At 37.0% G+C, this 144,179-nt stretch overlaps 1 protein-coding gene and 1 long non-coding RNA gene across 2 annotated transcripts; one reads left to right on the forward strand and one right to left on the reverse strand.

Moving 5' to 3' along the window:
* Positions 1 to 13,908: 13,908 nt before the first annotated feature.
* LOC139077930 (uncharacterized) lies at positions 13,909 to 17,371 on the reverse strand. Its single transcript, XR_011530604.1, has 3 exons — positions 16,771 to 17,371; positions 15,085 to 15,606; positions 13,909 to 14,236 (listed from the first exon to the last, which is right to left on the reverse strand). It is a non-coding gene; the product is annotated as an uncharacterized lncRNA (long non-coding RNA).
* Positions 17,372 to 22,664: 5,293 nt separating this feature from the next.
* On the forward strand, positions 22,665 to 105,445 carry FGF10 (fibroblast growth factor 10). The gene is made up of 3 exons (XM_008533470.2): positions 22,665 to 28,098; positions 99,971 to 100,074; positions 102,508 to 105,445. The coding sequence occupies exons 1-3, from the start codon at positions 27,750 to 27,752 to the stop codon at positions 102,703 to 102,705; spliced, it is 651 nt and encodes a 216-aa protein (XP_008531692.1). The 5' UTR covers positions 22,665 to 27,749; the 3' UTR covers positions 102,706 to 105,445.
* Positions 105,446 to 144,179: the final 38,734 nt, after the last annotated feature.

Genomic DNA, 144,179 nt, shown 5'->3' on the forward strand with positions numbered 1-144,179 from the left:
AGAGACCCAGGGAAAAGCTGATGTGCAGCTCTGGTTTGAAGAGAGTCTCTCTTCAACAGAATTCTCTCTTCCTTGGGGATGTCCATCTTTTTTCTCTCAAGCCTTTAACTGATTAGGTGAGGCCCACCCATATAATAGAGGGTAATCTGCTTTACTCCAAGTCTACTGATTTAAATATTAATTTCATCCAAAAAATGCCTTTACCACACTTAGACTAGTGTTTGACCAGATATCTGGGTGCTGTGGCTAGTCAGGTTGACACATAAAATTATCATGCTATGCTAACTACCACACAAAAGAATGGGACTACTTGCTTTTTATAAAGCAGAAGTTCATTTTCCTAGTCACAAATTCAATCTCTTGGTTACCTATGTGTTCTAACCAGCCAAACTAAAAAGCTGAAAAACACAGTTTTCCTTTTTTCCAGGCCTATGCTCCTCCCTTTATATTTTGCTTCCTTTAAGAGATAATAGATTCTCAAAAGAATATTCTCCATCCAAGGTCCCTGGCATTAGAGAACGTACTTGATTTTCTTCTTTGCCTCCTCATCTTTCCATTTATTGAATTAACATTCACCTCAAAGTGATGGACTTCCTTTCTTTAAGGGTCTCAGAAGCTAAAAACGACTTAAATAACTATAGTACTAGAAGGTATAAGATTTGGAAGTATGCCTATACTAATGTGACAGTTTAAAAAAATGGTTATATTTCTTTAAAGCTCCTTCCATCCAGAGGTAGAGTCTTTGTTCTTTTTTGTTTGTTTGTTTTGTTTTTTCTGGAGAGGAAGGGTCCCTCTGAGCTGACATCTGTTGCAAATTTTCCTCTTTTTTCTTTGCTTGAGGAAAATTAGCCCTGAGCTAACATCTGTGCCAATCTTCCTCTATTTTGTATGTGGGTTGCTGTCACAGCATGGCTTGATGAGTCATCTAGATCCACGTCTAAGATCTGAACCTGTGAACCTGGGCCACCAAAGCAGAACGTGCCAGACTTAACTACTACACCATGGGGCTCACCCCTTTGTTCCTTTTTCTCAAATCTGAGAAGCCCTGTAACTTCAAGAACAAATAGAATGCAACAGAATTGATGCCATGTGACTTCCACAACTAGGTCATAAGAGGCCTTGCAGCTTCTGCCAGGTTTTCTTGGGATGATCACTCTAGGGGAGGCCAACCTTCATACAAGAAGTCTCTGGTGCTCTTCTGAGACTGCCGTGCTGGAGAAGCCACACGAAGGCGTTAATGTAGACAGTCTCAGCTGAGCGCGACAGTCCCAGCCATCCCTGCCAAGGTGCCAAACAAGTGAATGAAGTCATCTTAGGTTCTACAGACCAGCCTACTGGCTGAATACATTGAATGACTTTATTTGATACCATAAGGAGCAGAAGAGCTGAGTTTGGGCTCAATTCCTCACCCACAGAATCCATGAGATATAATAAAACAGTTGTTTTAAGCTATTCAGATAGGAGATGGTTGATTACACAGGAATATAATTGGAACAACCAGTAATCAGAACAGAGGACTAGAAATTAAGAGCTGAGATATCTATCTTTTCTCTCAAGTGCACGAGCAGACTCAAATGGGGCTGTATAATACACAATACAGGCTGTGATAAGGCTAAATCTTCTCTGCAAAAGCCAGCACAGAGGTGATGATAACATCATCCTGTTCTGCTGCCTACTTAATAGCTCCACTTTGAGAAAAGGGAGGCACTTCAGAAAATACATGTGAAAGACTGCTTGATTTTCTGTCCTACACCTGATCCATCCGTAATCATCCTGTATCTGCCCAGTTACAATGCAAGAAATTCCGAGTAATCCTAGACTTCCCCCTTTCCTTCAACCAGCACAGTAAATCCTGTTGAGTCTACCTCTAAAATATTCCTCAAATCCATCCTCTTCGCCACATCTCACCATCACTATCCCAGGTCACCATAAATTCTTGTTTGATTTACGGCAATAGCCTCCTAATGTGTTACTTCACTTTCTCTCAGGTCATTTTACTGCTCTGCTTAAAACTTTCATTTTCTTTAGAATAAAATCAGCATCCTCACCAGGACCTATAAGGTCTTGATTGATCTGGCCCCTATCGACATTTGCAGTCTTGTATCAAGCAGCTCCACTGTGTGCATGCCATGTTCTAGCCACACCGGTCTTTTCCAAGTTCCCAAACTTTTCCTGTCACAGCGTTTTTATGCTTGCCGGTTTGTCTCATGTCCAACTCCTTCTCATTTTCACATTTCCTGGTATTCTCTATTAAAAAGCTCATTTTATTTCCCTCATAATACTAATTTCAACATTTGTCATCTTGCTTATTAATTTTTATGCTATTTTCCATATTGGCAAATAAACTCCAGGCAAAGACAGAGATCCCGTCTGTCCTAATCCTCTATTGTATCACCAGTGCACCACGCCATAGATAGAACAGATGCCCAGTGAATATTTCTGAATATTTGAGTGGGTGAATGCGTACTTCAAGTTCTGATACTCGACTACATCTGTAAATAATAGAGTGATCTACATGCTTAGAATTAGCTAAGAGCATAGATTCTCTTGCAGAGTGCCAATCTACTTAACTAGAGCATTCTCACTAAATGGTTTCAGTTGTCATCAACACAGCTTTCACTCATCTATTAATTTAAACATTTGTTGAATGTCTGCTTTGTGCATGATTGCAGGAAAGCTTAATACAATGAACACATGCCTCGCCAATCTATGACATATCTTAGGTCACATTAATATTAGTACTTGAATATTGCTATGTCCAACTTCCCATATGCCCACTCGAGAACTCAAATGCCTTGACCCTCCCCATTGCTTCAGCAACAAGAAGGGTCTTATGTGCACTCCAACATCAGTTTGAACTGTAACACCCCTTTGGACTTTGCTACTCCAAGCTCTACCTTCACCATCACTGCTGATCTGGTTTCCTCACACAAGCCTCTGATCCCATTAAGGTGTGTATCCTTGCCTTTGCATTTGCAACATTAATGCTCTCAATGCTAACAGTACTGCACTATGTTAGTAGTCTTCCCAACGTTCCATTCCACTATATTTAGCTCAACTGGGAGAAGAGAGTGTTCCATAGCAGGATGGGTTGGCATCTCTATTAATAAGGGCAGGCTCACAATTATACCAAGTAGACTCAAAACTGTAAAAGACTCAAAACAGCAAAAGTGTGTTTCTTCATCACGTGACAGTACAAGGTGGGAGAACAGGTTGGTGGGGCAGCCATCTCCCTTAGAGTCATTCAGGGACCTAGACTGACGAAGGTTCTGCCATATTCAGCATATGACTTCCAAAGTTCCCTTTGGAAGCTATAATAGAGAGGTCTCCATTATAGGCAGCAGGAGGGAGAAAAGAGCATGGGCGGGGCGGGAACCAGGTGAGATTCTTAGGAATCAGGCTTGGAAGTAGCACTTTCACTTTCTATCGTATTCTATAGGGTAGAACTCAGTCACCTGGTAATACCTAATGACAAGGGGAGCTGGGAAGTGTGATACCCACCTGGGAAGCCACTTTCCAGTAATAACTCATGAACTTTTGAAGGATAATAGGTTATGCCTGCAACAGCCCATAGTGTTTCAGAATATAGCAGAGAGTTCCTCAAGTCCACACAAAGAGCCCGTCATGTCTCCAAGATCTACACACGCTTCTAGCGTAGTTGTATTGGGACTGGTTGCAGGACTGGGCACCACACCATGCCCAGACTACCATTCCACTCTGATCTTTAGTCCATGTGGCTGAATCTAAAAACTTCTGCAAGGATTCAAGGTTCTCCTCGTACCTTGGCTTTCAGAGCCTTCTGTTGAACCATGTTACACAGGTATGCTTAACATTTTGGACAAAGTACAGTTTTCCACTCCCAAGGAACTCCTCAACCCTCAAAAAATCACTGGGGGCCAATACATATCTTCTGCTGATCGTGTTGCTTAAAACTATCCACCAGTCATACCTCATACATCAACTCCAATCTTTCTGAGATCCTTTGAGATGAGCTTGAATATTGGTTGGAATTTTTGTAGGCACAGGAGCTAAAGAAAGAATTCTAGATGAGATTTAAAATTTGAGCAAAGACTGACAAGAATTAATTAATTCATTTATACACTCAAAAAATATATGTACCTCTGAGGCTCAGAGAAAGAAAATGACTTTCCAATTTATAAACCAGATATAATAGTCTTTACATGGACTATAAAATTCCTTATGGTAGGTGCTGTTTGTTATTTTCTTGGTCGTCTTCATAGAATTAGTTAGAAAGCCTATTGTTTCACTACAAATTTATAAGTACATTTAAGAGTTTAAAAATAGTACTTGGAGGCTGTATACTCTGATTTAATTCATGAAGATCTTCTCTTAAAATCAAGATCAGAAGTAAAATTAAAACAAATGCAAATAGATTATACATATTTTAAAGATGAACTCAAGAAACAATAAAAAATAAGGCTAAAAATAAGGGTAATATATTTTAGAGTTGTAACCATAGGCTAGAGTCCAAGCTTTGTAAAAGTCGGTCTCCAATGCACTGGTTGAGAAATGACATTTGGGAAAGCCAATAAGCAACAACTCTCCAATCCTCCTCTCTGAATGAAGGAAAGCCTGGACAGGCCTGGTCTAGCTGGCTGGAGTTTGAGGGGCTGCCTCAGAGGGTAGAAGTGACTCTTGTTTGCATCTGCGGAACATGGCACCAGAGTTCAAATACTGCTTGTGTTCCAAGAAGAGATGCCAAGAGTCAATTTGCAGGAATGTGTCCAAATGTACCGTCAAGCCAAAGAAAGCTGAGCGTCAAAACCAAGACATCCAAAAATCCAGGCAAGGCTACACCAAGAACAATGGATCAGAATTAGACACTGGGAGGTAACAACTAGGATCTAATGCCTTTGGCTATCCTTGTTATAGGTGGGATATAAGATGGAAAAAATCGGTATACAGTCATGAGTCGCTTAATGACAGTGATAGTTCTGAGAAATGTGTTGTTAGGCAATTTTGTCATTGTGCGACCATCATAGAGTGCATTGAAGAGGAACAAAATTTGCCACCTCAAAATGTGTCTCTTTAACATAAGGATTAATTTGTTACCACCTCCACAACTGCCTAAAAGAATTCAGATTAAAAAAATCTGTCTCAGGAAGCACACTACTACCTTAGCATAACATGAACTAGGTGGTAGATGGGGAGGAAACTAGAAAAGCCTGTTTTAGGGTTCCCCTCTGTGTTCTTCTGTTTCTGTGGGTCCAAACGCTTGTTTTCCAAATGTTTACTTCTTTTCACCAACCTGTAAATTGCCCTCTTTCCTTTTGAAGTCCCTGGCTATCCCGGCTCCCAGCATCTTCTTTTGTCTTTAGCTGAGAATAGTATTTAAGGTGAGGGCTTCAGCCATTTTGGTGAGTTACTCGGTTTTCCTGGGTTTCTCTCATGTATATATGTCATTAAACTTTTGTTTGTTTTTCTCCTGATCATTGGTTTCATGTCAATTTAATTCTTAGACTAGCCAGAAGAACCTAGAAGGGGAGAGGCAAATTTCTTCCTCCCTTAAAGTACTTACACAAACCTAGAGAGTATAGCCTACCACACACCTGGGTTATATGGCTGTAATCTCCTGAGATCTCTGTCACATATAAGATCCATTCTTGACTGAAACATCATTACGTGGTTCATGACTCTTTAAAGGACCTAGGGACCTGAGAAAGAGAGCAGACTGCAAGAAAATTCGTTTTAAATATTAGCTAGGATAGAAATTAATTCTACCAAAGAAGATTTCTAGGAATGTGAAATAAATGGTAACAAACGCAACTTGATTTGAAAAAAGCTGATTGCTCTCGGCTTTTCCTAAACATGTTCTTCACTGACTCAATTTTCAAATAGAGTTTTGAATTTTAACCACTCAAGTCATTGGTGGAGAATAAGCAATTATTAACAGTAGACTTATATAACATTTAAGAACCTTAGCAGAACACTAAGCCATTAATCCCCTTTTGAATTAATTTAATTAGTTGTCACCTAACAAACCAATGGCCTAAAGAGTGAAGGTTAGATTATGACAGGAAATTTAATAGCAGTGTTTTTTGAGTGTAACTTTCTCAGACTGGGTTTCCCTGAAATAGACTTAGCTCCAAGAATTCCCATGCAAGTGATTTATGAAGAAAGTGCTCCCACGAAAAACCAGTAAGGGAGTGGGAGAAGCAGGACGGGGAGGGGAAAAGCCAAACAAGAATGCAATTTCAGTAAAGCCCCTTGCCCTTTGAGGATGGCTGCAATTTGATTCCACGAGGGACTTCTGGAGTGTAGGCTGTACCTCCGAGTTACCGTGTCTCAGGGCAAGAGAGCTGCCTTTCACACGCTTGCAATGCGGCAGACCAGCATGAGCTAGGAGTCACCCTGAGCAGACAGAAACACCAGGCACTTCTAGCTCTCTTCACCGCAAGCAAAGGGAGTCCTCTTTTGAACAGAGCCATCGGTACAGGCTGTTGGAAGCAAAAGTACAATGAACCTGGGGTCAGGACTCAGTGAAAGAGTAAAAGGCATCTGAGGGAACCTGGGCAGAAGATGGATATATGTGGTGGTGTTACAGCTGATTTTAGTTTATGTATATAAGCTTTATTCCGTCAAAAATATTTTTTACATGACTATTTGATTAAATATTCTTTTTATAAGAAAAATCAGTAAGTGCTTCTTATCGCAATTGAAGCAACATAATGATATAAGAAGGAAAAAAAATTTACATCTCTGACAAATCCTCCTCCATTTTTATTCCAAGTCATTAACATTAAAATTGTTAGTTGTTGGGGCCAGCCCAGTGGGGCAGCGGTTAAGTTCGCACATTCCGCTTCGACCGACTGGGATTCGCCAGTTCGGATCCCCGGTGCGCACATGGCACCACTGGCATGGCATGCTGTGGTAGGCGTCCCACATATAACTAGAGGAAGATGGGTGTGGATGTTAGCTCAGGGCCAGTCTTCCTCAGCAAAAAGAGGAGGATTGGCAGCAGTTAGCTCAGGGCTAATCTTCCTAAAAAAAAAAAATTGTTAGTTGTTTATTCTTAACATCTTTACCTATATTTATATAAACATATGGACATGCCTGTAAGATTTGACTTTGTTTATTAAAAATGGCAACAGTATACACAGTACTTGTCGTCTTGCCTTGCCCACTTAACAATATTAAGTGGCCATTCTTCCAAATATATATATATACACACTCAAATAATTTTCAAATAAGAGAAAATATTCGATATATGGATAACCCAAAATGTATTAAATTATTTCCCAATGAATGATGAACATTAAATATGATTATTTTTCTATGTCACTATAAATAATGCTACACTGAAAAATCTTGTACCTATGTCCTTAATATGCCAGTGTTTTATTTCTAAAGGTAGATACCAAAAAGTGGGATTTCTGGGTCAAAGAATATGTAGATTTCTAATTTTAAAAGGTAAAGAGAAATTCAGTTGATGGTCTTGCTTCCTATTTTCCTGAGAAAATAGAAGCAATCAGAAGATAACCTTCATTCAAGCTGGCTCAAACAAATTTAGCACTTGCCAGGATCTGTATCATGTTCCATGTCCTCTCTCCTACCATAAATGAACCATACAGGGGGCCAGCCCTGTGGCCCAGTTGGTTAAGTTTGCATGCTCCACTTTGGCAGCCTGGGGTTCTCCAGTTCAGATCCTGGGCGCAGACCTACACACTGCTCATCAAGCCATGCTGTGGTGGCATACCACATAGAACTAGAAGGACATACAGCTAGGATATACAACTATGTACTGGGGCTTTGGGGAGGGAAAAAAAAAAGGAGGAAGATTGGCAATAGACGTTAGCTCAGGACCAATCTTCCTAAAAAAAAAAAAAAAAGAAAATTAGCAAAAATAAAAAAATAAATGAGACTAAAGCCAGTCTCTCCATCTGTACACTGTATCTCATTCTTTTCTTGCCTGCTTAAGGACATCTTTATACCAGCAATTCTCTCCCTTTCTCTCCCTTCTACACTAACTGAATTGCTCCATTTGCTCAAGACAAAAAATCTTAGTGCCATCCTTGACTATTCTTTTTCTCTCATGATACATACATCAGCAAATCAGGTTGATTATAGTTTACTATATATGCAGGATGTAACTACTTCTCACCACCTTTAATGTTACAACTTTTGGTCCAAGCTATCATTTTTTTCCAGGATTATGGCCCTAAGCTGCCAAAAGGGTTTCTCTGCTACCATTGTTCTCTTCCAATCTATTCTCAACAAAGTAGCCAGAGTGATTCTTTTTAACTTAAGAGCGATCAACTCATTCTTCTCCCCCAAAATCCCAATGGTTCCCTGCTGCTCTCAGAGTAAAAACCAGTTCTTACACACGTGTGCCCACAGATGCCGCATAAGCTGCCAACCCAGACTCTTTACCTCCCTGACCTGAACGCTCTTTCATGAGCTTATTTTCCTTTCACTTATCTTGTTTTATGAAATGTCTGTTCAAATATTTTGCCCATTTTTAATTGGCTTGTGTTTCCTTATTGAGTTGTAGGGTTTTTTTAATATATATCCTAGATACCGCTTCTTTGATGGACGTATGTTTTGTGTACATTTTCTCCCCATCTATGGTTTTCCCATTCATTTCCTTAATTGTGTGAGCATAGTTTAATTAATAATTGATAAGCATAAGGTTTAATTTTTGAAAGTACAATTTATCGATTTTTATAGCTATTGTTTTCTGTAACTTAGAAAGTTTTGCTTATACACACATCGTGAGAAAGTTCTCCTATATTTTTTTCTAAAAGTTTGACGATTTAAGCTTTTGCATTTAGCTCCATAACCTGTTTCGAATTAATTTTTGTGTATAGTGTGAGGTAAGGGCTAAGCTGCTTCTTTTTTTCAACTAATAAATTTTTTTTTTTAAGAGCGGTTTTAGCTTCACGTCAAAATTGAGCAGAAAGTACGAAGTGTTCTGGTCAGCCAGAGTACTGCGCACGAGTTACCAATCTCAGGGCAGGACTGCAAACGCTTCTGCCCACTGCATCTCAGTATCAGAGTTACCAAGTAAAACACAGAGCAGTCAAGCATTGCATGGAATAATGCTTTACTTCCATAGAGAAGAGACAGAGCAAGATCAGCTTCAATTTTGGGGGTGAGTATCCCTTGGCCAACAGCCTCCCCGCAGCTGATGCAGAGCAATATGCTCGTGCATATCCCTCTCTAGCCACAGTGGAAGGAACCGTGACACCTCCGCCATGGAGTCTGATATTGATAACTCTGAAAGCTGGGGGCATGCCTCAGGGGCATTTACCTACGTGCTTAAGCAGAACAAAGAAACCCTCACTACTCCAGAAAGAGAGAAAGATATTTCTACCCAGGTGCTAAGGCCTGCACGGGCTGTGTGGACTCTTTCATCTCTTGGAAGGAAGTATTCCAGGCCCAAGACCTATTTTGCAGCTGAGTGGGGGTCAAAAGATTGAATGCATGAGATGGCGTCTCTCAACACCTCCCATATTCTCCCTGTGCCCACACACACATAACCTCCCTCCACTACCAACATCCTGATACATTTATTACAATTGATGAACCACACTGACACATGGTTATCACCCAAAGTTCATAGTTTACATTAGGGTTCACTCTGAGTGTTGTACATTCTATGAGACTTGACAAATGTATAATGACATGTATCTACCATTATATTATTGTACAGTAGTTTCACTACTGTAAAAATCCTCTATGTTCTGCCTACTCATCTCTCCCTCTCCCTAAAGCCTGGTGACCACTAATTGTTTTAGTCTCAAAAATTTTGCCTTCCAGAACGTCATGTAGTTGAAATCACACAGTATGCAGCCATTTTGGATTGGCTTCATTCACTTATTAATATGCATTTAAAGTATCTTCATGTCTTTTCATGGCTTAACATAGCTCATTTCTTTGTAATGCTTAATAATATTCCATTGTCTGAAAGTACCACAGTTTATTTAACCACTCACTAGTGAAGGACATCTTGGTTGCTTGGAAGTTTTGGCAATTATGAATAAAACTACTATAAATATCCATATGCATGTTTTTGTGTCGACATAAGTTTTCAATTTATTTAAGTAAATACCAAGGAGCATGATTGCTGGATCCATGGTAAGACTAAATTTAGTTTTGTAAGAAACTGTCAAACTGTCTTCCAAGGTGGTTGTACCATTGTGCATTCCTACCAGCAATAAGTGAGAGTTCATGTTGCTCCACATTTTCATCAGCATTTGGTGTTGTCAGTGTTCTAGATTTTGGCCATTTGAATAGGTATGTCATGATATCTCTTTGCTGTTTTAATTTTCAATTCCATATTTGATGTTGAACAACTTTTCATATACTTACTTGCCCTCTGTATATCTTCTTTGGCGAGGTGTCTGTTAAAAGTATTTTGTTTAGTTTTTAATTAGGCTGTTCATCCTCCTATTGTTGGGTTTTAAGAGTTCTTTGTTTATTTTGATAACAGTTCTTAATCAGATGTGTCTTTTGCAAATATTTTCTCAAAGTCTCTGCTTACCTGCTCATTCTCTTGACAATGGCTTTTGCTGAGCAGAAGTCCAGTTTATCTGTTATTTCTTTCATGGATCATGCCTTTGGTGGTATTTCTAAAAAGCCATTGCCACGCCCAAGGTAATCTAAGTTTTCTCCTATGTTATTGTCTAGGAGTTTTATAGTTTTTTTGTTTTACATTTAGCTCCATGATCCATTTTGTGTTAATTTTTTGAAAGTGTAAGGTCTGGCTCTAGATTCACTTTTTTGCATGTGACTGTCCAGTGATTCTAGCACCATTTGTTGAAAAAACTATCTTTGCCCCATGTATTGTCTTTGCTCCTTTGTCAAAGATCAGTTGACTACATTTATGTGGGTCTATCTCTAGGTTCTTTATTCTATTTCACTGACCCATTTGTCCATTCTTTCACCAATACCGCAGTCTTTATTACTGGTAGCTTTATAATAAATCTTGAAGTCAGGTAGTGTGAGTCCTCTAACTTTGCTCTTTTCCTTCAATATTATGTTGTCTACCTGGGTCTTTTGCCTCTCTCTATATACTTTAGGACCAGTGTGTTAATATTCACAAAATAACTTGCTGAGATGTTGATTGGGATTGCATGGAATTACTAGATCAGGTTGGGAAACTGACATCTTGACAATATTGAGTCTTCCTATTCATGAACATGGAATATTTAACCACTTATTATGTTCTTCTCTGATTGCATTCATCAGAGTTTCATAGATTTCCTCACATAGTTCTTGTACATATTTTGTTAGGTTTATAGTTAAGTATTTCATTTTTGAGGATGCTAATATAAATGTATTTTTAATTTCAAATTTCACTTGTTCATTACTGGTATATAGGAAAGCAATTGACCTAGAATATGATTTATTTTGGTGAATGTTCCATGTGAGCTTGAGAAGATTATTTAGTCTGCTGTTGCTGGATTAAATAGTCTATGATGTCAATTATAAACAGTTGATTGATGGTACTGTTGACTTCAACCATGTCCTTATTGATTTTCTGTCTACTAGATCTGTCCATTTCTGATAGAGTGTTCTTAAAGTCTCTCAAATATAATAGTGGGTTCATTCATTTCTCCTTGCACTTCTATCAGTTTTTGCCTCAAGAAGTTTGATGCTCTGTTGTTAGCTGCATACACATTAAGGATTGTTATGTCTTCTTGAAGTATTGAACCTGTTATCATTAAGTAATGCCCCTCTTTATCCCTGATAACTTTCCTTGCTTTGAAGTCTTCTCTGTTGGAAAGCTACTCCTGCTTTCTTTTGATTAGTGTTACTGTGATAGAACTTTCTCCATTCATTTACTTTTAATCTATATGTGTCTTTATATTCAAAGTGGATTTCTTGTAGACAATATATTGTGTGTTTTGTTTTTTGATCCATTCTGACAATCTCTGTCTTTCCATTGGTGCATTTAGACTATTGACATTTAAGGTGATATTGATATAGTTGGATTAATATCAACCGTATTTGTTACTGTTTTATTTGTTGCCCTATTCTTTGTTCCTAATTTTGTCTTCCATTCTATGTCAGATCTTTTGTTGTTTTGAGTATTTTATATGATTCTATTTTTGCTCCTTTCTTAGCATATCAATTATACTTCTTTTTTTTTACTTTTTTTAGTGTTTGACCTATAATTTGCAATATACATTTACAACTATCCAAGTCCCCTTTCAAATAACACTATAGTGCTTCAAAGGTGGTGCAAATATCTTATAATAACAAAATATTCATAATTACTCCCTCTTGTCCCTTATGTCATTGCTGTCATTCATTTCTCTTATAAATAAGCATACATTAGCATATATACACATACATACATAATCAAATACATTGTTGCTATTATTATTTTGGACAAACATCAGTTAATTAAGAATAAGAAAAAGATGGCTTTATCTATCTTCACTTATTCATTCTCTGATGTTCTCCCCCTTTTTTAATATTAGCCTTGAATCCTGCATCATGGTCAAATTTAATTATTATTTCTAGTATTTTTGGAGACCTTGGGATTTTCTATATAAACAATTATATCACCTGTAAATTAAAGGCAATTTTATTTATTCCTTTTTGATTTTTATATCTTAACATTTTTATTTCTTATCTTATTCCAATGACTAGAACTTCCAACCAGTGCTGAACAGAAGTGGTGACCATGGGTATTTTTGCCACGTTTTCAATATCTGAGAGAAAATAATTAATGTTTTATCAATGTGTATGATGTTAGCTGTAGATTTTTACATATGTCTTATCAGATTAAGGATATCCCTGTTTGTTTCCAGGTTGCTGAGAATTTTAATGATATATGGGTGCTGAATTTTCTCAAATAATTTTTCTGTGCTTATTGAAATGATCATATAATTTTCTCCCTTATTCTCTTAATATAGTTATGTACATAGATTTATCTTAAGTGTTAAAACAAACTGGCATTCTTAAGATAAATCCTGCTTAGTCAAGATTTAACATGCTGTTTGTGCTAATATTTTGCTAGTTATTTTTGTGTCTATATTCACAGGGGATATTGATCTTTAGTTTCCTTTTTTTGCAATGCCTTAGTCATACTTTCTATTAGTCTCATAACGTAATTTGAGAGCAATATGTTCCTTTTTACATGAAATGTTTAGTGTAATATTGGGGTTATTTCTTCATTTATGTTTCTTAGAATTCATGAGTGAAATCATCTGGGCCCATAGTTGATTTTGTGGTAAAATTTCCTATAACAATTTAATTTACTAAGAGATACAGGGCTATTCTTCATGTGAGTTAGGGAGTCACTGAGCTTCTGGAATCTACAAATTTGTGTCTTTCACAATTTAGGCTACTCTTTCTCCTTCTCCTCCTTCTTCTGTCCTCCTTCTCACCACATTATCTCCTTTTGGTCCTTTGGGACACCAGTTGCACATATATTAGACCTCATAATATGATGCTAGAAGTTTCAGAGTCTCTTTTTATGTGTTTAAAATCATTTCCTCTCTATTCTTCAGATAATGTCATTGACGCAGTTCAGTTTCACTGATTCTTTGCCTTGAAATCTCCATTCTATTATTAAGTGAAATTTTTATTGAGGATGTTATATTTTTCGCTCCAGAGTTTCTATTTTTTTTCTTTTGAATGTCTTTTATCTCTCTGCTTAGACTTCCTACATTTTTAGTCATATGAGCATACTTTTCTTTACCTTAATTTACCTCAATGTGTACAACTCCTTAAAAATTCTTCTATGCTAATTCCAACATTGGGTCATCTTGATATCTGTTGATTGACCTTTCTTTTGTGAAAGGGTCACACTTTCCTGATTCTTCATATGTTGAGTGAATTTGGGGTTATATACTGGACATTGTGAATGATATGCCATGGATTTTGTTATATTCCTCTGACTGATTAATTTCTTTGGATTCAAAGTACAAATTCTTCAGTAGCTCAAATCTCAGCTCAGTTGTTTTATTTTCACATGGATCTGTTCCATACATGCATGTTTCAGGGGCTAGCTAGATAATTACATAGAGTTCATACAGAGAAATTGGAGCCCCCATTCTCTGGCTCTCTGCTTTCCAGAATTACCCCTCCCTTTCATGGTCAAGATCATCATGTGGGCATTTTGGTGTTTCAGGCCAGAAGGCCTCTGATTTTCCATCAGAGATGCAGTTAGCCCTCATGGCTGCTGACTGTAGCTTGCTCCTCCCTTCATAGTCACAAACTCTGCCACAGTTCCAGGGACTCCATCTACATATGACAATGTCTGGCATAAGAAAAGACAGATTTCTTTTTATTTATCAGTAAGGTTGCCAAGAGCCTTCCCCAAGCCATAACTCTGTCACATGCCCCTCTTAAAACAATTAGCAGCAAAAACAATAGTATATTATGTTTGCTTCCATGAGTTATATGGCCCTGAGGAGGAGGGTGGGTTCACCAAATAAATTAGAGACTCCATCACAAAGGGAAAGGCTAGTCATAGTTCTTACATTGGCAGCCAATAGTGCCTGCTACATAAATCGCTGCGTTGCAAAATATGAGGTGACACTTCTCACATAGACTAACACCGAAATAATGGGCCCTAGAATTGTGCAATGTGGTGCTGTTAAAATTAGTGACTAGATAATTTAACAAAATAGGATGGGGTAATTTATAAAGTGAAAATCAGTTTTATTTCCATCTAACTGTATAGCCACTTAAATGGGAGTGAGATGAGCGTTAGTCAAGAATTCTAGGCGTGGACCCTCTGTGCATGGCTCTACAAGGAAGAAGAGAGCATTCCAGTGGGGAAGTAAATAGGGTAGTTACAATCTTATTGAGAATATATATGGGCAAAGGGAAGTCATTAGAATAAGATTTTCTAAAAAGTCTATGGTAAGAGTTCTAAAAAACAAAAAACAAAGAAAGTATATTAAAAAATGAGAAACACCAGGTGATAATAAAAGCTAACTTCTCTGTTTAAAGAATTATTCCTAGAGAAGTACAGGACCGAAATAGGCAGGGATGAAGTCAGTTAGTACAAGAGTTAGACTGATATTAAAAATTATCATCTTTACACACAAAAGAAGGGAATGCCAAGGATTATTTCCTTTGGTATAAATTCCCAGAAATTACCTGGTGAAAGATTATATCATTTTTCTGCTTATTCATGTAGTTTTTTTGTAATATTTTGTCAGTTAATTCCTATTGGTTGAGGACTTCCAACCGTCCGTCATTATTGAGGACTCCCAAATACTACAAATATAAATAAATAATTAAACAGATGGCCTCATCTCATCAGGATTGTCCCTTGATGTCTCATCTTTAATCAAGGACTATAGACTTGAGTTCCATTTTCCCACCCTAGATCTATCTCAAAGGCTTTTTATAGAAACTTGCATAAGAGTTTTTTAAAAATCTATGTAGTCAGAGTTTCCTTTATCCATATTTGCATTTACTCTATATTTCTCACTCTATTACTCACTATTTTTCTAAAAACAACAACAAGTTTACATTCTGTTTGCTGTACAAGATTGGTATAGCGAAAAGAACATTGGAAAGCTGGGGCACACAGCTTCCACAGTTCTATCACTAATTAGCTGAATGATCCTGGGCAAGTGGCTCTCCCTGTATGGGCCATAGCTGCCTCAGTTGCCACTGCAGGGAGGAAAAAAGAAAACAGAGTTTAGATTAGATGGGCCTTCAGTTCTTTCATTCCACGATTCTTTGAAATAATTCAAGTGATAAGATCAGGCTTTCAATGTTAAATACCAGCTGTTTCTATTGTTGCCCTAGATTAGTGCTAATAAAATACATCTTTCATTAATCTGGGTCTCATAGGTTAGAGAATTTTAGAGTCAAAAGGAATCTATCCCTTTGCCTAAATATTAGCCCTTTTAGCATCAGAACCAGAAATATAAACTAGATTTCCTAACTTCCAGGTTTAGTGCTCTTCCTTCTTCTCCTATTCACTTGAATGTAATCATTACAAACTACATAAGCCTGAAAAATATTCTGAATTATTCTTTTCTCCCCACATGAACATGGTAGAAGATACTATTAGTGGAAATAATTAAAACACAGGTTATCAAGCGTTTGTCATTCTGCATCTCCCTTGCATCCTGGATAGACTCAGAATTCTCTAGCAATATAGAAGTATGAAAAGTGAAAGCTGAGAAATCATATATTTTCCTATAAGAAGCAGTTTCAGGAAATACACCTTTGTCAGAAAATAAACCCAGAATAATATTCAACAGCACAGAGCACACACACCATCTGCTGAGGCAAAGACTGATCTGAGTTTCAAAATATTGCCCAATTTAAAACACATTATCTTCCCATTCTATAAATTTTAAGACCTTTTTAAATGAAAAATCATTAAAATCTACTGGACAACAATTCTCTCCCTTCTGAACAAAAGCATGTTACTTGTACTAGCTTTAATAATATCCTTACAATAGTACTGAAAATAAAACGTTATGGGAAAATAGTAACGGTCTTTGCGAGGGGTCTTAAAATGGTGTCACTCTTGGAAAATATGCACCGGAGGAGGAGCCATTCCCTCCTGTCAGGCTCCTACTGAAGCTTCCAGCCTCTTCCACAAGAAACTCATGCACTGTTACAATTGAGAACACTGCCTCACCCACTTCTCTCCACCAAAGAGGAAAGTGCTGGCGCTCAGGCTCTCAGTCTTGCAGCTGCTTTGATGAAAGGCAGGGATCTGAATCAGAACCCTTTCCATTTGCACGGCACGGAGCTGCTCTCTCCATCCCCCCTTCTCTGGGCCCACTAGGGAACAGTTTATGTGAGAAAATATTTCACCTTCCCCTCATCGCCTCTCAACTATAATTCACTTCCAGTTTCTGCTCTTTCCTGGTGCAAGTTGGGGGATATGAGCTTTCTCTTTCCCCTCCACCAACATGACGTCAGCCACTAATTTCCAATTTTCCCTCATGGTCACTCAGTGGGGTGGCTTTGGAAAATTCACTTTGAAGACAATTCAAACAGGAAAAAAAGGATTTCCTACAAATGACAGAAGCAAATATTTTTCAGACAAAAATTGATGTAAATGAAACTGGCTCCCAAAATTTTATACAACAATTAATTTCTTCCTAAAACATTTATCTGCTGTCATGTGGATATAGTCTTGTGTATTTTCAGTAGGCCTAAAAGGGTAGTGTTTATCAATAAAACATTCCTAAGTACCAAAACTAATTATACTTTATATTGCTAAATCTGGAAGTTGCTTTATTTAAAAAAAAAAATCTGAGGTTTCTCTTTTTACCAAATATGTGGCTTCCTTGCTGTCTGTATTTCATTTCCCTTGCTTATTTACCAAAAGATAAACTAGTCACTTTTTCCCCCGGCGTTGCTTAGTTATAATTTTTTTTAACCCCATGGACAATTTTATTTTGGACTTTGATAATGGGAGATCCTGTCCTTAGGTTTATTGTGTTTGTTCTGATTTAAAATTTTAGTTAATCTAAAAATGCATTAACAAAAATTCAACCGACAAACTCAAAATACAAAAACAGAATTGAAAATGGCAGCAGAGTTTGTTACCTAAATTCTTACTCTTAAGCAATGAGTAAGTAAGGATTTTTTTTTGCCTCACGGCCCGCTTTGTTCTCTAAAAAGAATGATTTGGCATCATGCCTCAGGTCTTTAGTGGTCAAATTGGGACCTTGTGTTAAGAATCCTCAAGGAACGAAGCTCCAAATTCTCACTGGGAGTGTCCTCAAGTAGCTTGAAAAATTTTTCTCTATTAATTATGTAGAACCTATGTGCAATCATTTGGCCTTAGGTTTCTGAGCAAAACAGCCAAATTCTTTTTTATTTGGGCACAAACCTAGCACAGGAATCAGGTCTCTGCCCCAAGGAAAAGAAGGAGAAGGGTAACAACACATAGAGCACAGCCCCCAAGTTAGGGAAAAAGGCTCTCTTTTCTGCTACGGTTGTAGCATCAGTAATCAAACAGAAGAGGCAGTTGTGCAGAACAAATGCCCGCATTTAGCAAAAGAATAAAGAAGCAGAGAACGTGCTTGTATTTGAGTAGACATTCAGAATCCAGAACTTTCTGGAAGAAATAATAAAATCAGGCACCTGAAAAAGAAAAATACAGAGAGACATCAATGCCAACATACCACTGTCCTTACCCCTTAGATCCTTCCAACACAGATACTCCCCACCTGTGCCAATTGGCATTTGTGAGGTTCAAAGTGCTCAGTCTTGGTACCCAGCACCTTTCCATTCAACAGGATTGTGTCAGAAGATGAGAATGAGTCCTGGCTCTGCCGTTCAGGCAGGTTACTTCATCCTCCTGGGCTTCAACATCCATGTCTAAGGTCAATACTCTTTTCTACTTCCTCCTCTGTCTTGCTGGTTGATGACAAAGAACTCACATGTCTCTTCTTGTAATACTTAAATTTTTTTCGATAAATCAAATATTCGTAGTTGCCTTCCAATTACAACCAGCTACTTTTTCTGTTCTACAAGGCAATTGTTTTACCAGGGTTTTTTCTGTCAATCTAGAAGTTGACCTCTAAAGCAGACAGAATCCAGCACGAATTCGTATAAATAGCATTAATCTGTTATAAGTAAATATTGAGCTAGTGCAAAAGCTGTTTATGTATTTGGAGGAAGGTGGTCAAAAGGTACACACTTCTAGTTATAAGATAAATAAATACCGCGGATGCAATGTACAACTTGATGACTATAGTTAACACTGCTGTGTGACATATAGGAAAGTTGTTAAGAGAATAGATCCTAAGAGTTCTCATCACAAGGAGAAATTTTTCTTTCCTTTTCATTTATTTTATTTTTTATTTTTTTTTTTTGAGGAAGATTAGCCCTGAGCTAACTACTGCCAATCCTCCTCTTTTTGCTGAGGAAGACTGGCCCTGAGCTAACATCCACACCCATCTTCCTCTACTTTATACATGGGACGCCTACCACAGCATGGCTTTTGCCAAGTGGTGCCATGTCCGCACCTGGGATCCAAACAGGTGAACCCCGGGCCGCCGAGGAGCAGAACGTGCGAACTTAACCGCTGCACCAGGGGGCTGGCCCCTCTTTTCTTTTTATTATATCTTATGAGATGATGGAGGTTAACTGAACTTATTGTAGTAATCATTTCACAATATATGTAAGTCAAACCATCATGCTGTGCACTTTAAGCTTATACAGTGATGCATGTTAATTATTTCTCAATAAAACTGGAGAAAAATGAAAATGGGCCACTTCAGCTCTTTGCCATCTTCCCAATATGTGTTTTGGAGTTAAAAAAATTTTTTTCAATCAATTCCAAATGATCTAACAGGCTTTATTTTTCAATAATTCAAAACAAAACTAGATGTGTAACAAGAGGTACTTAAAGAGGTGAGGTGTGTGCGTGTGTGTGTGTGTGTAACGAAAATAATGAGAGAAGGAGCAAGGTGATTTTCCACAATTAAGTTTCTAGTTGCAGAAAATATGAGATTAAAATGTTTCTCGCATGTATTTCTCTATTTTTAACCACAGCAAATATAACTAAAACAGTAAAAACAACACCAGCTAAATAACTAAATCCAGAAAATGTTGCTAATCCTATAAGGTAGGAAGAAGTTACCCTAATCCACCCACAAATGAGCATGACTTTGGTTAAAGGCAGAACACTATTTCTTTCTCACAAGTTATCCCAAGAAATATTTCTAAGACCTTTCTCCCTCTGCCTATAAAATTTAAATGTAACAAACCAAAATGTAACTAAAATAGGATTATGAAAGCCACAATGCAGCATGAAGGAGCCATTATAGTTTCTTGGGCAGAACTTAAATGAGGTGTTTTTGAACTGTTATCCTGAGAGCAGTTTCCTCATCCCTTAGCTGGGATTTAAGTGATTTATCGAGATGCTGTCCTAATTTAGGGAAAGCCTAGTATGTTCTCAACCACAAGAACGTGCTCTTCTAAACGTACACATTGGAGTAAACCCTGAGAATTTTCCGGACAACATGCAAAATGCCCTGGAGATTCTGAATCGTTCTCTTTCTCCCTCCCTGACCCACAGCCTCAGCAAGGGCCACTGTTGTTCTTGCAAGTATATTACATCCTTTAAGTATGTGAAGGCTGAAATTCCCGCCGTTTGCTAGCTTAGTGCTTATGTAGTAGCTTATCACTTCCACTCCGATCATCCTGGACATCTTGCTTCAGCTTCCCAAGCCTTTTTCTTCTTCTTCTTTTCTTCACCTGTAAAGTAAGGGCAGTAGGACTAATGAAGTCAAAGTCTCCTTCAGCAATAAAGGTGCAAAATTTGATCACAGTTCAGGGTGAAGAGGTGAGAGGATAAAAGAGAAAGCTTTGATTTGAGTTCCGTAAATTCTATGCTATATTGATTTCCGTAAGAAGTTATTTGTGAAATTTTTGGAATTGTCTGGACAGTGATCAACCTACAAAATTATCAGTATATGTATTTCATCTTTGGAGTTTTGGTACTATACACAGTTTTTATGCTTAACTGTGCAATTCAAGGCTGCCTGTGTCTCCATTTCTAAAGAAGTGTCTTTAGGTAAAAACAAAGGAGGCTAGAAAACAATACTATTAATTTCCCTCCTTCCTTTCTACACTAACTTATAAGCAAAAGTCAGTATAACAAATTTACTCACAAAAAATTAATTATTTTAAAGATTAGTAAAGATTTACACTAGGAAACATTTAAACTTTTCACAGTAAACCGAAAAGAAGAAAGCTAGTTTTTAGAGCTTTTGCTGCAGCTTTCCACAAATGCATGTCATTTATGAACATAATTTCTACTTTCTTAAATTCCTTTTCTAAAGTTATTTAGGTAAAAGTATTTCAGTGAACATTTAGCAATCAAAATATTTTACTCTTTGGTTTTGGACCTTAAAATCATTCACTAAATAACAACCCTCTGCAATAATCAATCAAAACTCAATAATAGATTACTTATTTTGTTGAGGGCAAGCACCACGTATCAATGCACTTTGTATTAAATTACACTCGCCTGTTATCTTGCATATATACCAAACCCATTTATATTACGTACTGGTTACTTACTGTGGAAGATGTACACTGCACTGCAGTTAGCGTCCTGACTAGGACACAGAATTTACCCCAAATGATTCAGGTGAAGACACAAACAAAGTTACCAGTTACAGAGGTGTAGGTAGGTAAAGGAACAAGAATGAGACGATGATGGCAGACCAGCAGTAGAGAGGAACTGTTACCACTCCTTGAGCTTAAGGGGAAAGGGGAGGAAATATTGCAAGGACTCCACTGATAGCTGGAGCCCTGGAGGAGGGGTCATCCAGTGGGAAATGTGGATCTGGAGGGACACAGCCACTGTCAAAAAAGTGACACTGAAACAAAGAGGAGGAGGAGAGGAAGAAATACCCAGAGTTCTCTCTCCTTCTGTGCTCTGATCTTCTGAAGACCCTATTCTTCCACTGACAAAACCAACTGCAAGTCATCTGCCCAAGGGACACTGGTGACACACAGATGTCAGCATAGAGCTAAGCAGAGAAGGGCAGAAAATGGATCTGGGGACCACTCCAAGAAAAACCAGCACCGTGAAAATTGCATTCCCCTAACACAATAATATTTCTGTTAATGGTAATTCATAGATAATAAATCTTTGTCAAAGTCTATTTAACAGATGCAAAATTTGTCAAATAGGGAGAATGGTTATCAGGCCAAATTATATTTGATAATATTTACGTTTTAATAAGAGGCACATAAGATAGCAGATGGATTAGGGAACTCTTATGAGGAAGTAATTAAAATAATAAACTAGAAGTCATAAAATACGCATCCAAGAGTCTGAGAGCAGAAGGAAAGGAGAGAGAGTCAGGATGAGTTAGCCGAAAAGATGGGGCCAAAATCCTCAGACTGTAGGAGAAATTGTGAAGGACTGTGCCAGGGACATCAAACAGGAAAAGATCGAGTCTTGATCCTTCATGAAGCCAGAGAACAGAAGTCACACTTTCCTTCAGCTTTTCTGTAGGGACTAGACAACCCGAAAGAAATTTCAAGGGCTCTTCCTCTTCTCCCAAGTTTCTCCATTTGCCTTCTGAATCCTAAGATAACCCTATTTCGTCCATCACTAATAATAAAGTGCCCCAAATCATTCATTCCTTCATTCGTTTATTTGTTCATTCACGCTCTTTATAAGGTAAGTTGCTCTGTCATTTATTGGTAAAATTCTGCACCATGCATAATGCCTAGCTGGCACATATTAGGTATCAATACACATTTGTTAAATAAAAACCAATTAAGGGAATGGATGAAGAAATGGACACATTATAAATATCTGTTGTTGTAAGACATTGCAACTTTAAAGAAAACGTTATGACCTGCCAGTTAATTCACAAATATAAGTGACTGATATCAGAATGTTTAAAATTTTGATCTAAGGTTCAGGACTAAGAAACGTAGAGGGCTTGAAGGGGAAGGAGGTACAGCTCTACAAAGGGACAGCTGAGAACACAGAAAACAAACAAAACTCTTCCAAAACTTCACGGCTTTCACGGGGAAAGGTCGTGTTCACCGGCAGCTGGGAGGAGGCAGACAGCAGCTTTATGGGAATAGGTTTGCTGTATTTGGTGCCAAGATGCGGAGGTCAGTTTCCAGGAATTTTTGGTGATTTATTGTGTGATTTAAACATTCTTAGATAGGATTTTTTCTCCTTTTTACCATCATTTTCACCGTGTTGGCTATTTTTCCTTTGCAAAAATAGATCATGAAGTTTGTTTGAAAGTTAGGGAATAGAAAATTTACCTTAGTTTCAAACTTTGAAAAACATTTTTTAAGCCAATACCTATGTTTTGAAATATCACACTACTTTACGGAAATTTAATATTAGAATACAGAAAGCAGAATCAAACTATAAATCTACTTTTCTGGAAGATGCCATAAATTTCCTGGGGTAGAATTTATAAGTTCGGATTATATAGAAAAAAAATCCTTGAATATTCTGAGAATACATGGCATCTACTGCTTTCTAATTGCATTCATTTCACAAGCTTTGATAAAATAGCCCCCTTTGCCAACAATATAACAATATTATTTGGCTAGTCGACTAGTATTTAATAATTCAACACTAAACTATTTTATTACTTTTCTTTGGCAGCAAAGATATATTGGTTTTCCATAAGGGTTTTCCTTCTAACTCTTCTTCTCACTTCCACCCTGGCATCTCAGATACATTAGAGTGATGAGTGATCAATGATAAGGAGAAGAGGAGCAGGGAGGGGGAAAGAGAAAATAGACAGGACAGGTGTTACAAAAAAAAATTAGGACAACAGCCTACAGTCTAGTCCCTGAGTTCTAAACTCTGTTCTACCACCGAGTGACCTGGGTGTCCGTGCACTCATCTACACAATGAATGAGTTGGATGGAATTATTGTTAAGTTTCCCTCTGGCTCTGGAGCACTACAGTACACCCTGGGAGGTAAGACCTCTTTTCCTTTCACTTGAAACCCCTAGTTAAAAACAAGAAGATATCACTACTTTATTTGCCCCATTTGTCACTGACTATAAGCATCACATCTAGCTGCATTCTGGGCAGACCACAAGCCCCAGCACTGCCTTAAAGCTGGCATCTTCTGTATCCAGAAGGGAAAGTGGGCTGGGACACATACCCATAAGGGCTGCAGGCTTCAAAATTGAGGCCTGCACATGTCTACTTTGTAGAACAGCCTGGCTGACTTTTGACCTGACTTAGTATTATATGAAGCAGCTTACTGACACTGTCAATAACATCACACATAACAGAACACACACCTTGTAACTGAACCAAAGATAGTGCCAAGCATAAAGAATCCAGGAAATACATACTCAAAATGTAAACTGCTCAAACAGAATAGCTACTGAAGGATCTCGAAATGCATACACAAACTGCTTCTCTGAGGTTAAATAGCCACCTTTTAGGATTCTTCAATGGCTGCAGCCATGGTCTTGCTTTTAAAAGCCTCAATAATTTCTCAAGACATCACATTTAACCAAAGGCCACATCTATTTCCTCTAATAAAGATTTAGCTTAATATTACTGGATATGTTTAGGGCATAGAAATAAAGCATGCCTTCCAGAGGTTGGAAAAAAGAGAAAAACAGCCTTTAGAATTACCAGGTATCACTCTAATCTGAAGCTTGTACTGTCCTTTTCAATCGTTGCAGAGAAACAATTAATAAAGGAACCCATTAAGACCTGATTATTGCTGCTAAAAAAGGAAGGTAGAATTTCAGTGCTTTGAAGTAACTGAGAATGATTCAGGCCTCATTACAGAGATATAATCTACATTCATACATTTATGTTAGTGATTCAAATCTATTGGGAGAGATTGAATTCCGTTAAATAGTGCATCTTTCCTGTGGAAGTTTTCTCAGGCTTTCTCGGGCTAACCTCAGAGGTGACCTAACAATGCAAAGCAGTGGAGTATTTAGGGATTCAACTTCGCTATAAAAGAAAGGCTGTACAGAAAAGAAAAAGAAGAATGAGATATAATCTAAAAAGCTATGTCAGCTTTTCCTTTGGGCTGTTTTGTAAAGGCCCTGCCTGTCATCACGTTGTACAGGAGAGTAGCGAAAAGCCTCTAGAACTTCTAAACACTGCACCTGCTGCAACCAGATTTTAATATGGAAGTTTTGAAGATGTGTTTTTCCCCACTTCAGATAGAATAAAAACACACAACTTCGAACTTAAAGATCTGAACAGTTTCTCCTACTGGAGCAGAAAGTTGGTAGATGTATGTGTGTGTGCACGTGTGCGCATGTGAGAGCGGGAGAGACACTACCTTAGGAGGTGGGGTGAGGGGAAAGTGTGTCTATTGTGAGTTAAAAAAAAAATTAAAAGGATCTCAAGTTGGCATCAGTAGTGTTGATGACCAGTGTAAAAAAACCCTCAAAATAATAACTTCCTCTGTTTTGTAACTTTTCATGGCAGAATCTTTATTGTATGGTGTCATTAAACATAATTTTAAAAAGCATGTAGCTTTAATTAGTTGTCAATTCAAACATTTTGGATTCTGGGGAACAACTCGGCTGAAACTCTAGTCCCTTAGAAACACAACGCTCTCTTTCAGGCACTTGTCAGCTCGGATATAAAACTTTGAACTAGAAAATTGAAATTAGCACAGAGTTCATTTCTAAATATCCATGCTTTAATGAATGAGCAAGACTTGTTTGACGTACGCTGCTTATTTACTTAACTCCCCAGTTAATAGCTACAGAAATTAGAGCTAATTGAATTAAATTTAAAAACCTACTGTAGTGTTCACCACATTGTCAAAATCTTTTGAATAAGCATTGCAATGGGTTATAAATAATGCAATTAGAATCTCAATTCTAGTATTAAATGGCTCTATTCCAAAGGCTCTGAATGCACAGGAAAATATAACAGCATGCATGTAAAGTCATTTTTCAGGTCACTAAACAGCATAATTGGGCAATCATTCCTAATGCTCATGTCTAAAGTGAGATTTTTAATTTCTTTGTATTTTCTCCTATTCACAATGAAGATTGAGATCAAATGCACATTATAGGGATTCTGCTTGTCTCATATACAGGAGCTGTTCTGATCAGTTCCCTCCAATTTACAGTTCCAGAGGTAAACCTCCCAAGTTCACCCTGAAGTGGTTCTCCGTCAATAGCAGCCTAAAGATTAGGTTGAACTCTATGAAATTGCCACTTTTAAAGGTCGAAAATCATAAAATATTGGCAATTTCATGTGTTTCAACGTAACACAAATGTCCAAGTGCTTTTCCGAACATAAATATTTTATACCAGTATATCTTTAGGAACTCCTTCCAGTCAAGCTTTCCCCAGTTTAGAGGAACTCTTAAAGAAGTGATCTTCTAGGAACTGTCTCTTCCTCAGATCGGAACGCATTATTTGTGTTTCCTTCTTTCTGCCTCTACATTCTTGGCAAACTGATTCAGTCTATACCTGGGTTGTGAGCAAGTGTCCTTCAGCAATCACGGGGTTGGGGGGGTGATGAGCGTGAGAAGGACGCTGAAAGCGCAGTTACACTGTAAAATAGAGCCCTTTAAACATTACATTTGAAGATTAAAAAAACAAAAGAAAAGAAAACGTCCCTTTATGGCAAAGTCAAAGGATATTGCATAGAAAAGAAAACAGCAGAATATTCAGCCAAATCGTGTGGTTAAATCTTTGCCATCTCAATAGAGTGCGTTCGCTTTGAAGTGCACGCGTGATTCAGTAAACGACTCATGTTAGCAATTACAAATCGGTCATTTCGGTCCCCAATTTCATTTGCGCCAAGAGAGGCGACTTTAAAGGGTGACGATAAATCTCCCTGAGCTTAAAAGGCAGAGAGGGACAAAGTGTGAACTTTTTACTTCGGCAACGGAAGCGAGAAATCAGTGATTCATTAAACCAAAGACCTCCGTGGAAGCTGGCAGAATAGGAGGAAAGGAAGCTAATTATGTCTCCCTTTTCTGTGCTCGCTCCGACCAGTGTATAATCTGCTGCTTTGGAGGGTTTATTCTCAGCATCTTCTGCTTTCTCCCCCAGCCCTCCCCTCCTTCTGGGAGTGAGAGGGTGGGGGGAAAAAGTCAGCCTAGCACGAGGCTCCAGGTGGCTCTCAAGTACTTCACTGCCAAAAGAAAAAAAAGAAAAATCCTACGCTGGAAAACAAGCGAGAAAGGGGCTCCCCGGAGGGGATTGGTTCAGGCTGGAAGGCAGCAAAATTCGGAAAGCACGAGGATACAGCTCGCGCTGGTGGCCAGCGCCGCGAGCACAAGGACGCCTTAGCCTGCGCAGCAATTAGCCGGAGCTGGAGGCGCCGGCGGAGGCGGAGGCTGCGGCTGCGGCGAGGAAGGGACCCGGGGCAGCCCCCGAGCTCCGCGCAGAGGCATCGCGCTCTCCTCTCCGCGCTCCCCTGCTCTCCCCCCTCTCGGCCCCCACCCGCCTCCCTCTCCCTGGCGTTCTCAGCAGCCGAGGGTTTCAGATGTCCCACCGCCGTTTGACCCCCTCCCCCCGCTTCTCCACCCCTGCAAATGAGGTTTGACCAGCAGAGGCAGAGCCCACCTCTGGCTTAGAATCACTGACATTTAGACTCCAGGCTTCAACCTGTTTACAAGCTGGCTTTCCAAAGGAAGGGGGGGAGGGAAATAGGGCCAAACAAAACACCAACCGCCGTCCCCCCCAAACAAGAAGTGACTTTCTGGAGGCTTCAAATCAACAGGCACCACCAAAAAGAGAAAGCAAGAGGGGGAAGAAAACAACGGCGACAGGGCAGCTGCCTCCAGTTCTGACAACTCCAAAGGGACGCACTTTTAGAACCGGCTAGCAGGCTGGGGCTCTGCGGAGAGCGACCAGAAGGTGCCAACCGCAGAGGGGCGCAGGCATCTCCCCCAGCCTCCCAGCCCGATCCCTTTGGGTTTTGTTCACCGTGCTGTCATCTGTTTTTCAGACCTTTTTTTGCATCTAACATGGTGAAGAAAGGAGTGAAGAAGAGAACAAAGTAACTCCTGGGGGAGTGAAGATCTCTAGTGACCAATACCACCACCGCCACCACCAGCTCCCGCTGCTGCGGCCACCCACGTCCACCATTCACCGGGACACTCGAGAGGCGCACGGCAGCGGATCCGAGAAAGGAGCGAGGAGAGGCAGCCGGCCCTTCTGAGGAGTTATGGATGTTGGGGCATTCACTTCTGGCCAGATCCGCGCCCAGAGTGAGCTAACCAGCGGCCGCCACTTCCAGCTGTCTCTTTGCCTCGCACCAGGTCTTACCCTTCCAGTATGTTCCTTCTGATGAGACAATTTCCAGTGCCGAGAGTTTCAGTACAATGTGGAAATGGATACTGACACATTGTGCCTCAGCCTTTCCCCACCTGCCCGGCTGCTGCTGCTGCTTCTTGTTGCTGTTCTTGGTGTCTTCCGTCTCTGTCACCTGCCAAGCCCTTGGTCAGGACATGGTGTCACCAGAGGCCACCAACTCCTCTTCTTCTTCTTCCTCCTCCTCCTCGTCCTCCTCCTCCTTCTCCTCTCCTTCCAGCGCGGGGAGGCATGTGCGGAGCTACAATCACCTCCAAGGAGATGTCCGCTGGAGAAAGCTTTTCTCTTTCACCAAATACTTTCTCAAGATTGAGAAGAACGGCAAGGTCAGCGGTACCAAGAAGGAGAACTGCCCGTACAGTAAGTAACAAATGCGCGCTCCCCTCCTTCCAATTATCCACCCCCACCCCACACGGGGGGAAATCTGTTCCAGATGTGGCCAGCTAAATATTTACGTCCCCAACCCCTGTAAAATGATTAAGTGGAATACTTTCACACTAAATCACCCCCCACCCCGTGTATACATTGTGCTGCCGCTCCCCCACGGCTCCGCACGCTGCCTCCTCACCCCTCACTCCTTGCCACCCTATCCGCTCTGTCTCTCTGGCTTGTCACTCGCCGGACCAAGCAGGGCGCCCGAGAGTTGCAGTGTATAGTTGTAGTGTATAGTTGCCGGTCCCTCTCCACCGCCCTTCCCCACCTCATCCCAAGGTCTCCTTTCTCTCCCTTCTGGAAATGGCTCAAGTAAACACATTTTATTTCTTTTCGCTGGCAATCTTATTAAGAGTTTGGGGACAGTTTCCTCAAGCTGAAAATAATTATCCGCTGTCAATTATGGGGGCTTTATGGGAACTTTATTTTAAAAAAGAGTCAATTCTACTCGCTCCCCACCCCCCGTCCCTTTACCCCACCCCGTCTCTAGATAGGAGGGAAAGCATTTTTCTGGTTTTGATCTTTTTGGGGGGGGGGGCGGTGCTCCCTTATGTTGGTTTGAGTGATTGCAGTCCATGAAGTTAGCTTTTCAGGCACAACTGCTGCTATTTGTCTTCTGCCTGCCTTCTCTCTTGGTAACATGATGCTCGTGTCTGCATTGTCAATAGCATATGCGCTGCTTTGTGGTGTCCTGTTGTATTCGTTTCTTCTGAAACCTCTCATATTGCAGAGCCATACTACTACAGCATTGTAAACATCTGGGACTGGATTCACACAGACCTCACACAAATTTCATTGTCATTCTTTTATTTTCAAAGTAAAAGTCATAAGTCTGTTTCCATGGCTATAGTTGTCCCACAGGATGAGATTTTCTCTTGAGTACAAATTATGCCCTGGATCCCTGGATGTCTTTCCTTTTTCTTTTCCCCCTCTCTTTCCCTCTTGAGCTCTTTCTCTTCTTTCTTTCTTGCTGGAGTGTGGGCTGGGTCGGGGGAGGGAGACTAGAAGAGGAGGGGTGATGTTGTGTCTCTTCTTGATTCAGTCCAGCAAAGCCAGATTACCCTGTGAGCTTCTTTTCCTAGTTACTTTCAAGTGGTGAGACTTATTCATCCTCTATTGATTGCTCTTTGAAAGGGCCCCGAGGCTGTGTAACAGGCGCACTGGAGACAGTAGACAATGACATTTAAACATCTTTAATGACCATTTAGCATTATCTCAATGTTACTTCCATGTCACCTTTTAAAGGGACTTTATTGTGTCAGTTGTGTGGGAATTCCAAGCATACATTTGCCAGCTAACGTAAAGACATGGGTCAAACATTTCAAGATTTCTTGGCCCAGAAAGCATCTAATACTAATGGAAAAGACAGTTAACTAGAACTTAGCATTTTCATTTTAAACAAAGATTTAGAAGAACTAAGCCTTAGTTTTCTTATTTGGGGACTCACATACATTCAACATTAACTTCTGTTCCTCCTCAGCTGCTGTTTCCATTTACTAAAATTAGCAATATGTTTACAAGTAAGAAAAATATTTGGAGAAGTATTTTAAAGTATTCCATTTTATGTTTAACACCAGAGATGTTAAATAGTCCGTTACCTGTTTCTTTTTCCATTCTGATTCATAGAAAGTGGCTGAAATAATGTCATTTATGATGCAGAATTTTTTTTTTTTTTGCTCAAAAGTCATTTGTTACCTGAATTCATTAGATGCTGTGTATAGATGTTATGGTTGTTGATTAAACATTTAATACTTTTGTTCACTTCAAACTAGTTGTGGTATCACCCAGGTAGTTCGATGGGGAAGAAGTGGTCCAAGCACTTACTGCAGAGTGAGCTGGGAGTTTAAAAAAAATAATTCCCATGGACTGAAATTCTTCTTTGTATTTTTAGTTCGTAGACATAACTCAAAGCAATATAATAAAACTTCAGAGTGTTAACCTTGAGCAAGCTTTATTTTTTTTTGACACTAACTTGATTTTGCTATTTCTCTATTTTAAGTATCTTTATATTGTGATGCAAGGACCAATCTACACTTAAATTACTATTTTATTTATGAAACTTAAATTAATCTTTTCTAAAATAATATCACTGTTCAGTTAACTATTTAGTAAAATGATTTCCAGGGTATACACTGAATTATATGTTTACAGTAAGAATTATCTGCAAAGAGCAAAGTATAGGATTTTTATTGCACAAAAACAAGTGTGGAAAATTTTCATCCTAACTGTCCAAAAGATACTAATATCTCTACCATAGGATAAAGTCTACTAATAGTTCTTTTTAAAATTATGATGTCTTGTATAGTAATGCAATCTTAATCAATGGTTGAAAATGAAAGGGGATGGGGCTTGCTCTGTCAAATAATGTCAAACCATAAATAATGTAGGCTTTCTAAGAACATCTGTATCAAGACACAGCAAGTGAAAAGTAGAGGTTGAAAAAGCCTTAATTTCACATGTGGCCAGGTAATCAGAATGCTGTTACAATTTCCAGCTGGACTGATTCAGCTGAACTACATGGTTTCATTAAAATATTGTCTAAATGTTGCATAATTACATGTGACCAAACTTTTGCCATGCCTACAGGGGAACCAGCCACCCAGCCCACTAAATGGTAGCCTGTTAAATATTAGGGTATCTAACCTCTGAAGAGTGTCAGTTCCTTGTCCAAAAACCACATTTCAGTAACATTTTCCTAAACAAGTTATTAATTATTCCAAATACACAGAGCTGTTCTTTTGAGGTTTGCTTATTTGAAGCTTAATTTTCTTTGTTACTTTTGACCCTAGTATTATTGCTGCTAAAATACAGTAACAGCTTATCTAAGAGGTTACATGTTTGTGATGTCCTGGGTAATTAAACAACTGTTTCACTGGCTTTTTGCCAGCAAAATGCTAACAAAAGGGAGTAAGGAAATCACCCATAAGCATTGCAAAATCATTTTTAACTTCTGTCTCCAAAGCTGGTTCCCAGAGATTGGAAGGTTCTAAAAATATTACACGTGCTAAAGAAACTCTTCTCTATTTGGGTGATGATTATAATTTCTCTTTTTTAGAGGGGTGTATTTTTTGTCTGCTTCTTTGCCATTATATGAGAGTAGAGTAAAGCAAATGGAGATGAATTATGTTTCTCCTGCTAGAAGTCAGGGAAAGCTTGAATAATTTAGAATAGCTGTGGTGTGTCTGTCACTAGATATGCTCAGGCTCATTTAGGTTTGTTTTATCATTCTTTACATCTAGAGCTTTGCCCTTGAAACATTACCATTCGGCTCCAGTTCTGGCCTCCTAGAAAGGCTGGATACAGCTGTTACATACCCTTGCAACTGGGACTGGTGGACCTTACTAGATGTGAGTAAAACAGCTGTGGGCTTCTCCCATGGTTGTCACTTGTAAAAAGGGGGAGTCTAGTGAAAAGAAAATGTATCTCTAAACTTGAGACAGCCAAGGATGGATATTCTCAAAATGGAAAGCCACATCCTTTATGAATCTTTCCAGGAGAAGAATATGGGAGACAGAGAAATCAGTATGTACTGAGTATATAGTACGTATCCCATTTCTTTAAATATATCTCATTTAACATTCACAGTAGTCCTATGATTTAGATATAACTATTCACATTTTTCAAATACGGAAACTAAGCCTGGAAAAAGTAAATTAGCATAGGTCATTCAACTAGAAATTGGCAGAACCAGGATTCAAGCCTAAGTTTATTTGGTTATATCGTTCTTTGCTTCTTCTACGTCTCTGCTACTGGCACCGTTGATATCAATATATTAGAATTAGACACCCCAAAATTCTAAAAACAAATTACTCTAAACCTTAATTGCTTCTTGCTGTGAACACCATCAGTTCTTCGGAATGAAACTGGACCAGTAGTAAAATGGCAGTAGAACAGAAAGGGGATATGTGAAAGGCTTCATTGCAGGTGGTTACCTGGCATCAGACAATGTTAGTGCATTCTCTAGGTGAAATGTCTCTTTTGATATTATGTTTGGGAATATAATTGCTTGTGGACACACAAAATACACAAACATCAATCTCACTTATTTTAACAGAGGGCATTAGAAATACATAGCTAAGAAAACTCCATGAATGTCGTTATATATAGTAATTGTTTACAGCTGAGGGCCAAATGTTTAATTGCTCCCATGTGTAATAAAATAATTTGATTGTAAATACCAGTGTGAAATTGGACTGGTGTGGAAATTTCTGATACGACTCTAAAAAGGGCAAAATCTTAGAGACCTGAAGCTATATAAATACATATTAAGAAAGCTTGAAAATGAGTCTGCAAATCAAAACGGTACCTCACCCTGTAAAAATGACTGATTATTTTCTAGGATTAAAGATTTGCATTATTACTTTTTCATCAGAACTAGAGTTTATTGTAGGAAATTAAATAAAGTGAGAAAATAATTGTTGGAATTGGAAAATAGGGACTTGAATATTATCTCCTAATGAATATACAACAGTTTCCTGGGGAGAAAACCTATATCCAACTTAGGACTTCCACTGGCGTCTTATTTAAGGTGCGGTTGTTTCTAGAGTTGGTCGCATAATTTATAACCAGTAGCATTTAATCATGAGCATTGAGGATTTATGAAGGTGGAAGGCATTGTATTTAATGATTACATGACACTGTCCTGTTACCTTACTGCATTCCTACCATATGGACCCTCCGCTTTGATGGCTTTATCATAAATCCATTAAAAATGCACAATTACAGAGAATTTCCTCTTCATAAACCTGATTTATGTAAATCTATCAGAAGTAAATCTACTAGAAGAATCCCAGGAAAACAGTTGGCAGAAATCACGTGCTGATATTGAAGTATGAGAATTCAGCAACAGCAATCTCTAGGTTTTGGGCATTTCAGTGGTCTATTACACAAAGGTATAACCCACTCTTTAAAAGCAAGTGTTTTCAAAATGATGTTTAAGCGTGGAGTTTAAAAGAAGAAGAAGAGGAAGAAGAAGAAGAACGATGTCTTATAGAATGAAGGAAAGCCCAGTGTATGCATATTTTCCTCTACATTTTTATTATCCGGGTTAGAGCAAAAAGCCTCTTTCCAGTTCATTTCTTTAGTATTTAATGAACTTATAGTAGAACATGAATGAGCACTTTAAATTCCTGCACAATTACCTTAATGTTCAGAGGCAAACCCCATTTGTTATCCAAACATCTAACTTTCTACAAGCTAAAATGTTGGAAAAAAGTTGACAGCTCATTTGAAATGGAGCTAATGTTCCTCACATTTAAGAGCTGCCTATGAATATCTACATCTTTCCTAAGCCTTAAATGTCTGTATGCTTATCCAAAATCATGGTACAAATGATATTTCTTTATTATGCTTCAGAAGGAAGAGCAGTACATGTGTATTAGTTCAAAGTGATTTTAATCTATCTTAACATTAATTCTGTGAACTTTGCAATGAAGAGTAATTCAGATGACGTTTTTAGTATTACTATTCCAACATTTGTCAGCATTAATAGTTGATGTTTGCTTAATGTAAGTAAGCAAAATATTAGCATTTCCCTCCCAGAAATTAAAGTTCTCTTTTAATTTTCCAGTAAGATGGGGCATAAGATTCATGTTTATATAATTTTAATACAGTTTTATCACAGTCTAGAAAAGTAATAAAATCTCATTTTTGTCTCAAGTCCTTTATGCAGAAATATCTTAATTTTTCATGGTATGGTACAATGGTTTAAAATCATTTACGTTTGCCATTTGACCCATAGTGCTTATTACTTGATTTTATGGATTAGAAATATTTACTTTTCATAATTGTCACTCTTTCTTCATGCCTGTTACCTTTACCTGGGCCAGTCAGGCAGTATAATAAGTGGTAACCTAGAGATGCATCTTTAAAATTAGCGAAAGAAAATGTACCTGCATCTTGGGAAGCTACCAGTGACACTCTGATACTGAATTAATGAACGCAAAATGTTGATGCTTTACAGAATCAGTTTGATAACCAAGTATTTAATTAGTACAGATTTTACACAAATAGAAAGTTCAAGATATCTAAAAGAGAGCCAGGTCATCCACAAAATAATGGCCTTAAAGGCTCCCTTGCTTTTAAATCAGGTCAGTTGTGTTCTTTCTTTGAACGCTGTGTTCTAATTGGAACAATAAATCAAAGAAGACACTCAAAGTAGATTCCCATGTAAGGTGGACAACTGGACAGTGACTTTTTACTGCTGCTAACACGTGCTTCCAATTACCATTTGATAGATTCATAGTGCTGGCAGTAAAGCATTGCCTCGTTTTATAGTTCACCTAATAATTCTTCAACCTCAATCTGTCCACCTTTACCTATATCTAATCTGTCAGTATGTGTGTTATCATTAATGAGGAATTTTCAAATGTTTGGCATGCTTCCTACAATGAGTGATGACAGTGAGAAATGAATGAATCCTTTAATTAGCTATAATAGAAGAGGTAAAGTATTGAGTAAGTTGATGTATCTCCAACTTCAAATAATTATCAACTAAATATAGCCTAATATTTTCTCTACAACTATAACTTAATTATGAATAGTATGGGCTGACCATAGCTCAGTTCTAAATAGGAATGGTTAACAGCAAAATTAAGACTTTTTTACAGGGCATTTTTCTATAATATTATTTTCCTTCAAAGACCTTGTGTTAACGCTTTACTGATAAATGTTTGTGTTAGTTCATCCTTAACCTTTTTTGAGACACTGCCCGTTTGAGGATAACTTGACATATTCATAGAGTCTTTACAATTCCAGGTTCACCAACTTCTTTCTAATAGTTCTGTCCTGAGGCATTTATACATCTTCAATACTGGCCATCTGTGACAACTTGGCCTCTGAGGCATTGTGAACCCCTCATACTCTATCACCCCTTCACCACTCCATTATTTTCTGGTTTTTTATTCCTTTTCCCTGGTTTCTAAACCCCTTCCATACCATTGAGGCCAAGGAAAGTCATGTATTATCATTGCTTAGCATCCCATGTTACACTTATAGCCAGCAGCCTAGTCTTTTTTGAATGGATAGCATCCAAAACAGATAGTTTATGTTCTATCCATAAAAGTCTTCAGCAATGTAAATTCAACATATTCCATCATGAGCCTCTTCTCATGTTGAATGTCCAGTGAATTCTCCCGTGTTGGAGCACTCAGGCCATTTTCTTACAGCTTTGCCTTTACGGAAGTGGGCAAAGCACAAATAAACACCATCTGACAGTGAATGCTGATTGTCTGGTTACTAAGTCATCATTCTGCATTTTTCCTCCAGGTTAAATATTTTGTTTCCAATAACTCTCCCTGCAGGTTCATCTTACCTTTCTTTTAAATTAAGGACATGCAACACTTACTAGCTCTTTGTCATTTTCCTTACCTTTTTCCCATTGTCTGGACTCCTATGAGAAAGAAAGTAAAGATGATTTAGGAAATCAAATAATTATTTCTCTTCTACTTTAGTCATCATTTATTTCAAAGAAGATGAATACTAATTTGGAGGTCTTTAATATTTTCAACTTGTAGAATTTCACTTAGATTATAAAGCTTCTCTGAACATCCCTGCTAAATGTAACTCTTTAAAATGAAACCAGCGTTCTCACTGATGCTGGTTATCAATGGAGAAAATGTACAGTATACACGCATGATACTCCAGGCTGACTGAATGTGGAAAAGCACGTCTCTTTATTAGAAATATACTGAGTCACAGGCAGGAGTTAAAATATCAATTAATAGCACGCGTGTGTTCATATACTTCCTTCAAGGGAAAACCTTTTGGCATTGATTACTGAATTGGATTTATTTTTATTATATGCAGAATCTGATGACTTACATATGTTAAGTTTACAACTAAAAGCCATGCTTCTTTTCACAATGGATTTCAAATTATATAGCTGTAGATATGGATATATTTCCAAAGCCTTAAATAGCTTTGAATTATTGATAGAATTATTAAAAGAAAAATTAATATTTTGTAACATGGGGAAGATGGTGACACATCATATTAATTTACATACTATTTATGATCTAAAGTGAGATACATTTACAGTGTGACTAATAACAGCAATTACCAATGTAGTAAACCAGATTTCTAGGGCATTTTTTGGAACATCTCTTTAGAATGATATGGTTCCACAAATATGAAGGAAATAAAGTGCTAGGGATGTTAATCAGATACAGTGTAAAAACTTGATGAACAAAACTACAGAAGTGCTTTTTTAAAGCTGCAGCAAGAGAGATGGTAAAGAGCATATAATTAGGACATCCAAAGCAGAAGAGACCATAAAGCATCCAGACACAGACTGTGAAAGGAAGAGGAGATGCTTTTCTGGAGTGATGAAGACATGGGTTTTGAACTCCAGGAAAGAGATCAAGCTAATGAGTAGCATCCCACAAGGGCTGACATGACAAGAAAGGTGTAGGGGAAATATAACCCAAGCCCTGGCATTTGACTAGATGTTAAATTAACTGAAATGAGAACCTGTGATCTAAAAGGAATCTCAAAGAAGTCATCACAGACATGGTAGCAAAGTAAGGCAGGCTAAGTCGGAGTCCCACTAAAGAGGCAGGGGATGGAGGAATTAAACATGTGGGCCTTGACTAAAAGTGATTACAAGTATGGGCCTGGATTGAAAGTGGTCTTTGAAGCCACATAAGTGGATGCATTTCAGGTCCCAAACAGACAGAAAAATGTGTGACTTGGGCATGTTGTCATCAGTAAAACAAGGGTATTAACAATACTTACCTCTTTCCTAAGTGGTAAAGATTAAATGAGATCACTCATTCATTCAACAGAGATTTATCAAGTGCCTGCTTTGTGTCAGATACCCCGTGACACTTGAATACAGTGCAGAAAAAAGATGCTGGTTTTGCTTTCACAGAGCTTCACTCTATAGACAGTGTCGAAAAACAAACAAGTAAACAAAGAGATATATGATGAAAAATTAGGGTAAATGCTATGGAAGAAGGGTACTTTAACAGAAAACAATTGGGAACCATTCTAAACCTTATGGCTAGAGAATCCTTTCAAAGGTGGGAGGAGGAAGGAAGTGAACAGCATGGAGAGAGTTTGGTGCCTCCTCCAAGAAAGTGTAGAAAAGGCATACTGAGTCTGGGGGCTGGTGAGAAATCTAGAGAAGTCGGAGTGAATCCATGTAACAGCTTAACAGTGCCTGGTCTAAGTCCTCATCAAATGGGTATCATATAAAAAAAAAAAGTAAATATGATGCTTCCTCTTGTTTTGAGGAAAAGCATCAGGAACGCAACTAACCTTTTTCTGATAAAGTGGGAATTAAAAGTATTGGAATTAAAGAAAGAGGCAGGGATGAGGAATATATCTGTCATTTTTTAGGAAGCAAAATATTAGAATATCTGAAATTCACGATGTTCTGAAGTTTTAGGGAAAGGGCAGAGATCTGGTTCATTAAGAGACTAGTAGCTGATATTTGAAAACTGAAGATAACTTGAGGAGAGAGTGAAGAGCTGAAAATAAAGAATAGACAACAAGTGTGTCCAAGGACACAACTATAAAAGAGAATAAAAGAAAAGAAAAAAAAAAGAAATAGGGGCAAAACAGGTAACTGGAGAATGGAAGAAGACAGATTATTGCATAAAAGGCAAACAGAGAAAAGCGACTCCATTTTTAAATATTTCGAAGCAAATCTTATCTTTCAAGTCATGATACGGTTTTGAACCAGGATTATCACAGTTCTCAGTAAATTCTGTAGTTAAGTTTCTTGTTTTCATCCCATGACTGTGACTTTCTTGGCTTGTTCCTTCAAAGGGCTTGCATTCTAGAAATAGAGACGGGAGATCTTCACAGGGAATTGGAAGATGATATGAGTCAGTTTATACTAAATGGAAAGAAGCAGGGCGGGACTTCAGTAAAAAGCAACCTGTAACTGAGGGAGGGTCACACTGAGGATAAAGGACTCCAGCTGGACATGGACTTAGATAAAAAGAGGAGTAAGAATATCCTAAAAGAAGGCACAGCAGCATGCAGGCACTGAACTTTCCATCAAGTTTTCAGGAAACAATGGGCAGAATAACGGAGTGCAGCGGAGTTTATAGGCTGAGGTGTCTTATGAAGTACAAAGCAAAACACACCGGAATGTGCTGTCGGGTGAGAGGGAAGTATGGACACATCTTTATATTTGAGGACCTACATTTTCTGCTAAAACATTACACTAACACAGTTTTTATTTAAGATCAGCCTTCTTTCTTTCTTCCTTTATGGTTTTGACTTTTGGAAGTGAAGAAAAAACAAAGAGAAAGAGAAATATTTGAAAAGAGTATAATTGAAATAACCTAAATATATTAAAATTGTAGTTTGATCAGCAAAAACAAACAAGCAAACAAAAAAAAAAAACAGAACTCATTTTATACTGGGGACATAAACAAGTAGTTCTTGTCTACACTGGATGGCATTATCTTTAGTGTTCCTGTTTTGCTAAATGATCATTACTTAAAAATTTAAAATAGTCCCTCATGGCAGAAGTTCTCCAGATAGACATGTCCCTGAGAAGGGGTTTTGTAATTTCCCAGCAGATTCCCAAAGAAAACTGAGGCATCAATATTACTTGCTCCAGTTGTATATTTTTGTCTTGTCATTCCTGTTCTAAATTGTCTTCGATTTACTTGGTTTAGGTGATTAGGAGAAGAAACAAAGAAGACTACAGCTCTTTTTCTTGCAAAAGAGTATACTTAAGTATTTTTGAAATAAACCAGGAGCAGGATACAGACAGCATCTATGCAGCTGCACCCACTCTGAAGACCGTGAGCTTTGGAGACACATTTCTTGATGTAGAATCTGGGTTCTAAAGCGATGTAGCTGGGTAGCGTTGGACGAATTACTCCCTGGGTCTTGATCTCTGCAAGTATTAAATGAGGATAAGAATATCATCGCTGTTAGAAGAATGAGTTTGTAAATTTACAAATGAGACTATAAATGTAAATTCCTCATGATAGGGCTTGGCACATTTCAAGAACTCAAAAATGTTAGCTGTCACTACTGTTTTATGCTATGGCTACTGTGTTATTTTTCATTATCCCATTTTCTAAAAAGATCCTGAAGTAATGGGATAAAAAATTAGACAGAAAATTGATAGCGTACCACCTTAGTTTATCTTATAGTTTATAATGCATTTTAATGTTTTCATCAATTGATTCTCTGAGAAATTGTGTGAAATGGGTAAAATAGTCATTGTTACCCCCATACTATATTTCGATGAGAAAATTGAGTCTAAAAGTTATGGTGCCAGGGGCCGGCCCAGTGGCACAGCAGTTAAGTTCACATGTTCTGCTTTGGCAGCCCAGAGTTCACAGGTTCGGATCCCGGGTGAAGACACGGCACCTCTTGTCAAGCCATGCTGTGGTAGGCGTCCCACATGTAAAGTGGAGGAAGATGGGCATGGATGTTAGCTCAGGACCAGTCTTCCTCAGCAAAAAAGAGGAGGATTGGCAGCAGATGTTAGCTCAGGGCTAATCTTCCTCAAAACAAAAAAAGTTATGGTGCCAGACTGAAGTTATATAGTTAGCATAAGTGAGTCAGGATTCAAACCTAGGCCGGTCTTAGCTTGGATGACCTTCTGTCTTGGTTTGCCTGGGACAGTCTCAGTATGCATCTCTTGTTCCGGCATACTATTAATAACATCTTCTTCACCCTCAAAGTATCCCATTAGGAAATCACCCTAGTCTTGGCCAGTCTGGTCTGTGTAAGGCACAAATCTACACAAGCCAGTTCCCTGTTAAATCCTTCTGTTTCTTCCCATTGTCCTCAGAATAATTCCTTTGCATGTCATGTAAGGCCCTCACAGTTTGTTCTCTACTGAACCCCCCCACCTCATTTCTTGCTATATTCCCCATTATAGACATACTGACTTGATTTTAGCTCCAGAGCATGCCTTGACCCCTCATGTGGAGCCATTGCACATGCTACTAGGTCTGGCTTGCTTCTACCCTGGTCCCCTTTCTTTCAGGTTCCAGTTAGGTGTTATTTCTAGGAAGTCTTTCTGACCACTCTATTGTCTCCACAAAACCTGCAGTCCCCAAACACCTGTATCTATTATTTGAACAATCTCCTACTTGATTAATTTACCCACCTAGTATCCTCATACACAAAAAGCTTGTTGAGGGTGAGAACTGTACGAACTGATCTTTGCATGCAAGCCCTTTAATACTGCGCCGGGCATATAATAAGGCCTTTCTATATATTTATTAGGTAAACTACTCTTTTTGACTACATGTCCTTGATCCAAATCACTTAGACTCTCTTTGGTTCAGTCACCTGGTTTGGAAAGTGTAACTAATACACTACCTACCTGAGAAAATGTGGTTGACGTAAATTGCCTTTTAAAGTTCCATTCAGTTCTAAGTTCTACAATTCTGAGATCTTAGAAAATAAATTAGGTCCATGGTTACTTAACTAAACGTTAAGTAGTTAAATTCATACAAACTTCTGAACGGAAATATTGTATAATTTTTGAAATGGATTGTTTCCCATATTTCTCCACTTTGCCGGATGTTATTATTGACTATGTTCAGTGGAGTTAAATGTTGACAGTACTCCCTTTTAAAATTGATGCTGGCTGTGAGATAGTTATTTATGGTTTCAGAGTTGTATTTGGGTCCTGGAGTAATCTGGCAACAATTAAGAATTGAACAATCCTTGGTAATTCATTTAGAGAAGAATTATGTACTGCAAAGAGTGGGAGTAAAGGGCTATGGTTCATAGTCTCAGCTGTGTCAAAACATTTGCTGTGCAATCTTTGGCAGGTCATTTACTTTATCTTGGCCTCAGAGACTTAATCTATGAAATGAGTGTATTGAACTAAATTAGTATTAAAATATTTTTGTTCCATACACTTATTTGCTAGATTAAGGACCAGATTCCAGGAGCCTACCTATATTAGGAGATAAAAACTTTAGCATGCTGAATAATAGCCACCAAAAGATCCTAAATCTCCAAATCCTAATCTCCAGAGAATGTGAATGTTAATTTACATGATAAAGTTTTTGCAGAAGTGAAAAAGTTGAGGATCTTGAGATGAAGAAATTGTTCTGCATTATCCAGGTGAGCCCTAAATGCTATCACTTGTTCTTATTATAAGAGAGAGAGAGATTAGACACACACAGAAGGCAGAAGACAATTTGATGATGGAAGCAGAGAGAGATGTAAAGTACAATGCTTTAGCTTTGAAGACAGATGGAGTCATGAACCAAGGAATGTGGCTGTAGATGCTGGAAGAAGAGAGAAACAACTTTTCACCCCACAACATGTGGCAGGACCTTGGCCCTACTGATACCTTGATTTGGGCCCAGTGTAACTGTTATTGGGCTTCTGGCCTCCAGAACTATGAGAGAATAAATTTCTAATGTTTTAAGATATCAACGTCGTGGTAATTTGTTACGGCAGCCACAGGAAACTAATACAGATTTTGGTACCTCAGAGTAGGGTGCTACTCTAATGAACACCTAAAAATGTAAAAGTGACTTTTGAATTGGATAATGGGTATATGCTGGAAGAATTTTGAGGCTCATGATAGAAAAAGCTTAGATTGCCTCAAACAGACTTCTGGTAGAAATATGGACATTAAAGGAACTCTGGAGAGGGTATAGAAAGAATGAAGAGGACAGTAGAGAAAGCCTATGTCATCTTACAGAACACATATATCTTCATAAACAAAATGTTGGTAGAAATATGAATATTAAAAGTGCTTCTGAAGAAAGCTAGAGAAAATAAGGAGCATGTTATTGGAAACTGGAGGAAAGGCAATCCCTGTTATATACTGGCAGACACTTAGCTGAATTGTGTCTCATAGTAGTATGAAGGCTGAACTTGTAAGTGGTGATTTGGAAATTTAGATGAGGAGATTTCCAAGGAAAATGTTAAAGGTGTAGCCTGGTTTCTTCTTGCTGCTTATAGTAAAATGTGAGCGGAAAGAGATAAAGTGAAGAAACAAGTGTTAAGCGAAATAACACAAGCACTTGATGATTTGGGAAATTCTCAGCCTATCCAGATTGCAAAAGATGCTAAATTAGGAGACTCACTATTAAAAAGTATGCTCTAAAGAAAAGGCCAAAGGTGTGGCTGGACAGCCTTAAGCTAGTGCTAAAGAGATTAGTCTTGTGACTGATAGGTTCCCTCAGCCATCTCAACAGAAGCTAGAAATAGAGATTATCAAAGAAAGATCTGAAGAACACTCTCTTATCTACTGACCTGAATGCCTGTGACATACACAGGAGACCCACAGAGTTTTTGAGAATGTTATATCGGCAGAAACACTGCCAGATTTGATGGAAAGAGACAGAGAAAGGACAAAATGAAGGAAAACTGTCAGACTCCCAAAATCCTACAGGCAGGAAACAGGATGATAAAACTATTCAGCTGCTAACACATGCTAGCTTTCAAGAAAAAGGAAGGATCACTATGAGGGCAGAGCCTTGGGTACAGTGTGCAGAATGGCAGGTGCAGAAGCAGAGACCCTAACCACGGGCCCAGAGGCAGGATGCTTAAGCACAGAGGACTATTTCTAGGTCTTGAAACCTAGTGGAATTTTCCCTGCTGGATTTTGAAGTTGGTTGGAACTGGTGACTTTTTCTTCGTTCCATTTTTCCCTTTTTGTAATACCAATGTCTATAAATGTTGTACTATGCCTATCCCAGCATTATATTTTGGGAACAGATACCTTATTTTCTGATTTTACAGATCCAGAGACATAGAGGAATTTTGCCTCAAGATGGATTATTTACAGATTCTCACCTATACCTGATTTAAATTATCTAGATGGTGAGACTGGGGATTTTTGAGCTGATGATATTTAAATAAGATTTTGGACTGGACTTTATGTTTGTGTGTGGAAACTTTTGAGGTTGTTGGGATGGGGCGAATGTACTTTGTATATGGGTTGGATATGAATTTTGGGGGTCCAGAGAGTGGGCTGTAGTATGCTGAAAAATAGCTATCCAAAGGTATCAGGTCTTAATTCTTGGAACATGTGAATCTTATCTAAATAGTGAAGTTTTGCAGATGTGATTAAATTAAGGATCTTGAGATGAGGAGATTATCTTGGATTATCCATGTGGGCCATAAATACCGTCACAAATGTCTTTATAAAATGCAGAGAGAGGGAGATAGACATACACACAGAAGGCAGAGAGTGATTTGGTGATGGAAGCAGAGACAGATATTTGAAGATGCTATGTTGTTGGCTTTCAAGATAGAGGAAGGGCCATGAGCCTAGGAATGTGGCTCAAGAAGCTGGAAGAGTCAAGGACTGATTTCTCCCCCAAAGAGCCTTCAGAGAGAATATCGCCTTGTCAGCATCTTAATTTCAACCTAGCGAAACTGATATTGGATTTCTGGCCCCCAGAATTATGAGAGAATAAATGTCTGTTGTTTTAAGTCATCAACTTTGTGATGATTTGTTGCAGTAACCTATGACAGCTTTGTGTGCCCCAAATTAAGGATAATTTGACAAAAACAGAATCTTATTGTAGAAAGCACTAAGCATGGACTCAAATAGACATATATTCAAATACTTTGTCCACTTATTAATTGTGTGACTGAGATAGATCTGTGAGCTTCTGATTCTTCATCTGATCAATGAAGTTTAAAATAATTTATGAAAAAATATCTAGCAAAGTATCAGGCTCATAATAGAACCTCAAATTTTAATTGATTCTAAATTAATGATAAATTTAAATGACTATATATTTATACAACATTATTTTAAAAATATAGTTTATTTGCACTTAGTGCTTTGACTGCTGGGCACTACAAGAGCAAAGAAAGGGCTTTGCTTGTTTGATGCAGAACCTGGCTGTAAAGTTGGTCTGTTTTTCCATTGGGTTATAAATTCAGCCTGGATTAAAGGGTATTTGTTCTCTTCCTCCTCACTGGTCTAAGAGGCACTCCCCTGAAGGTGCATGCTAAACCCATGGGAACATTTCCAGCTTAAAGAGACCCCTTTATAGTTAAGAGTGATAGTAGACCTATTTAATAAATGGATAATTAGAAGAATTAAAATGTAATCAAGTTGTACTTTCTGAGGTATTTCAATATTTAAATGTGTTGAAGTTACTGTACATTTGCTCCTTTTAAAACTACACCGTGCATCATCTATCCTCTTTCACTATGGATAGAATTCATATAACATCCTATGTTTAAGCCTCTCACATCTCAAAATGTTTCCCTAATAGTGAAACTCTCCTAAAATTTGTTATCATGACTGTTCATATCTCTTGAATTTTTAAGGCCTGGAAAAAGGCATGATTCTAAAACTGGCATTTCCTCTTACAGAAAATTAATTTCTCTCGCAGTAATAGGGACTATAAAGTTGTAGACAGTAGATAAATATTTTGTTGTTGTATCTTAGGGTAATGGGGCTTTTTCCAAGTGGAGGCCAACAATGGCATCGCCTAACTGAGAGTGTTATGGAGCTCACTCCTTTTTCTCCTTAATACTCATCGTTGACTGAGTGCTGGGGCTACAGTAGTTTGAGAAGAGAGGTAATGGTAGTGAAAATGGGAAAGGTGGGTGCAGTTAGGAGTAGGGCTCTGGTGCAAGGGAATGGGGTAAAAGATCTGACACAGGACTACCTTGAGCACAGTGAGCATGCTAGAGGTGAGGATCAATCTTACCAGCCCTGGTGGCTTTCATAGACTTTTACTTATAGTCTCTGAAACCAGGCAAATGGCATAGGTCCAACCAAATCTACAGGAGCCTTCTGAAACTTTCTTAGAAATAGAATGGCCATAGAGACAGTTGTGAGTTCTAGTTTGAGTTCCAGTCCCTACCCATTTCTCTTAATAAAAATAAGATTCCTTCTAATAAGTACTTAGAAAAGAGGTTTGGAGCAAAAGGAGAGAGGTCAGATTTAAAATAGTAATAATAATAGGCAATGCTAGGTGTTTCTCAAAGTTGGGCCTCTGGACCACATGATCAGAATGAGCTAGGGTGCTTGCTCAAAATGCAAATTATGAGTTTTATTCTAGAAGTACTGCACGAGGGAAGAGGTGCATGCACAGGAATGTGAACTTTAACCAACACCCCGAGGGATTCTTAATGCTAACAAACCTCTTAGAAACAATAAACGTACAGGTGATACTAAGTTAAATGTGGAGGTGATGGCATGAAAGGCCAAGGATGTTTGAACTTGGGATAATCTGAAAACTTTGGCGGAATGAATTTCATGCACATATCCCATGTTTGCACATTTTCTATTTATGCACATATTCTGGGAAAGGAGAAAGTGCCAGTATATTCTGTAAAGAGGAAGTCATTTTTAAAGTTAAAACACATGCTAAAGTTTAAACTCTCCTTGGTTGGTGGAAGATTTTCCGATAAATCCGAGATTAGGTCAGTTTTCAGCTCACGCTTGTAAGTGTATGACTTGTGTGTGTGCTAACTGGGGTGAGGGGAGAAAAGACATGATACCCATCCGGAGCTGGCTGTTTTCTCACCATGTCAGAGTGCTCTGCCACTGCTATTTATGAGGAAGAGCTGAGGATGCTACACCAAATGACAATTGTGTAAACAAACTTTTAGAGATTCAGAGTTCCTCCCTACTTGTTGTTTTCTTTTTTTTTTTTTTTAACCACAGGAATTTGTGCATAAGCGCCTCTAATCCCAAGAGTGTTGGCAGGAACCTAGCCCTCGAAGGGATCACTTGAGTTTGTAGCACAGCTTCCAAAGCTGGAAACCTGAAAAAGATTCTATAGTGTCCTCAGGAACTATCGTTTGAACTCAATCATCTCCTCCATGTCTTATGCGTTATTGAGAGGAATTCCTCTTTATGGTAAGGAATTTGTCCTTTCAGCTGTGGAAATTATTTTGGTTTTAGTTCTTGTATATGGCTCTTTCTTCAGATGAGTGGGACTGATACTAGAGTAAAGGCTGTGACTATGTCCATCTTGGCTGTTCCATGAGTGTGCAAATTATAGCCTCCTTCCCGGTGTCAGTGACATTTCTTTATACCTACAAAAGACACCTTGGAGCACATTTACAGCCCATATACTTCATGGAATGTCTCCTGCAAAGTCACAGGGAATATGAATCTGGAAATGTTAAGTAGGAAGTGACAACACTTAGCACACCCTCTGATGCTTCTTTTATTTTTTCTACATAGTTTTTTTCTTTATATATATATTTTTTTCTGTCCTGAAGGCTTTAAAGTCACTTAATAAGATTAATCAGGATATGTTCAACTGAGCTTTATAGCTTTATAGTAACCACTGACATTGGCCATAATTTACTAGTCCGAGACGGTTATTATACCGACCAGCCTAAGCATTGTGGGTGGGTTTTTCACAATCCAAAAAGTTGATAAGGTTTGAAATTATTTGTTATATCCTGTTGTGCTACATGAGGCACTTGGCCAAAGGTGTTTTTCTCCTAGCGTTTTGTGCTCTAAAGAAGGCATCAAATTATTTCAACTATTGAAGAATCTGAAATTGAACACTGCTGATTTCATTCACTAGAAGAATGCCATCCATCAATAGTCAAATTATTTTCCCTTTTGGTGACAGTGATTATAGAATAAAGGCATGATGTTCTAGACCTTCCTGCCATCCTATGTCCTTATTCGGTGTCTGACACTCATTGAATTAAAGTTTTCAGCCAGTAATAGTGATATTTTGCAATGCAATAGACCTGGATACTAGAATGAAAAAAGATAGAACTTGGAATAAATTATATTATTAAATTTATTCTTATTTTACGTGAAAAAAATGAAGCATTCAGTAATATTCCTACAATCTCTTAGATCGCCTGCATAAAAAATACTTGTTTTCCTATTTTGATCATGGAAAATGTTTTGAGGCAGTTCAGTTTTAATCAGCATATGGCTTCTTCAAGTGCCATTGTTTTTTTAATCGTTTTGTACATCAGCAGAATCCACGGAATAAACAGGTAAAGGTTTTTTTTAAAAAGAAACAGTATAACAAGAATTTTATTGGGCAGCGCTGGATGATTGATGCAAACTGGGAGAATAGTCTCAACTCCTGCTGTCTAGCTCCATGCTTTTGGATACTGTTTCAGCACTATTTTTAGAATGGGATAGAATAATAATAACAACTATTGGTATTGAATGCTTAGTTAGTCGTAAATACTTCACATGTACCGATTTAATCTTCCAACAACCCTAGGTTATGGACACTACTGTCATCCCAATTTACAGATGGGAAAATCTGAAGCCACTAAGAGACTGAGTAATGTAACTGAAGCCTTCAGTTAATAAGTGGTGGAGCTGGCGTTTAAACCCAGGTGGAGTGGACCCACTGCACATGCACTTCATCACTATCACACTGTGCGCTTCAATAAGATACAGCATACAACTAGTCTAATTTGAAATCTTGAGTCAAGCAGAGGCAAACTGGGCACTGTGGTACATCAGCAAATTAAATGTTAAAGCTGGAGGACCCTTATGTAGTATTCTATGCTTTGTTGACTTGACTTTCCTCCATAAAGATCAAAGAATATCTCTTTTTGCCATCTACAAATTTGTACTTACAGCTGCAAAAATCTGGCTCTTGATCTCTTTTGTCTTGATACTCATGGTGACTAAAAAAGAAACACATCAAAAAATATGTGTACTTTTCCAGTAGTGATCTTTTTAAAGAATGATAAACGGGAAATGTTTTTAAAATAAAGTTTTAATGCATTCATTTTTCTGTCAGTTCTTTCAGCTTGAATCTCTTCTTTTTTTTTTGTGAGGAAGATTAGCCCTGAGCTAACATCTGTTGCCAATCTTCCTCTTTTTGCTTGAGGAAGACTATCGCAGAGCTAACATCTGCACCAATCTTCCTTTGTTTTATGTGGGATGGTGCCACAGTGCGGCTTGAGGAGTGTTGTTATGTCCGTGCCTGGGATCTGAATTTGCGAACCTCAGGCCATGAAGTGGAGCATGCAAACTTAAGCAACTACATCACCAGGCCAGCCCCTTGAAATTCTTTATGTCATTTATTTAATTGCAAACTTAAGCAACTACATCACCAGGCCAGCCCCTTGAAATTCTTTATGTCATTTATTTAATATCAAAGATGATACTTTTGACCTAATCACATATAAGGAGAAAAATTTATTCTGTTTTCTTGTGGTTTGGTAAATATTTGTTTTAGTGCCAAACTGCCTGAAGACAGACTCTTTCCCTAAGAAAGCAAAATTTTAAGAGAAGTTTACTTAGGATTGCTGATCTTTCCCCTTTTATTAAATGTCCCCATAGTTCCCAAGTTCAAGACTTGAAGTATTCTCTTTATTCAAGAAAGTCATTCATATTAAACTTCTACATCTATGTGGAGCCATTTTTAAGTCCAAAGGAGAACCTGAAAATGATCCGAATATTGAATCAAATAAAAGATTTATTTCCCTATCTCAGCAAATATCTTTCCCAATGAGTTTCAACAAAACTAACCTAGAATCAGCTCTTGGCATACCTCATGCTAATGGTAGATTTGCTTTCTGCTTTTGAAGGTGAATTGATATTCGCAAATCATATGTCACAAGCCACTAAAAGTGTCAGAATCCACAGCAGGCCCTTGGTGGCTTGTTAATCTCTCCTGTTTAAAGGAAACAGACTAATTCACTTAAATATAATGAAAGCCATGCCTGCTCCAGCCCGGTCCCTCAAGAAGTGTCAGCCCATGTAAGTTCTGCCTTCTTTCTTCACCTCCTTCTTTCCTGGCTCTGACAATTAAACATGAAACTAAGAGACAATGATTTCCTTAATGTTCCCATGTCTGAGTTATTTCAGATGTCACATATGTACAAAATATAGGACACATTTTTTTTTTTTTTGCATTGAAAATATATACCAGGAGGTATCCCTGCCCACTTTTCACCATTGTTCTCAACAAAGCATAAAAGATAAACCAGGGATGTTAAGTGGAGGATCAGATGTATATATAACCTTTTGCCCTCATTGTTCTAATTGGCTTTCATTAGTGGGAGGGAGGGAAAAATAAAATAGTACCAAATAGGAAATGATTGATACAGAGGTGTGAGAGTGAGCTTGTAGAGTGGGTTGGCTAAAATCTGGAAATACTACGATCAGAATGCTAAAGAGCAGTTTTCAAAAGGATCAAATCAAAGATGATTGGTATTATGTTAATAGGAAGGAGGGGAAGAATTCATCTTAATTCTATGCACCCAGAAATTGTCCAACCGTGGCCAACTGTGCCCAAGCTACATAATTTTTAACATTTCTCATGTTTACATTTATTTTTGTACTTTGAAGGAAGAGCCAAATGTTCTCTGACTCTTTTTGCCCAAATATACACAACCCCCACACTTTTGGCTAATTATGTTTGTAGTTAGTTTCCCCCCCTCTAACTTTGTGTATTTTTCCCTTTTAATAGCATTATCTGTTTGTGGTTCTTCATGCTGAAACTAGCGGCGACATGCAGTGAGTTTCGATCTCCCTGTCGAATACCTTAGTGACAAAGGAAGAAACGTGGGACTAGGGTGAAAACTTTCTAGGATGAAACAGATTTTTACTTTGAACATATGTCTTAATCAAGGGCTAGAGTCGTAAGAGTGAAAATCTGGAGTTAGGACATTTAGGGGGAAAATAATTTTCATTGCAAGCATACTGTACATGTTAGTCATGGCTCAGTGGAGTAGGAATTTTATGGAGCAAGAAGGGGGAGGTGCAAGAAGAAGGTTTTGAGTTCCCTTCCAAATGTATTTTTAAAATAGCATTACAGAATCAGGATTCATGAAGAAAGGAAGGCAATGACAAAAAGAAAGCTTTTCCTTTCGCAAATTATTTGAGAACTGAATTGACCACCAGGAAAGGGGCATGAAGAGACCAAAGGAGACGATTGATTGAAGAGCTCCCAAATGTGGTAATATCTGGAATCCTACAAGACAACTTGCCAGAGCCTGTTGACAGCTAATCTTGGAGGGTAAAGTCTGAGTGGAGGTTGAAGGTACGGAAGGAGCTTTTAGAGGTCATTTAGGTCACGTCCATTCTCTCTGCACAAACCATACTCTTTGTCATTTTAGATATCTCACACCCACACTGATATCTGACAAGATTCATAATAATTGGAGAATCTACAGCACTCATTATCAGCCAATTGTAGCGTTTAGATATAAAACCTGGATATATATTAAAATTTTTAACTTAAGCCTCTGGTTCTCTAATTTGAGCTCATTTTGTCTTGGTTTTCTCCTCATGAGAAATAATTGAGTCTAAACAACCTACTTCAAATCTTTACATTTTCCATTTGTTTCTGTCTTCTTTAATTCTTTTGTTAATGCCTTATGGTTTTCAGAGCAGAGATCATTCACCTCCTTGGTTAAATTTATTGCTAAGTGTTCTGTTGGTTTTGATGCTATTGTTGAGGGGATTGTTTTCTTTATTTCTTTTTCAGATAGTTGGTTGTTAGTGTATAAAAACACAAATGATTTTGTATGTTGATTTTGTATCTTGCAACTTTACGTTTTCCTTGTAAAAACCATCCACGGAACTTATAATGCCATATTTCTACCTTGATTTCCTTGACTCGAAAGGATTCATGTTATGGTTGAATTCATTTGGATACTTTATTTGGTTTACAGGATACCTTTACACATATGATCTTATTTGGTCTTCACAATAGCTCTTTCAGTGAGGCAGGGTAAGTGGTAATATCTTCATTACATATATGAAAAAATTAATCATATTGCACTTAAACTAGCATTCTCTTCCTCTGATTTCTAATTAATAATCTTTCCACTGCACTATTATATTTCTCTTGAATCAGGGTTTTCTTAGCCACAGCAGTATTGACATTCTGGTTCAGATAATTCTTTGATGCGGGAGGTTGCTCTGTGCATTCTGCGATGTTTAGCAGTGTCCCAGGTCTCTACCAACTAGAGGCTAGTAATACGCTTCTCCCAGTTGTGACAACAAAAAATTGTCATAGGCCGTAGGCTGAGAGGTTGAGAACTTGACCATATCTGGAGAACAACTGCATTCAATTACTGTTAGGTATCATGAAATTGCCTAAATGTGAGATGTGTATCTTTCTATTAACATACATAGGATTGTTGAGTTGTCACCTTTTTGATAACAAGGGTGCCTGTCTACTCATAGAGGATATAATCTAGTATCTTCCCTTAATACTTCTAAAGACTTTAGTTTCCCATCATAATTTTCCATTTCCTTTAGAAAGAGGCACAGTAAGAAATGTTATTTATTTTCCTTTTTTCTTAAAAGTTTAAATTGCCAAAGGAGAAAATGTAACTTAGAAGAGTTTGGAAGTCTCTTAGCCACCTGATCCTTGGTCCATAGCCAAGGTCTGAGCCTGAAGTCTTCTTTCTGTTTTGTAGTACTCTCTGAAGCTATGCACTTCTAAAATATACAGTGTATTCTACAATGCAATGCAAATATAAGAAAGCTGTGTTTATTGCCGGTTGCTAATTTGTTGTCCCATTACCATGTGATCCAGGGCTATCTTACCTGTGTAGTTGGGAGTATAAGAAAGAGCTGGAGGGACAAATTATGAGGAAAAAATTTGTCTGGGGAAACCAGGAAAATAATTAACGAGAACAAAAAGAGTAATTAAGATTTCCCATAGACAAAAGTGTATGCAAAATTGTGAGTGATTTGAAATGGATATGGAGACAGTGAGACTCTACCTTTGAGTTAATAATAAATTTCCTAATGATGTAGAATAAATACAAGATTGCCAAGAATTACTTTCTTCATATTTTAAAGAGGGCTTCATTAAACAATGAAGAAAGATATTGTCAATGACCTTATTGGAAAGTCACATTTAAAGTGGACAAATCCGTCATGATCTATTTTCACTTTTCAACAAACATATCTTTTTTGGTGCTTGTTGGGTGTATAACACAATTCATGTGAAACCTCAAACTCTTCAAAACTTGCATGGTCCAAATTCTCACAGAAAGTTTACAGCAGTCAATCTTTATTTGAAATGTCTTTAAACCTTCTAATCTATATATTTTTTTAATTGCTATTGATTTCAAGAATATCTAATGCCTGAATCTTGCTGGTTCACTATAAGTACTGATTTTATTTCCTTATGAAATGTTAAATACACATTTGATTACTTTTATTTATTTAAGTTTCCTGGTGACATTCACAATTAGCTATTAAAAGAGAATTATGTTTAATTTAGATTCACCAGTTATTTTAAGGCAAGTTTCCATTTGAAGAGCCATTATTTTTTGCTTCACAAGTTGAAAACTGTATTAATTGTACATTAAATGACAGACATTTAGAGATCTGAGGCAAGTGAAACAAAACTTTTTTATAATATGTGATTTTCAGGTAAATTATATTCATCTGTTGTTTCCCCCCAAAATGAACTCTAGGAAAATTGATATTGTCATAGAATATTGGAAGAGTTACAGAGCACATTTGCTCAGGAGTACATTCATTATTCAACAAATATTTATTGAGTACCTACACATGGAAGGCCCTGTGAAATATTTTGGGGACAACAAAATTAGTCATTGCTGTCCCCCACATGGAGCTCACAGTCTACAATCAGGGACAGACACATAAACACATGATTACATAGGACAGTAGGTGCAAAAGAACAGTGCAGCAGAGGCACAAAAAGAGGGAAGAGTTAACCCTGCCGCAGTCTGTGTTTTGGGTGGGAACATTCAGAGATGAGTGATGTCAATTCAAATTTCTTCAGGGGGGAATCTCTTCAGCAGAGGAGAAAGTGTATAGAATATCTCCAAGAGATTCGGAACATCATGCATAGAAGGAGAGCGGCACACATAAGGGCAGACAGGATTGAAAGGATTTGTCATATTTAGGGAAGCAAAAGAGACTTTACTTAGTATTAACTCTCTAGCACACAATATCAATTGATGCTCTGTGATATCTCTACATAGAATAGAGAATATGACAAGATGCGTACAGGACCAGCTACTACGAATACTGTTAGTATCGTCAAATATGAGGAAAGATATGAACAGCTACTAGGATGTATGCTGCGTTATAGAAGCTCTACATATGTCTTGGTTAATTCTATTGAAAATAGTATGGAACAGGTGATATTTTTCAGAAGAATTAAGGGACAATTTGTCAAAGTTGGCAAGGACAGTGAGTAGCAGAGCCATGATGCCAAGCTAAGTCTGCTTGAATCCAATCGTTATGGAACATTGTCCCTCTTCATGTGTGTTAGTAAGATGTTTTAGGAAATATAGTCTCCTCGAGGGACCTTCAGGAATGGAAGCAGAAGGCATAAAGGCATGGTATTTGTTTGGACATAAATAACAGATCAACTTTCATAACATAACGTAAATACAGATCAACTTTCTGGTAAAGGGAACAATTGAGAGAGTGGTGGGAGGTGGCTTTGAGTGCATGTGTGTTTAAGAGAAACTTTTTGCAAATGCAGATGAAAGGAATTGAGAAATGGTATCTAGGTGCTTAGGAAATAGAGACTACAAAACTGCTGAGCGGACAAAATCAGTGAAAATTTCAAGCAAATGTACAGAAAATATCAAATGCAGATTTATTAAGTGCAACATAATAATGAGTTTGTAAGGCCCAAAGAATCTGTAGAAGCCCAACGTTTCTAAGTCTTGCCAGACTGTGCAAGACAGACTTCTCTTCCCTCCCTGGCTCAGCTCCTAAACAGAGCTATTATCTGGAGAGATAATTCCAGATGCTGTGACCCTTCCAAATACTTATTTGATAATCAGTCATCTGGAGTGGAACTCTTACTCTCCATTGGGTTTTCAGAGTGATGCACCAAGTTTTGCTCTCCTAATTAACACCGTGGGTCATCTCCATGCACCCAGTAGTTCTTGGAGACTGTCAGAATTCTCGAATCTTATGACATTGCCCCTGGGGAGGAGAGGGATGGGTGGACTCCTTGAGTGGCCTTCAAATGCCTCAGCTTTAAAATAGAAATCTCTCATGAGTGTCTGAAAAATCTCAGCTGTTATTTCTCCAACTTAAAATTTTTTTGAACTCAGAAAGCAATAAACTACAAGCTAAGAAGGCCCAGAGAGCTTCTGTGGGACAGCAGAAGCCATTTTTAGCTGAACTAGCAAACTCTGTGATTGTCATCATTCCAGTCAAGATTTCAACACTGAAGAATAATCTTGACACAGTTGCCTCTGCCAGGCAACTCTTACCATTTAAAATTGTTATTGTTGCTTGTAAGTGCATGGAGTACCTTTTCATATAGGCATTTCAGGGCACTTTGTTTGTGTTCTATATTGGGTCAATGAGATAACTAGGACATTCATTCAGAGAAAGTTTAAGTTAATAAAGTTAGGAATTCACTCATGTTTTCATCAGTAGCAAGTCTCCTTAGAAAATCCAAATCTTGAAATTTCATTAAGACAGAATATTTTCTAGATAAAGCCATGCTGTTAATATTCTTTGACAATCAGTCAATTGGTGATGGGTTTGCTAGAGGTGTCATGCTACTTTTAGTGATAGTGATAACAATGATCATCATTATGTGCTGCAAACATTCATTAAGTACCTGCAGGCATGAAATAAAGAGGCATAAGATTCCAGCCTCCAGGGGCCGGCCTGGTGGTACAGCGGTTAAGTTTGCACGTTCCACTTCTTGGCGGCCCCGGGTTCACCGGTTTGGATCCCGGTGTGGACAAGGTACCGCTTGGCAAGCCATGCTGTGGTAGGCATCCCACATATAAAGTAGAGGAAGATGGGCACAGATGTTAGCTCACGGCCAGGCTTCCTCAGCAAAAAAGAGGAGGACTGGCAGTAGTTAGCTCAGGGCTAATCTTCCTCAAAAAAAAAAAAAAAAAAGATAAAAAAAAGAAGATTCCAGCCTCCAGGCTTAAGAGTCTTGCAATCTAATTTAGGAGACAATACAAAGGCAGACATAAGGAAGCCATAGGGTTAAACGGCTAAAAGATGCCCTTTGAGGGAAGTATGCAATCTAGGGAAGTGGGGGAGAGGGCAAGGAATTCAGGGTGATGCCCATGACCTAACTAGAAATGTGACTAGTATGTTCAGGCATCTAGGACCAGATGCTTATGGCACAATGAATGGTTGCCATAGGGAAGGATGTGCGGGCTATTGGCAGGAAAAGCTAAATGGACATATCAAAAGCCATCAAAAAATCTCAAATGTCAGGCTACGCAGAAGAGTTCAGTTAACACATTAAATGGCCTACCCTTCAAAATTACTTATGTTGATGGAGTGCATTTTAAACAATTAAATGAAATTTGTTTTAATTAAAGGTGATTCTTATTTGACTATGATAATATCATTTTCTAGTGGAATAATTAATTATAACATTAGGACTTGAAAATTCTTCAAATGTGTCTTGGCAAACGTCATCCCATAAGTCATGATATGTCGTTATGAGCCAAAGAACTGAATGAACACTGGTCCCTGCAAAGGCTTTTTGTGTTTTTTCAGGACTGTGAGGATTGGGATGATTTGAGGGGCAACTCTTAGGGTTTGCAAAAGCGTACAGGTGTTCCAAGAGGGTTATTCAGTCTAGGAAGATGGCATTTTCCAAACAGTCACAGGGCTAAACATAAATCACATGTCTTCAAGATGGAATTAGGTTTTCCAGTCCAGTCCAGTCAAATTAGATGACCATTACCCAGCCAGCACAAGCTACCTTGGGAACTAAGGGGCAAAATAACCAACCATTAAAGAGTATCTACCACATGCAAATGGTTTACATGTGCTGTTGTATACTGAAAAGTCCAATGAATAACACCCTCTCTCCAATTCAGTCTGCAGGATTGGCCCAAAAGAGGTTTATCTAAGCCAAACTTCCACTCTCCCCATAATGTGGAAGGTTTTGTGAGTTCCCTGGAAAGCTGCACATTGACAAATGCCAGGTAGAATAATTAAGGATTAATTTCCCTAGGAGACCCAGAATATCATATGTCAGTGTCTTTGAATATGCATCTTATTTTTGCAATATTGTCTATTCAATGTACATCAATATAATTTTTCCTTAAAAAATCCTTTATGTAAAAATGTGCAAGTTCAGAGCACATCTAATAGCAGGAAGAAAACCCTCAAGACTTCACTAGCATATAAACTAAATATAAGCACTCTGCAAGGTACCATGGATGGTTGAAAAGAAGTACAAGATGGTATCCCACATTTCCAAGACCTCGAATCTCGTTGGGAGGCTCCCACTGGGGTATAAGACTGCACATAATCATCTCCTGAAAGCCTGGAACCTTTGGGCACACTGAGGATTGGAGGTTTGGGCCTGGCTGTGTTGCATCACACAGAAAACAAATCTACCACAAAACTAGAGCCTTTCTGAGAGAATGTCATTCTGAAGTTTTCTCTTTTGAGAGGCTAGTCCTATTAATTAGATGATTTCCATTTTTTTCTTGCCTTTTAAAATAGATGCATCAATTTAAGATACAATGTACTAACTTTTCGTGTTGTCATGGGTAGAGCATGCACCATTTAAACTGATGTGTGGAGATAATACGCACCACATGGTTTGTTACTGTCTATATGTCTGGCTTTAATCACAGATTCTTCATGAAATGTTGCAATCCCGGGGTGAGCTAGCTGTGAGATTCTTCTGGGGTACAGGCTGGGCTATGGCTTATAGGTGAAACTGCATTACGAGGCTACTGAGGTTAATTATGTCTGAAAGTTTCCAGTACAATCCACATCAGTTGACACTCTGTGCACACTACATAAACAATCTGGAGGGAGTCCTTTATTAGCAGAGCAAGAAAGCAGCTAGCTGTCTGTGTCCTATAATGTCCTTTTGTTTTTGTTTGAGCTTCAAATAGGCCTTCTGTTTGCTTAATGTATGCTTAATGAAATGCATGCTTATTAAAGCCAAATAATTAAGAGCCAAGAGGATCAAAATCTTGAATATAAATTTTCTATATTAAGGAACAGTTTTTACTTTAAGACTATGTGCCTCAGGACAGCAGTCCACTGCGCCAAGGGGAAAGCATCCTAGTCTTCACCCAGATCTTGAAAGTACGTGGTACAGTGCTGGGAGCCTTTCTAACCTGCAGAAGTTTTATAAAGAAGTTAGCCAACAGAGCATAGGTTAAAGATCTCCCTTGAGTGTGTTGTGCCTTATCTATTGGAACTTCTGCCATGTAGAAGCCTCCTCATTCTCAATGAGTCACAATCCTCTTATCTGTAACACTCTTTCAATTCTTAAACAAAGGAAGGGTAGAAAAACACTGGGGGCCCAATAGGCTAAGCTGACGAGGAAATGCCTTTGCCGTCCATCAAGCCTCCTGACTTTGAAGTCACTCAGCCTCTGAAGTACACCAGTTCCACTTTTCCTCCCATGGGCTCTGCTTCAACATCTTACTTTTTGGTGGGTATGGTAAGTTCTGGAGGAGTTAGAGGGAAACGTTTAATTCTTATAGGTCTTCTTAGGTACCTCCGTGGCACAAAAGATTAGGAAGCTTTAGGGTCCTGATAACCTTATAAATAAAAAGACACTGTACTGAGCTCTAAAGAGAAACCTATAGTAGCAAGATGTTGAGAAAGCAGGAGAATTTTGCCCCCGATTGGCATCTTTGTCATTAAACTACTTAAGCACCTGACAAAGAGAGGCAAAATAGAAGAATGGTTAAAAGCAAGGACACTGGATCCCATACCGAATTTGAATCCTGGCTTCGCCACTTAATAAGGTATGTGACCTCAGGCAAGTTACTGAACCTCAGGTGCTTGTTATCTCTCAGTAAAATGGGATAGTAATAGTATCTCACTCAGGACTGTTGGATGATTAAATGACTTGAGATGTGTCACCTGGTAGGTGTTAAACAAAATTTCAACTGGATATTCCCAATTCCATCCATTTCTCTGATATCAAGTTCATGTTAGTCATTTACATATAGACCAGTTTTTCTATCTGTAAACTAATGAGAAGAGAAACATGCACAAATTACAAGATATCTAAGTTTTTGCCCTATCCCAGTGCTGGCGAGCTGTGTGACTGTGCGATTGTTTGATGTTTCTGGGTTCAGGTTTCCTCAGCTGTAAAATGAGTAGGTTGAAGTGGATTACTTCTATGGCCCCTTTCAGGTCTAACCTCCAATTACTCCAACTCTAGAGTTTTGTTGTTGCCAAGCCAAAATAACTCATCATGTTCCCAAATTGCATTAGAATGTTTGTTTTTTCATAAAATCTTAGGAAATTACAGGTAGTGTTAGTGATCTAAATGGCATGCGTCACCTACACACACACGTATATATTTTCTTTGTAACAATCCTTTTTCTAAAACGTTTGGCAGTTGGAGCAGGAAGAAGTGAAACATTAGATTTTTGAAAGCAAAGTATATTGCGGGGAAAGGGTTATAAGGTCACCCGGTTAGTCTGAAGTGTGTAATTCTTTTCCCTCTCACCTCATTCTTGCTTCTTCAGAGTAGCAGTTGGGTAATATTGCATCAGTTTGATAAGGCTGTCTTGCCCTTCCTAACAACTAAAACCGTCCTAGACACCTTTTCATGGACACTCCCTCCATTAAAGCATCAGAGAACTTTAGAACTGCTTTTAAAAATAGCAGATAAATTAATGCTTTTGTTGAGAAATTCTTTTCCCTAGAAGAGTCTGACTGAGAAATAGTTGATAATGCCATATGAGATCCTTATACTAAATAAAGACAGAGCATTTCTGTCTCCAGAAACAGGCTCAGAAAATATCTCTGGGACATTGATATTAGAAAAGGAACAGACACAAACTCCACTGCATTTGGCTGCCAGTAAAGAGCTCGTTTTGTTTACATTATTACTCTCCCAAGAAGACAAGATGAGATTGTCATTATCCAAATGTTGTCCAGTGTTTTCCAACTCAGTTCCTGAGCTAAAGTAAAGGATTGCCAAAAATCGTGTTTACAACATTGAATGCATTGTGTAATAAAGTGTTAGGTAGATCAGCTAATAAAATTACTTATTTTAGACTGAAATCTAAGTTGAATTTAGGTCTAATTCTCTTCCCCAAAGACGATGAAGAGAGTTGATTTTCCAGTAAACTGAAACGTGCCCAACTTTTTCTTGATAATGGAGAGTGAGATCCTTTGTCTAGATCTTGCCCATGGGAACCACTCCTTTTCAGTGGGAGAAGATGGCCAATCTCAACTAAATTGCTAATGGTCATCTATCTAATTGATTTGGATTTTCAAATTTGTTAAAACAAAGTTGGCGAAGAACATTCTTTATTGTCCTCATTGGCTGACCTATGGACTCTGAGCTGGAATGGAGTTGGTGGAAATTTAGGAATGGAACTGAAATCAAACCCTTAGATTCCCATCATTTATTTCCTAGGGGAGACTGTAACAACTTCACCTCCCACCCCTTCCTGACAGTGAGAGTTGTCTGATCAGCATTCCCTTGTTAAAGCCTTAGTGGATCAGGCCTCTTGGGAAAAGGAGTGATGTGCTTTGCATATTTGGCCCAAAGTACCACTTAGGATAATTTATCTCAATTTATTCTACTTATAAAATGCAGATTAGGAAAACTGAATCATGATGCTTTAAAAATAAACGCACCCTGTTTTCAAAATAGCCATGCAGAGTTATATATAGGAAGTCTTCTCTTCTACGCTAGATTGTACTTATTGTTATCATTTTAGTTTTGCTAAAGAATTGCAGGAAAATATGGGCCATTGAATTCTCTTTGTTTTTATGATACTTTTGCACACCAACACTTACTTATCCTTTGTGTTAAGCTCAGGAATCTGAGACGCTTGTTAGTTCTCTACTTTCTCAGTAAATGGTACCATTTTATTATAGATTGTAAATATAGAGCAGGATATATTCACACTTTCAATCCCTCAACAAGCTTCCTGTTCTACCTGAGTCTATTCAAACAGATCCTTATAAGTTGTTTTCTCTTTCTGTTCAGTCTTTTATCATGTCCACAACAAAGACATTATCCCATGTAGAAAGGAAATACACTTTAACTTTTCTCTAAATACTTCCTTTATAAGGTCATTTGTAATATTAGGTTGGGGCTGCACACATCAGAGTATTTTGCTAAGATGAGGTTTCACACGTGCTGAGAAGTCCAGGAGACAATGGCCCTGCTTCCTGAATTAATTATCTTTTTCCCTACCCTATTTTTCCAATTCTAAATACAAGTGAATTCAGTGTTCTTCTAAGTCCAATTTTCCTTTTCATGCCATTGTGACCATAGTTCTGCACTATATAGACACATAATTTAGAGCCTGGGTATATGCAAAGAGGTTGAAGTCACTGCTTTTTTAAGAGCCGAGTTTATATCAACACTGTCTCACCAGATAGAAAGTCTAATGAATGGAAAAGGGAACTGGTGTTACGACGACGGTAGTGAATCATGAAAGCTAATAAAACCAAGATCCGACCAAAGCCGCATCTGGGAGTGAGGTTTTAAGGAGCAGGCAGGAATGTGCACTAATTATCAGACTGTTAATAAGTTACATGTGTTTTCGAGAGGAGACAGTGTGACTCAGGGCAGGCAGTAGCTGAACCAGGAGCCCTGGGTTTTATCCATCACAGATTTGGTATTAAAACCCCAGCTGCATTATAGCTTTTCTAATGGAACAAATTCCCATACATGATCTGGTGCTCCAAGAGAACACACAACCGCTTTCAGAGATTTTAACCTTTATTTGAGGACCAGGTCTCTTTGGACACCTTCTGAACAGGGTAGAAATTGTCGATATATCCGTTAGGTCATGTTTACTGCTCTGCCGCGACAACGAGCAAAATTGAGGGGCTCTCAAGATCTTCAGATGCCATTACATTTAAGAATAACTTGATTATTTGACTTAAAAAAGCCAATGTAAATGCCCTTTAATATGGGGTAGTTGGAAAGTCAGGGAAGATATATTAAATATAGGACAGATTATATTATATCTATATTTAATAAGCACTTCTAAATAAAAATATACCTTCCTCTTAGCCAATCTGAGAAATGCCTTTAGTTACAATATTAAGGCAACACATATGCTAGACAAAAACATTTTAGTAAGAACTGAGAACATAGACATTTAACATGTTACCCACCCTAATTTCTAATTAAGAATTTTACTTGAAAAGGAGATTTAAATGTTACTAGAGGTGCAGCTAAAGAATCTTATATGTTCTTTGTTAAGCAGTCTGTTTCCTTGTATTCTCCTAAGAAAAGGGACATTCTGGGGCTGGCCCAGTGGCATAGAGGTTAAGTTCATGCTCTCTGTTACAGTGGCCCAGGATTCCCAGGTTCAGATCCTGGGTGCGGACCTATGCACTGTTCATCAAACCACACTGTGGCAGTGTCGCATACACAAAATAAAGGAAGACTGGCAAAGATGTTAGCTCAGTGACAATCTTCCTCAAGTAAAACAAGGAAGATTGGCAATAGATATTAGCTCAGGGCCAATCTTCCTCACCAAGAAAAAAAAGAAAGAAAGAAAAAGAAAGAAAAGAAAAGGGGATGTTCTAACATTCAAAAGATGATGTAGATCCAACATACTCTAATTGACTAAACTAAGAAAAGAATCCCAGAGTTATATCTTGTTATTCACCGTTTTACTCTATTCTTTGCTTTATTACTTAGCTGTATTACTGCCAGTATGAGAGACAAAAATAGAAGAAAAAAATCCTCAAATTATTTATGAAATAATTGCATTTATTTCAATTTCATTTTGTTTCAGAAATGGAAGCATATGACGTAGCTGGATAAATTAGAACTGCTTTTTCAAGCTTAGTTGCATTCTAGCAAGGACAATAAGAGTCTTTTTCTGCACGATAAATTACTGAATTTTCTCTACCCAATGATAACTTAGTGGACAGTTCACTTAATCATAAAGCTAATAGGAAGAGATTACAGAATCTTCACAAATTTTATTGCTTCTCAGCTTCTTTTGCTAAAGAAAAATTTTCCAGATCCATCCAATTTTACTAACAGAAGCTCTTGTTATCATATTTAGAAAGTACCCTCAGGATATCTTCTCTCTCTTTTTTTTTTTTTTTATTATTTCTACCTAATTATCAAAGGATTTGAGGCAATTTAAAATAAAATGCAAATACAAAACAAAATCACTAAAATAAGAAAATAAGAATAGTAATTATGTAATAAGGGTTTAGTTGCAACAGTTTTATTAGAAACTATGCTAGGGGTTGCTATTAAGCATAACATTTAGCTCTAAGCTTCTTAAAATGTAAAGAAAAAAGAAAGCAGAACAAAGCCTATAGGTGTCAACAAAACACAAAGCAAAACAAACAAAACAAAAAACAACAACAGAGAGGTTACTCTCTGAATTCAAACTAAAACAGTTATTAATTGTTGGAAAATTCACACCTTAACGCAAAAAAAGAAAACAAAAAAAGATATAAAATCAGTACATATGTAAGTCCCGATTGTATATGTGTGAGTGTGTGTGTTTTAATTTGAGGAAAGGAATGCATGAATTGTGTGTCTTTTGCTACAAATTGTTAGGGTGAATCATGTGCTGTTGACTGTATTCCTCCAAATCTTATCTACAAAAATGGAAAGTTACGTGGTCCTTCCAGTATCTCCAAATACCGCACTGTTAATAACGGCAACATAGCGATAGAAATGTTAGTATAGAAATTAGTCAATGGTAACCTGGAAGACTTCCTTTCTTCCCTGAGAAGATAAGGCTCCAGTGATGAGCTGGCCTGGAAAGCACGGACTTCTGGTTTTCAGAAGGGAAGCACACATTGTAGCATATTTCTCTGTTTAATTAAGCACACACAGTATCTGTGATCACCTAACTCAAGTTTTTACTTATAGTTCTTAAATCTTCAGAGAGTTTTCTGTTTTTAAATATTTGGAAAACCACTTAACTTTAAAAACAAATTAGATCACATCAACTGTGATGAATCAGAGAACATGACCTGTCTTTATCAAGCATAGCCTCAAAGTATCAAGAATATGAGAACACATCACGGACTCATTTTCTCTCTTATCTCTCTGTCTATCTATCTATCGTTGGATGATAAATTAAGCCACTCCTTTGTGTAGGAAAATGGATAAATACCGTCGTGTCTTTAAAACATGCCTTGTGCAGCAACTTAGTGTATCTTTAATAATATAAATAAGAAACTTATATCATGAATTATTATCTTCTCTCAAAAGAGAGAGAATAAGAGTATTTAAAATCCAAGAGAACTCAAATTTCAGCCCAGGCTAAACTAAATTAGCTTGTTTTTATTAATTTAACAATGCCAGAGTAGGCAATCTGACCTGAGAAGGTTAATTTCAACAAATAGATATTTACGTATTTTAAGTACTTCTTAAATTCTTAGACAGGTGTAATATAACACATATAACAGTTTTCATTGGGTATTATTTTCTAAACTGCCTAAAGATGCAAATATAAAGAAGTTTTCTCAACACAAAATCAACATTCTTCTAAAAAATTAACTTCACTGCCATCTAAAGCATGAATCAAAACCAGGAATGGCCATTGTGATTTCATAAGTTCTTTGCTAAACCCAGATACTAATTTTTTTCAGGTAATGAACCACAGATAGAATAAAAATATCATTCTTTTATTTTCAAAATTCTTACTGATCAGTTTAAACTGAATATAAATTATATATAAGATATATATAATTTAAGAGCATGTGTATTATGCATACTCACGTGTTACGGGTGTATGTTATGCTTGTGTGTATATATATATACACACACACACATATATAATTTTCTTATTGCTAATAATATTGCATGTCCATTGTCAGAAGTATGTAAGATAAAGAGGTTTTAAAATAATAATTACTCATACCATTACCCAGAGGTGACTGCGGTTCTATTTTGTTCAATTCTTTTCATTCCTTTCTCTGTATCTGTGATTATGTAATTCTACAGTATGCAGATACTCCTAGTGGATATCATACTGTGTGAAGTACGTTTTATCCTGGTTACAGTTAGGTTTTTCTCACAGGCACTTTTTCATATTGTTAAAATATTCATAGTATTACTGTAAGACTCCTATAAGATTCTGATTTACAGCTGTATCATAGTTTCCTTAACCATTTACCTATAACATATATTTATTATATATATGTGTGTAAATCAGTAGTTCAAATATTCAAAATAATCCTGTTAATTTAATATTCTTGTTATCCCAATCTTTCAGATACACAAATGAGACTTAGATTTTCCATAGCTAGTAGATGGCAGAGATGGGATTTGAACCTGCATTTGTTCCAAACACTATGCTCTTAACCACTCAACTTCACTGTCTTCAAAGGATGTCCTAGGAGCCAACATTTTAGGCCAAAGAGTATTCAAATTTTTTAAGTTATTGACACATATTCCCAAATATGTTTTCAGTTTTTTTCTAAAGATATTTAACCAGACAAAAATTAGAATATCAAACTATTTTCAAAACCAAATATGAGTCAAACTGATACAACATATACACCTAGGCCAAGTCTAACTTAATTCCAAAATAAAGAGATTACATTCCAGTAAGGGAAATAAAATGAATTCACCAAAAATAATGAGATACATACATATATATATATATATGTATTCTTAGGGAAGAATTGCCATTGTTAAAAACTCAAGGCCATGACGATATAATCTGCAAGGTGCGGTGAAAAAGATGAGAGAGCTAAATTCCTTTGCACTTGAACTTAGTAGAAATCTGGCTGCTGGGTAAGTAGCAAGACAGGAGAGAAGCTTGAAGAAATGAAAGAGGAGCTGAAACAAAAACGGAGGAGGCAAAAGACTATGGAAATAAACAAATAATGAGAAATTTGGCCATAGTGGAGAGTGGGAGGAGGCAGGGAATGCAGTCAGCGTTTTCTGGAAAATAAGCACATCTTTTACTTAATCTTAAACCATTTACACTGCAGTCACCTGGATCCCCTCCGCAGTTACAAGTGTTAAGTGAAGCCCGCTACCTACCTAAATGCCTTGAATGAGTTTCGGGGAGAAACATTACAGAAAAGAAGCCCTGTTTCACAATGCAACTAGTGTAGAACATAAAGAAGAGGAGATTCGTGGAAAGTGAGACTGAAATTTTAGTGGGCATGTAAGATTGAGGGTTTAGTGCAAGCAAGCATTCAGAGCCAGAGATGGTGAAAAGAAGTGGAAGTCCACTACTTCCCAGCATCCTCCCCAAGTAGGATTGCAAGATAAAACAGGAGTCCCAGTTAAATACGGATTTCAGATAAACAACAAATGATTTTGAGTATAAATGTGTCCAGAATATTGTATGGGATACACTAAAAAAAAAAAAAACTGTCATTCATTGTTTATCTGAAATTCAAATTTAATTGAACATCTGTATTTTTATTTGCCAAATCTGGCAACCTACTCTTAGGAACCTCCAGAGTTAATGGGAAAGATTTCAGATTCTACCTTATCTGGGATGGGAGTGATAGAAATTTGTGCTAAATTTCCTTTGCAACTCAGAGGATAGTGCAAACACAAATATGCATAGTTAGTGTCAGAGTGATTATAAAATCTGGATCCCATGTTAAGTGTCTGCTATGACCTGAATGTTTATGTCCCCTCAAAATTCATATGTTGAAAGCCCCAAAGGTGATGGTATTAGTGGGTGGCGCCTTTGGGAGGTGACTAGGTCAGGAGGGTGGAGCCCTCATGAATGGCATTAGTACTCTGACAAAAGAGATCCCAGAGAGCTCCCCAGCCCCTCCCATCATGTAGATATGAGATGTCTATGACCTGGAAGAGGGCCCTCCCCTGACCACACTAGCACCCTGATCTCAGACTTCTAACCTCTACAACTGTGAGCTACTCGTTTCTGCTGTTTATAAGGCACCAGTCTATGGTATGTGGATATAGGCCCGACCAGACCAAGATAGTGGCCTTCTTCTGTCCCACCTTCTGTTCCATTATGGCAGGACTATTCCATTAGTAAGTTTCATTAGTGTTAGCTCTGTTTAATACTTATAGAATATTTCATCCTACTATTGGTTTCATAAAAGAAAATTACATTTTTAATAACGCACTGCTGGCCCACAATTGAACGCCCAACTCTTCAGAACAGTTAAGACATTTCCTTAAAGAAATGCTGCAAGTCTAGCAATGCTATGTTAAGCACTTCATCCATGGTACAGCTAGAAGGCAGGGGAATCCTTGGGATCTTCTGGTAATCATTCTCTTATTTGCGAAATATTTTCACTCAGACAGGTTGTGTTTACATTTTATACAAAATTATATCAGTCTTAAGGAAAATAATACAATGTAAAATGGTTATGTGGAAGACTCCTATATTTACCTTCTGAATTCAATAAAAATATAATATGACCCCAACATAAAAAAAAATCATATTACCTGGACACTAAAAATAATTGTTCTATAGATGAAAAATGGAAGAAAAGAAGTTGTTTTTCTTTAGAAACAATAATAGCCTTAAGCCAGACCCACTGGGTACCATCCATCAGTGCCGACCATCAAGACAAGTGAGATGCCTGCTATCAGGACAGGAACTGAGTTTAATTAACAGTTATTGATGGAGCACTTACTATGTGCTACAGTTAGACCATTTGTGCTGTGCTAGGGCTATAAAGTAAGTCACAGTCTCTGAAACCAAGTACAATATATTACATATAGCAAAGTATGGGTGAGCCATAAAAGGTGTAAAAAAAAAAAGGAGTGATTCTCAGCAAGAGAAGGAAGACTTGCCGTGGGTGAAGCATCTTACTGAGCATTCCTTTGGGTTTTTGAAGGATCCACAAGGGTTTGCCAAACACCAAAGTAAGTATTGTTCACACCCACCTAAGATGTGTGAAAACTGCCAGTACTTCAGCATTGCTTGAGTGTAAAATATGAGGTGGGAGAGCCATCTAGGCAGAAGTCACCATATCATTAAAGGATGCTCACACTTCCTCATGAAGGTGACATAAACACTAAAGTGTTTTAAGCAGGAGCATGTGACTTGATCACATATGTAGCTCAGGATGATCACTTTGACAATGACAGGAAGGAGAGATTTGAGTGAGGTAGAAGTAGTCTGAGGAAGTCTAGGGAAGATGCTATCATTAATAGTCTGAAACGGAGATAATACAACGCAGGCTTAACCTCAGCCGGAATCAGAGGCATGGATTCATCCGTTCATTCATTTATCTATTTTTTCTGCAAATATTTATTAAGTACCTACTATGTGCTGGGCCCTCATCTAGGCACTGAGTATATAGAAACAGAAAAGAATGTCCCTGGTCGATGAAGTTTACACTGTAGAGGAGAGAAATAAATTTCAAAAGTAGATTAATAATTTTTTAATATGATTTTAAATTTTTGTTGTTAAAAAAATAGAATAAGATGCTGTGCTAGAACTGCGCTGTTCAACATGGTTCCACTAGCCACGTGTAGCTATTTTAATTTAGACTAATTAATGAAAAGCAAATGAAATTATTCAATTTCTTAACATCACTCGCCACATTTTTAAGTGCTCAATAATTACATATTGGAAGGATAGATTATTGAACATTTCCGTTACTGCAGAAAGTCCAGGAGAGAGCTAATTCAAGACAGATTCTTTATATAATATTATTTACTTATGAGGAGATGACATTTGTACTGAGACCTGAATGATGGGATCGAGTCAGCCATGTCAAAATCAATAAATAATGCTCAAACAGAGGACATAAGTGCAAGAGTCCTGAAGAATGAAATCAATATCTTCAAGAAAGGGAAAGAAGGTAGGGTTGGAGAACGGTTCCTGAGTGAGAGAGTGGTGGGACAAGTTGAAAAATTAGCTTGTGGCTTTCTTTGCCATTCTAGGAGTATGACATTTATTCTAACTTAACAGGAAGGGATTAATTTAGATTAATGACATGATGTAACTTATATTTTTTAAAAAAATCACTTTGACTTTTCGGGGACAAGGGAATAGTAGGAGGGAAAAAGGAAAGCATTATGCAGGTGAAAAAACTGATAGCTTTGGATAAAGCTAACAACAGAGCTGTAGAGAAGTGGTGAAGTCAAGACACATTTTCGGGGTAGAACAAAGAAATCTTCATGTTTGACTGTAAAATGGGGGTGGGAGGTGAAGGAGAGAGTGAATTGTACTGTATTGTTCTGAGATGAAGAAACCGGTGGGGGTGAGGAATAGCTTTGGGAGGAAAAGTCAGTTGTTTAAATTTGGAGATATTGAGGTCCCTATTAAGATTTAAGGGCCCCTGGCAGGTCGTTAGAGATTTATGAGCTTAGGGAAGAAGTCGGGGCTGGAGATGTGGGTTTAGGCATCATCATTAGATGTATGCAATTTAAAGTCATGAAACTGAGAGAGCCCTGTGGAGACAGCATAGAACACCTGGGGCTGAGACCAAAGTCCCCCCAAAGTCTCCATATTGAGTAGAGCAAGGGGGCAAGATAGAAGAATGATTTAGAAAGAGTGCCAAAAGGATAGGGGAAAAATCCAGAGAGTGTGATATCTCAAAAGACACGTGAGGAAACTTGTAGAAATGTGGTGAAACAGTTATTTCAAATGCCACTGAGAGGAGGGGTAAGACGGAAAAAGATCATTGGTATTCAGCAACATGGGAATTGTTGGTGCCTGATGGAAGAGTGCCAAGTGCAAGCTCAATTTTACTGACCTGAGGAAGAGAATGAAAAGTGAGAAAATGGGGATATATAGACAGCTTATGTTTTGCTTAGAAGCGGAGGAAAAAAATGGAGAGAAATCTGGAGACACACTTGAGGTCAAAACAAGGTTATTTTTAAGAAGAGAGAGAAACATATCGCAGTTCTGTATTTGGGCAGAAATCGATGATGGTGATGATCGTTCACTTGAGCTAAGATGAACAGAAGTTCAATAATAATGGGAAATTTTGATGGATTAATATTCTTATAAACAGAAGAATAAAAAATCCGGTTTAAATCTGATGTTCTCAGGAAATACAGTCTTCATTCAGTTTCATTTTACTTATTTTTTACTCAATGTATCTTCACTATTTCTCAATAAAACAAACAATGTATTGTCAGTGACTCCCAACCTTTTGGCCTTTGAAGACCATATTTAAGGTTAATATTTTGCAGACTCCCACATGGAATCATTATACTTACATGAGGATAAAAAGCTAGTATGGATGCTTTAAAAAAAGTTCATCATTTTATCACTAAGAAATAGCCACATGTATTTGAAAAATAGTGTGTTTATGTGAGATGTGATGCTTATTCAGGTTATAGACAATGCGTAATGTGACCATTGGTCACAGTAATGGAAATCCTTTAGGCATCCAAAGCCACAGATTGGAGGTCCAACTACAATATGAAAAGGAGGGAGCCACCAAATAATTGTACATACTCCTGCAGCTTGAATCGGGGAAGTTACTAGGAATATACAAGTGCTTTCATCCAAATTCAAAAAGTTATTTTTCAAACAAAATCCTTTGAAAGTCAAAAGACTTCCTTTCCTTTACTGACCCCTAGAAACCACTGACCCACCACATACCATAGAATGAGAACAATGCTGAATGTTACTGTTAGTCTTAGCAAATGTTTCAAAGAAAATCATGGTGAAGGAAAACTTGTATTGTCTCAATTCTAGGTATTAGAAATACAAAATATCCATCCCTACAAGCAGAAGTGGGTCAGGAAATCTATAAAAAATTAGGAACATCCTAATTTTGCTAAAAAGAAAAAAGCTTAACTTTTGCCCAAATTGTAACTCAGCTTAACTATGACATTTCTACTGTGTTTGTTTTAAATTTAGGAAACAAAAACATTCTTTTCATCTTTTTAAAATTTTCAAATGAAATATCCTGTGGTTTTATAGCAACCTAGTAGAAGTACAATTGCTCCAAATGCTGTCTTCGTAACAGCTTGTTTTTAGCTGAACACAGTGTCATCGTCTGCCTGAACACAAGCAGGGATGAAGTTTGGTTAAACCTCAAACCTGGACTTTGACAATGGGATGCACTGAAGTTCTTGGGCCGGGAAAGCTCGCCTCTCCCTTGGAGCTGATGGCTTTTCTGTGTTGTCATGCCCACCTGTCTCATTGTTCTCTGTGGAGGTCCCTTTGCTTGCTCTCTGCCCAGATTTCTGACCGTCCAACTTGGCTTGTCCTCTTGGTCCCTGTTCCTGGAGTCATCTCTGACCACCTCTCCAGTTCCTTAAGCATAGCCTTGACCTCATCTGTCTGCTTGCAGCAGGATTTTTTACTCTTACAGAGTAAAAAGTGACATCCTTCCATTTGCAGACATCACTGAACCACTCTAAGGAGAAACAGTCCCCAACCTAAATGACTCAAGTGTCTCAAAATGTGTAACTGATTGTTTTTAAACCTAGATGAACTTTAATGTGGGCAAGGTTATGAAGAATTTCATACTATTTTCGTTTCCTTTTCTCCAAGGGTCCCTTGGCTCCCTCCTCTGCCTGTGTTTTACTAGACAGCTTGACCTAGAGCTGGCAGTCAGTAAATACTTTGAATAATGGATTCTGTTTTTTCCATCAAACCTTCCATAACTTTCTTAATCCAAAATCTTTGTTCCTTTGAACTTCTAGTGAAGTTATTATTTATACTATTTATTTTGCAACATATATATTATATTTGGATTTGTGACAACTAAATCTAACATTTATTAACCTTTCACAAATTGTTTTGCCCTTGACAGGATGTGCCTAATACAGTGTTCACTGAATTTTAGTGGCTAAATTAAGAGTAAGGTGTAGATGCTAGAGTGTGATTTCCACTTCCTTGTATCATGAAGAAAATAATACATCTGTGGTAGTTGACAAGTGGTCATTGATTTGTCTGTGAGGCTTATGGAGATCAAATTTAAGACTAAAATACTATAATTTTATAGAGGAGAGAACTAATTAAGGAATAAATAGCAACAGGGGGTATAGACTGAAAATATAAATTCACTAACTTCCAAATAGGATTAAATTCACAAATATTAAAGGTACAATGAGGTTATTAAGGGACCCAGGCCTAATTTTTAAAGCTTAGGTTAGAGAAGACAGTGCTGCCTCCCAGCTCTGCCTCTGTCATCACCGAATGGTATTTCTGCAAAGCCTACTGGATTATTTAGAATACAGAAATAAGAACAGCCATTATTTGTTGAACACTTTCCATGCATTAAATAATTTGTCCCTTATATAAATCCTGTGAAGTAGGGTTGTTGAATATTACCCAGAGTAATTAAAGACAGACCTGGGCTCAGGTCTGTCTGATTTTAAATTCTGTGATCAATCCGCTGTCCCATGATTTCTCCCCAGTCACTTCAGGTTATATTCAGGAATGTTTCTGTTCCTTTGTTTAGTTGATTTAGGTCTTCAAATAATGGTGTGACATGTCTTCCAAGATGATTCCCTTATAATGGGGGTTGGTTTGTGAACATTATAAAGCTCTCGGTTTTTTTGCCTAATGTCTTGACTTTTAACGTAACTTGCCTGCTTGTAAACTCTGCTAAGTTTTATGTCCTTGTTTTCTAATGATGGGGAGCAGGGGTGTGGGAGTAGCTTAGACAGTCTATCTATCTGCATATGGAAAATAATGAACTATACATGTTGAACATATTATGTTTCACTGTAGTCGGGAAATCAGATCCATGACCTAATGAAGTGCATAGAACTAAGTGATATAGTTTTATTTTAAATTCTTGCTCCTTTGTAAGAATTCTCTAAAAGCTAAATCTAAGCAATGTTTATCTAACCCATAGTTTTCAAATTTCTAAGAAGACGCTCAATGAATCCGCATAATAGAAATAAGAAGCAAATTCCATTATGAAACCTTACACTATAGTATTTATTAGATTAACAAATATTTATTGCTATTTATTTCACCAAGAACTCATGTGCAAACTTTTACTCTGGACCTAAAGATTAGATAGACCCCAGAGGTGCTGAAAAATAAGAACAAAGGAAGAATTGATTAGAATAGGTTTTTCTCTTATTAGATGGACAGTATATTTCAGATCATCATATAAATGCATCTTTCCTTTGGGGTGCTTCTCACGTTAATTTCTAGGATTTATATAGGGAAGTGGATTTTTTCTTCCTAGGCTGATTCTACTTTTGACTTCCACATCTTTTTTTCCTTTGGGTAAAGAAGAAAGCATAAAATCCTAATTCTCTTTTCTCCTTTTTCTTTCTGAATGTACCCAAAGTGGTAGATTCTAAAAAACAGGAAGACCACTAGCTGGGTATCAAAAACAGCTATTCCACTGGAGCTTAACTTCTCAAAAGTCATTCTCTTTCAGAATTTCATGTTGGGTAACATCCCTCAGTCATAAAGTGAGAGTGACAAGCTGGCCATCATTTATGTTAATATGGTCAGAATAATGAAAAAATAAAACTATCACATTGACAAAAGACAATACCTACAGCCGTCATGATAAAGAAACGTTTAACTGTGTCCTGAGATTAACACTTCTTGTCTTAATGCCTGCATATGCCATATTCTTAAACTTTCAAACTTTTATCTTGCCTCATAATATTTTAATATTAGGTCAGTGCTGGGTGTTTAAACGGGAGCATAAAGAAACTAAAAAGATGGGCACTTTATGCGTACAAGAGGAGATTTTAAAAGTTTATGACTCTCACTCAAGTTTATAACTCTCAGGCAATTCTTCAAGGGATTGAGAAAGAAACATGCCCAAGGAAGGGGCCACGTGCTCTTCACCTTCCAATTCCTGTGTTGATGCATACTCCTGCTTCATTCCTCGACCCACTATTCGGTCTCATCTGCTACTATCACTTTTTTATATATCCCTCTTTTATTTATTGCACTCCTCCTTAACTGTCCAAAGTAGTCGATGTGCATGAAGTGGAAAAATTCATAGTCACTTTGGCAGTAGTGGCAATTGTTGAGTGGGGGAAAGATATGACTACATTCTAAAATTCCTCACTCCTAGTCTCCTGTAAATTCTTTCTTACCATTTTCTGCCCTTTTAACCAAATAGTGGAGAGAGAAATTTAAAGTTAAGGGAAATGAACAAGGTTGCACCTTGCTTTGAAGAGGTGTGTGAGAATGGAGACCTAAGTCTTCAGAGGCAAGAGATGGGTGTTGATAGGAGCATAAAAAGAATGGGGGCAGATGGCCTGAAGTGGTAGTCCTTTGTTCAAGATAATAAGGAGCCTGTAAGAGGGGGAGAATTCTGTCAAAAGTGAGAAGGTGAGGAGCTGAAGAGCAAAGAGCAGAAAGCAAGATGTTAAAGATAGGGGTCAAATGGCCAGAGGAAACCTTTAAGATAAGAGGACACCATTCAAAGAATCTCAAAGTGGAAAAAGAAGAAATAAGTGGAAATTTCTCAGCATGGGCCTAATGGGTTACTGTTTCACATACAGAGTGTTGATAGGAGGTTATCACTGCATTTTAGATAATTAGCAAATACACAACATGGAAAATTCTTTTGCTAGGACCGAACATAGCCGATTCATATAAAGAAAGATAATTTCCCTTATAGGATGTCTTATACTAAACTTTTATTTTTATCTTATTTTTTTTTAATTTTCCTCAATCTTACATTTCTTTAATATAAGGACAGTATCATTATTTGTACATTTAAAAGTTAAACACCAAGTAAATTACAACATGTGTAACATTTTTGAGGGGTGGGTTAATCTACACTTACTTCTTTTATTGAATTCTAAAATGATTTCACTATTCTGATCATCTCTTTACAACATGTAGAGCCTAAGATGTGCAGGCTTCAAATAAAAATAATTAAATAAAATTTTTAAATGCTCTTTGTGCTTAGATGTTTAATCTCTGCTTTGAGCAAATTGGGTATTTTGGAAAATTTTTAAAACACTGTTTAAACAATATTCATTGTTTGCTTTGATCACTTTTAGAAAAGAAAATAGTAAAAGGAAAGGGGCTTTTTAAAATTAAATATGCTTAGTCCTAAAGGAATAGGAAATTAGATTCATTGATTTGGTTTTACACGAACATCTATTCACCTTCTAATTGACATTCTTAACATGCTTTCAATTCATTATTAAGTAGCTGGTTAGATAATCTCAATCTAAATATGGCTTGCTTCTCTACATTAATACTCTATGTTATCTTCTTACATTCCTCACTGAATAACAATAAAATTTCTCTATTATTTGTCTTTGATACTTGAAACAGAACATATAAATCCCTAATGGAGAATGAAAATTAACAGAGCACTTTAACTCAGCTGTTGGGGCATTTCTGATAAATACAGTTATAGATAAACTTTACATTGTAATTCTAAGCTGGGGAGAGGCTTTTGTTACAACTTAGCCTCTTCATAATAAATGTTTCTTTGAACTTGTGCTGCAGTGAGGGAAGGCAAAGGGAAAGCTTTGCTGATCTTTTGAACACATCAAAGCCTTAGGAAGCTAAACACGCTGGACAGATGCTTTTGTCAATCTGACTGGTATCTGTGCCCCATCTTCCTACAGAGAAATGGCATTTATCTCCTCTGAATGGCAGACAGGAGCTCCTGTCACTGCGGGAACTCTAGGAGGGCTACACAGAGCTTCATAATATCTATTTGTTTTAGTATCCCTCAACTTTGATTGTTGTCATCATTTCTGAAAATCAATTCTGTACTTGGGAAAAAAAAAGTTCTAAATACTGGTTGCAGAAAATATAGACGATTATAAAAAAAAATCACTGATAAAGCTATCACTTAGAAATGATCACTATTTTAGATTATCTTTCTCCCTTCTGATAAATAACTATATGTGATATATAAGATATATGTGCTGAATGGTAGCTTTCACAGAGTTGTGATCATACAGTATCATATACAAAGCTTACTTTCTTAGCAGTTCCTCAAATCATTAAATAATATCATTTCTAATATTTCTCTGATTTCTAGTGGAAATATAACAATCATATGCTAGAATAAAATTGATTTAACACACACTTTTAGTAGGACATTTAGAATATTTTCAGTTTGCTGGTATTAAATGTAATGATTTCAATGTACTTTTAATACATAAATTTGTTTTTGGCATCTCTGACCATTTCTTGGCATAGATTTCTCAAAGTAAAAGTATTTGGTTAAAAGGTGTAACAGTTTTAAGGCTATCCTAGCAAATTGCTTAATTGCTTTAAAAATGTTCCAATTTATAGGCTTATCCGCAATTTACCAAACCCAGACCCACACTGGCTGTTATCAGTTCTTTTCATCTTAGCGAATTTGATAAGCAAAGTATTTTATCTTGTTTTAATTTGGATTTTTTTTACTAATTAAGGGGTTAAATACTTTGTATGCCTAAAACATGTGTTTTCCTTCTTTTGAATTATATTTTTATGTCCTTTGCCCAATTTTCTATTGAGTTTTAGTTTTTCTTTTTTCATTAATTTATGTGAGTTCTTAATGGGCTGGGGTTAGTTCCCTTGTCAAATTTGTGGTAGAAAGTGTTCTTTTTAATCTTTTCTTTTTGTTTATTAGCTATTTTAATGTACAAAATCATTCTCTTTTTTATATTCAAATCTATCATTTTCACTTTGAGAGTATGTCCTTGTGTTTTATGTTTTCTCATCCCGAGACTGGATTACTTCCCTGTATTTTTACTTCTGACTATATTATGCTATTGTATAACATACCTTTTTCAAAGGTAATGCTTTCATTATCTCGAAATTTATTACTGATTTGAGAAAAGGGCCCAATCACTCTCCTTTTTTGCCCAAATAGGTAATTGGCTAGCATCCTATAATAAATGTATTTCTGATTTTTCATGCTATCTTAATCATAAATAATATTTCATGCACTAAATCATTATTTATTTACACTGTGCCTAGTTCCAAATTATTTTTAAAAGCATGTAAATTAAAGTTAGACATATAGGCAAACTCTAAGCATAGAGTTTAGCTACTATCCGAATTTATGCAAATGACTTGTTTTCTATGATTAGCTTCCACGTATTAAAAATGAATTAAAATAGTGACCTAAATAAATAGAACTTCATTGATCTTCACTAATGATGCTCAAGTGTAAATCAATGAATAAATTTAGCATGGCAAAAATTATATTTGACAGGTACCTTTCAGATCATAAAATCAGTATTTTTCCCAATAAAATTCCCAAGAAGACTTTTGTTTAAATTTTCTTTAATTTTGATAAAGTGTCTTTAATACGAAGAGTTTTCTTTTGTTTTATACTAATATCATATATATATGTATAATCTAGCTGTGAACAGAATTGGAGATACAGCCAAAATTGAAGGTTTTCAATTATCACAATTATCAAAAATTTTTGATACAAACAAGAAATCTGGATACTTTTCCTATCTAATAGTGTTAGGGAAGGTGAAGTAGGTAATTTCTTCTCATCATAAGAAAAGGTGAATGAGTGTCTCTCGGTGAGTAACCACATATTCCCACCTGGAGGCGTAAGTCCATATAACTTACGGTTGGAAAAAGACAAGCTATTCAGATTTTTAATTTATTCTCTTGCTGTTACCCACTGTTCTTTATGCTGAAGTTAAATTCTGGTTCTGGCACTATGTGGAAGAGATTAAATTAAACCAAAGACAATATTATATTTTTTAAAAATCTTATAGCATTAATAGGGGCAAATGTTCAAGAGAGAATGATTAGGAGAGAGAAAAGTTCTGTGCTAGAGGGATTTTTCTCATGCTCAGTTATGATTTTTCCCCTTATGATCAATTTCCACTGAGACTTCCCTGGGTTTGTTTATGACTGTATCTTTATTTTCCAGCTGACTGAGCAATATCAGGCATCATCTCTCTTGTTCTCCTGTCATTGCCGTCTCAGGTAGAAGCTACTTTGCATAGCATCATTTTTCTAGAGCTAGCGGAAAGAACATTAGGCTGAGACTGAAAAAACCTGGGCTAACCACCAGTTGTATAAAGTTAGGTAACTCATTTAACCATTGTGTGTACCCATTCTGTCTAATCCATACTACTGATGTTCTTTAATATGACCTCTAAAGGCACTTCTATTGATAAACTTCTAAGGCATTTCTGAATTCAGTTTTTCTTGTATGAACTGACCATATTCCCCTTTGTAGGTAGGATGAGAAGGTGGCAGGCTGCCTTTTTTGTTTTATTTTTTTTTTGGTGAGGAAGATTGGCTATGAGCTAACATCTGTTGCCAATCTTGCCTTTTTTTTTTTTTTTGGCTTGAGGAAGATTGTCCCTAAGCTAACATCTGTGCCATTCCTCTGTTTTGTATGTGGGATGCTGCCACAGCATGGCTTGACTAGTGGTGTGTAGGTCTGCACCCAGGAGCCAAACCCATGAACCTCAGGCCACTGAAGTGAAACACACAAACTTAACCACTATGCCACTGGGCCAGCCCCCAGGCATTTCTTTTTAGTGAGTTGGGAGAAAACTTATGTTGGTATTGGGTTTCAAGAAATCTTTGGAGAAGAGGCCTATGAATATTCCAGCCACATTTGAGGAAAGGACTAGAAGAAGCAGTACTTTTCAGATTGATTCTCGCACTAGAGTGCAGTGATAATCTGGTAAAATGAGAGAAGACGGAAAGCCTAAAGTGACAGACATAACGACAGGGCATTTATATCCTCATTCAGAAAATGATTTGGGGCATCACAAAGTTTCAAGATAACTGAGGCTTACAGGAAGCAAAACACTGGCAAGATAAGTTTGGAGTAACATTTACTGTTATCATAAGGAAGTGGTACCCTTCCTCGTTGTAGGAGCAAAAGAGATGAGAATCACCTTCTGCACCATGTGACTGTTTGTTTCTGAGAAGAAAGAGAATGAGGCCCAGAAAAGTTAGTGAAAGAGAAGGAAAGCTGTGATGAAGGAGCAGGGTAGGAAACCAGATCTGAAATACAGGCGAGAGTGTCAGGCTCTGCCTGCCCGCCTCCTGCTGACTCCTCCCTCTTCCGGCAGTCACTCCCCACACATAGAATGCAAATGTAGAGGTAGCGGGATCCAGACACACATCATTTATTATTTAAACTGGCAGCCTCATCATCACCTCCTTCCATTGCACTAAAGAGGCAGCTATTGAGAATATGGAAATCAAATCACACAGCGCGAAAGGACCTCCTTCTTCTGTGAGTCAACCGGAGTTACCATTTTGAAAATCAGTGAAATGTGACATAACATAGTAGTTAAGAGCCTACACGTCATATTTGATGTTTTATAAGAGTTTGGACCTTGACTCTGAGCTCTTTCAATTTCAACTTCCTTACGTACATAATGGGGTATATAGTGGGGCCATCAAGGTAATGACCACAGTGTGCTTAGCTCAGGGTCAAGTGTGTAGTGATACCCCATAAATTGGAGCTATTAGGAATCTCCTATAAGTTTTGTTACACTTACTCATAGTTTATGTGCCTTTTTCTCTCCTCCCCTCTGTGACATGAACTCATGACAAAACACTATGTTGTCTTCCTTGTTTAGGTCTATGTCCTTAGTACCTAGCACAGTGCTTTGAACATAACTTTTTGCTGCTAAACTTGTAGACCTCTCTGCTGTCTGGAAAGAAATCCCGCTATGCAAGTGTTCAGTGCATCTGGCCATATCTGCTCATTGTTCCAGCAACACAGCTTACTTCTGTAATAAATTACAAAAATATGGTGAATATTTTCTGTTTAGACTGATTTTAATGTGTGTTTTTACGTAATTATAGAATTGTAAAATCCTGATTTAGGTTCAGCTAATTCTAATGTTTCGTAGGCCTACCTGCTAATTAAAATTTACTAGAAGATAGTAAAATATTGGAAGGACACTATGTAAGTCCAAATGCATACACTGTCATAATAAGCCTAGACTCAGAAACTTTCTAGAGATGGCCAGTGTTCAAGACCAATGTGGCTTTGCTAGAAACTAGAAACTTCTCAGCACATGCTGAATATGTTTTCTTCCTCACTTGAACCAATTATGTACCAAAAACACACTGATCACTTAAACTCTTGCTACTCAAAATGTGGTCCTAGGACCAGCAGCATTGAAGTTACTTGGGAGTTTGAAATGCAGAAGTCGAGACCCCGCTTTAGGTGATTTGTATCGAGTTTGAGAAGCGCTATCTTATTCTATCTTGTGTATGATCTGGGGAAGATATGGTTTCACCCACTAGAGGGCAGTAGGAGATGTGCACCACTAGGCATTGCATTTATTCCCCAAGTATGATTAAAAGTTCTTTTAAAAACCACCCACAGTTGCCAAAGGGATAGTATGCTTAGTTCCTTTAAAGGAAAAACAACAAGTCAAACCAGGTTACACAGAGAAATTCAACATGTGAGATTAATGAAATAAGCAGTTCCATGGCACTAGCATAGTATAAAATCAGGTGCCAAATCCTAAATTGTAATTTTGGCTCTTGTTCATAGATCATAGAATTGTAAAGCTGGAAAAGGCTTTGATAATCACCTCTGGGGAAACCTTATTTTATAGACGAGGAAGGAGATTCTGAGAGGTTAACTAGCTCTTCCAAATTCGTGCAGCTCACAATTTGCCAAGCCAAAGCTGAAACTACTATCAACAGACTCCCTACCGAGAGTGAAAAGAGATTTTAACAGGATGCTAAGTGTCTAATACTCTGTGTAGTATTCCATGGTAAAGTGGAATTCCTACTTGTGCTTTACGCATGTAATGGGTGTAATACTGATCATTGTTTCTTAAGAGTGGAGGGATAGAAAGAGAGGCGTTGGTAGTTTTTTTTCCTTCACTTATTTATATTCAGCTGCGCTATCATCAGAACACAGCCTGTGTGTCTCCAGCTCCAGCCCAGAAGTGTACACATGTAAATACCAACCAATCACTAAGTAGTGAGTAACCATAATACTCAGGGCACTGTTTCACATTTCTTTTAGCATGATGCTAGCATGATGTCTGCTCTTGGTGGTCTGTGGTTATGTGTGTTATAATAGCCTGGTGGGTAACTGCTTTTAAGTCTAAATCCCATGTTTTTTGCCTGAAAAATGGGGTCAACAACATTGTGTTAGACCTGAAGACATAGATGGTGATGAAATCTAAGCTGGTGGATCATCATTCATCTAAGAATCTGGCAATGCTTTACAAAGAAAGGAACCCTAATTGCACATACTACACCCGCAGTATAATTTACTCACATCTTCAAAATGACCTTTTAAAGAATGTTTTAAATGTCAATGCTTTTTTAGAACACATTGAACCAAACATGAAAATCGCATGAGAAAAATTTCTGAATCTCCAACTAAAGGCACAAAGAGCCACATTTTCAATTTCTTCTTTCTTTTTTCTTTCTCTTAGTTATCAATGCAATTATTTAATAAAAACTAAAATCACATAAAATGAGTGGGCATAAGTATTTGGCTGTGGTTGGACATATTGCAAGCAGTTCCTTAGAGAGAGTCCCAGTTTTTGAAAAGCTCCAAGATGGAAACTGTGGCGAGGCAAAGTCTTGGTGGGGTGACTCCAGCAACAAAGAAGCTCCTAAAATAAGTGCATATGTTTCTGAATGAATATCTAATCTTGCTGAATTTCCACCTTGACAAAGAAAGTTAAATCTAGCTCCTAAATAAACTTTTCAGAGTCACTTCTCATTTACCTATCTCTCCTTTATCTTTACCTATGGTGTATAAATGTCATAGCCAACTGTCATAATTGTACCAGCCATAAGTGTTTATGTTACTCATAAGCTCACATTTAATTATCAAGTATATGAATGCAAAATACAGATGCTGATTGAATCACAGTCTGAAGTAAAGAATCTAAGTAGATGTTTTTTCTATTTTAAACTGAATAGGCAATAAACAGCAAAAAATGAAGACGTCTGATTAATTGAGCTAGTAATCCATAATCAATAATTTAAACAATTTAAAGTGTAATTTTGATTTCCCTAAGGGATAGACCAAATTGTATGCTATTTATATAGGGTGTGTGTTTTCTCAACCATAACAACAGTACAACACCCACAAAGAAAAACAGTAGCATTTAATAAACTTTATATTTAGCATTCACATAAAAATATAAATGCATTTATTTTAGGAGAGCAATATTATCATTTGAAATTACTTATTTCATCTGGGAATATCCCTTCTTTTCTTTTCCAATTATAATAAAAGAACAGCTCTCAGTTATTGCTCGTAGTATTAGTGGCATAGTCATGTGCATATCTCAAATATGCTTTTAATTTTCTGCAGCAGAGGCAAAGTGCTGGTGATATCTTAATGTTTTGAGGTAGTTAATGCCAAAAGGCTTGGACCTGATCTTAAAGTGAATATTTCCCAGATGTGTGGTAGGCTGAAATGTGGAACAACTAACAGAAACCAACTTCCTATCCATGTTAGACCTACTTAGGTGAATTTTAAGCATGGATTAATTAGACAATGAGACTTTATAAGCAGTCAACTTCACAGTTCCCAGAGATAAAAGCTGAGGATCTGCTCAGTTGTAACATAAGCCATATGTTGAGAAAGAGAAGTATCAACTACCACTGTCTCCTTGCACCTTGTTTATAATGCCCTTTTAGTCAACTTTGTTTTGAAAAGCCAATACTTTTGGAAATGTCGAAAAAGCTATTTGTTAAAGGCTGAAAGAACTTACAGTTTTTGAATAAGTATCAGATAGATATTGAAGTAGCAAAAATATTTGCAAAACATATATATATAATAATATATATTATTCACAGATAATATATATTTATATAAGTGTATGTAAATATAATATATAAATATAAAAGGTCCTCTTAAGAATAAGAAGAGGAAACTGCTATTAATGTGGCTTACTTTAGACCAGCTTTGTCCTGGCAGATACCCTGGGGATGTAAGGCTCTGAAACTCTGTTTCCCTGGGAAGCCAGGATGCCTATTTTAGGAAGAGGAATTTGGTGAAAATTCACAGTTGTTTGTCAAGATTCAGTAGAGACTCAAGATGAATTGGAACAAGAGCTTGCCAATTCTCCATTCTTAAGGGTTGGATGCTTCCATCTGACAAGATTTTGCCACCTAAAACAGCTGTTTTGTGTTGGAGACTAGACGGTAATTTTGCCAAAACTGCTTAGAAGGCCTGAGCCATAATTGTCAAAACAAATGTTTCTGACATTAGGTACAGGCTCATTTTGTGCTATTTCTCATTTAAATTATCATGTGGATATGGGTGCTGGTTTAGGTTGGAGGTATTGATGAAGTGGAAGACAGTGATGTCAAGTTAAAAGCCTATGACCAAAATATGTCAGCTAATTAGCAAGAGATCTGCTTCAACAAACACAGTGAAAACTAGACTGGGTAAAATCAAAAGAAATAAATGAGGTGTATCCATCTACTACCAGTAAGAGCAAAATCTTCCCCAGTAATATCAATTCTTCAAATATGTCATGTTATTCTGGAATCCACTTGGAATAATTTGCCTTATATGGTTTTCTCCCTCTTAGACTTTTTAAAGGTATTTATTAACATAGGTGAGATTGTCAGATTATAGTAAAGAAGAAGAGAAGTGTACAGAACCTGTCTGAGAAAGTATCTTGCAAAGAAGATAACTAATCATAGATCTGTTTTCTGCCTATAATAAATTTGCCGGAAAATTTTGTCTACCAAAAGAGTTAGTGTGTCAATATTTTGCTTCAATTTAAAAGTCAAAAGTATCTCTGACTTTCCAGTGTGATTACCTTACATAGTAGTTGCTAGCAAGGACAATTGAAAAAAGAAAACTATCAGATTCCAATGAGTAGTGCACTCTTCACTCTACAGGGATGCTAGAAGTTTCGGAGGGGTTGAATGAAGGTGAAAGAAAAAAAACCATGAAAACAATTTTCAAGTACAGCCATTTAACAGTAGAGTGTGCACATCCCCTGAAGTTTGTGAGTGGGAAGACAGTAAGAAAATGTCTCTGAAGCTCTTTTTCTGGAAATCAAGTTTGTGTAACTGGACAAGACATGTGGCACAAGTCTGTGCAATTAGATCACATAGCCTCATACCACAAACATAATTATTAACGGTTGTTTTTGTTGACTGGCAGGTTAGAGAAACAATAAAAGAGGAGTTGATGATGATGAAAGAGGAAGGGCGTGAAATGGTTGTACTCTTCCCAGTAGCTTTTAAGTCTCAACATAAAGAAAAGACTTTGTCATCCTCTCCGGACTTAAAGTGTTGACTGAGAAGGCAAAGAGGGATGAGAAGGCTATTTGCTGGCTAGAGGAATAGAGATAGGATCTCCTACCATGTCAGAAAGCTGTTAAGCACTCAAGATGAAAATACTCCTCGGGGTTTTAGAGTCAACAAGCCATTGTTTATATTTGGACATTTGCCACAGACCTCGTTACCTTAACATCCTTGACCAAGTTTTTGAGGCAAAGAACATCCAGGGTGTGGACTGAGATACTGGACATTGTGGTTAGAGCAATTTTTTTTTAACCCTTTTTAACAGGTTCTCATGACTGTACATCTGTGTAAAGAAAGGGAACAAAGTGGTTCTTGGCTTTTGTTGTGGTTGAAGCGAGTGGAATTAAGTAGGAAAAGGTGAAACAATAATTCTGGATTTAGGCTTAGAACTCCATTTTATTCTTTCTCTTCCTCTAACATGCAAGTCACAGTGGCTTTTTTATGCTCAGTAGGTGGCTTTCATATGCAGAAAGCATCAAATGTTTGTCAAGGTGGTTTTCATACTGTTACATTTGGTAATCAGTCCCTCAGGGTATCTGTTCATTACGAGTTGAATGTACATACACAAAATAATGTGAGGAATTAGTCTCCAGGTTAGAAACCATGCTTAAAAGATGGAAGACAAATTGGGGGGGGAAGGGTTGGGGCTCGTGGGGAGGTGACCTGCTCCTCTATGTTCCTTCTACTCTGGAAGGTGAAGATGAATTGGCTTCTGATTTTACCCCACTGAGTACTCTGGGTAGAGTTGGCACGCTCAAATAAAAGATATCTGTCAGTGGAGAATAGCTTTCCTATCCTCTTTCCAGAGTAAAATAAGTTTTCCAAAGTTGAAACAGGTACATCGCACATTAATTTCTTCATATAAATTAATTAATTTGTTCCATGATTATGTATTGGGCACCTGCTATGGGCTAGGTCCTGGTAGCACAGATGTGACCCATATGGAGAAACAGAGTCATACTTTCAATAAACTAAGGGCAAGTTGAGTCTCTTCCCACCTCCAGACAAATTCACTCTCCTCTTTCTTCACCGTAGTTCTCACTTCTGCCAACTGATCAAAAGATCAGAGTTTTTAAAGAATCTGAAATCTGCATACTGGACATTTCTCCTTGACATGAAAATATGCCCAGTTCTTATATCAATGCCTCAAGAAACAAGTTACATACAGCTGTAATCTATCCATTAGTAAAAATTGCTTAATAGGGTTCTAGTCCTACGTTCCATTTCCATAATCTGCCATAGTTTAATCAAGCTTTTTAAGGGCATATCTATTCTTATTTATTTCTATTTGATTAGGTTTTTTAATTTTTTTACTTGTTTTTCTAATTGGTTTGTTTGTATAAGACAGATATACATGTTTCTATTCATCTATCTACCTGCTAACAGTGACTATGAAATGTATGCTGTCTATGGTTCCTGAATTTCTGAGTCTGTTTTGATCAAATGTGGAGGTTTTGAATATATTCCCTTGTGAAATTAAATTATGACACTAAATTTGACATCTATTTGGACATCGTTTGTAAAGATTCTTTTAAGAAAAACAGAGTTTACTTTGAATCTTGCCCAAGACTAATCTACACTGAAATATTTCTATGTTTCTACTAAATTAAATTATATTACAATCACAATTTTTTCTGACCTTCTAGAATTAGTTGGAGAGGAGAAAATATTTGTAATAGAAATTGAATAATATGAAACTATTGAATATTTCTCATTCTTCTTTATAGATGTTTCCATTAGTTTATTAACCGAACCAGCTAAAAAGGCAACCATTTTACCTAGAATTGTGTTTTGCCATTTTGATAGCAGTTTGACAAATTATTTTCAAATTTGTATGGTCCTTTTTAGCTTTTTTCCCTATCCAATATCTATGAACCAAAATTTTAATCACCATAAATTATTATAAATTAGTTCTTTTATTTTAGTTGAATTTAATAATTATTTGACAATATTTTAAAAACTACTCATAACTGAGCAAGTTAATTCAAATTCCTTCTTGCAATTGATTATATGAATTAAATAATTTTAAGAGAGTCTTTCTTTTGGGGGAAATGATTTCAGATTTTGACAAATAAATGTAAATGGAAACATTTCTTCAAAATGTAATATGTGGAATTTCATCCAGCTGAACTGAAGTATACTACAATGAAGTTTAAGATAACTTTTCTTCGAATATTGTTCTTTTTCCCTCAATTTTTAAAAGTTTTTAAAAATTTTGGATAAAATTTAATTGAGTAAAATGAGACATTTGCAGTTAGCATGGTTTGGGTATGTATTTTAACACTAGGTATGCAAGTCAGTCCAATAATTTTATTTCTCTGTTAACTTTTAGTTTTTGATTTCCTCTTTATCTTTTTTCCTGTGATCTGGTTCCCAGAAATAATATCTTATATGCACGAGAACTCAAGCACATAGTTGTAATCGATCTTCACCTCTTAAATGCTAAACTTTCAGCATGTTTTATTCAGAAAAGTTTACCCTAACTAGTACCAAGACGAGTATGAAATAACACTTGTCTGAAATATATATATAATAGTAATAATAATAAATATATATATATTTCTCTACTTATTTGCCTCTTGGTAATTTTTAGGGCTCTCCTAAGCATTCCTGGAATTATCTGGGACCACCACCTACTGATAATGTTCCCTTATCCATTAGTTTTCACTCTCAAACTTGGATTGAATAGATCATGTTTTCTTTAAGGGTATGTGCACTTTCTGAAGAGCATGCTATTTTAAGCCAATTTAAGTATTGGTTTTTAAATAAGTTGTGATAGTGAGATAATTCCTGGTCTTTGTGTACCATGGGAAAACAGATATAATGTGTCAGGTAGAATCATCTAGTAAATTCTTTATAGATAGCTTATTAACTCAAGACAATGAAACAACAAAAATATTTAGTGAAATTTTAAAAACTACATATAACATTCCATTTCCCATGTATAATTACAAAAAACAACACGGGATAAATGTTGGGTCTAATAGCGATCCTTAGTTGCATCTCACTAAAGGAGGAATAATACTCCTCCCACCACATGTGGTTAAGGTAATAATATCTGTTCTTAGAACATCTCTTTGTAGCCCAATGTTGCTTTTCTCATGTTATCTGTGCTAGAATGTCTGACTCTTACACTAGTTTTAATCTTCGTCTTTATGCTGTCTAAAAATACTATTTTCAAGTACCAGGAAAACCCTTTACATTAATTTCTATAAAAATATTCCCTCCAACGTACTCTGCAAAATACTGTCTGTGTGTTTACTAGTGATCAGAAATGAATGTGTGAAGCTCTCATCCTCCTTCCAATCTAAGAGACCTGTTTTCCTTGCCAGCTGTGTTTTGTGGCAATGACAGGGCATTTTCATGGACTTGAGGGATACAGAATCACTTCCACCTTGGTGTATGGCTGAAAAGGGGCAATCTTTAGTCCAGAGGGTGGTGACCTTCCTGAATATTTTGATTAAACTTCCCCTTTTCAGTAGAATCCAGAATTCCTTATTGCAATATCATGAGTTACAGAAATACATAGTTTTATATACAGCGAATGAATCAATGTTTAGTTTGGAAAATGTATATAAACAGGTAAATTGTCATTTTCTACTATCAAATAAGAAGACACATACCAATAGTAGTATTTATATTTCTTAGCAAGTATTATAATTACCCATAACCAGCCCTGGTGGTCTAGTGGGTAAGATTCAGTGCTCTCATCGGCAGTGAGCAGGTTTGTTTCCAGGTCAGGAAACCACATCACCCATCTGTCACTTTTCGTATTGTGGCAGCTGCATGTTACTGTGATGCTGAAAGCTATGCCACTGATATTTCTAATACCAGCAGGATCACTCATGGTGGACAGGCTTCAGCAGAGCTTCCAGACTAAGACAGACCAAGAAAAAGGATCTGGCCACGACTTCTGAAAAAATTGGCCATGAAAGCTCTATGAATAGTAGCAGAGCATTGTCTGATATAGTAAGAGAAGGTGAGAGGATGGCACAAAATGACTGGGCAGGGTTCCACTCTGCATTACGGAGGGTCCCTAGGAGTTGGAATCAACTGGACAGCACTAACAAAAAATTGTAATTACCCACTAAGTATCTATGTAAAGAATCTTTGAAAGACTTAGGAAGCTAATTTTATGTTATTCCATACCATGTTGAAAGCTTGAGAAATTTGTAATATACACGTTCAAATTGAACCTTGAGCTTGAACCCTAAAACTTGTTCTACATTAAATATTTTAAACTACTTAGGGTTGTTCATGCTTAGCTAATTTGTGAACACTTCAATGCATCAAGGAAGACTTTTTCTTCCCAGAAACCCAAGAGCAAGATGTGCTCTACTGACCCATCTTATTCTTTCCATTAAATTGAGGAGAAAAGTTATTCTATATTATACTTAGTTGTATTAAAGAAATTCATAAAATCTTTAGTAAATGTGGTAGACATTTTATAGGAATATCTTTAGGATAAGTGTCCATATTGACATGGTGATCATTTAATGAAATATGCCCTGAACTAATTATTCTAACCCTTTACATTGGCTTTCAAATTTTTCTTCCTTTATAAATAAAATGCAGTAGTCAAACTCAACTAGGAAGAATTGTTTCTGTGTAACGAACAAGATAAATTTGTCTATAAGACATTAAGTAGGTATAAAATCTTTGCCTGGTTGCCAACAGTTTGTGAATGGTTACAGGTGCTTCATGGTGTGGTAGAAAGAACACGGACTGTTTATTTCAGGCTCTAAGTAATCTTCTAAAGGTGCTTGAATAAGTCCCTTGATGTCCCTGGGTCTCCTGGTGTCATATTACAGAAGGGAATCAAAGATGAACCAGACAGTCTCTAAATTTTGTCGAGCTCTTGTCTGACTCTACAGTTTGCTAAGACCTAGCTTTTTCTTGAGCCTTAAATGATCTGAACTTTTCTCACTAAAAAAAGAAAAGTGAGACTAGATTTCCATATTTATAATTTTACTTGATTTTGAGGCTTTGAAATCTGCTTTAAATTGGATTAATCAGAAGTTTTGATTGAACATAGACTATTTCTCAAAATAATCTATAATGGCTTATTTTGGGGGGGAAATATTATAATCGATATGCTTATTGATGCCTCCTTATCATAGTAGATTTAATTTAGGGAGTTGGTTGACTTTTACTAGAGTATAACACATTTCTAGTATTATTTTGCATTCTCTATAGATTTTTCCAGCAGCAATAACATTGTAGTGACTGACTCTTATTTTTACACGGTTGGTATTTATTTATTTTATAATATTATTACTTTTTTTAAGATTGGCCCTGAGCTAACGTCTATTGCCAATCTTCTTCTTTTTTCTTCTTCTCCCCAAAGCCCCCCCGGTACATAGTTGTGCATTTTTAGTTGTGGGTCCTTCTAGTTGTGGTATGTGGGACACCACCTCAGCATGGCCTGATGAGCAGTGCCATGTCCGTGCCCAGGATCCAAACCAGTGAAACCCTGGGGCGCTGAAGTGGCGCATGTGAGCTTAACCTCTTGGCCACGGGCCGGCCCCCCATGATTGGTGTTTAAAACTTTTCCTATACAGCATGGCAGACTTTCCTTTCCTCTAAGGCTCAGCGAGGAGACACAAGCTCCATTAGGATTCCCTCGACTTTTTCCCCAAATGTGAGATGTAGGAGATATAATAAGAATAGGGCCAAAAAGGGGTGTGGCCAGGATATCCTGGCAAGAAACTAGGATTTCTAACTTTCTAGAATCTTTTTGAAGAATTGATTTATTTACTGAAAAAAAAAAAAAAAGGATGAAAAAGGTAAAACTAGGGGCTGGCCCCATGGCTGAGTGGTTAAGTCTGTGCTCTCTGCTTCGGCGGCCCAGGGTTTTGCCAGTTTTGATCCTGGGTGCAGACATGGCACTGCTCATTAGGCCACGTTGAGGTGCATCCCACATATCACAACTAGAGGGACCCACAACTAAAATATACAACTATGTACTGGGGGGATTTGGGGAGGGAAAAAAAAGCAGGAAAAAAAAAGAAGATTGGCAACAGTTCTTAGCTCAGGTGCCAATCTTTTTTTTTTAAAAAAAAGGTAAAACTAATAAATAGCTTTATAAAACTTTATATACAGATATATTTTCTGATACAGAAATAAGCTTATCTTTTAGGAAGAAATATTTTCAGTAATTATTTTCTGCCTTGCTTGTGGTCTTATTACTATTTAAATGAATTGTGCTGGGCTTTTTTGAGAGTATCTTCAGCTTCTGTTTCTAAACTCTTATGTTTTATGCTATTTTCCACCATTTAAACCATTGTAAAATGGGATCCAATGTCAGTTATCTTGGGTCACAGCAAATGGTTCAAACATGTATTTCCAGTATTTTCTTTCTTGGATTGCTGGTAGCGGGAGTGGGAGTCGGGTCACTGTCTCCAGGGGCACACAGCTTTTCTAGCTCTTCTTGTCATGCAAAATTAGCCATGCACTCTTTTCTCATTCTCCAAATTAGTTAAATTTATATCAGCACTTACTGTAGACAAGTTTCAAAAATTCCAAATAGTCCCATATTTAGAAATATGTCTTTTATATTTCATGGTGAATATATCCTAAGAACACAGAAGGTAATGTTGGAAAGCATGGCACTCATAACATGGATAAATAATTATCTATTTCCTGACATAGTTGAATAAAGTTAAATGGACAAAAAGAAAATCTCTGCTGATGAGGAAAAGAATAGAAAGAAGATGCTGAGTATTCTAAATCTATTAATCTAGCACAGTGTCATGAAGAGACACATTCGATGACCATCTACGAATATTTGTTGACTAATGATCAACACAGAAGACCCCAGAGTCACATTTCATTTGCAATAAAAAGGCAGTTGGAAATTAATCTTTAACACACATTAACAATTAATTTACAACTGGGGAATATTGTCACTAGATTGTGTTGTTAGTTTCTGATGCTTTTAATGTTAGGTCAATGGCAATGGTTAAATTACTTACCGATCAATTAACGTAGCCTTAAATTGAGAAAAGTTTAGAATTTGCCACTGTACTCATCAATAAGGCTACGTTAATCACTGAGTTTATCCTCTGACTTGAAGTACCACAAGAGAATGTAAAAGGTCGTTTTGGTCTTTGGCAAATTAGGAAAGATGTATCTTCTTATCTAGAGATGGTATGGATGTTCTGCTAATGCAGGTCCTGTTTCTGTCTGCAATTCTAAATGCAGATCAAGGGTCTCTGAAAGAACTGTGGCTGACAGAGAAACTAAATAGCTCTGTTGCATTATGCTGAAAAGGCAGCCAGAGTCTATAATAGTGCAAGGTGGACCAGACCTAAATTAATGATTAGCCCACTCTGGTATCCTCCTTTTAAAGGTGGTGAGATCATTCTAGAGCAAGTATATGCTGCTTTTAACTCCAGTGGAGCGTGGGGATCAAGTGAATCCCTACTGATTTTTAGCAATTTCTTGGCCGTGAGTCTAACTTTAAGGGGGCCATATAGTCCTTTAATTCTTAGAGTGTCAGCACAATTAGCCCTATCAGAATGCCTATAAACACTTAAAGGAGTGGTTGAAGGCACTTAAGTTTCCACCAATATTTCCACACTCTTATTAGAGAAGAAAATAAAAATTCTGATAATGATCTTACTGCAAAGATTTTAGAAAGGTGACTGCAGACAACCATGTAGTATATTTGTACACAAATTCCAAATCCACACATCACAGTCATGCTGTTGTTAAGTCCCACATCTATCAAAAACAAGCAAAGGAAAAACCCAGTAGTTCTTTCATATTTTTCAAAAACTTTTCTTTGACGTTAAGCTGCTACCATTATTTGTGTCTACTCCTGTTTGTGGTCCTACTTCTCTGCACATGTTCCGGTCAATCCTTTTTCATATCTAAGGTCTTCTCTGTCCCTGAGTCCTAGTGTATAGGACAGTGTGTGGTCCTGGGACCAGCAGAATCGGCAGAATTTGAATTGCTAGAAATTCAAACCAGCCCCACTAAATCAAAAATCCCAGCAATCTGTATTTAAACAAGGCTTCCAGATGATTCTGATGCAGGCTCAAGTTTGAGAATCACTGGTATAGATTGGTTAATCTGCCACAATTCTGATACAGCAGACAGTAAATACCTATTCAATACTCACTGTCAGTGACTCTATGCGAGCCTGTGAGCTGTAGGCAGTTAGCCCCAATCTGCTAATGAGAAAGCCAAAACTCAGGGAGTATAGTTGACTTATCGAAGGTCACACAGGTGGTCAGGTAGCAGAGCTGAGATGTTAAGCGAAGTTCTTCTGCTCTTTTGGAGTTACCACTTATTTCCCTCCCATTTACACCAAAGATCCTCCATTAATTTCATCACAGGAGATGGTACTTTGCTGTTCCCCTTAAAAAATGTGTCTGTGTGTGGTTATTAGCTGTCTCATTGTATGTGAGTATGTGGGTGTGTGTGTGTATGTGAGAGAGAGATGGGAAGAGGTGGAGAGAAATGAGATGGGAAAATAAGTAGGTAACACAAAAAATAAAATTAACATCACAAATGTTGCTGTTGTTCCAATCATTCTCAACATACAGCAATTACTTAGGTATATTTTGACATTCTTTCAGGACTGCTAAGCTAGAGTCCAGATGTACTTTTTGAAATTGTTGAATTGAGCAAATGTGCAATCTCAAATACGTCTAAAGCGTGTGGGCCCTGAAGATAATAGTATGGTTCTGTTATCCTTCAGCTAGGTGCTTTCCTTTACCAGTCTTCAAAAACCTATTCTCTTCTTCCTTTTTGCATTCACCAAATGTGGATTAATTTGCTGGGCACATACTACCCATGAATTTGGTGACAGTTTTCTACTCTATAAACTCCATAAGATTTTTTTGGTCTTATGTGATTGTCAAGCAAACAAACAAACCAAAAAATAACAGTATCATCAGGTGCTTGTTAAAAGTGACAAGACAGATTTTTTTCAGACTACTTCAGTAAGAGAGAGAGATTCAGTGTTAATTGAGCTGGACTCCAACTAAGACAAAAGTGACTGAGGTTTTAAAGGGAGAACAGATAGAGGACAGAAAGAGATTATGGGGAAGTGAAAAAAGGGGTTCACAAAGGAGACTAGAGGCTGTGTGGAAATGAAAAATGAGAGAAGGGGCAAGCAGAGAATTACTGAAAATGGTTTAGCAAGATAGGTGGGAACAGTTTATGATTTGCGGTTTGGCAGCATTGCGTTTTCTTAAGTAAAGACTCAGCACAGGGCCTGGGCTGGGGTCCCTTTTAGAGACGCAGCCGAGTGCAGGTGGCAGCCACGCTGAAGTTTGGTCAAGTCTCTTAGCATACGTTCAGGAATGTCCTTTGCACTGTGTGGGTGTTCAACAGCTCACATAATGTGTTGAGGCTTCACTTGCTTTAGCCCTGTTTCACATTAGAGAGAGACGAAAGCATTGATATTTGAACTATTTCTAATTATTATGATGGAAATTGTTTAGGTACTGAAAACTGTTATGTATTTTTTCTGGATGTGATCACGCAGACCTAGAATCTTTTGGACTTCCTAGATGTAAATCAGCATTTAACTGTCAAGAAGCATAAGCGGAGTCACATTTTCAACAAACTCACGGGTGTAATTGAACTAACTACTATTGGAAACAATAATTACTCTACAATTTTTTCAACACCACTGTTTATGAAGCAAAATTTTACCCCATTAGATCATTTGCAAGTTATCTATTATCGTTTTTACAACATAGGAAAAATTACTGCATTTGTTTTATCATGAACATAAATATTAACTATTTTTTATGTCTATGATGAAACAAATGTTTGTCCTAGACACAAAGCAACATATTTTTATGTTTTCCCCAGATTTTTTTTGGTTTTTTGAGGAAGATTAGCCCTGAGCTAACTGCTGCCAATCCTCTTTTTGCTGAGGAAGACTGGGCCTGAGCTAACATCCATGCCCATCTTCCTCTACTTTATATGTGGGATGCCTGCCACAGCATGGCTGGACAGGCAGTGCCACGTCCGCACCCGGGATCCCAACCAGCAAACCCTGGGCCGCTGAAGCGGAACGTGCTAACTTAACTGCTGTGCCACCGGCCAGCCTCCTCCCCAGGTTTGTAACATCACATTTGTGTAAATATCCCCTTTCTGGAATGTAAGTGAGAGACTATCAAAAAGAGGTGCCAGGGTTTCTACCCGAAACCTCATGTCCTGTATTCAGAAAAGAACATCGCCAAACCTTGCCCATATTTTTAACTCGATTCTAATAAGATTACATATTAATGTATCAGATTGTTTTAAATATGTACTTGTTTTAAATATGAGCGCTGTCTACTTTCACAGCAGAGAAAGTCATCAGAGCTAATGTGGATGACTCTGAGTCATCAAGAAAAACACTAAATTTGGATTGGTAAGTTCCGTACATGATCAAGGAAATGAGCAAACTTGAAGATTTAGGCATCAGATTATTGTTTTAAATGAATAAAGTCTGACTGCTATAGAGTTAGTTACCTAGGAAATTAATCTACATGGAAGTTAATCCCTTTGTGTGACTAAATGGTATGACTCTATAAAATACTTTTGTAATCTAACAACTGTTTGCTGAAATATGGAGAAAAGTATTTAGAACAGGGAAAACTATCTTTATCATTGCCTTTATTTCGCCATTTTCAACTTTATTCAACAAAGCTTGATGTAGTGCAAAGAGAATGGGCTTTGGATCCAAACACCAAATCTACCATATTCTAGTGAGTATATGTTCAGCAATTTACTTAACTTTTCCAATGCATAGTTTCAACATTTATAGAACATAATGCTTACTTGATATATTTTGTGAAGATTCACTGAGATATGAATGAGAGATAAAAGCGTATGACATATGAGAGTCACTCTGCATCAGTTCTTGATTTTTGTGTGTACTTACTGTCTTTAAATTCATTTTACCTAACTGAATGGTGTTTTCCTTCACCAAGAATGTTGCCCTGACTACAGCCTTCACACCCTAGATAGCCTTTCTGATCCATGTTCAAGATCCCTTTTCTCACAGTTTTCATAATGAATAGTTGCAGAGCCTTGCATATATTATTTAGAAAATCTGAAGTAGTTTCAGATTTATAATACGTTACCTTTAAGTAATAAAAAATATTTGTATTTTGTAATTCACTAACTTTTCCTTTGAAGCATACAATACGTTGACATTTACTTTTCCTTTCACTTTCATTTTATTTTGTTGTAGAACTATTAATTCATCTCCAGCTTTTACAAATATGACTCTATTGTCAAAAGAAAAACATTTCTGTGTTTAATATATCCAGTTTTCCTTTACTCAGCCAGTCATTGGACTGACCATTTATTGATTCATTCAATAAATATGTATCAAACACATATTATGAACTATGTGCACTGTTCTGAAAAAAAAAAAAGAAGACGACCATCGTGATTGCTATGGTTCTTTACAAAAGATACACAATTAAGGATATAAGACCCACAGTGATTCTGAACTGAAGACCACATTTGGAGCCATTTAGGCCCACAGTCTTGGGTATGGCCACGTAATCTCTGATGTATACAGTGTAAATGTGATAACAAGCCTGAGGAGCTCCATAGGTCTTTCTATATTAGGATGTAATAGATCTATTTGGGATAGTGACAACAATTCATGAGAAAGAGATTGACTTTAGAGAGGCTAGTATTTGTGTATTATATTACACTAATCATAATGTGTTTCCGCACATTGCCTAAAACTATCCAACTACATAGCATTATAATCTATTTTGAGTTAAAATGCTTTAAGAAAAATAACAGACGTGACTGATTCTGAATTCATAAAGCTCTGTCAGCTATTACACTGCTTTCAAGTTTCACAACAAATCTTTTGAAAAGTCCATTCCTCATGCAGGCAGGCACCGCTGCTACTCGATGAAGCAGAACGCTTCTTTTTACTGTGAGTGGCCCCCACAAGGTGCAGTTGGTGGAGAAAGCCAACTGTGGCTCAAGTTCACACTGAGCTTTGTTCCCTCTTCCATGCCTTGTTTTACTCATTCACTTTTCTCTCCCTAGAATATTCCTCTCAACTTTCCAAATTCCCACCTGTTAAAATCCTCCGCTTTAAAAGTTCACCTCAAACACCAACCATCTTCAAGATGACTTCTTTCTCTCTCATATGACACTTAATATGTTTTCTTTGTAATTACTTTAACTATATGTGTCCTTATCCTACCCAGTTTTAAAACTCCTTGAAGGTAAAGACTGTGTCTTGTTTGTCTTTGCATCCTCTCATCGTGACAGCTAATACAAACCTGCACATTGGTGCTTAATACATGTGAACTAAATTAATTTACTCACATATTCTCTAGGAATCCTTTATATATTCATGTTCTGCTTATCAAGAAGAAGATAATAGGATTTTGCTTTATTTTTTATGTCTGGCTTTCCCCTGTCTATATCCATTCTATTAAAGTTTTATTTGCCTTTTGCTTTATCCCCTTGTGTCCATGAAAAAACACTTAAGGAGAAAGTCAACATCCAGGCCAATAGCCCAAAAAGAGAAGTAGTCTTGGTCTAACTTGATTGCTGGGGAAAAAATAGGTCAGATGCTTCTCTTCTGGAGAAGGATGAGAAGCATAAACCGGGAAAGTTACTTATGAATGGCCACCTCCTCAGATTAACTACTCAGTGATTTGTCAAAACATAACTCATGTCCTGCAAGTTAAAAGAAAAGATGATTTACGTGAAATTCCATTTGGGGTGCATCAGTTTGCAACATCCTGCCCCTTACTGGAGTGGTGATGCATCATTGGGTAGAATTTGCCCATTAATAGAAGCTGATCTTTGTCACAATCACTTTTGTAATGTTATCAAACTTTATTTAGGATTTCAAATATAACTCAAAAGAAACTAAAGATTGTTATTATTCACTTAAAGGAATTTGCTAAATATTAGCTTTTTCTAATATGTTCTTTAAAAAGTTATCTATTTTTAGATAAAATACTTCCTATTTGCCAAAATCCTGAGTCTGTACAAAAGGTTGACAACTTGAGTCTGACTTTACTCCCCAGCCTCACTTCTCACAACTTCTTGCCTTGTTCCTTGTACTCCAGTTGGTAAACCAAACTTCTGATTTTTCTGAAAACAAAATTCTGTTTCACCTTACTGTTTTCGCTCATGTCTTCCTACCTATACCCTGGATGCTTTTTACCCAACCTTCAAAACCCAGTTCAGGTCTCATTTCCAATAGTAAGTCTGCCTTGGAGCCCCAGCCAATAAAAACTGCCTTTACATGGGCTAACCTGGTGGTGCAGTGGTTAAGTTTGGGTTCTCTGCTTCAGTGGACCGGGGTTTGTGAGTTTGGATCCCAGGTGCGGAGCTATACACCACTAATCAAGCCATGTAGTGGTGGCATACCAGATACAAAATAGAGGAAGATTGGGACAGATGTTAGCTCAGGGATAATCTTCCTCCCCCCCAAAAAAAACAACCCTGCCTTTATCTTTGCCCCCCTCATCTTACATTTTAGCATTTACTATCACTTAATATGTTTTACTGTAATTCTCTGTGTATTATCTTTTATTCCCAGTAGATCATAGGCTTTGCAAGAGGAGAGCTATAACCTGACTTTATAGTCCCATTTCCTAAGAGTGCCCTTCTCCTCATAGGTCTTCCCACATGTTTGAATTAAACTGTCCAGAAGCCCTTAAATAGGTTTATAATACCATCTAGGGTATTCGTCTTTTGAGATGAATTATATGGTTACAAGTTAATATAAATAATTAAATGTCACTGTAAGAATATGTCTTTAAATTTATAAAATATCTGTATTAAGTGAATAGAAAATATAATTTATGTCACCTTTTATTGATGATATAATTTCAGGTGTTAGTTTCTTTGAGCAACAAAACAGTGCTTTTTTACAACTTTTAATTTTGAGATAATTGTAGGTCCACATAAGTTGTAAGAAAAACAAAGAGATGTCATATGCTCTTCACTTACTTTCCCCTAGTAGTCTGTACTTCAATGGGCATTTAATTTTGTATCAAAGTATTTACTTGAAGTATATATATATACATATATAAAATATATAACTATATACTCTATACAAGAACTATAAGTCATTAATCTAACAATTGTCAAACAAAATTCTGGTGCTCCTTTCCAAAAATACTTTTATAGGCAAACTTGATCATCTTCACCAAAAAACAGAGAACACTGGAGAGATTCTTCGTGAAAAATAGACAAGCCCTCTAGACTCGAGTCCCTCAGAAGGTCACTCTTACATTCACAGATGTGTATAATAAAGGCAGTCATTGTCCATTACCCACAAGATTATCAAATTATGACTTACTGCCATATGATGTATCCAAAAAATTATTTTCAGAATTTGAAAGAACTTTAAATCATCTAGGTCGTCCTGCTTTCTATTTTAAAGCATACGGAACCTTTTCAAGCTAGCCTTAATTAGTTGCAGAGTGGGAAAAATCATTAATTGATTAATGGATTCTTTGAATACTGAGTTTCTATTTTGTGGAAAGCAGAAAGAAACCCAGTTGTTTCTGAACTAAACATGGTCTAGTATGTGTAGGCACTCTCAGAAATAATTGGTCAAGGATTTGGTAATATTTATATCACAACATTTTTCCTTTTGCCAACTCAGTCTGTTACTGTAGCTTAATCCCACTACTTCTCATTCACCTTCAAAAACCTTGGTTTATTCTTTGCTAAAATAATCCTTCATTCCTTTTCATTCTAATAATTTCCAGTTACAAAAGCATACATAGAGAACACCTTGCAATTTACTGGCAGTATTTACTTGCCTCTTGGGCAGGCACAGTAAATAGCAGCCTAAATATTTTGCCCCAGATTTCTACTGCCTGCCTTGCTCTATATCTTCTGCTTGTGACATAAAGTACATTAGATTTCCTTCTCTGAGACTCAGACGTCATCCTCTGTGGCATGCCTGTTAATGACTATTATCTTGATGAGTCACTTTGTCAGATGGTTTTCCAACAGGATGCCTTGTGGGAATGGGAAGGAGGGAGGAGATATGATGTAGAGGCAAAATAGTCAGAGATCGAGAGCAAGAGAGTCTGGAAGCCAGAGGCTTAGGAGTTGGGTCCATCATTACTGACCCATGTCCCTTTATCACCTTATGAGTGAGTTACATAATCTCAGTATCCTCCATTTGTTCATCTGCAATTGAGACTAGTCATGTCTCCTTAGAGGACTGTTGTGAGAATTAAAGAAATAAACTACAAGAAAGCACTTTTTAACATATGCAAATAAATGTGTGTATGTATGCGTTTGTACCTTGAAGGCAACTACCAGCATAAGGGAAAGGGATGTTAAAAATAAAAGTAGTGTCTCCTTCACCCTTCACAAACTTTCCTTGGTTTGAGCTTGTCAATTGACATCTGTCTGACTCTATTAGCGAGAGGTGTGCTGTGTTAGGTCAGAGGTTTCCTACAGGACACATGCACAGAATGGTCCATGGCACGTAGCTCTGGCCCAAGTCTCTTTAGTTATGTGAACTTCACAATGAGGGAACTCAAACATTTCTGTTGATCTCCACGTGGCTCATCAACCTGTGAAGGAAAGGAAGGAGAGAAGGCGTTCATATCTTGAGAACAAGCCACTCTTTTCCTATGGGAAGAGTATAAACATACAATTTGTTGACCAAATTTACTCTGGTATTTCCTGTGATAGGTAATACATGATAAATGATAACGTATGATCAACTTTCAGATCTTATGGGCTAAGCCAGTGGGAATTTGTATATTCTGCTCAGAATTTAGCTAGCTTGTTGAAGAAGTTCCAAAATCTAGAACCCCTAAAGGAAAACTTCCCTCTGTTAATAATTAAGGAAACACTAAGCACTAGGCAAGTTCTAATTATTTTATATGTATATCTGATTGAATCCTCATAAGATAACAAGGGAGGTACTATTATGTTGCCCATTTTACAGATGAAATTGGGACAGAGGCAGTTTAGTGACTTCTGCCGTCATTCACCAATAAATGCAAATCTGGGATTCAAACCCAAACACTCTGGATCCAGGTGCCTTTGCTAATCACAACGCTGCTTCTCTACTCTGAGAAAGCTTTCCTAAGAGTGACAAAATAAGAAGGAGTTTTGGTACCTGAGGTCTTCTTAACCTAAAGTAGTTTGGCACTTCTGAGTAGAAGATCAAATGCCTTCCTTATAATTACCTACAAACGTTTCAGAGAAAATTATCTTTAGATGCACCAATCAAAACTTATGTCTTAGGGGAAAGGGTCTTGTCTGTCAGTTACTAATTCCCTCAGTTCTTCATTCTTTCCAGGAAAAAGAAAAAAAAAAAACACTTCAACAATGCTGATGGATTTTCTCCCAACCCAGAGTAGTGATTCTGCTATTTTAAAGACAACATGGATGTTGGGATTAGTCTGTCTGTATCTTAGAATGTCGACACATTTGCCAAAAATGGATTTATCAGCTAAATGTAGCCAAGAGATTTAGTTTATCTAAGTGTCCTACAAAGAAGAAATAGTTTACCACTGTTTTTACAGATTGAGGTAATCTGACATATTATTGACATATGCTGTAGATTTAATTTAATACCATAGTACAGATGTGTGCTCTGATAAGCTTTTGTGAAATCTGGGCTAACACGAGTAGAGTTGTTTCAATATTTATGGGGTTGAAAATGCAGAGTTAGCAAAAGAAGCATTTTAATTAAAACAATATTTCCCCCTATATACACAGAGTAAAATGCAGAGAATTCTTTTAAAGACTTACTAGTTGTTTGCATGTAGTTGCTGGGTTTTTAGTCACATTGAAAGAGGTTGAGGGGTTTTGTTCCAATTTTTTTTAATCTTTTGATTTTTAAAACCATCAAAAAATAAAATTAATAGTTTCCTCTGATTTTTCCTTCTTTCAACTAAATTTATGTGACTTTTTAAGTTTAGCATTTTTTAATTATATGTTTTAGGTATCCTGGAAATAACTTCAGTGGAAATAGGAGTTGTTGCCGTCAAAGCCATTAACAGCAACTATTATTTAGCCATGAACAAGAAGGGCAAACTCTATGGCTCAGTAAGTATTCTGCTTTTATTTTCAAAATCTACTGCAATAAATCATTACCACAGTTTTGGAATGTTTCCCGCAGACATTGAATAGCTTTGTTATCATTCTCTTGCCAGTAAATAGAGCCACAGTGAGCTGGTCACCAGCGTTTCAAGAGCTGGCAAGGCAGCTCTTCCAACTCTATAATCTCCTCTGTTGTTCACCCCTTAGTCTGCCACACAGGCTGTTGCTGGCATTTGTCAGTCAATGCTAATGTTCTGAGCTAACTGACCAGACTCTCACGGAAGCATCTAGTCAGATTGGCACGGGCGCTGCAGACAACTTGTAGAAGAATCATTGCAAACAAAGATCTTGAATTGAGAAGAAAACCATATACTGTGTGTGTGTTACAGTTGAAGCTAAAACAGGGGCTCGGATCTTATGTATTCTATTAAAATCTGAAATGGAGAGACATATCAACAAATTCATCCTGCTGTGTGCCATTCAAACTCCAGAATTTTATTTACCCAGACAATAGTCATTAATTCAGTTATGGAGCTGGTATCAAGCCAGTGCTTTGGGTACATACATCCCTGTGTTCCATAGCAAGGATTAAGGGATATCACTTTAAAATGTGAAAATAAACTTATTTTGTTGATTAGCATAAGGATGATTGCAGTGCCTGCCTAGAGTCAGCAGCTCTCAGACTGGAGTGTCGGCATCACTGGGAGGATTTGCCAAAACACACTCTCAGATTTTCTGATTCAGTAAGTCTGTGGTAGGGGCTAAGAGTTTGCATTTCTAACAAGGTCCCAGGTGTTCCTGATGCCACTGGTTTGGTAACCACAATTTGAGAATCATTGAAAATTGATTCCGTCATTGGTCTGGATATGGGATAGCCTTGCATTTCAATTATATCAGGTCCAGTTACAGTTGGGGAGCCAGGCGTTCTTTGGGTTGGTCCTTGTGGCTAAGGTAAATGCTTTTGAGGTGAGGGTGGAGTCAGAGGAATTTTAGTTAAGCTTTTCCATTTACATTGCTCTACTCATGAGCCTAGAAGAGTAATGGACCTTGTTTAAAATGTGGCTCCATGTAGGGGTTCGCATATCACTTTTGAGGCATTTTTGTTTTCCTTTTCAATGAACATGCCCAGGTCCCTCCTTAATCTACTATATCCAGAATTACTGGGTAAAAGGACCAGGTATATATCTTTGAAGAGATGCTGATACACACATACAGTCAAAACCAATGCTTTAAAGCCAGCTAAAATGAATTTAGATTGCGGAAGAAAAACATGAAAATTCTAATTGCAATAAAAGATTAAAATAATTTTTAATTGATAAAGTATATTTCTTTAAAAAGGTGACATCAAGGAGAAATGGATAACCCTCAAATGAAGTGTCATAAAACTGCTTAATACTTTTCCTCCCATTCCCCCACTTTTTTCACTTTCCCAGCACAGCTCATGTACTATGCCTATGCTTCTTCTTGAGCTCCAAGGTCTGTGGCATTTCATTTTATCTCTTTACCTAAAGTAGACACCCAAGAGCTTTCTATCACATCACCCCATTTTAATTATGTGCAATGGCACTTACCAGATATTTCTCTCATTATGTGTTTGTTGTTGACTGTCTTTTCTCAGTAGATTGTGAATTTCAAGAGAACAGTGTCTGCCTTGTCCCCCACCATTTCCCCAGCACTTAGAACCATATAGGGCACAGGGTTGTGCACTGCATAAAACTACCTACCTCTCCAAGTAGCTCAGCCCATCACACACTATGCTCTCCATGTCCTTGTTTTCAATCATTCCTAGACTCAGAGTAAAATTTACTGAAATTCCAAGTTATGGAAAATTATAAATAATTTACAAAATTGAGAAATCTTGTATTTGGAACAGAGGAAGACATCCCCCACTCCCACCCCCGTGGCCTCTCGGTTATCTAGAACTATTACGCGTCTGCTATAAGATCTGCTTTCTTATCAATGTGTGTATATTTATTATGGATTTATAGGTAGATAAAGTTTGCAAACTTGATAAGCCCACCTTTTTCCTGTAATTCTATTCTTTTCATGGGACTCTGGTCATTACTCTGAAAAGAAGGATTATAACACTATTCTTTATCATTGACTCATCACAAATACTGTTAGTGGAATGTTTGCATTTCGATAACCATTCTATGCACTTAAACCATGTCATATTTAAAGTACACCAGCTTTTTAAAAGGGTCCCAATATGTGGTTATGATGATCAACTAAAATGAATCATGTGCTTCAAATGTAGAAGCTGTTTTGTGGTTATGACTTTTACTCTTCTGTTATTGAAAGTGTGTGTTAGGTACACAACTTATGCATAAATGGCAACAACAAATAAAACCCTTGAACTGGAGGTCTCTGGATGGTTTGTGTCAAATGGAATAAAGTATCATCACCACAGAAATAAAAGATTTTGTTTTTCCCTTGCAGAAAGAATTTAACAATGACTGTAAGCTGAAGGAAAGGATAGAGGAAAACGGATACAATACCTATGCATCCTTTAACTGGCAGCACAACGGGAGGCAAATGTATGTGGCATTGAATGGAAAAGGAGCTCCCAGGAGAGGACAGAAAACACGAAGGAAAAACACCTCAGCTCATTTTCTTCCAATGGTGGTCCACTCGTAGAGGAAGGCAGTGTCGGTGGCTGCGATAGAACCAAAGGCTCTTGTGCCAGGAATAGTTGGTATTCTTCATGAAGACAGTAGCTCAATGGCACAGATACATTGCAGATGTCTGCTTGCTTGAAAGAAAGGAAGTCTTTGAAGGTTTTTGTGCTCACTGCTGACATATGATGTTCTTTTCATTAGTTCTGTGTCATGCCTTATAATTGAGATGTAGACAGATCAAATGAGATGGAAGTTATTCCTAAGCAAACAACATTGTGGCTGGGTTTTGGTTAAGTTTAAGTTTTGGTTTATGTTTTTGTTTTGCAACCTCTGAGATAGAACTTAAAGAACACAGAACAATCTGTTGAATGATTTTTGGGAAAGTTATTTATGGCATACGAACTCATATCAAAGACTTTCATTGCTCATTCAAGCCTAATGATTCAATGAGCAGTAAGACACGCGAGCATTTACTGGAAAGCACTTGGGTCATATCACATGCACAACCAAAGGAGCTTTGGGCGTGGCATCATGGAAGAATTGGATAGGATTAAAAAATGTAAACATGTTAGTGTGAAACTGTTCTAACAAAACAAATACTATGGTATGCTTGTGCATTCTGCCTTCATCCCTTTCTATTTCTTTCTAAGTTATTTATTTAATAGGATGTTAAATATCTTTTGGGGTTTTAAAGAGTATCCTCAGCAGCTACCCTCTGATTTACCTTTTCTTTTTCTTCAGCACACTACACGCATGTTCATGACAAAGTGTTTTTAAAACTTGGCAAACACTTCATGAATGGGAGATGAGATTAGGAAAGCAGTGCGAGTGCCCCACATGCTAGCCTTTGACTTAACTTGCACTTCTTCTGTAAGAATCGACAACAATAAATATGACAGTGCTGTGGCATGTCTTGAGTGAGAGATGTCTGCCATCATTTAAAAACATACACCACTCCTAAGGCCTCCTTTCCTAAGAAATAGACCAGAAGGCCAAATTCTTCTCTTTCAATACATCAATGGGTCTCCAAGAATATATTAAAAGAAAGAAAAATAGTTGTTAAATACATTTTAGTAGCATAGCCTCATTATTAACTAACAATTTTTTGCCATATGTCACAGTGGTAAGTGTTTAAGAGGCTGTCTGCATATATAAGAACCCTTTCTAAGTCTCACATAGTGCATCTCCCCCAAAGGAACTATCAAGGAATTTGGTATGAAGTGCAACTCTCCCAGGGGCTTAAACTGAGCAAATATATTCTGGTATATGTGTAACCATATACTGAAACCTGTTCAAGCTGTATGATCTAGTCTTTACAAAACCAAATAAAACTTATTTTCTGTAAATTTAAAGAGCTTTGGAAGGTTCCATAATGTAGCCCTATGGAAATTCATTTTGTTAGAGCAGGTATAGAAAACAGTACATAAGAGTGTACCAGTCATCATCACATTGTATTCCACTAAATAAGTACATAAGCCTTATTTGCAGTGTCTGTAGTGATAAAAAAAAAAATGTAGAAAAATACTGTTTGTTCTAAATACTTTAAGTGATTAACTATAAGATTATATTGATGCTGAAGTTTTATCTTCATATTTCTTGTTTTGAAAAGGTCAGTTTATTTTTATTGTTTGGACAGTATTTTGGTACAAGGGAAAGACTCACTAAACGCATCTTTTTACTAAAGTTTAACCTCTAGACAGGCTGGTGTTTTGTGATCCTCTCTTATAACTTAATTGTGTCAATGCTTAACCAGCTCTTCCAGTTAATCTGTTATTTAAGAATTAGCTTTATTAAGAAACTTTCCCATAAAGTAACCCCATAAAAGTTCATATTTTTCTCATTCCTTAACAAAGGTATGACATTTCAAAAGAAATGTGTTTGAGGCAGAGTGTTTCGGCTTATGACTAGTTTCATGGTACGTGGCTTCCAACTTGCTTTTTGACGAATAAGATTCTAAAAATGTTTCATTTTTGTGGTTGGAATTTGTATGTTAAAATTTAATTGGTAACTGAGTCTGAGTGCTATAATGCAGTGCATTCCTATCAGAACTAGATTATCTTTGTTCTTTTATTTTAAAATAATAATTACACCTGACACATGAACATGGACCACCCACAACCAAAATGAAATGTTTGGTGAAACAAATACAGTATTAGATGACCACGGTAACAGCTAATAGGGCACAAACTGGATTCGTGTTTCACATAGCCATTTAGATTACCAAAGAGACTATGTGTAAACAGACATCATTGTAGCACTCAAAACACTAAAACAGCTTCTAGCAAAATGTATCAGAGCTTGCAGAAACCAAAAATAGAAAACATCTCCCTCACCCTGCACCCCAACCACCGTCCCCCCAACACACACAAGAACAGAGATAAAGACAGAAACAGTGTGGTAAGGAGTAAAGAGATTCTCCTGCATTTAAAAATGACGTCTTTGCTGGATATCGAGATAGAATTCTGGTAGCCTTTGCAGCTGGACTGTGCTACTGAAGGAAAAGCAGTTCCAGCTCTGAAAGCTGTATGTTAAAAAAAATCAACACAATTTGGGGAGCTCTGCCTGTGTGGGAAGTGTGGGCCCTGGCCACGGTGTCAAGGTGTGTCAGCCACAACTGGGTGTCCATCTGAGTGTTGGTTCCAAGGAGACTCCTCGTAAAGATAGGGAATCCCTGCCTCCTACCTCCCGAAAGGCTGAACAGTGTATAGTATGTTACATTTAAATAAATCAATAAAAATGCTGCGAAAAGAAAATAAAAATATTGTTTTTGTTTGTTTTATTAACCTAAAACTATACCTGATATAAGAGAGAAGCTCAAGTGTGTGTATGGCAGGATGTGGTTAAATGCCCCAGAGCCCTAAACAACAACAGAAAAAAACCTCACTCAAACATTTGTAAGGTTTCTTTAATGTTTTACATGTGTGAGTCAGCTATCCTTACTCTAATAACAACCAAATGCTTTCGATTTTTCCTAAGTATTCAGGCCCACCTAGTTTACACAGTGGATAAAGAAGGATGAATTGAAAACAAGGATGGCTTGTGAAACAATGAAAGACTTTTGAAAGAAAGCCAGGAGGCTGCAAAATCTGATTTCAAGAGGATAGAGACGGCCAACGAGTTTGATTTGAACAGGAGAGAGAAAAAAATATATAATAAAGCAAGTTGGGTCCAGGGCCAAAGCAAGGTTATGGACACTATTTAAATAGATCAGCATTAATGCTGCACATTTCTAATAATTTTAATGTAGTTACTTCAGAGTTTATGATTATTCAGCAAAAAATAAAATTTACCTTTTCCTTACCAGGGAAGTCCAAACTTTATTTAAATAAAGTTATCTGTAGGAAGCCGTGAAATATTTAAGAGAAAATATCTAGTGCATTCGAAGTAACATATTTACATGCAAACAAATACCACGTTGATTAAGAATTCTTGTTATCTATTTCACTAGACAGGGCTTTTGTAACTGAACTAAACTGTAAGAATAAAGGAGGGATATTTTCAAAGGACACTGGAAAGAAACGGGAAACTCTTCGTTCCACCAGAACTGGGACCCAAAGCAACTAAGATTGGCTGCCTCACAAGCACTCATGTCCTCTTTTCTCTGATTGGCCTTATTTACTTGGCTACTGCTTGCCTCTAATTTACTTCTTTCCAACTCCAAACCCCAAATCTCTTTTCCTAAAAATCCGAAAATGGAAACATCCTCGATGTAACTTATTGGCCAGGTTTGGGTAACATACCAACCTCTAGAGCAATTGGTATGGCAAAAGATATGGGCATTGTGATTGGCCAAGCTTCCATCACATGACCACAGAGTGACAAGGTGCTAATTTTGGCAGTCCACACCATTGGAACTAGTCAGGAGCAGTGTACCAAAGAAAGGGCAGGGCTGGGCAGATGCAAAAACAAATCAGTTCTTAACTACGACTAGTTAAATGAGACTACTAACTTAAACCCAGCTATATTCAGGGCCTTACTCTTGGCTTTAAAACAAAACAATCTTTCCCTTTTAAAATCTCACATTTTTCGCTAATTTTAATTAGGTTTCACCTATTTGTTCAAATCAGAGAGGTCTCAAGATCTTTCTTCTTTTACGCATCTTTAACAGGTTCACAGCAATTCTGCAAACTTCATAGAATGATCATTGAGATGAAGGCACATTTTCACTGAAAAGGTGGTCCTCCCACTAAGTGTCACCCTATATCACAACATGACATTCTAAGTATTTCTTTAAGTTTATCCCAAGAATATGTACTAGTGTTTTCAAATATATCAACATGTAGAAAACATCTGAAACTCAAATGCCATTCATTTTCTAAAAATTGTAAGAAAGAAACAAAGAGAAAAAACTTGCTTTGTATCTTTTCCTATGCCTTGTATACATTCAATAGGAGACAAAAGAAAACTTTATAACATGCATTTCTCTTTTCTTTTGCTGATAAGAAAATAATAAAACTCAAAAGGCCCTTGCAAGTAAATAAGCTACTGAAAAAACCTTTTTATACACCATGTATTAATTAAAATGGAATAATCACGATCCAACTAATGAGATCAAAGGAATTGGTCTCATTCCTAAGTGGCTAACAATGCACCTTTCCACGTGGCTCCTTCGTGATAGCAGAAAAGAGCAACAATTCCATACTCAAAGAGGAAAGCCATATGCCAGCCATATACGCGTGTGGCATATATTATTTTACACATTTTTATTATCCTCCACAAAAGAGCCTATGTTCATTTTTTAATATAGGCAATTGCATCCTCTAGAGATGAGCACAGCAAATGAAGAATCAAAACACCCCATGTTCCTCATTACAACTGTAAATTGAACATATGCCTTCCTACAACGTAGGCAGTGACCCCAGCTGTAGACTAACCAACTACAGTAAGGCCTCAACCCTCCTAAAGTTTGGTTTTAATTACCTTATACACATCTTAAATGCCTAAATCATCTTACAGTTTTCTAAATTATTTAGTTATCATTTCTGTGGTCATTTTAAGCGGCTGACAATGCAAATAGTCTCAGAGAGGTCCTTCAAGGAGAAGTAAATTAAAATCAGTGTTTCACGAGGTATTATAAATCAAAACAAGAATGCTTTTTATGGTTACAGGAAGCATTCAAGTTAGGGGTCAGTCATCAACTCAACATTAAAAATATTTTAACATCCGGTAATTAAACATCAGACTTTTCAATAACTTTTTTTTTAGTAACACTATCAATATGTTCAGATATCAGTGACATTTAAGCCAATATCTATAAAAATGACTTAAGAAAAATATCTGTTTTTAGGGAGCTTTCCAACTGAGAGAAACACTGAAAAATGGCATTGCATAAAAGTAAGGATACAAATTATATCTTATTTGTTTTTCTGATAAATTGAATATTGGATGTAAAATTCATTTTACAATGCAAGCTTACCCTCAGGCAGGTAACAAAAGAACTGAATAATATTTTTTTAAATAGTATCTTAAAGTCAGTATCAGCAACCATTCCTCCTCATCTTACCCTAAGAATCTGCATTCCATCCTCCAAGATCTCTTAAGAAACAGTCATATCAGCATATTTCAACTGCAATAGTTTATCTTTCTCATTGTCTTCTTTTTTAACTCTAGGTAATACTAAATAACTATATGCAATCCACTTCCGTTTTAGACTCACAGGAAAAAGATAGACTTTATTTAGACCACTACCTACTTCAGCTGCTTCAATTGAGTAAAGACCCCACAGTAACATTAATAGAGATTGCTGGAGGCAATTAATATGAGGGACTTAGGATTACTGTTACATTTCCCTTTCTATTTTTTTAACGTGTTTCTCTCTATGCATATAAATATCCCATAGTGATAAAATCAATGATTCCTAATCATTTAAATTATTCATTCCTACTATCAGGAAAAAAACCCAAAATTTAAACATAGGGCCTGTTATGGGTTGAAGTCTTAATCCCAGTACCTTAGAATGTGGCCTTATTTGGAGATAGGGTCCTTGCAGATGTAAGTAGTTAAGATGAGGTTAAACTAGAGAAGAGTGGACCCTAAATCCAATGTGACTGGTGTCCTGATAAAAAGAGGGAATTTGGACACAGACATGCACATAGGGAGAACACCATGTGATCATGAGGGCAGAGACTGGGTGATGAGTCTAGAAGCCAAACAACACCAACGATTGCCAGCAAACCACCAGAAGCTACTCTCTCTCTCAGCCTTCAGAAGAAACCAACCCTGTAGATAACTCGATTTCAGGCTTCTAGCCTTCAGTACAGTGAGACAATGAAATTCTGTTGTCTAATACACCCAGGGTACGGTACTTTGTTATGTTAACCCTAGGAAACGAATACAGAGTCTATAACTTAAGACTCACAGAACTCATAGTTAGGGATTGTCTGACACATCTGGAATCACAAGGCTTTCACGTCACTATACCAGAATTATTGGACACCAGCCTTCATACTGAGTAACCTTAACAACTCCTAACTCATGTCACTGTACATTGTACAGTTTTGTTCGAGAAATATTTACTTAATCAACCCATAGATTTGTGCAGTATCCCCGCAGTCATGTCATGCTTTTCCCCAAAAGTTTATTGTGTAGTTTGCCCAATGACCCTAAATATGATAGATTCAAATAAATGCCTTTGACCTAAGTCTCATAGCAAGTTAGATGACTTTGACGTAGGCCAGAAAATTTAGTGAGGAATAGACATCCTTTTGGGAGTTCTTGTTTTTGTAAATCTTGACCTTCCCTGCTTAATACAGGAACAACAATAAACAAAATCAAAATAGTACATACAAATATAAATTTATTTATGTTAGCCTCTATTAATTCCTGATAATTTACAATTTTTATGAATGAACACATCTCTTAATAATGATTTTTATGTGAAAATATTTGGAATTAGACTATAATTAGAAGCCATGACTATAAAATAATGGAATTGGCAACTACGTCAAAATTTATGCCTCTAAATGAATATTTCCCACTTCAGAGTAGCACATTAGAAGACTATATTTATATTAATAGTATTTTTCATCTTAGAAATTAGATATTCTCTTCACCAGTTCCTACCTCCTTCCAAGGCATGTTTTGATGCAAGTGACTTTCCATTTCATTGCATCCATGGCAGTTTACACCAGAAATAGGTATCTAGACTTACACTAATTTACAAGCCTATCTTTCGTCTTTTTAGTCTTAATTTTCCTGGTAGAATTACAGAATCAACTTTTGAATCCAAATATATTACTGAATTGGTTCCTATGATCCTACTGTGTGCAACCACAATGAGTAGATAATAAAGGTCCCTCTTCTCCAAAAAACTTTAGTAAATCTATTCAGAACCAACAATGTATAAAACAACGGAATGCTTGCATTATGTACCAAAAGTCTATAAGGACATTTTGTAAATGTAGACATGTTTGCCAAATCTTCTCTCCTAATTTGCTTAGTCCTCTTTCTCTGATCATTTACTGGTGAAACGAACAATATCCAAGATTCCTACAGTGCTCAATATTTTATCCTCCTTTCTTTACCATCTCAACTTCCATCTTCATTTGTATAACTAGTAGTTAAACAAGCAAGGAGCTCCCTAGCAGGCCTTCAACAACATAGACTTCTGCTACAGAAATCACTCTGTGCTAATCACTCTACGGTAACTCAGTGCTAAGTCAATGCTGGATCTAACCACAGGAGCACTCAACCTTCAAAATATCACAGATTGGTCCTGGGACACAACATAGTCCTGTCACCAGAAAACTTGTTCAAGATTTGTCTCCCATATCAGATGCAGTGAACTAGTTGAAATGTTGATCTCTATCATTCGACTTTTATATCCTAATTTTATAAATTATAAAATTGAGGTTCATTTTCTTTCTCAGAGCTCACTGCCAGGTAATGAATGCAGGTCTCCTGACTCCAAAATCACTCTCCCCTCCATTATATGAGCATTCTACCGGAAAAAAATGTTGTGTCAAATTTTCAGAAATGTATTTCTAAGGATAATGAAAGTGTTTCCTTTCAATGACATGTCTCTCTTTATGGATAATCTTTTAGGAGGAGTAGCTTGTACTTATGAATCAGAGAGATATCATTTTTAATCCTGGCTCTGCCACTTTCTAGCAGTGTAAATTTAGAAAGTTATAACATTTAAGATAAACATGAATAAGAAAAAACTTGGATAGTAATTGCTAATGAGGCAGTAGTAAGGATTGAATGTTATCATATTTGTTAACTGTTTTGTATAATGACTGGCAGCAATAAGTGATCAATACATGCCGATTTTCTGCTTTTTGGTAATTTGTGAACATTTATAAGAAAAGTCCTAATGTGACAAAACAGTGACTGAGTCACCTTCAAAATCTCCACATTCACTCAAGAGATTTCTTCATTATACAGATTTCAGGTTCAGTTTGTGCGTTAGGCATATTCTGCACTGTGTAGCCACCTACCTTCTGTTAAATTCTTAACCTTTTTGTAAATAAATTGGGAAATGAGAAAGAATATGCCTGTCGTCTTTGTTTCCAAGAAAGCAACTGAGCTTTTAGAATCCCGCATAGTAAGCGAGTGGTGCCCTACCCAGATCCTCTTTCCAGGACCTAGACACTCATTCCCTAGTGTTGAAGACAAGTTGCACGCCCCCTGCTGTGGCAGCCTTGCCCAATGAAGCTCAGTGTCTACTGTGAAAGCCTTGCCTCCTAGCTCAATTGGGGATAATTTGATGGGCCATCCCCTGTGAATCAGCTGAGACATTTGTTGTGACATCATTTCAGATGCACGTTTTTCCCTCTGCCCAACCTTCCTTCACCCCTCACAGGGTCCCCAGAGCACCCCTCCAGTAAACTTCCTACATGCAAATCTCCATCCCAGAGGCTGTTTCCTCCGGAACTAGATCTAAGACATCCTGTAAGTACACTTTGTTTTTAAAATGGGGACAATTTGACGTAGTTACAGGAAACCAGCTACACCTTCTTCTAAATGATGGTTGCCTCAGTTTTAGCTGAAATTGCATGCAAGTTTAACAAGTCCACTGGAGAAACCTGAGGACATACAACACTTCCTAGGAATAAATAGAGAAGGGAAGCAGCAGGTTTAGGACTAGTTTGGGGAAAACCAAAAAAATAAGAAGAGTAAAAATGATAATTGTCTAAAATCTTTCTCTTTTTCTTTTATGAAAGAACCAGCAGAGAGAATCTGTGACAGACACAGTTCTGTTGCAGAAAATGTAATGGTTAGAAAAGTATACTCAGACATTTCAAAAGGAACATTCCTAAATGTTTCCTTATAGAGAAAAAAAGTCGGTACGAAGGGCAAATGAGAGACGTGTGGGTATATGAACTTCACTGTAAGACAGTTCATTTCAATTTACCATGAATACAAAAAGCAAAGGCTAATATTCTCGAGATTAAGAAATGTTGCTTCCCCTCCAGCTTCTGAGACCTGTCTAAGCATTTATATTTTTGTAACGAAAATCATTGATAACAATTTGCTCTTTTTTTTCCTATGCACTATGTTGAAATTCCTTTACCGGGAACCTCAAACATTATCATCCAGGGCAATTCCCTATTATTATGTTGGAAATGGAGCTTAATTTTTGGTTTCCAATTCCAAGTCCCAAGAGGGAACTAGATGTCACAGAACAAAATATCACGCAATGAGATCCGATACGAAAATCTGTGACAGTAACCAGATGTTTCCCTAACAATTACCACATAGGAAAAGCCAGTCAAAGAAATGAGGTACAACGCTTCTCAGAAGTCAAAGGGCATCCACATTGTTATTTAGCATGTTGGTATTTGCCAGTTTACATTCTGATGAGCATATCCTGGATGCCTCTGAAGAAATACAGAATAAAATGCAAAGTATGATTATTTCCATGAAAGACATTTTTAAAGAAATTATTCAAATAGGTCCAAGCATTGTAGCAACAATAAAATTCAGTGCTCAATAAAATATGAAGCAGAGGGAAACAGGTTCTTAATTATTCTTCTAAAAACCTCATCATCGTCATTCCTGCCCTCACATCCTCCCATGAACTGCTTTGCCATTTATGAGGCACAAGAAGAGGCAAAAAGAAGAGAAGTGGCTTATGAGACGGATGCTCAGCTCAAAGATGAAGAAGCAAAACTAGAGGTGACCAAAGAACAAGAAGACCAACTCCCTTTCACCTCAGATACCTTTCATGACCAGATCCCTGAGTCTTCGTCCTTGGATTGGTTCTTCAACATCAACATCAAGTTGCCATTTCAGGGAGCAAATGATTTCTTTCAGAACAGATACCCATTTGGCCTCTTGATATCTAGTTTTGACACTATGATAAAGTTATGGTGGCCAGTGGTGAAACCAAAGAGGAAAAACAGAAACACTCTCCAGACCCAATGGGGATGCTCTAACCTCCATGAGACAAGGGTATTTGTTTAATGAATTAGAGGAAATATTTCAATAACCAAAGGTCAGAAATAGATCACAGGATTATGAAGTGTTTTGATGTAAAAATAAACAGATTAAAATAAGTCTTAGAGGTAGTCACATATTATAACTAACAGTTTGACCTGAGAAAACTTAAAATATATATTTAATTCAGCTTATATGTGCAATGTTTCTTTCCGAAGGCTCTAAAATATTATGTGAACTAGTATATTTTAATATTAATATATATGAGTTTAACATAGAATAAGATAACAATTTTGGAAGTGTTTTAAGTTCTAAAATGTATCCTTGAATTTTTTCAAAGCTCTCACTCTTCATTATATGTAAGATATCACTGGGTGGCTAAAATACAATATACTACAGACAGGTTGTTTTCTTTAATTCCGAGTTTGCTAATAAATCTTAAATTAGAAAAGCATATAGTGTTCCTCTTTTTCTACTTTCATAAAAATCTTTGATGAAATGTGCATTTGTCTTCAGTACCCTCAATATGCCAAATGCAGGAAACAGGGGACCGAGTCAGTATGGAGAGAAAAAGGCCCAGATCTGCCTCTCTGTGATTTTCTGAAATTTTTATTTGGTATGTTTATTTTAATTGCTGCATGGCATTCCATTTTATAAAAATACCACAATTTACTTACTCATCCTCAAAATGATGCTCATAGACGTTGTTTCTAAATTTTTATAACCACTGATGCAGTAAACATCTTGTACAAGTCCTTTCATGTACAAGATCAAAAGGCCTCTTCAGTATGTCACGAGAGGTGAACTCTAGGTGTGAGCATCTTTGAATTTTCACACATATTGTCAAGTTGCTGTCTAAAGTGACTCCAAAAGAAAAATTTTTTAATTTTAACATAGTTTGTGTTTTCGTGTCATTTTAAAGAAATTCTTCCCCATCTTAAAGTTGTAAAGCTTTTCTCTCATAAATATTTCTAAAAATTTTGAAGATTTCTTTTCTTTTATATTTAGATTTTCACTTCATGTGGCATGTATTTTTATTATAGTGTAAGATATGGATAAAATTTTATTCTCCTCAATATGGATAGCCAATAGTCTCCCTATTTACTTTTAGGTCGACCTCTGTCATGTATATAGGATGACTGTATATACTTTTTCATCCAAACCAAAAAGCTTTTGAAATTGAAAGGGGCGTTATTAATAATTATGCTCAGACAACAGGCATAAGCAGGAACAGACCCAGGAAAACTGGGACATTCAGTCATTTCACTTATAAATCAAATTCAAATATGTGTATGAGTCTACTTTTTGACTACTTAAGTCTCCTTGGTTAAAACTTTCGTCTATTCCTACAGCCGCAACACACAGTTATAGTGATTAAAGGGTTATAATGTCAGATGGTTTGGGCAAGTTTTAACAAAATTTTAAGAAAGACAGAATCTCATAGGGTAAAAACTATTTCATATAAAGTTCAGATTGGGAAATGATATTTACAGCATATAACACAGAAAGTTTAGTGTGCATATTATATCAAGAACTCCTACAACTTTCTAAGAAAATAAAACAATTACAGACCACTTCACACCCATCAAAACAAGAAATATTAGAAATTCTGATAACACTAAGTATTGGAGAAGATTTGGTGAAATGGAAAATCTCATGTGCTGTTGGTCTCTTGGAAGTCAGAGGGGAAAAAAAGAACAATCCACTCAACTCCTTCCTAACCAAAAATGTTCCAAAATGCTTCGTGGCCCGTTTCTATTCTATGTGAGTTTTCAGATCACCTTATCTAGTTCCTCTAAAAATTGTTTTTGTTCCATTTTTCTGGGTGGTTTTCCTGCTCTCAACTGCCTATATCAAGCTTGCTTGCCTAAGACAGTATAATGAATTTAAATTATTGATAACATTGCTTTATTGCACACAGGGAGAAATGTGCTTTACTATCCTAAGGGATAAACATGCCATAGACAATTTGGTACCAAGATGGGCTTAACAAAAAGACGCAAGGAGCAGTGTGTTGCAAGTGAGGGAGCTCAGTTACCTCAAGTTGTCCTCTAGTATCACAATGGTCATTATTTTTTAAGCTTTTAAATTAAATTTTCGAGATACTTGTAGATTCACATGAATTGTAAAAAAAAAAAGAAAAAGAAAAAAAATACAGAGAGATCCTGTATATGACTTTACCTACTTTTCCTCCATGGTAACATCTTTCAAAACTATAGGACAATATCACAACCAGGATATGGGGATTAATAGAGTCAACATAGAGAATATTTTCATTGCCACAAGCACCTATCATATTGCCTTCTCATATTGCCAAGAAATAGATTCTCTATTTCTATAATTTTGTCACTTCAAGAATGCTTCATAATGAAATCATACTACACATAACCTTTTGGAAGAGGAGGAGAGGAGAAACAAGGAGAGGCCAGAGGAGGGAAGAGAATGAAAAGAGGAATAGGAAGCATCATTTTGGGATTTTGATCCATTTGTTCAAAATGCATAGCTTAATTAGGGGAAATGAATTTTTCCATTTTTCTCCTTCTCTTGTTTAAACAAGCTTTCTACCTCTTCTTGTATATTTAGGTTTCCTCCTTCTTAATTATGCTTCTGCCAATTGTCCTGACAAGTTTGATGAAGGAAAGACTCAAACTCTAAACTCTAGTATCAGCGTCCTCTCAGTTCTACTTCTAAACCATGATAGAACACCAGCTATTCCAAGGAATGTGCTGGCTCCTATTCTTTTCATACACAAGCATGTACTCTAGACGCAGGAATTGGGTATCTCTTTCTTGCTAATTCTCTGAACATGTATTTTACCATTCTCTTCCATGCTCGCTCCTCTCTAGTACCTTGTTCTCACTACTTCTCAAACCCACAAGCAGGAGGCACCTCACGACTTTTGTACTTGCAGGTCCTGCTCTGTGGGACTCTTTCCCCGGGGTATCAGCGTCGCTCAGTCACTCTTTTCCATCAGAGCTCTGCTTAAAGGTCACTTTTCAGAAAGGCCTTTCCTAACCATTATATAAAATGTTTTCTTACATCGATTCATTTTTCTGCATGACACTTAATATCTAACGTATATTTATTTGTTTAATCTCCACTGGAATTTAAGGTCTATAAGGGCAGATTCTTTTTTCTCACTTGTATCCCCAGAACTTAGACTAGCTCCTGGCATGTAGTTGGCAAGCAAATATTTGTTGAGTGAATGAATCAATAACTGAAAAATAGAATTTGCATGCCCTTGGAATGCTTGTACATCCCTAGAGATTGGGCAAGAGATCTTACATTTGCATATTTTTAAGGTAGTGAAATTCCAAGGAAACGCTTGAAAACAATCACAGAATTAACGGCAAAACAAAGGAGGGAATCTAAGCTTTGGATCCTGAAGCACCCCCATGAAGGCTCTGGCAGTTCCCTACTTTGGCATTGTTATCTAGATTTTGTTTTATCATCTGCAATTCTTGCATCTATTCAACATGGTGGAAATTTCACAGATAGAGCTTTTTTTAACATAAAATTTATAGCAAGAGTTGGCTTCCTCAAATCAGATCTAAACTGCCTCAAGAATAAGCCTTCCCCATAGTATCTTGGCATTTCCCCTCCCTGCTCCAGTCAGATCCCAGAAGCAGAAAGGTGTTCCAAAGTGAAAAGTTACGGGAAGGAGAAATTAACCAAACTCCTGAATCCTCCAGCATGATTGGTTTCAAGTTGCATTTGCATTTTGGTGGGGATTAGTCACAAGCAGTGAAGGGGGAGGGTTATTATTTTACTCAGTCTAAGCGTTCAGGTTTGAGATATTTCTCTGTAAGCTATTCTTAGAGTTTCTTTGTTTTAACCTCTCCTGTTTCTTGCTGACAATTCATTTTTAACAAGATTCTCCTTCATGTATATTTAGAGAATTTACTTAACAGGAGCCAGAACACACTTAACATAATCAGGACGGACCTCATTAAATAGCGGACAGATGTCGATCTTTCCATAATACATGGAAATCTTGTAAGATTTCTTTGTAATTGAGCATGAAATATACAACAGATTTGTTGCCACCTATGTAGAATTACAGATACGAGAATAAATATATATGAGGACGTACACACACATATTCAATAGTTTTTCAAGATTCAGAAAATAAAAAATAAACACCTATAGAAAATATTTTACCTGTTACTTGTTATGCAGGTCGGCCTAAAACCAAACTTGCCAGCCAAGTTTGAGAAAGAACCATCCTGCATTCCTTCCAGTAATATAAAAGTATATTGTATAAGGATGAATCATTATGATCATTATCATTTCTTAGTTCTTCTCATTATTGCCCCCTCCACACACACCCAAGATAAAGTAACACATTTTTTTTTTTCATAATCTATTTCATGGGCCTATTAAAGAACTAGCCTTAATGATCTCAGTATAGTGGAGAGAATATGGACATTGGAGTCCGACTCATCTGCATTCAAATCCGGACTCAAGCATTTATTTAGTGTTGGTTTACTTATGGCAGAATAATTCTTTCCTTGAAAGTTGTTATAAAGATTTGAAACAGTACATGTAAGGCTCCTAGCACAGCTCCTGGCTTATGGAAAAAGACCAATAAATGCAAAACCAATGGAACTCTGAGAAGAAAGCATAAAGGCTTTCTTACCAATATTTGTTTCAAATGAAAAATTGACTTGCCCACTAAATTTTTCAGAAACATACACCTTATACAATGTTCACAGTGGAAGGGATTTAAGAGATGAACTAATTCAACTCTCTCACGTTAGAGATGAAGAAACAGAGGCCGTGAGAAATTAAGTGATGGAGGGGACAAGACCTCGGGCAGCCTGGTTTCAAAGTGGTAACAGAAAGTTCATAAAAAACTGAAACTCAAAATTCTATGACCTGTTGCTTTCATTTATCTGTTGTAATTCCTTCCATCTCTTCCATATGGATATTTCTTCTCATATGTTGGAATTATAGCCTAACAATAATTTTACAGTTTTTTTAAAAGTCTATGATTTCAGAAGTAGGGGAAGGGGAAATGGAGCTGAAGAAACACAGAAAAAGAATATCCTGTTTGGGGATTCACCATTGTTTATAGCCTTAAGTTCTGGACAGCCAATTGTCTTCACATTTATACTCACTCAGGTGGAATTTTCTTTATATCAAAGTAATAGACCTCTAGGTTCTAATACCACGATCTTCCACCAGGGCTAGTGGAGAGGAAGTGGTATGTATGTGTCGATTGTGAAACAGTTTCTTTGATGATTGTTCATCTCCCCACCCCTCATTGATAATCGCTAGATTAATTCATAGGATCTCAAAAGTAGGGTGTACAAGCCACAAAATGGTCTGTGTGCTGCATGAAAAATTTTGTTGCATATTTTAAGTGAAAAAGTAAATGAGAAACTAGGTGTTCCTAACATCTAACAAACACACAGACACTGCTGACCTCTCGTAGTCCTTTTTTGTAATGGGCATGAGCACTCCCAGGAGGTGAAGTATACTGAGTGAAGAGAAAGCAGACCGTGAGACCCCCGAAGTTTGTTTGCTTTTAGCATACAGTGGAATTTATTTACATGTGGCCAATTAGGTGGATTTACAGGTTATACTATCTAGTTTTAATTCAGCTAACACTAACAAGAAGGACAAGTGCCTTTAAAAGATTTCTCAAATATTCAGAATAAAGGTAACATTAGAACAACAAGCAAACTAGAAAATAGCCAAAGTGACACTTCTACTCCTTTAACAAGCTTTAGCTGCATTACACGGTTCAAAATAGTAACTGTGCAACCCAACCTGACATGGTAACTTGCACGTAGTTTTTGAAAAAGTAAACAATCTACTTCTTCAAAGGAATGTTTTATCAAGAGCTTGCAAATAAAGCTTTTTTAAAAAAATACACTCATGTGGTGAGAGTAATTTGAAAATAAAGGTTTGGAAACGTTTCTAATGCTATATGATTTGATATTAAAAATTATATACATTTATTACTTAGAAAAATTTAAATATCTGTGCCTGTGTACACACACATCTCTGCACACAGACACACACATGCGTGGATCCTTTTTCCTAATTCGATTTTCACTATTTTTATTTTCATAGCTTTGCCTCTAAAACAGTCCGACTCCTCATATTTTGTTTAAAATTTGGAGATACGCAGCAAAGTGTTCTTCCTTCCTATAACCTCATCATAAGGGTTTAAGGGTTTCATAACAAAGTGACTTTTAGTCAAAATACAATTCAATAAAAAAATACCTGAGCATTTGTATATATTCTAGACTCTTTGCTAAAGGCTGTGAGGACGAAAAAATTAAGGCCTTATGATCTCGGTCTTCGACATGGTAGCAATGTAAAAGGAATCATAGAGAAGTAGATGAATAATCTTGCACAAGGTATAATGTGATAAATAATATAATAAAGATATATCAGAAAAGGCTGGGTAAATTCTGAAAGAGGATCATGGAGAAAGGGTATTTGAATTTGACTATTAAAAACAGGGGAAGATTTGAACAGCTGAATATTAGATGAGGAGGAGAGACAAAAAGCAGGACAAATAGCACCAAAGAAAGAGGAGCAGAAAACTAAGGGAGGCGACCTTTGCGATCATCCATGTCTTGTTTTTCACAATAGTTTTATCACATATGGTTGCATTCCAAAGCAACTTTTTTAGTTAACCTTGCTTTTGAACTGTATATGAAAGGAAACAAACTGCATGTTCTTTCTGTTACTTTTTTTCCCAAATTTGGTTTGAGACTCGTCCATGTTGATAAGCAGGCTGGAGTTAATTCATATTCATTGTTGCATAGTTTTATAAAGACATCACTATTTATTTATCCTAGTGTTAAAGGATCTAGGTTTTGTTTGCTTGTTTATTTTTGCTGCTATAAATACATCTAGTATGCACACATACTTCAGAGCAGAATTGCTAGAATGGGTGCGTTTACAACTTTACAAGGATACGTGAAATGGTTTTTCACAGTGATGGTAGTAACTTACGCTTTCATGGTATTCCCATTACAATACATCCTCACCAACATTTTTTATTTTCAGAACTTTTAAAAAATATTTTTAGTAACCTGCTGGTGTAAAATGGTAACTTTTGTTTCGATGGCTATTAGTAAAGATGAGCATTTCATATATTTATAGGTCATTCTTGTCATAAGGTCTGTCCTCAATAACTACTTCTTAAATTAATGACTAAATGAATAATCAAACAGCATTATGGGAATTCTATCAAACTGTGAATACTGTTACAGCAAGATCCTATTGTGCTTTTTAGGGTACCAAGAATTTTGGAAACCAAACTAACATTATTTGGAAAATGTTGCTATGTTTCTTTTAGGGTTGTAATTAATTCAGTAGAAACAAAGTAGAATGATTTCTTATTTAACTACAATTTTTCTTTTTTTTTTTTGAGGAAGATTAGCCCTGAGCTAACTACTGCCTATCCTCCTCTTTTTGCTGACGAAAACTGGCCCTGAGCAAACATCCATGCCCATCTTCCTCTACTTTATACGTGGGATGCCTACCACAGCATGGCTTTTGCCAAGTAGTGCCACGTCTGCACCCGGGATCCTAACCGGCAAACCCCGGGCCACCAAGAAGCAGAACGTGCGAACTTAACCGCTGCGCCACCAGGCCGGCCCCTTTCTCCAATTTTTCTTATGATTTGCTCTGGATCTATAAGAATATGTGCTTCCAATTAGAGTAATGCCCAGATAACATTAGCTTGCCCTGAAATTTCTTAAACTTTTTGATAGGAAATTTAAGATTAGATTTACTAACCATTACTTAACAAATCTGTAGTTACACATCACGTGACTTTTTATAAATCATGACCATAGATCAGTTGTAACTGCCAGTTCTATCCACTATAGAAACACCTTTAATGTTTTGTTAAATCAAACATAGGCTCCAGCCGTAGTGAACTTATTTCAGGTTTCTGAATGTGCTATGACCTTTGCTGCCCCGAGGTCTTTAAACAGCAGTTTTTTCCGTTATCAATTCTTCTACTCCAACCCATCTTTCAGGTTCTAGGTCTGTGATTACCTTCGACTCTACATATCAGAACATTATTTTTTCAATATTAACATTAAACTACTTTGGTATCTCCTTGCAATTACTTCCTCCTTCCCTTTCACACAATCACATTCTACTATATCACCTTTCCTCATTACTCTTTGGACAGATAAAAACCATGTAAAAAGCTGCTATTTTGAATTTATCTTTTTTAAATAATCTTTGTATGTTTTAACAATATCCACAGAGTCCAAGAAGCCAATGGATATTTTCATTATTAAAGATATATTTTAAAGTGAAATTAGTGGTGTAGTCAGAATCTTTTGTATGTTCTTCACACCTTTAACATTTAGGAAAAGTTGTATTCTTGCCATTACAAATTTTATATATATTTTTAGGAAGACTATTTTCATAAATACATATTTGCTATTTGAATAAATCCTATTTGGGTTTTTCTGCCATACTTTATATAGTTTAAAAAAAGAAGGAAATATGTTACTTCACCGTTGCAATGAAAGTAGTAAAAATAAAGAGTAATTTCTAGAAAAGAAATAAAAGAATCAAGTCAATAGGATTATACCGGCACCAAATTAAATATTTTTACTCATCCAGGTATGGTCATATTATTCTTTACATGCAGATGAAGTTCCCTTATGAGGCCAAAGCAATTTTCATTGTGAGCCCCTCCGTTTCACAAAATGAAGAATTTGAGTGCTTCTGAGAGCTTCCTATTTTGTTTTGCTTTTCATTTGCTTCCACTTGAAATAGTGTGCCATTTTGCACGTTTTAGACGTTATTACGCATCTGCATCTATAGAATTTAATACTAGAAATATGTCATTTTGAAGGTGTTTGTATGTATATATTATTTTCAACTTTATTCTCTGAGCATTTTTCTAGGCATAAAAGAAAGATCAGTTCTGCACACCAGAGGCAGAAACGTTTCACCTTCACCCTCCTACACCCAACATTCAAATTATTCCCCTAGACCACAAGAAAGGCTGGAAAAAACATCTCAGTACTTCGTTGCCTGCCTACTCTTGAAGAGGATGCTTTCCATCACAAGTCATTATTGAGGTTGCCCTCTAGAAGACACTAGCTATTCCATGTAAGGAGTTGCAACCAGGGTTTCAGTTCTGTTGCAAGAACATCGAGGTTCACCCTCACTCTCCAGAGTTTCTTCCACGGTGAATAACTTAGGTATTTTGAAAACAGTGTATTATCCCATGAGTAGAGTGACATCAAAGGAAACACAGAGATATAGCTCTCCCTGGCCTGAGTACTTAATGTGAGGTGCTGATGCGTTGCTTTGATGGTTTCTTCAAATTGACAGTCTTCATATCCTCTTTTCAAACTACCAACCCACTTGCTATCTTCCCAATGTTTGATGGAGTGAAGCACTCTTTTTAGTTTGATTCTAGCAACCTGTAAGAGAAGTCATTTTTTTCAGATTTTTGAATATTTTGTTTTGTACCCCAAATTATTGAATACTGCCAATTAAAGCTAGATATGGAATTAGTCATTGATTTTATTTGATAACAAGAGTATAGATACTGAAGAATGAACAATATATCCTTTGTACTTTTTTATATTAATTATGTCAATCCATCTTATTAGAGAAAGTGTCTTGTAACTTCATCCTTTGATCTTCCTTTGTGTGCATGTGTGTGTGTAAATTACAGTAATACACACACATATGGAAGCAAATTCAATTTGTTGGGCAAAACCTCATCTTTTGCATGTTATATAATATTACAATTCCCATATAATTTATTTTTAAATAGTTCTTGGATTTTTAAGATTTTATATTATTACGATGATATTTTTCAATTCTGTTAACAAATTTTACGAATTTTATTATTTCCACTTACCAAGTAACTTTGGTGGTTAGCAAATAATTTTGTGTTTTTGTTTTTGTATCGGATAATACTCTTACCATAGATGGGTAGCCTATAAGATGAACTAGAAAATTTCTCAATTGTAAGTCATCCCATCATAACTTGGAACCATGGATCCCAGGGGAAAAAAGAATAGCATTTCCATCTCAATAGCTTGTCGAATAATTAGGACACTTAAGGTTTTAGAATTTCACTGGATCGATTTCATTCACTCGATAGAATTCAAAAATGTCATTTTTCTTGTAACCTCTCACACGTTGTGATATGACGTGAACACAGTAGAGTCCACCTCTGACCAATAATTAAGACAACGCACTATTTTAAGGGAGGTGTCATTTGAGCACCTACCGCGGACTTGACACCAAGTATTTTTGTCTGAATAAAACTCTCTAAGAGTTTCTCTAACCATTTCTATTTAGGAATATGCCTAAATAACCCATTTCTACTTCCTGAAATTGATCGATCCAATAGACACAAAGATAGAGTGATAGGACTGAGAACAGCAAATTGAGAACCTACTGTCTCATCCCAGCCACTAGTTTTTGTTTAATTTTTTGTTTGTTTGGTTTTGCTTTCTGGACATTTGTTCCTAGCAAGGGTTAATGTTGTGGAAGAAGTATAAAACAATTTTCTATTTTCAGGGTACTATTGGTCTTGTTGGGAGGAAAAGGAATGAGGGAAAGATTTATACACGCGAAACAGAGAACTAAACGTGAATTAGGTCTCAGCCCGATGTTAGCAGCCCAACTAGAACGTAAGTGACATGGCAACAGGGACCTCGGCTTATTCAGCTCTATCCTCAGGGCCTGGAATAGTACTTGCTACATAGTAACAACAAACTCTGTGGTCTGACGTGTCATTGACCATGAACTTTCTTGTGAGTGTGGCAGCATGTGAAAGAAAGAAAGATCATTGACCTGGACTGGTTGGAAGGCTTTTTGGAGCAGTCAGGGTCTGAACACTCAAGCACGTCTTGACTTCTTACAGAGCTCTTACCTGAGAACTAATCAACACTTTTAGTGTCTGATAAACAACTCTCCCAGCCATACTCCATTGGCTTTGAAATTCTTTACCACATTTGAAAACCCCTTCTGATTCTTTTTTTCTACCAACACCACCAGTGTGTAGTGCTACCAATAAAGTTTAGATAACTTTTATCATGCTTATTTTTGAAATATTTCTCTTCATAGTCTTCCTATATGCAATAATTCTGTTATTTCCATTTAATATTTTTCAACTCCATTATCACCGGGTGTGTGATAAGGTGCTGAGAGTATAAATATGAATGAGACAAGGTTTATTCCTCAAGGACCTCACGATCAAGTATGCTTCAAATGTAATTTTTATACTGAATAATAAACGCTATGGCAGGAAGCAGAAAAGGCAGATATTATCAGGGACCTACTGTGTCCAGGGCTTGGGATCAAGCAACATGCCTCTGCTTTCCATGATCTTGCAAGTTAGGTTCTACAACATCTAATTTTACATCTGAGGATTCTGTATTCACAGGGGCAGAATATCTTCCCCAAGCAAGGACTTGCACTCCTGGGATCCACACTTCATTGCGCTGACTACGATATACTACAGTTTGTGTCTCTGGAACCCAAACTCCATCCCACTGATTACCCCAGGATGTGCTGTGTCTTTCATCAGTCTCTTATCCCTCCTCCTCTTATCCCCTGGCATCCTCTGGCACAAGGTAAAAGAAACACGTAATTACCTAAGCTTAGATACCCTTCGGTAGGATGTTTTTAACATCCTAAAAATTTTTCTCATGAGCACTGAAACCTTACAATGTAGTATAGTGACCTCAGATTCTGTGTTTTAAGAAATGCAGAATTGCTCTTGTATTATCAGAGATCTAAGGTACAATGCCAGCTGATTCAATAGTGTTTTACTGAACATGCAATTAACTCAACAGGAGTATGTTCCCAAAGCTGTTACAAGACTTCTGGGGATTTAAATACATCTCCTTTGGCCACACCAGAGGCTTCAGTCTGAAGAAATACTATCAGTGATGTTTTTCCTTCAAATCTGCTAGGATGGTTCAAATGCTTAAATCCATCTGTAAATAAATCCTGTAATAAGGATTTACATATAGTTTTATTGGTTTTATCTGAATTGAGATCACCAGACTGCAGGTTTTTAATAATGCGCTCTGCTAACTAGACCCCCAAACTTAAATTTTGAGTTCAAAACAACCTTATAAAAACTAATAGATGCCATTTACGTGCCCTCAGTCTTGCCTCTGATTTTATAAAATCGTTTTTCCAATGGCATCATTCATATAAAAGAAATCTGTTTGTTTTAAGGTTTTTTCCCTCCTCTTCTCCACGTTTGTGGTAACTATTCACTCCTTGTTGTTAATATTATAACACAGAAAGTATACTTCTCTTCACAATGGTGTGGCTACTGTGGCTGGAAAAACATGAGAACTTGCTTACAAAGAATTAGCCACCAAAGCAAATAAACTGGTTTTGAACTATACAAGCTGCCCACAAAATGTTTCTGGGCTTTTTGACCTTGTTTTTCCTTTGGGCAGACAGAATTCAAGGACATGAATACCAACCATCAGTGACATAAAGTTCTTAGGACTTTGCTTCCTGAATCCTTCCCTGTTTCTGAGCTGTTGCTACTCCTCCCAAGGGTAACAACAAACTGATAGAAACTTTCAAGGTCAATCTCACTTTCTTCCAGCTCAAGTACACTTTTAAGTTATTTTGAAAGAGCAACTGGAGGCTATATATCTGTTTACTCTTCTGGCAACATTTTATACTTTAAATGTTTTATATGTTTAATTTGGCATTCTTCTCTGAAACGAAGTAGGAAGCAAAACTGGCCATTAAATTCATTTTTTTTATTTTTTATTTTTTTATTTTTTTTTGAGGAAGACTGGCCCTGAGCTAACATCTTCCTCTACTTTGCATGTGGATCGCCTACCACAGCACGGCATGCCAAGCGGTGCCACGTCGGCACCGGGGATGCGAACCAGTGAACCCTGGGCCGCCAAAGCGGAAAGTATGCACTTAACCGCTGCGCCACGGGGCCGGCCCCTGGCCATGAAATTCAAAATCAAAGAATAGTGATAGTCTTAGTGACAACTGTCTTTTATATACATTCTTTCCCAGTCAGACAGCAGAATGAAGGCATAGGGAACTATACCTATATCTTGTAGGGTTAGGGAACTAATCGGAATATTTAATTTCCTCTGGATTTGAAGATTTCATTTCTTCTGGATTGACTAGTTCTTAGAAATAATTCCATATAATCTTGTTTCACTTTGCTGCCTACACAATTTTCTATGTACCTTGGTTCAGCATCTGACACATACTAAGTTCTCACATATTTGAATAATGAACAAATGAATAGAATAATATATATATGGACATATTTATGAAAAAATCAATAATCGAACTCATATGGAACATATAATGGTCCTCTGAAGCAAATGGGCAGCTTTTAGGGTAGCTAACTTTCTGCTAGAACAGTGAGTGTAGAGGTAGCAAATGTTTTTACTTAGGTCATGGTGGTGGCCTGATAATAATTTATTTCAACTTTTGAGGACCCTGAGGACTTGTGGCCGAGAAAAAAATTGGAATGTTTTGTGGCTCTAGTGGGGACACATATAATGATATATCTATCATCAAGTTGGCTTGGGATAAACACCTTGGCAGCCTATGAACATGGCAGTCATATTGTATAATGCACCTTGTAAAACATAGGGTAAAAAATCTGTACTAAAGAGATAGGAACTCACCATGTTTCAAGTCAGTGATTTGAAGAAAATTTAAGTTAAAAGTAAACAAAAGCTAAACCATATCCAGACCACATTTATGCTTTTATTTCAAGTTATTATCTACTAACAGATTCTCCCTGTAAGCAGCTCAGAAAGACAGACATTTTTATGAAATGCATACTGACATGCTCAGTTACAAGAGATCGAAGCTCTTTCCAGTTGACGCCTTCAACAGTCCTGTTCAGGAACTCTTTCATTTTGTGTCCTTTTCTTATAACTCATTAAGTATATGTTTTTCGATGAAGGGATACCATGAGGCAGACCACATGCCTTTTCTGTTCACAAATTATTTGAACTCAACCAAAGTTATTTCAGATCTATTGTTGAAAATAATAGTTCTTGTCAATCTGTGTTGCATGTAACACTGCTGATTTGTGATTGCATCATCAGGATTTGAAATAACACTAAGAGTAGGTTGAACCATAAAAAGTCCAACCCAATGAAAAAGTGATTTTCTTTGAGGGGGCTCCAAAAACCTAGGTGAAATTCTGACCGAGCTTCTTAATGACATCCTGTAAAAGGAAAAATAAGTTAACTAGTAATGAGTGAGCAGTTACTAGTTAATCTCCTTTCTAGGTTTTCAGTTCGATTTCAAACTGCTCATTACTAGTATGTACCAATACAATTGATTTTTGTATTTTGACCTTGTATCCTTTGACTTTGCTAAACTCACTTTTTAGTTCGAATATCTTTTTGGTATATTCTTTGTAGATTCTTAATAGACAATCATGCCATCTGTGAATAGTTGTATTCCTTTCTCTCCAATCTGTATGGAATTTATTTATTTACTTACTGATTTGCCTTATTGCACTGGTTGGAACCTCCAGTTTGATATTCAATAGGAGTGATGGTGAGAATAAGCATACTTTCCTCTTTCTCAATCATAGAGGAAAAGAATTCAGTCTTTACAATTAAATATTATGTTAGCCCTATTTTTTTGGTAGATCCCTTTATTGAGTTGAGAAAGTAAACATTTATTCCTAGTATGCCAAGAGTTTTTTCATGAATAGATGTTGAATTTTGTCAAATGCTTCTTCAGTATAAATATGATCATATGGGTTTTCTTATTTAGGGTATTGACATACTGATTACATTGATTTTGAATGTTGAACCAGCCTTGCTTTCTCAGAATAAATCCAACTCAATCTTGGTGTCTTAAGATTTTTTTAAATTGCTGATTTTAATTTAATGACATTTAGTTGATGATTTTTGCATCTATGTCCATGAGAAATATTAGCCTATGGTTTTCCTTTCTTGTAATGCCTTCATCTGGTTTTGTTAAAATGGTAATTATGACTTCATAAAATAAATCAACAAGTGTTTCTTCCTATTCTGTGTTCTGGAAGAGTTTGAGTAGAATTGATATTATTTCCTTCTTTGTGTTTGATGTAAGTTTTTAATATCTAAATCAATTCCACTCAACTAAACATTAAAGTCAATAATTTCACATAAACAAACACCATTTGCACCAGAAATGCTATGTGACAAACACCTTTTTGAGTAGGAATCCTCAATATTTTACAGATGTCACTTCTCACTTGACTTTTGGATTTATTTAATTTCACTCTAAATTATAACAGAGTTTTACAAGGAATTTGACAAGTTGATTCTAAGTTCGTGTGGATGAACAGAGAATAATCAAAGTATTGCTGAAGAAGGATAAGAAAATGGTGCATTACGCCCCACAAAATATCAATGTTTATTGTAAAGCTGTAATAATTGGGACAGTGTGGTATTGGCATAGGATAGACAAATTGGCTAATGTAACTTAATTTAGAGGCCAGGAACAAACCCATACATAGAAGGATATGAGAATATGAGACAAATGACAAAAATGGGTCATAACTCCTGAAGAAAGCTTGAAGCCTTTAAAAAAAAGGTCCTGGGACCACTGATGATAAGAACAGATGGGAAAACTAAAATTTAATTCCTACCTTGTGCTATTTATAAAAATTAATTTCTAATGGATTAAAGACAAATGTGAAAGGAAAACTTTAAAATTTAAGAAACCATAGAATACCTATGACCTTGAAGTAGGAAAGAATGCATTAAGTTAAATACAAGAAAAAAATGCAGACAAAGAAAGTAGATAGATTAATAACATTAAAATTGAGAATTTATGTTAATCAAAATTAAAGTAAGTAAAAATACAGACTAAAATTGAGATAAGTTACTTGCAGCACAAAACTAACAAAGGAATAGCATAGACATAGTTTTTAAAACACTATGTGGGGCCTACCTGGTGGCACAGCAGTTAAGTTCATGAGCAATGCTTTGGTGGCCCAGGGTTCACTTGTTCGGATCCTGGGCATAGACCTATGCACCACTTATCAAGCCATGCTGTGGCAGGCATCCCACATATAAAGTAGAGGAATATGGGCACAGATGTTAGCTCAGGGCCCATCTTCTGCAGCCAAAAAAACAAAAAGGGGAAGATTGGTAGTGGATGTTAGCTCAGGGCTAATATTCCTCAAAAAGAAAAAAAAGAAAGACTATAAATTGATAAGACAAAAGAGAGACAATAGAAAAATCAGCAAAAATAAGAACAGACATTCCACATAAGAGGGAATGTAAAGGTGAATAAACATAAAAGAAAATGCACAGCCTCAGTAGTAATCACATAAATTCAAATTAGGACTCTAGTGAGATACCATTTGATATGCACTACATTGGCAAAAACTAAGACATCTGATATGATCAAGTATTAGAGTATAACATGAATAAATAGAAACTTATATACACCACTTGTGGGAGAGTAAATTGTTATGACCATTTTGGAAAATAATTAGGCACTACCTTATAAAGTGAAACAATTTTATGTGTTAAAACATAGCAATTCCACTCCCAGCGAAATGTTTGCATATGTGTGCCAGAAAACTTGTAGACCAAAAAGTATGTACAGGAATCTTTACAGCAGCAACATTATCCATAATTGTGAAACAATGGAAACTGAAATGTCCTTCAGCATCAAAAGGGAAATGAAAAATTGTGTTGTACTCACTCAGAAGAGCACTACAGAATGAATGTACAGCTACATGCCAAAACATGAATGAATTGTAGAAATAAAATATTGATAAATAAGTCCCAGAGAACTGTACACAATATGATAACATTTTTATAAAGCTCAACCCTTTAGGGAGTCATACATGGTAGAAAAATTACTTTTTGGGAGGGTAATGTAAAGAACATTCAGGATAGGGAGAGCAGGGAGTTGCGATAGGAGAGGAGCACATGAGCCTTCAGAGACTTTGGTTTCATACCTCGGCATTTTATTATTATACTACATAACTCATGTTTGGCATATATATCCTTTGGTCTATATCAATTTATAACTTAACAGCTTCTAAAGATTAAATAAGGTTATGTGTGTGTACTTTTAAAAGGCTTAGTTCTTATCACATGATTTAATTCTATGCAGAGAATGCACACATGGCCAAATTTCCCAGATTCCTCGAACCCCTTACACTGAGTGATGGGAGGAAGAAGTTCCATCTGGATTAAGGGCTCAATGATAACAATATGGTTTGCTCCAGCACTGTACCATTCCTGCTAAGAAACTCAGTCCCTCAGCCTGTGTCTAGCTTAGCAGCCTGTGCAGGGCTTCTGCTTCTATAGTTAAGGCAAAGAAAAAACTTTATCACCAGGCTGTTAGCTCAGTCTTTTTATCTCCAAGCCCTCTCCACAAAAGACAAGCAAATAGAAGACCAAATAAGTTACATACCCTGAAGGTAAACAAGCCCAATGCTTTCCATAATCCTACAATCCATCTACTGTCTTCTCATTGGGAGAAAATAAAATTTAAGGAAAAGAGACTAAAAGGGGAAAGGAAAAGAAGTGATACTTGACGAGTTGGTGAAATTTTTCTATTTTTGATCCTTTGATCAAAGTTCAAGGCACCTTTTTAGTTTTCAGATAAACTTGTAAAACAACTGGATCCAGGGACAATGACAATATATTCTCTCTTGTGAGATAAGTAATTTTTCAAAACTGTCCAACTTTCTAGAAATACTTTGAGTAATCTGTTGACATCTTCCTGCGGTCAAATTTTTCTAGCAATAAATATGCTGCAGATCATATATTGAGTGATGCGAAGCAGCCCCTCCCAAGAGATGTTTTTGCTGTCTCTTGCCAAAACAAGTACAAGCACCCCTGAACCTATTACAATTCATACTCAAAATTTCCCTCCACACCAATTTTGTGATTTTTAGAAACCTTAAGGAGCATATGATGGTTTCAACAAACTTGGAGAAAATCTATGAGAATCATTGTGGGAGATATCTTTCCTACAAACTTATTGAAGCCAAAACCCACTGGTCCAGTGTTACAGCAGAAAGAAAACACAGAGCAATAGGTAAAAGGTAACTTAACTTATATATTATATCATTTAAGCACCATTAAGGAGATATACTCCACAGCAAAACTTATTTGAAAACTCCCGTTTTTTGCTCATAAGTTTTCCTCTTATACCACTACTATTTTCATGCTAATTTCTCTCTCTCAAAAAAAAAATAAAAAAATGTGGAAGAAGCAAATAAGAGAAAAATCTTCCCTAAGTCTTGATCAGTCTTGTTCTCCACCTCCTCTTTCTTTCTCTTTCTGTTAGGTAGGATTCCCTTAAAAGGGAAGAGGAGAAGGAAAAACTGAGTTCACAAAGCCAGAATCCTCTTTAGTGGTCAGTGGACGAAGAAGGACTGTGGACAAATTTAACTTAAAAATTTTTTCTAAAGCTATTTATGAGAATCATTCCACATATTCTTGCAATCTAAGTCATCTTTACCTAAAGCAGTGGTTCTCAAACTTGGCTGTGAATTTGAAATATTTAAGGGACTTTCTTTTCTCTTTCACTGTTGAAGAATAATTTTGCTGGATATAGAAATCTAAGTTGGTGAATTTTTCTTTCAACACTTTAAATATTTCATTCCATTTTCTTCCTGCTTGCATGATTTCTGATGAGAAGTCTGCCGTAATTCTCATCCTATTTCTCTATAGGTAAGGTGTTTTATTCCTTTTGGTTTTCAAGGCTTTTTCTTTGCTTCTGGTTTTCTGCAGTTTGAATAGGCTATGCCTAGGTGTATATTTTTGGGTATTTATCATGCTTGGCATTTTCTGAGCTTGCTAGATCTGTGGTGCCTGTTGTTAATTTTGTCTGTCATTAATTTTGGAAAATTCTAAGCCATTATTACTTCAAATATTTCTTTTGCTCCATTCTCTCTTCTCCTTTTGATATTCCAATTACACATATGGTACACCTTTTTAAATTGTCCCACAGTTCTTAGATGTCTGTTTTATCCTGCTCATTATTTTTTCTTGTTGCTTTTCAGTTTGGGATGTTTCTGTTTACCTGTATTCAAGCTCACTGATTCTTGCCTTGACCATGCCCAGTCTACTGATTGATCCATCAAAGGCATTCTTTATTTCTGTTACAATGTTTTTTATTTCAAGCATTTCCTTACAGTTATTATCTAGATTTTCCATCTCTCTTTACATTACCCATCTATCCTTGCATGTTGTTTTTAGTTTTTCTTTAGAGCCCTTAACATATTAACCATAGTTATTTAAAATTCCCTTTCTGATAATTCAAAAGTCTGTGAACATATCTGAGTCCAGTTCTAGGGCTTTCTTTGTCTTTTCAGATTGTGTTTTTTCTTGTCCTTTGACATGTCTTGTAAATTTTTGTTGAAAATTGGGCATCTTGTATCAGATTATAGGAACTGAGGCAAGTGGGTCTATAGTGTTACGGTTTATATTAACCTGGCTAAACTTGGGATGTGTTTAATGTTCGCTGTGGGCATGGGTGCCAGAGGCTTCAAATTCTTCTACTGTCCTCATTTTTGTCTCTTATGTTTTCTTTCATCTTTCCCTAAGAATTCCATTCATAAGTCTTTAGTCTTTTACTCTTTTAGTCTGTGGGCTGTGTTTCTTGGGTTCCTCTCTACTTAGGTGAGACAGGAAGCCTAGAAGGGAATTAGAGTCTGGAAATTTCCTTTCCCTAAATGATAGCCTTTTCCCCTGGAGAGTAGGCCTTTGTTACGGCAAATTCTCTGGGTGAACTTCACAATGGTTACCTTTGCCTTTCCCCTGCCAGAGCCTTGAGTATTCTTTCTTGACTCTTCTCCAAGAGAAACTGGTTAGGTTCCTGAAGATAAAATCCACAAAAATGTGGAGGCCCCATAAGACTGTGACCCCCTAACATTATCTCACTCTTAAGTTAGTCTACATTCAGCCTCCAACAATTTGTCAAAATTACCACTTAAATGTTCCTACCAGTGTATCACTCCAGTGGCTTCTGCTCCAGCTAAGCTGACATTGAGTGCAACTTTTTGGATTTATCTATTTTTCCACATTTTGGGAGGATGGTTTTCCCTGTGACCTCAGTTTTCTGATAGGTTCAACATGAGTCATTGATTTTTAGTTTGTTCAGATTTTTTTCTGTTGTAAAGATAGCATTGATGACTTTCAACCACTTACATGTAAGAGCTGAAACCATAAGTCTTAAGGGGCTTTTAAAACTTCAATTTGACTAGGTTGTTGCCAGGAATTTGATTTTTACTCCCCCAAGTGATTGTAATGTGCAGCCAGTGTTAATAGCCACCTCCTTAGATTTTCAGACCTTAAAATATTTCTACATTATGTCACTACTCAAGATCACCTGATAACATATAATGTGAAATACCCTAAATACTTATACTTTTCTTTCTGAGAAGTGTTACATGGCATATTCTCTTAATAGTATTTTTCTATGATGATTATCCTAATATCTGAGAGTGTGGTTGAAGAAGCTCTGGGCTTGATCGAGCATGCCAGAACAAGTCTGTCACTTTTACTTAGTGTCATCATCTACTACCTCCTAGAATCTTATTCACATAGAACAAAGAACTCATGGACCAGTCGCCTTTTCCATACTGAGCCACGCTATTACTCCAGAGAACTTCAAAATTATATATTAAAAAATCATAGGCTCTAGTCTCACAGATCTATGACTTCCTCAAGTCCTGGGAACTTTATTTCTACTCCTCTTGTACACCTAACCACATCGTTGCTGTCTTTATCTTACCTGACCTCACTTAGAACTATTCCTTACTATGTCCTAGATAATACATCACTCTCATAATATTCTTCTGGCATCTCTCCTTTCTCTTTGGATATTGCTTCTTATTCTCCTTCATGGGCTTCTTTTCCTCTATTCTCCTCTAATTGTTTGTGTCTTTCAGTGTTCCTCTTCTTCCATTCCTCTTTGTGTTCTAAACACGGTTTAGATTTCATCCATATTTTTAACTTCATTTATCATCCATCAGTGAAAACAAAGAAGTGTTTCTCTACTTTCTCTAAGAAAATATGTTTAAAAGTAGATATGCTTACTATTTTGGTTATATATATTTTTTTACGTATCATAATTTTAAGGTACACAGTTTTATTCTTAATTTTTTAAATTACATAATTTTTTAAAATATATTCTTTTTACAAAAGTTTCAAATAGCCATCAAATTCAAAAGGAGCCCACCATCACTGGTCTAGACAGGTGATATATCATCTCTTACTGATTGACTGAATTTTATTTACCCACTTACTGGTCCAATGCAAAAAATAGGAGGTAACATTTATAGTTGGAGGTGATTTATAAATTGTCATCAATTACTTGTTATTTTTATTTTCTGTATAAAGTTCTAATCTCCTAAACTATATAGTAGTCTCCTCCCTCTCTGCAGAAAGACTTAGGTGTTTCACTTCTTTAGAATAACTTCCCCAGAATAATAAACCTCAAACTGGGTTAGCAACAGGATTCTGGTGCCCTAGCACCATCTGCATTTACGAACTGCCCAGATGATGTTACTAGTTGTAGTAGCTCAGTCTGGCCCAATATTGAAGACCTACTAGTTGCTTATGGGTACTTGTTAATTGACTAAGCAATTCCTATCCAAAACAGCTGGAAATTTGATTCCACATTTAATACATTGAAAAGGATGACAGTTTTCTAATAGGTAAGAAAGTTTTCTTTTCTTGTTGTTTTGTTTCGGTTTGTTTATGCTTTTATTTCCTGTTTAGCAATTTGAATTTGGACACAAACAGGACAATTTTCTTACATTAAAGAGATCATTATCCTTCAATTTTCTTTGACGCATGTATCAGAAAAGGGGCCTGTAGTGATTATATGAACATATTATCTATAAACCTTCCAAAAAATTCTTGTTAGTATTTCCATTTTAATGAAAGAAAAAGATTCATGGTTATTCAGCATACATCATAAGATTATCTGTAATCTAGCATTCCCAATTCTCCTCCTTTCCATTTTTTCCTAAGTGATCATTCACATCTGTATCATTAAACATCATTCAAAATCATGATTGTATCCAGAGAAAATAATTTCAAATATGGGAGAACGTAAAGTCTAGATTCTAACACCAATGATGGGTCAAGTTTATCCAGAGAACACACACTTTGTGAGAGGAGTTATGACATAGCCTTAAATTCAGCCCTTAAACCCAGTAAGATGTTTAGTGGGCCATTATTTTCACAGTTCATCACAATAAGTAGCTTTCCCTTATTTGCTTTATAGAGAACATTTTATCCACCCCATAAAAATCTTTTTTCCCTCCTCTCTTCTTCAAGCTATAGTGGAGGATTACACATTGAATTTTGATGAATGTAAGAATATCCTAGTTCACCGAGGTTAGCAGCTTTCATTTGCAAGGTCCCATTCTAGCTTCAGGAAAACTTTTCCAACACTCTCCAGCATAATAGGTTGCTACTGTTTTGATTTTCATTCACCAAATAACTCCGTTAATTACCAGCAGCCAGACTTCACTTCCTTGCGATGTTTTGTGCACCTGGTTTACAGACGGGATGTAGTAACAGAAGCTGACAGCACACCCAGACCACAGTACAGGCCAGACTGTTGCCTACTCTCAACTCATTTTATGTGTCTGTGGAAAACAGAGCTTTGGATTTCAAGCAGCTGACGTTACTGTTTGCTGTTTTTTTACTCAACACCAGTGTTGTTCTACATGAAGTGAGAACAAGAAAAGTGGATTTTCAAGATGTTGATCAAGTTATCCTTTAGTTGTAGTCCTATTCAAGTATCTATGGAGTCATGTGTTGAAATAGAAACCACGCAGATGAACCATCCCAGTGATTTGGAGCTCTGTTGCTGATTTTGCATATTAACAGCATGATATCTTTCTGGTAATAACTTCACAATAAAGGCTGAAGTTTCCTCTGGAAAAACAAACAAAAAATGCCTTGATATTTTGCATTCTTATTTACCATTTATGTCTGTATTAGTTCAGAGAGTTGAAACGTCTACTTAAAATAAGTCTTAAAATGTCTTCTCAGCCTGTGGCATGAGCCGCATGTCTGTAACACGCCCAATAAATACTTGGGGGAAAGAATGATGCCTTGTTTTTTTATTGTGAAAGCAGACCCTTTTCACTCCTATTTCTTTCACATTAACATGATTTGCCATATTCAGGGGAGGTTTTCAGACAAGGAACTAGCCATAGGAGCTCATCCTTGCGTCTTGCTTCCTTGGCATGTGTCTAATAAACTATCGAGATAAAAGTGTTGATGAAGTTCTAGTGAACTGTCCCAAAACAGGGCTTGTAGGATGTGAGGAGTAAGCTCTCCACAAGAGTGTGGGAAGAGTACATCTCCCGCTTTGACTGCAGAGGCGGCTGGTAACAGTAAGGTAAAGATACAGGTAGGGCAAAGAGCATGGCATAGTTCCTCAAAGATTTCCAGCACGGCTGAGTTAAATTTGATAACCACAGACCCCTTTCAGGTACATTAAAAAAATCCTTAACTAACATCAGCCCTCCGAAATAAAATGCAAAAAGATATAGAAACTCTTGGGCTTTACATGCTGTCTCTGGACCCCGTGGACTTCAATTTAGGAAGGTCTAGGCGCACAACATCGTCCTAAGACTGCCTTAAGGGCTACACCACATGGCACCCCATGGAACCAACAGAATCTTCCCAGAAGAATAATAACACACTATAGGGCCCAAATTTATTTTACTTCCCGTAATGTCATCAAGAAAAATGGAATGAGGATATTCAAGATGATTGATTTCATGGGAGTGCTGGAGGGGAGTTGGGGACATGACAAAGATCTTTAAAGCTAAAGAAAACAGGATATTTAAAAGTTTTTCTCTTTTGTAGATATGGTTACTTTATTTTAAAACTAAATAGTTTGACTCAAAAAAGATTTAATACTGCATTTTAATTTTTTCTACCTAAAGAAAAAACAGATGTAGAAGTAGAAATGTTGCTTGACTATATACCGAAATGAAATCTATAGCATTTCTTCTAATATTGATTTCATCGTGGAAGAAATAATTGGAATTTTTCTTCCAGAGAACAGACTTAGAAATATCAGAAGATTTTTTTCTCACTTTATCTTTTAATCTTAGTCTTTGTGGCAATTATTCCCAGACCTTATTGTGGTTTCCTGCACAAAATTATACCCTTAAGCATAGCAGCCTTACATTTACTACAGGCCCAGGACAATAAAAAGTCAACAGCAGGAGAAAATATGTTTTATATGTTCAGTTAACTTTACACAGAACTGGAAAATATTGGCAAGTGGCACTTAATTATGTTATTCTAGTTTCTTGAATATATCTCAAAAATTGCCAACCTGAATGGAGGTTACTAATTTCTAGTTATTTAGAGGTAGAATAATTATTTCTATTATTATTTAAAGCCTTGTATTTGATTTAAAAATTCCTCCCCTATTTAATCTTGTAGCATTATCATTTTTTATATTTAACTTCAATTGCCTTCAAATATAAAATGAAGGAAAGGTGATTTTATTTGAGACACATAAAAATATACATAAAAAGACATCAGTAACCCTAATTTCTTTAGCAGGTTGGGTTCGAACTTGTGTCTGTTTACTATCCTTTGGATCAGAGATCTTCCCATTGATGCTAGAATATCTACGCATTAGTCGTATATTATTATATAACAAATTACTCCAAACTTGGCTGCTTAAAACAACAGACATTTGTTTTCCTACAGTTTCTGTGGGTCAGGAATTCAGGGGTAGCTTCACCGAGTGGTTCTGGCTCAGGTTCTCTATGAGATTGCAGGTAAGCTGTCAGCCAGGGCTGCAGTCATCTGAGCACTTGGCTGGGGACTGGAGGATCTGACTCCAGGATTGCGCACTCTCGTGCCTTTTGGCAAGAGGCTTCAGTTCCTCACTGGCTGCTGGCAGGAAGCCTCAGGTCCTTGCCACATGGGCTGTTCCACAGGGCTTCTTGAGTGTCCTTACAACATGGCAGCTGGCTTTCCCAAAAGCAAGTCATAGAAAAAAGCAAAAGGAAGCCACAATGTCTTTTATCACCTAGCATCAGAAGTCACATTCCATCTTTTCCACAGTATTCTACAGATTACACAAGTTACCTCTATTCAACACTGGAGCGGACTATACCAGGGTGTGAATCCCAGGAGACAGAGATTATTGAGACGAGCTACGACAATGTAATCCAGCAGAAAAGGAAAAGCACAATGACAAAAAGAATCCCCATACACATGAAAGACAGACTGAAAAGTCATAAAGAGTAAAAATTTCAGAGCATGACTAGTTGGCATATTTTTAGTGTTAAAATATTTCTGGAAATACTGAACAAAAACTACACGTACTTTAAAACAAGGCCCAAATGTAAGTGACTGAAACCATGAGGGATTCTAGGACATGAACCTACCTTTTATTCATTTATTTTCATTTCATTTCTCTCAAATCTTTTAATAATTGGAAACTTATCAGGATGGCTGCTTGGATTTCCTACTCCGTGTAAACACTAAGATGACATAGAACAACTTGTACAAGAGGAAGCTCATGACATTTTGCAAACATAAATTAAATTCAAATAATGTAAATAATAAGTTGTTACAGTTTGAATTGTAAACTGACACTGCTGATTGCTATCAGCCTGCGACTTTTAACTAAAAGACAAGGTAATTGTAATCTAAGTTTGTATAGATATAAATGAAACCTCTGCTAGAAATGCCATATGTGTGCCCTACATATAATAGAGACCATCAGGAGGTATAAACCAAAAGCATTTTGCAGTTTCCCAAAGTCTTATTGGATGACTGACACATTGGTCCTACTTCTTTTTTGACAAGAAATCATCAAAGGAAATATCATAAGCCTAAGTTTTGACTTTCTGGTCGCACTCAAGGACCTACACCTCCAGAAGGACAATGTCCCTTGATGGAGTTAAACAATATCCCCCACCATTCAGGAAATGAGAGTGAGAAACATATGAACGGTGAGGTCAAATATCTTATTAGCCTAAGGTCCTCCCTTCATGACAGATGGCCAGAAAACTCACAGCCTTAAAGACAGACATTAGATTGAAGGGAAACACAGTGAATCTAGGTGCAAAAGACAGTAACTGAGCCCAGGAGAATGAAAAAAGACTTAGAAGGGAATGAGCTGAAGGTGGAGAGAAACAAGAGCATAGACAAGCTGAGGTTACATGGAGCGATGAATGTACTGCACAGCTTCAGGTGGGAAAAATGGAGAAAAAAGAAAATCAAGAGTATGAGAGAGGAGGCAAAAAGACCTTTATTAGAATTTGCATCCAGCACAGCAGGTACTGAGAAACATGTTACAGAACACCAAGTATCTGCAGAGAGATACACTCATCCGTACCCAGACACCACAGAAGGCAGAAGAGAGTCTTGGCATTATAGCTGGCCCAGGAGTCTGAGTGAGGAGTGGAGTTAGAGACAAATCCAGGCTTGTACTTAGGGAGTGCTAGACCTCGTCCAGAAAAACATCTTATAGGTATGTGTTTGGCAGGTAGGGAAAGAGCTGGGGGTAAAGTGTGGCACAGAAAGTCAGGAGGTCTCAGATTAGTTTCAGGTGTCACAAATGGAGTAAAGGAGACTGGAGAACAGGGCCCAGGTTAGTTCTAAAGATTACACTCTTCTAGTTTTTATTTTCCCAGACACAAATGACAGAGCTCCAGTACCAAATTCACCTAATGGCACAGAGCAGTTTATCACAAGAAGATGATCCATTAATCAAGAAACCATGAACCAAGCATTAATTATCCGTGACGAGAGAGACTATGGGACTCATAAAGGCAAGTTGGCTTTATTGACATCTTTAACTTGCAAAGTTCCAGAGAAGGAGTTACTTTCACGTATATAGCACATTACCAGGCATTCTACGGGTATTAATTGAGCTATCCTTTTGCTTGTATTTCTTACCTCCCTATGACTTAACAATTATAAGGAAAAAGTAATGCTACCTTTGGGCATTTTTAGTAGGAGGTTAAACAAATGTGAGCGGGGGTTAACCATGAAGCAATCAAGGATGTGGCTCAAAATATAGAGGTGGAATAAATTGAAGAGCCAAGTGGCTCCACAAATCTGTGGTTTTATTGACCACATTAGAGTATCAGTTTGTATAAACAGTGCATTTTTAATCTTCCAAAGTATTTCCAAATATTTTCCATATTCTATTTCATATCCTTACAACAGTCCTAGAGTAAGCTAGGTAGGTATTACTATGTCTGTTCCTTTAGCTGGAGAAATAGACTCATAGAGGATAAATGACTTGTATAAGTTTGTAAGTGACAGAGTTATGGCAATACAAGTGCCCTGAATCCCCGTCTGCTGTTGGTCTCCGCTAGACCAGTGCTTCTGGAATTTTAATATAAATCACAGGGAATCTGGTTGAACCATAGATTCTGGTATAGTAGGTCTGGGTGGGGCCTGAGATTCTTCATTTTTAACAAGCTCCCAGATGATAAAGATGCTGCTAGTCTGTAGTTCTAAACCAGACTGCATTGAATTCAATAACCTCTTAATTCCATGTCTGTACATCAATTATTTTTTTAAAACATGGATTCAAGAGCCCTAGCCCAGAGGACTCAGGAGGTCCAGGACAGGGCCCTAACATCGGCACTTTTTTTTTTTAAAAGTTCCACAAGTGATTTTGACTCACAAGGGCAGAGAACTTTTGCACGCTAAGTCACAGAACCTGTGATGTACATTTTAAAACTTTTAACTGAGTCTTTCCATTGCAATTCTACTGACTCTAGTTCCATCCTAACTTGCAAGAGAATTGCTTCATACACTTATAGAATATGGAACTTTCTTTCAGATTTCTATCCCTCATGTTTTGATCTTGAGACATCTATTTTTCTAGTTCCCAAAGTACGAAATATCATAGCACTCTATAATGTCATAAGATGTTAGTTTCACTCATTTTTGTTTAAAACAACATCACTTACAAATTTCAATCCCTATGTTCTTTGATCTCTTAAGAGGTCTATGGTTCTCAGAGCATTTATTGTCAGGTGTAATTTTCGTTATAAGGCACCTTTTAGAGGTCTGTACAGAGATAAGGAGGAAGTGTTCAAGATAAAGAAATCATTTCAAGACTTACATTTTAGAAGGGAAAAAAACCTCTAACACCTGAATGACAGTTAAAGAGATGGCAACCTTACTGCCACAGCTAAGCTTCCCAAGTGAGCACAGGGCAAAGACAGGTTGACCTAAGAGCATGCGCTTATGGAAGGCATTAGGGAGGACATGCCATGCTGGTCTTGCGCGTGCTCTCTGAGAGTTTGACAATCCACCAAGTTATCTTTCAGACTTTTCATTCACTGATCTGAGGGACAGGTTAAGAGCAGTTTAAGGATAGCCACAGCTTTATTTTCTTTGTAAGGATGACCTTGGCTTTCAAATTGCGAAACTCTATTGTAGCCCATGTTTACTCTTCGGATAAAAGCCAAGGTGGTGGCCATAGGCTGTAGGATTCTGGAAGAACAGTCCAGGGGATTGTGAGTTCTCCCCACCCCCTATGTCTGCCCCATTCTCCAATCTCAATTTTTTCATGTTGTTGCCTTTGGGTCCTAACAGGGTAATGTCCCCAGAACAGAGATGCTTTCTCAGTTCACAGTCTTCTTAATATCATAGTAATTTTTTTCCTAAGATAAAAGAAATACCTAACAGATCTATTTATTAAGTAGTCAGGTCCTAACAACTTATAAGTACCTATATTCTAACAACTCAGTGCCTGCTGTGCACAGCACAACTTCTCAAACCTTGGAATCAGATGGAACACTGCTACCTTCATTTCCTGTTCCAAAATGATTTGCACATTGTAGATGCAAATAATCGATAACCATTCTATAGATGAGAGAGATAAGGTGACCTCTGCTGGAGCCAGGCTGAAGACTTTAATCCAGGACGGCAGTCTGCACAAAGGAAGAAACTGTTCCAGAGAAGCATGGTTTTCAGTAGAGTTTTATATCTTTTTAGAACAAAGAACATACATTAACCACATCCAGGATACATATTCATCAACGTTTCAAAGACATATTCAGTTGCAAATTAGCATGGCAATGTGACCCTGATGTCAGGAAAGGAAACTTATCTTCAGGAGTACTAATGGGGACGTTACCAATACTGGCTGGCATGGTAGGAAGGAAAGTATGCCTTCTTATCTTCAAAGAGTGCTTTAATGGTTAAAACAGATGTACAATGTATGTCTGATAGGCCTTAAGTCAGGCTTCTTTAGTTCAAGCCAAATCAGTTTTAGACCAGAATAGCTACCCCATATACCTCAACGAGAAAATTTCTTGTCAGCACAGTCATTGCTTTTTATCATAGAAAACCCAGCTTCACAAAGATATGATGTGAACAAATGGAACATATCAATCTAATGTTGAAATTATTAGTAGTTCATGTAGTGTCCAGAAGAAGTTACGGTATTTTCCTTGAAAATTTAAAATATTCAGTTATGTTCCTATACATCTGCCATAGCAGCCCACAATGCCTTAGCACACAATTTGGGAATGCTGGCTCCAGCACTCAATTTGAAGCCCAAGACTCAGATTTTGGTCATGGCTACTGAACCTTCTAGTCATATCTTATGAAGGGAATCTAGTCATTACTCTGAGCTTTAATTTCTTCGTTTAAAAATAGAAACAACAATTTTAAGCATTCTAACAGAGAACACAACCAAAAAGACTTTGAATGTAGAAATGCTACACTAAAGATGTAGAGTGTTCTCTTAAAAGTGAGTTGGTCTAGTATAGGGAATTTTAAATTTTTGCTTTTTTGAATATAGAATTGCTTCTTCAAATAAAACATCCCTAAGGTGCAAAACACATATATGAGGTTAAACATAGAGCTATCCCATTGAAAAAGGCATGCTTGTCATTTTCCTCAGACCAAGTCCTCATCTTCTTCATGCTCTGCTCTGTTTTCCAAGGGTGATGGACTCTCACTATGTTTCCCAGACTTTCTTGCAAATTGGCTTCCCGCTGGTTCACCTTGTAGTCTACGGGAGGGAGAATCTACGGTATTTCCCCCAACTCTCTCTCCCAGAAACTTTTTCAGTAATCCTACTTTCAGTTCCCCATGAAAGGTGCCTTCCTACAAGGTTCCCAGTCCTATCACATGGCCTCAGCTCCTCCCTCTCATCCCCCCTCCAGCCCTATAGGTAATGGTGGCTTCCTGCAGTTCTTTGTCTTGGAGTTGCCTCAACTTCTCTGAGCCTCTTTTTCAAGCTCTTCTAACCTGTAGCTAATTTTCTGTATTAAATTTACTATATCAAATTTTTTGCCATTGATTTTATTTTCATGACTGGTCTCTTGCTGTTACTAAGCTGTGAATGGCCCAGAGCCCTGTCTCTAGGATCCAGATTTCCTGACACGGTCTTCCTTAGGCACTCTGGAAAATTCTTAAGGCTCATTCCTCACCCTATCACTAAATAGCTGTGTGATTTGGGGCAAGTGACAGAACATCTCTGAGCCCCTCTTTCCTCACTCTGTAAGGATCATACTTAACTTGACCTCTCATGATAAACGAAAAATATTTTGGGGTGATTTAAAGTGTCAGACTGACTTTTTGTTTCTTTTGGTAAGGAAGATTGTTCCTGACCTAACATCTGTGCTAATCTTCTTCTATCTTATGTATGGGATGCCACCTCAGCATGGCTGGAGGGATAGAGTATAGGTCTGTGCCCGAGATCCAAACCCGCAAACACTGGGCCGCCAAAGCAGAACATGCAAACTTAACCACTATACCACCAGGCCAGCCCAGACCAACCTTTTAATACATCCCAAACCTTTGTATATTTGGATGAAGGGTCTATCTTAAAAAGTAAAATAAAGGTGTTGGCTTACCAGAGAACCAAAAACTATACCTCCTTTTCCCTTATAACCTAGGCCTAGTGTTAAAGATAGGAAATTCTGTTCTTTTAAATGGTAAGATTAAGTGAAGATTAATGGACATCTATCAATTGTAGCAAAGTTATGACAGATCTTGGTTATAGCTACTGAATCATGCTTCTATTCCAATCTTGGTGTTTATGCCTGCCAACCCACACTGGTATTGTCTCATTCCTTCTTGTATTGTGGTTTCAGCACTTCCAGAATGGTTTTAGGCACTCCTA

This window comes from Equus przewalskii, chromosome 20, assembly GCF_037783145.1.
Source record: "Equus przewalskii isolate Varuska chromosome 20, EquPr2, whole genome shotgun sequence".
Classification (NCBI taxonomy): domain Eukaryota; kingdom Metazoa; phylum Chordata; class Mammalia; order Perissodactyla; family Equidae; genus Equus; species Equus przewalskii.

Coding starts and splice junctions, on each gene's coding strand:
- FGF10 (XM_008533470.2), top strand. CDS start 27,750: ATGTGGAAATGGATACTGACACATTGTGCCTCAGCCTTTCCCCACCTG. Junction 28,099..99,970: donor GAAGGAGAACTGCCCGTACA/GTAAGTAACAAA, acceptor TATATGTTTTAG/GTATCCTGGAAATAACTTCA. Junction 100,075..102,507: donor AGGGCAAACTCTATGGCTCA/GTAAGTATTCTG, acceptor TTTCCCTTGCAG/AAAGAATTTAACAATGACTG.